The 144,179-nt window shown below is 44.4% G+C and overlaps 1 protein-coding gene across 1 annotated transcript; it reads right to left on the reverse strand.

Annotated features, from left to right (window-relative positions):
* Positions 1 to 218: 218 nt before the first annotated feature.
* BFSP1 (beaded filament structural protein 1) lies at positions 219 to 73,025 on the reverse strand. Its single transcript, XM_056563397.1, has 8 exons — positions 72,652 to 73,025; positions 36,029 to 36,089; positions 31,063 to 31,158; positions 30,117 to 30,209; positions 28,939 to 29,046; positions 10,762 to 10,982; positions 8,437 to 8,522; positions 219 to 1,800 (listed from the first exon to the last, which is right to left on the reverse strand). Exons 1-8 carry the CDS (start codon positions 73,023 to 73,025, stop codon positions 836 to 838), a joined length of 2,004 nt encoding a protein of 667 aa, XP_056419372.1. The 3' UTR covers positions 219 to 835.
* Positions 73,026 to 144,179: the final 71,154 nt, after the last annotated feature.

Here is a 144,179-nt window from a genome sequence, read left to right on the forward strand (position 1 = left end):
ATGTCCAATTATCCGGTGTCTAAACTGAGACGCCGGATGATTGTGAACGTTCCTATTCAAATGAATGGGATCAGTTCTCACTTCATTTTCCCTTTGGCGTTTTTTTGCAGCACCAGAGGGAAAAGAAAACTGATGACGGACATATGAAAAGGGTACATTATAGGTGGGTACATTTCCAGAAAAAGGGTGGTTTAGTTCAGAGCTTCTCAAATGTTTTCTTCTTTACTACTGGTCAAAGTCCAATTAATAAAATAACTTATATTTTTCTCCTTGACTGAATATTACACTAAAATAAGCACAAAGTCAGTCAATTTTTGTTGCTCATAAATATATTCTAGAGAAATTCCTTTGCAACATATGATCACTTCTGGGACCGTCATGATGAGCCAGCCTTACAGAGATGACCTGATTTACATGAGCAGATGTACTTCTGTACTATGATAAATAAAAGAGTACATGCAATAATATATCAGTGCATTTGTAAATGATTCTTCAGAAGCCAAGTCTTTATTTCAAAGCAAATTAGCCAGTTGTAGCAAGCTTAAATCAAAGAGCAATGGAATCCCAAGGACAGGATTATGCAGAGAGATTGGCTTTTCCCCAACTGTTCATAAATAAGAAAAAAATCTATAATACAGGGCAATCGCTTCCAGTTGGTCCATGTACTCAACTGTTTTATTTCTTTCCAGAACCTAAAAATAATATATCTTAAATGCATCATCTATCCCCATGTAAAGAAATATATTCAACCATTCAGTAAATATGTCCTAGTGCTAAAAACCAATAAAACTTTTCAGAGACACACCATCAATTTACTTTTGGGATCCATTCTCTCTCATTTTTTCCTTGTCTTTTCAATCATAGTTTCCACGATCATTGCTGTTTCTTCATAACTCTTGGTTTTATTGTCTGTAATCTTCTCAACCGATTTCACCACTTCAACCTTTTCATAGCTCATAGAGCTTGGGAAGCCTTTTCCTTTGAATGGTGTTAGGTTCTTGTCTTCTTTGTCATCATTTTGACCTCTGCTCATTGTTTGAGACTTAACTGTGTCTGAATTTGAACTTCCAGAACTCCAAGAACTCCCAGAATGTCTAGAACTGTGTTGTGTATCATCTGGTTTTATAACATCTGGTTGCTTTTTGGCTTCATCTTTAGCCTCTGGATCTTTATCGTCTTCCTTCTTTTCCTTTCCATCTTCATCTTTAGGGGTATCATCAATTTCTTTATCATCTTCCATTTTCCCATCTGAACCAGCATCATCATCTTCGCTCTCTGATGGCTCAGAAGGCTCAGGTAATTCTGGAATTGGTAGTACAATATCATCTCCTGGTACTATATTGGGGATTACTCTAACAGTTATCCTACCTGCAGCTTGAGGATCAGAAGAACAGAAGAAAGGGTCTACATAACTTGATTCACCAGTTACAAGAACATAGCGCCCCTTGGTGTAAAACTCTGGAGAAGGTTCTGGCTTCTTATATACTCTTATTTTATCTCGTACTATATTACATAGTTTATCTAATGCTTTACTTATCTGTGCTCCATCTGGTACATCTTCTGGAATAAAGTCTTGTTCTAACATCTCAAAGTCTTTCTCAGGTAAACCAGATCCAGCATTACTATACTTGGTTTTGGTTTGTCTCTTTTCTAAGCTCTCTTGTTTACTCTCCCCAGTCTTATCCTCACTACTAACATCACTTTTGTCCATTGACAGTTCTTTTTTCCTTATGGACCTCCTTGGTACACCCTTTTGTCTTGGTTTTGCTGTAGCAATATCTTGTATAGCTAGAGTGATATCTGAAATAATAAATATCAACAATATTATTAAATACAATATGGTATATAGATATTACTTCGTATATCTGTGCACCATTATTATTCTCCTATTGGGGTTTACAAACTCCCCATCTAAAGAACTTGAATTATTTCATAGGTACTCAACATCATATTTATATCATATTTAGAATTATGTCCTACCTTACCTTTTACACATAACTCAATAGAATATCCCTAAAAACATCCATCTCGAGATGAACAGCTTAAAAAAAACGACATGATTTCACAATAAATATAATATATATATATATATATATATATATATATGTGTGTGTGTGAAATTTATCAAAGCTTGTGCAGAAGAACAGTGTAAGCAATGGCCTATAGCAACCAATCAGATTTCAGCGTTGTTTCCAAAATTAAAGCTGGAATCTATTTGATTTCTATGAGCAAATGTTCCACTTCTACCAGGTTTGATAAATCTTCCATTATGTGTTCATGTATGGCCACCATGTGGTTGAGATGGGAGTAGCAGCTGCCTGAGGGCTTTGCTAGCATATTGTGATATTGTTTTGAATTTGCAACATTAGAAATTGAAATCTATATATATATATAAAACTCAACGTGTGTATGTTTGTATATGTGTATGTGTGTATGTTCCAGCATCACGTCCAAACGGCTAAAGATATTAACATGAAACTTGGCACACATGTTCCTTATATGTCAGCAACAAACATAGGATAGGTGCTTTAACCCTTACTCACCCCCATTTGTCAGGGGAAGGGTGTATGTTTAAAGTCCCATACAAGTCAATGGGAAATATATGTTACTGCATAACTTCCAAACGGCTGGAGATATTTCGATAATACATGGTCACATGTTACTTATATGTCCACTTAAAATATAGGATAGTTAATTTAACCCTTAAATACCCCCATTTGTGAGTGTCAGGGTTTTTGTTTAAAGTCCCATGCAAATCAATGGGAAATGTATGTTCCCACATAACTTCCGTACGGCTGGACATATTTCAATACCTGGTACACATATTATGGTCGGGATAGGAGGTTGGGATAGGAGGTCGGGATAGGAGGACGGGATAAGAGGTCGGGATAGGAGGTCGGTATAGGAGGTCGAGATAGAAGTTTGAGATACTTCCTGAAATTACTTTTAAACCTTTGCCCCTCTAATTTGAAACTATGTCCTCTTGTGGTAGTTTTTCTTCTTTAACCCTTTCCCAACCCATGACATACCTGTACGTCATGGGTTGGCTCCCATTCTATAACGCAGGGCCACGGAGTGGCCCCGCATCATAGCGGGTCGGGCCCGGCACCTAGCAACGGCAGGGACCCGTGGCTAATAGTGCGTGGCAATGATTGCGATGCCGCGCGCTATTAACCCTTTAGACGTGCCATTCAATGTTGAATGCCACGTCTAAAGTGAAAGTAAACTAATGCCGGTTAGCTCAGGGAGCTGTTCAGGATAGCCGCGGCGAAATCGCGGCATCCCAAACAGCTTTACAGGACAGCCGGAGGGTCCCTACCTGCCTCCATGCTGTCCGATTGCCGAATGACTGCTCAGTGCCTGAGATCCAGCCATGAGAGGTCAAGCGGCAGAATCATTGATCACTGATTTCCTTTGAGAAACCAATGATCAATGTAAAAGATCAGTGTGCGCAGTGTTATAGCCCCTTATGGGAGCTATAACACTGCAAAAAAAAGTGAAAAAAAAAAGGAATAAAGATCATTTAACCCCTTCCCTAATAAAAGTTTGAATCACCCCCCTTTTCCCATTTAAAAAAAAAAAAAACTGTGTAAATAAAAATAAACATATGTGGTATCACCGCATGCAGAAATGTCCAAATCATAAAAACATATAGTTAGTTAAACCGGACGGTCAATGGTGTATCAAAGTCCAAACTAGTGTATTTTTGGTCACTTTTTACATCATGAAAAAATGAATAAAAAGCGATCAAAAATTTAGATCATTACAAAAATGGTACGCTAAAAACTTCAGATCACAGCGCAAAAATGAGCCCTCATACCGCCCCATATGCAGAAAAACAAAAAAAGTTATAGGGGTCAGAAGATGACAATTTGAAACGTATACATTTTTTCCAGTAGTACGACAAAATCAAACCGATATAAGTAGGGTATCATTTTAACCGTATGGACCTACTGAATAAAGATAAGGTGTCATTTTTACTGAAAAATTTACTGCATAGAAAACAGAAGCACCCAAAAGTTACTAAATGGTGTTTTTTCTTCAATTTTGTCACACAATGAATTTTTTTCCGTTTCGCTGTAGATTTTTGCGTAAAATGACTGATGTCATTACAAAGTAGAATTGGTGGCGCAAAAAATAAGCCATAGTATGGATTTTTAGGTGCAAAATTTAAAGAGTTATGGTTTTTTAAAGGTAAGGAGGAAAACCCGAAAGTGCAAAAATGGAAAAACCCCGGGTCATGAAGGGGTTAAATATGTTCTCCTCCTTTACCTTCACCTTTACCTTCATGTATTTAAAAGTTTCTATCATATCCCCTCTGTCTCTTTTTTCTTGACAAGTTATACATGTTAAGGTCCTTTAACCTTTCCTGGTAAGTTTTATCCTGCAATCCATGTACTAGTTGAGTAGCTCTTCTCTGAACTCTCTCTAGAGTATCTATATCCTTCTGGCGATACGGTCTCCAGTACTGAGCACAATACTCCAAGTGAGGTCTCACCAGTGTTCTTTACAGCGCCATTACTACTTCCCCCTTTCTACTGCTTATACCTCTCCCTATACATCCAAGAATTCTGAAGCATTTCTTGCTGCTCTATTATATTGTCTGCCTACCTTTAAGTCTTCTAAAATAATTCCCCCTAAATCCCTTTCCTCAGATACTGAGATCAGGACTGTGTCAATATTCTATATTCTGCCCGAGGGTTTTTATGCCCCAGGTGCATTATCTTGCACTTATCCACATTAAATTTCAGTTGCCAGAGTTCTGACCATTCTTCTTGTTTGCCTAAATCCTTTTCCATTTTGCGTATACCTCCAGGAATATCAACCCTGTTACATATCTTTGTTTCATCAGCAAAAATACATACCTTACCATCGAGACCTTTTGCAATATCACTAATAAAGATATTAAACAAAATTGGTCCCCACTTGTATCAAGACCTTGCTCTGAATATTCTCCATTGACTACAACCCTCTGTTGTCTGTCACTCAGCCACTGCCTCATCCACTCAGCAATATGGGAGTCCAAGCTCAATGACTTTAGTTTAGTCTTCTATGTGGGACAGTATCAAAAGCCTTACTAAAATCTAGATAAGCAATGTCTACTGCCCCTCCGCCATCTGTTATTTTAGTCACCCAATCAAAAAAATTTGATTTGTTTTACATGATCTCCCTGAAGTAAACCCATGTTGTTTTTCATCTTGCAATCCATGGGATTTTAGATGTTCCACAATCCTATCCTTTAGTAGGGTTTCCATTAATTTCCTCACTATTAATGTCAGACTTACTGGCCTATAGTTGCTTGATTCCTCCCTACTACCTTTCTTGTGAATGGGCACCTCATTTTCTAATTTCCAGTCTTCCGGGACGACTCCTGTTACCAGTGATTGCTTAAATAAATCTGTAATGGTTTAGCAATTTCACTGCTAAGCTCTTTCAATAATTTTGTGTGTATCTCATCAGACCCCTGTGACTTATTTGTATTAACTTTAGACAGCAAACGTAAAACCTCTTCCTCTGTAAAGACACATGCATCAAACGATTCATTAATCTTCCTCTCTAATTGAGGTCCTTTTCCTTCTTTTCCTTCTCTAAAAACTGAACAGAAGTATTCATTAAGTCAATCTGCCAGACCTTTATTCTCTTCTACATACCTTCCTTCCTTTGTGTTTTATTTAGTTTCTCATTGTTTTAATTTCCTTTTTTCATTTATATATCTGAAGAATCTCATATCCCTTTATTTCACTGACCGAGCTAGTTTTTCTTCTGCCTGCGCTTTAGAAGTTCTTATAACTTGCTTGGCCTCTTTCTTCATAATCTTGTAGATTTCTCTATCTTCATTGCTGTGTTTTTTTTTACAATTACTAAATGCTAGCTTTTTGTTTTTAATGATTTTGGCCTCTTCTGCTGAGTACCACAGTGGTCTCTTCTTTTTTCTGCTTTTACTGACAAGTCTAATTATTTGTTGCCTTCAATAATGCATCTTTTAAGTAGTCCCATTTCTCCTGGACTCCATGTAATCTGATCCAGTCTGATAGGGACTCATTTATGACTAATCTAATTTTTGAAAAATCGGTTCTTCTAAAATCTAAACTTTTTGTTTTTGTGTGGTGTGACTCCATCACTGTTCTTATATTAAACCACACTGACTGGTGATCATTAGATCCCAAGCTTTCGCCTACAGTAATATCATATACCAAATACCCATTTGTGAATACTAAATCTAAAATGGCCTCCTTCCTGGTTGGCTCTTAAACTACGTGTTGTAGAGATAATTCCTGAAGGGAATTTAGAATATCTGTACTCCTGGCAGAACTAGCTATTTTGGTTTTCCAGTTTGTATTCAGAAGATTGAAGTCTCCCATAATCACAACTTGATCCCCTTTCATTGTCATTTTAGATATGTCCTCAACTAGTAGATCATCTAATTCTTTAACTTGGACAGGTGGTCTATATATCCCACTTACACGAGTTACGGCATGATTACTAAACTGCAACATAATCCAAACTGACTCCATGTTGGCCTCACTAACTTGCATTAGGTTAGATTTTATGATATCTTTCACATACAGGGCCACCCCTCCCCCTTTCTTGCATTGTCTGTCTTTTCTGTATAAAGAATACCCTGGTATGGTTATGTCCCAGTCATTACTCTCATGTCTCAGTAACAGCCACTAAATCTACATTCTCAGGTGACATTATTGGCCCAAGTTAATTGATCTTATTACCTAAACTGCGAGCATCTGTAGACAAGACGCTTGTCATTTCTTAACCTCCCTGGCGGTATGATTCTGTCCGGAAATTTGTACCAAAAGCGGTACAATTTTTTGCATTGAATTTTACATCTCCCCCCTCCCATTTCACATCTCCCCGGTCACATTCCCCCTCCCTTGTCACATTCCCCCCTATCACATTCTCCTCCCCCTTGTCACATCCCCCCCTTGTCACATTCTCCCCCCTCCTTGTCACATTTGTCCCCCTTGTCACATTCCCCCCTTGTCACATTCCCTCCCCTTGTCACATTCCCCGCCCCTTGTTACATTCTCCCCCGTCCATGTTACATTCCCCTCCCCCCCTGTCACATTCCCCCCCTTGTCACATTCTTCCCCCTTGTCACATCCCCCCTTCATGTCACATTCCCCTCCCCCCGTCACATCCTCCTGCCCTTGTCACATTCTTCCCTCTTGTCACATTCCCCCCTCTGTCACATTCCCCCCTCTGTCACATTCCCCCCTCTGTCACATTCCCCTCTGTCACATTCTCCCCCCCCCCCCCCCCCGCCGTCACATTCATCCCCCCGATGCATTGGTCATTGTAGTAGATATATAAAGTAATAATATCTTGAGAAGGATAAGTCCTTCTTTAATGTTTCTCATTCCTTTTGAATCCATTCCCGGCTTGGGCTCAAAAAACTTAAAGGGTAGCTCCCACCATCCTATTTTTTTTCTTATGTCCCTGCCTATTACCCATCTATCCCTAACCCCCTCCCTGCTTTTAATTTTTATTTTTACTATATTAAAAATGCTTTTTGTCTGCCTGGCAGTGTGCTCACTACCAGGCAGACTTCCCCAGCAGGCACCACGTCACCGATGCCTGCTGGGGGGGACTTCCGCCCTTAGTTCATCTACACAAGGTACCTCCAGCTGTTTCATCACTACAACTCCCAGCTTGCCTGACATCTATTGGCTGTCAGGGCATGCTGGAAGTTGTAGTATTGAAACAGCTGGAGGTACCCTGTGTAGATAAACTATTAGTTACATGCGGCGCTAGCCCGTACCCTCCGTCTCCCCCCCCCCCCGCGCCATACCCCGTTCCCTCCATCACAAACACCCCCCCCCCCCATTACATTTACTGCAGAGTCCGGCAGCGAGCGTGCAGGGACAGCGGCGGCGACGAGGCGGAAGCGACGGGGCGGTGGAGGCGGCGGCGATGTGCGGGAGGAGTGGCCTCCAAGCCAGTGGCCGGGGAGCCAATGCGCTCGCTCCCTGCCTGTCTGATTGACAGGCAGGGAGCAAGCGCAGGCTGAATGAAAAAGGACCAATGCCCGGCCGCATCAGTCCTTTTTCAGGCATGACGTCACGCCAGGCTGCAGCCGGCCACTAGGAGGGAGACCCCTAGTGGCCGGTTTTCAAATGTAAATTAAACAATTTTAATAAAAAAAATAATAATAAAAGTATATTAGAGATATGTTGTAGTACATAAGTACTACAACATATCAAAAAATAAAGTTGGTGACAGTGCCCATTTAAAGGTGTACTCTGGGAAAATAAATGTATCCCTTATTTACAGGACAGAAAATAACTGTCCAGATAACCCCTTTATTGAAAAACTTACACAAGACTGATGGTTAAAATAAATAAAAATAAAATAGCTGTATGTGAAACCTCATAATACTTCATTGTATAGAGCATATAAATTATATTTTCTAAATATCATTACCTTTGCTTCTTGTGGTCGATATCAGAGAGGTTTTGTAACTTTGCATAAAAAGTGTGATAGGGGTTTCAACTATTGCAGAGTTCAGTCTAGGAGAAGAAAACAGAAATAAACCAAGCTACAAAGTAACATGTCAGCTAAACAGAAGGTTACTGCATTACAATAAGGGTTGTCTTTGATAGTACATAATGGGGGAGATTTATCAAAACCTGTGCATTGGAAAAGTGGTGTAGTTGTCGATAGCAACCAATCAGATTACTTTTTTTTATTTTTAAATAGGCCATTTTAAAATAAAATGAACAATCTGATTGGTTGCCATGGGCAACTGCACCACTTTTCCTCTACACAGTTTTTTATGACTCTTCCCCAATAAATGTTAAATAGTATATGAAAAATCTGTTGCTATCTGAAAATCATCAACCAAGCAAAAGGATCCTATTATGGTGAATTATGTGACTGGTGGGTGCATTCTCTGGCACGATAATCACGATTGATAATGGTTAATTAAAAGTCTTATTAACATATAAGTCCCTAATAGTGTTGCTCGCGAATATTCGCAACTCGAATTTAATTCGCGAATATCGCAAATTCGCGAATTCGCGAATATTCGCGAATATAGCGCTATATATTCGTAATTACGAATATTCGTTTTTTTTTTTTTTTTTTTTTTCACAGTACACATCACAGTGATCATCCCTCTCTGCTTCCAGCTTATGTGGTGTAAGAAGGCTCTAATGCTACTGTGTGAGACTGGTGTGCGAATTTTCGCATATACGAAAATTTACATATGCAAATTTTCGCATATGCGAATTTCCGTTTATGTTAATTTTGTACATGCAAATTTTCGCATATCGTAATTTTCGCACATGTGAATATTCGCATGTGCGAAAATAAAACGAGGATATTACGGATATGCGAATATTCGTGAATATGACGAATATTCGTCCATATATTCGCGAATATTCGCGAATTCGAATATGGCCTATGCCGCTCAACACTAGTCCCTAATTCCTCATGAACACAAGTATATTGTTAGAGTATTGCAGGCCATTCAGCTCCATATAAGATTGGATTTTATGGATTCATTTTTCCTATACTCTTACTAAAAACAGTTCCAGTGGTGAACCAAGTCTAATATATGGCATCTGATGGAGCATGCTGCAATCTTTATTTATTTTTTATCTAGACTGCCATATTTTCATATGGAAGTATGCTTGCAAAAATTGCAATACTACATTATTCTGGATCAATGTGATGCAGATCCAAACTTACCTTTGCACATGAAACCGATGGCTACGTTCACACGGCAGGGATTCTGCTGCACTGTGCACACGGCAGAATTTCTGCAGCAGATGTTTCTGCCATGGAAATCCAGATTCCGGCATCGGCAGAAAGAATAGATGTGCCTATTCTTTCTGCGGATTCTGCTCCGAAATGCATTGCCATCTATGAGACGGTACATTTCCCAAGTGCACCCAGAGGTCCTAGCGCCCGCCTGAACATTCAAATGTGCAGTATGCCCACCTGTGTTTTCTGGGCGGACATTCTGAACATTTTCAGCCATGTGAACATGACCTAAGGATGAGATCACGTGTACCGTTTTAAGGCTTTGTTTACGTACAGTATTTTGGGCCATTGTTCAAACAGATGTGGATTGGCCACCTAGAAGCTTTGTACCCATATATTATAGAATCAAATTTAAAGGTGCTGTTCTATTCGGAATGTTTGTAAAAACAGAATGGAGCTGCTGCTCAGGCTGTGATGCGATGTCACAGCTTACAGGAAAAAAAACACAGCTGAAATAGGGGATCTATTCACTTTGGATAATAACACTATATTAGTAAGTTGTTTTATTATACATTTTGACATACATTGTTAGGCAGTAAAACAATTCGATCAGTCTGGTATTAATCTGGTTTTGTTGCTAGATGACTTTTTTTTAGCTCACTCTATAATCTTTACTTTACTATTGTCAACGTAAACCCTGTTAATCTTGGTAAGGCTAGATTTCCACACAGGTTTCCACACTGCAGTTTTTGAGCCAAAGTCAGAAGTGGATCCAGTAGGAAGGAGAAGTTGAAGTTCTTCATTTATATTTCCGATTACTTTTGAATACACATCTGGCTTTGGCTCAAAAATTGCAGTGGCAGTTTAAAAAAAAATGCCAGAAAAAAACCTGTGTGGAAATCTAGCCTTAGGCAATAAAATAACCCGGTCAATTTGGTATGAAACTGGTTTTGTAACTGGATGTCATAAAAATATAAAAAGAATAATGGTCCTTTTTCATTTATAAAAATACTGTAAGTAAGCTGAGTACAGTCTCATTACCTGTTGTCTTCATTCTCAATAATACGTTTGTATCTCTCCAATTCATTTTCCAAGGATTGCTGGTATATGACCAGCTGGCGACAATCATTGGTGTACTTCTCCAGGTTTCTTTCAGCTTCTTCGATTCCCTTCCTGAACACTTCTATCTGCTCATTGTATAGCTGGATCTCATCGTCGTAGCTTTCCTGGGTGTTTTTAATAGCTTGTTCTAGCATGGAAGTCTATGGGAGCAGAAAAGAGCGTCTATTCAGCCACAATTCATCTTGCTCATGAATGAATTCAACATATCATGCTGTAGAGGTCAAAATCCCATCCTGGTACCCACTACCTTTACTTCTAAGGTTATGTTCACACAGCAGAAATTCTGCACAATTTCCGGAAGAATTCTGCCTAAATGTATTGCCCATTTACTTCAATGTAATTCCGCAGTCCCATTCACACAGCAGAATTTCCACATTCCGTTACATTTAAAGACCTATCTTTAAATTTTATGGAGTTACAGGTGGAATCCCATTGAACTCAATGGGGCTTAAATTTCAGCAGAATTGTATGTTTCTGCAATTCTGTTCAGCAAGCTTTGTTGAATGGAATTTGTGTGGAATTGCGTAAAAATCTGCTGCGTGAACATACACTCATTTATTCTGCTGGCTAGATAGCTCTTTAAAAGCCGGATGACATGTAGCGCACCACTGGTGGTAAATGCAATCTTTGTACCTGGAATTCCACTCTTCATATCCTGCAGCTGGAATAAATCCATGACATTTAAATGTATCTTTCCAAGTATATGTGCACAACATATTTCTTCTATATGTGGGAGAAGGGGTATTCTTGGGCATATTCTCTAACATATAGAATTCCACTCTGTATCCATTCAACTATGATGCAGCAATTATGCCTAAAGAAGTTCACACAGTATACTGTTCTTTTTTTAGCAGTATATAGAAGAGGGCAAAATGCTTTATTTTCCTATACAGTTAAAGAAAGGTGTGGTGGTGGGGTGTGTGTGCTGCAGGGCAGATGTTGTTATCCTAGGGGTAGATGGCATTAACCCCTTGTATTTGTGATGCCAGGGAGTGGTTTAGCCTAAAACCACCCGAAGGTATACCGCTGGATCCTGGGCTAGGCACGGGGCAATAAAGACTCTGACGCCAAGTTACGGATAATGGTAGCTTTACTGAGGGTAGACAGTTGGTCAAGTCTATACAGTACAGCCAGGGCTCAAGGAGGTGACCAGTGACGTAGAGACCTTAAGGGCTTGCTGGGACTTGTAGTAGGACTGGACAATTGAATGCAGACCATGCTGACTTGATAGATGACAGGACTGACTTGATTCGATGGTGGCTACAGGACTTGACTTTGAGGTCTCCAACATTCTGGAGGTAGGCTAAAAGGAAAATTTGAGCTTATAGGCGCTGTTCCAACAGGTTCATAGATGAGAAGGACACATAATAAATGTCCTGAAATCAAATTTATTGGCAATACAGCAGCGGTGTTGCTGTATTGCCAATCAATTTGATTTCAGGACATTTATTATGTGTCCTTCTCATCTATGAACCTGTTGGAACAGCGCCTATCAGCTCAAATTTTCCTTTTTGCCTACCTGAATTGTTTTCCGGACCTGCACTGTTCAAGTCCGGCTGAGCTACGGCTGCGGATCCAAAAACAGCACTGCAAATACCAGATGTCTACTGAGATGTTGCGCTCTTAGCGCAACCCCACAGGGTGAGTGCAACCACATCTATTGTACGCTTGTGTGTAATGTGACATATTTCACTAGGGGCACATATCTATTTTTTCTTTTTCTCCTGTCCAACACTCTGGACACACACACTAGGCACGACTGCACTGGACCTCAGCTTAGCAGAAGAGCATAGCTAAAAGAGAGACAAGCTAACTCCACCCAGGGCTTATATGGGGGAGACTAGAAGGGGTCCCATAGGTCACCCTTAGGTCACATGGTCACAGATACCTCACTGGGTTAAAATCACATGACAACTGTTCTGAAAGACATAACACTTTAAAAGGTATAATACACTGGATAAAATATAAACAAATGAATATGGAGAGGGAACAGGTGCACAACTTGTGGCTCATACCCAGTCTTTTGTACTTCGTATACATCAGAGTCCGAATAGGGTATGGCCGTCACTGTGTATGGTTCTGTCTTCCAGATAGAGTCTAACTTGTGGGTCCTTGGAAACTTCCGCAGCCAGACTTTATCGCCCAACTGAAGTGGTTTGGTAGAAGGATGACGGTTATAATCCTCCTGTTGTCTCTGCTGGGCCTCGCCCATCTTCTTGCTGACAATTTCTTTGGCCTCTTGGATTCTTCTATGGTGGTCAGAGACCCACTCCAGGGAGGCTTGCGGAGAGTTGTTAAACGGGGCTTGGAACCCAAATGTTTGGTCTTTAGGCAGCTGTCTATGGCTCCCCATCATCAAGTGCAAAGGGGTGTTCCCCGTAGAACAGTGGACTGTGTTATTATAGATCTCCACTAGTTCGGACAGCAGTCGGGGCCACTCTTCTTGTCTTGATACAGAGGCGGCTCGCAACATGTGGCTAAAGACTTGGTTGTCTTCCAGATAGAGACTAACTTGTGGGTCCTTGGAAGCTTCCGCAGCCAGACTTTATCGCCCAACTGAAGTGGTTTGGTAGAAGCATGACGGTTATAATCCTCCTGTTGTCTCTGCTGGGCCTCGCCCATCTTCTTGCTGCCAATTTCTTTGGCCTCTTGGATTCTTCTATGGTGGTCAGAGACCCACTCCAGGGAGGCTTGCGGAGAGTTGTTAAACGGGGCTTGGAACCCAAATGTTTGGTCTTTAGGCAGCTGTCTATGGCTCCCCATCATCAAGTGGAAAGGGGTGTTCCCTGTAGAACAGTGGACTGTGTTATTATAGAACTCCACTAGTTCGGACAGCAGTCGGGGCCACTCTTCTTGTCTTGACACAGAGGCTGCTCGAAACATGTGGCTAAAGACTTGGTTGATGCGCTCACAGAGCCCTGGGGGGGGGGGGGGGGTGATAAGCAGTAGTCCGGAGTTTCTTGCAGGCATGGAATAGACACAGCTCTTGGAAGAGTTGGGCCTCGAAGGCCGTTCCCCGGTCGATCCACCATGGTGAGAGCATAAGTGTACCCAGACCGGGTAGGAGACAACTTGAGATGGTTTAGCATGACCAACTGGTTAGGCCTTTCACTCTGGATGGAATGGAGGGGTGCTCTTGCATCCTTGTGCACATTCTTGGTGACATTACAGACAGCCCATTCACTGCACCATTTCTCAGTGCACAAACAGTCGCTTCCTCTGTCGCCACAGACGTTTCAGCTCATAATCACACTGGGCCCGGCGTAGATGGGTTGGTACCTTTTTCGCCAGAAGATAGTCCAACAGATCCCCCATGACTCGACTTTCATCTTGAAGAGTCTTCCAGGTGTACAGGTCTTCTTCAACCTTTTCGGACCTGGGTTCACCGTCCATCAGGGCAGTCACAACATTCTGCTTCCCGAACCGTTGATAAAATGGGGGCATCTCCATGTCCTCCCACACATCGTCGCCGAGAGTCATCCAAGACAGTACATCGGCATTCACATTCGACTTGCGGCTTCTGTAATTGATGGTGAAACTGTAATAGGCTAATCTTGAAGCCCAACATTGTTTGATGGCACCCAACTTGGCAGTGTTCAGGTGGACCAATGGGTCATTATCCATGTAGACAGTAAATGGCGTGGCAGGCAAGCAGCTTATGAACTTTTCGGTCACGGCCCATACCAGGGAAAAAAGTTCTAACTTGAATGAGCGGTAGTTTGCATTGATCTTCTTAACTGCCCCTCACAGGTTACAACTGGCATAGGCAACTACTCGCTGTTGTCCTTCCTGGACTTGGGACAGGACATCTCTTAGACCTTCGAAACTGGCATTGGTATGTAACTGGAACGGCTGACTGTAGTCTGGGTACGCCAGGATGGGTGGTTCTGTCAGCAGACATATTAGAGCTTGGAGCACTGTCTCTTGCTCTTTGGCCCATTCAACAGGTAGTTTCCCATTGTAGTTCTCCTTTGCCATACCCCATGAGAGAGCTGTGAGGGGTTCTGCAATCTGGGCAAAGTGGGGAATGAATCGGCGGTAGTAGCTGACAAATTCCAGGAATCTTTCACGGTACGCGGGGTAGCCCAGTTCTTGACTACTTCCACCTTTTCAGGATTGGGCTGGGCTCCCTTGGTGCTGACAACATGACTCAGGTAGTGTACCTGAGGTTTAAGCAAGTGACACTTTGACGGCTTGATCTTCAGCCCATGCTTGATCAGGACTTGGAAGATGTCTGACAGATAACTGAGGTATTCCTGGTAGAACTTGGAATACACAATGACATCGTCCAGGTACAATAGGACACTTTGAAAATTTAGATGGCCCAGGCACCTTTCCATCAAACGCTGAAAGGTAGCAGGGGTATTAAATAGCCCAAACTGCAAACTTTTAAACTCGAATAGTCCCATGGGTGTCATGAAGGCGGTCTACTCCCAGTCTTCCACGGCCATGGGCACTTGCCAATATCTGCTGGTTAAGTCCAAGGTGGAGAAGTAAGCAGCAGACCCAAGGGCTGTAAGTGACTACTTGATCCTTGGCAGAGAATAAGTGTCCTCATGTGTGACACTATTCAGTTTCCTGTAGTCGACACAGAAGCGGATGGTTCCATCTTTTTCTTGACCAGGACAAGTGGCGCCTATCATTGACTTTCTTGGATGACGTCTGCCTCTTTCATGTCAGCCAGCATCTTCTTGACAGTCTGATACATGCCTGTCGAGACCAGGTGGTGTCTTTCATTGATAGGTGGGCTGTTGCCTGTGAGGATTCGGTGTTGGATCACGGACATATGCCCGAAATCTGTGGGGTATTTGCTAAAAGCTTCATGGTACCATTTGGCGATATTGATGACTCCCTTGACCTGGTCCCCTGGGGTAGTGTCGTCTCCAACTTGGAGTTGCGCCCACCAGGGATCGGGAGGACTCGTACTGGATCCTTCAGACACTTGGGCTGCATGCTGTCGGGCCATCAAACGTTCTGTTAAGATGTCCTTTGACTCTATAAGATACAACTGGGCTACTGGAATGTATTCAGGTAACACAGTAGCAGCATCAGACAGATTGACTAACCGGACTGGAACTCTCACGTTGGTAACAGTGACAAGGCTTCTCGCAGCTCAGACAAGAGGGTGGTCTTCTAATTGCAGAGGCTCAAGACGGCTTGAAAGTCTCTATTCTTGATTGCAGGACACGCACTACACCAGATAATACTCTCTGTGTTGGGTTGCAAGGTCACTGACCGGATGCCTTATATTCGAACTCTGCTGATTTCACCTTGCTTGTTGGCAAACTTCCACTCCATTTGTAGAACTTTCAAGTGGTGCTACGCAGCCCGCTGGCCTGAAGGGGACATATGAGGAAGAGAGGCATGCAAGGCATCTACTATTTCAACAAAACAGTTTTTCATGATGTTCATCCCCAGTATAAATTCAGCAGACCCCCTTATCTGTCACATTAGTTACAATCACTCCCTGCCCGCTAAGTACATGCTCTCCCAACTAATGGTTGGCTTCCAATATCCATGTCTGGGGACTGGTTGCCCATTACCCACATCTACTCTGAAGTTAACATCCTCCGGTTCACACAATAAACTAGCATCCCAATGCTGATACAAAACATTTTTAGGTATAGTAGACACTTGTGGCCCTGTATCTATCAACGCCTCCAACGGTACACTTTCTACAAAAAATTTTACATAGGGCCGGAGGCGACATTGAGGTCATTCGGGGATTGGACCTGATGACTGTTTTCCCTGAGGGCCGGTCCGCGACCTCAGAGGAAATCCGTTTAAATCCCAGCACTGCATTTTCCAATGTCCTGGTTTATTACAATAGGTACAAAAGCGTCTTTGAGTCCCTGAGGGTCTATTAGGTGGAGGGTTGCAGGGATTGAAATTGCGGAGAGCTGGAGCAGGGGCAGGTTTTCTGGGTAGGGGCGGTTCACGGTCAGGTGGGGTGGACCTGGTGCCAAGCTACCTCACAGCCTTAGTCAGTTGATCAATGTCCTTCCTAACACTCTGTAAATCTGAGGCTGCAGTAACTGGCAAAGCAGGTGACACTGGGGTGGGGTCTGGTGATGGTGGTGGTATAGGTCTGGCTACTGCCCCTAATGGTTCTTGGACAGGTGGACAAGCTTCCTCTAACTCAGTGCCGGACTCAATCACTTGGATAGCAAGTCTCTTGAAAGCGGGGAAAAAGTTGGGGTTTTGGACTGGGCAGCTGGGCTTTGTCCCACTTATTTTGAGCCCCATAAATAAATCTGTCCATTTACATCTTGTTGCCCTGCTCGGGAGTTATACCATCTAATTTTTGAACAGTCTTTAGGACATTCTGTAGGGCTACGGCAGATGCTCTCAAGGTCCCACATGGCTTCTGTTGCCTTTCATGCAGACGGAGACGTACCTCTGATTGAGAATGGGACTCAAATATCGGGTAAAATCCTTCAAAGATCTGCTCTGCAGTTACCTTCTCAGAGGCTGGCCAGGTGCCGACTTCCTCTAAAGCTGGTCTCTGTAGTTGTCCTGTGAGCAATTGCACCTGTTGATTAGGAGGGAAAGAATAAAGACAAACAAACTCTGGATCCTTTCTTTGAAATCCCTCAGGGTGAAGGGGTCTCCATTTTAGGTAGGGAGGACAGGGTGTGCCATGAATACCGGTGCAGACGCTGGAACACCAGGGTTGTTAATGTGGACTGCAGGCAGGGATGGCAACATTCTGACCACTGGGGCAGGTGAGGATCCCACTGCTGGAGATGGAGGGGCCCTGTCACCAGGTTGATCTGGAGAGCGAGGTTTTGACGTTGTGTTGAATTTTGAGTGCGCTGTTGCTTTAAGAAGAATAAGGTGCTTTCCCCTTTAAGATAATTGCTGAAGTGCTGCAGTGGCTTAGACTCGGCTAGTGGGAGTACTATAATGGATTCTCCCCCTCTATTTTGCAGGTACCCGGTAGTATTTTGTCTTGCGACCAGACTTGCGGACACTAGTGGGTTAATGCTGATAGTTACTCGGTTGCCTGATAGAGGACAGCGGAGCCGGACGCAGCCGCCGGAAGCCTCCAATATGGCTGCGCCCAGGGAACTTCCTGTTTTGGCCCTGTCAGCAAAGTCTTCCCCTGTGCAACACAGGGCATCTCTTTGGTTCCTCCTCACTGTGCTGGAAAGGCATCACCGCTGGAGACTGACGGGGCGGAGCTGTGACTGCTGGCGCGGGTAACACTGGACCCAATTAACCCTTTCAGGTACCGACTCTCTACTCTCTACAATCCACAATGGCAACTAATAGTCTTTTCTTCACCTCAGTCTTTCACAAGCGTCACGAGTAAAACACCTTTCTCTTTCAAAGTCCCAAACACTTTTTGACATAGACTTAAATTGCATTGGCATGCAGTTTTTGCAGACAATATTGAACACAGTTCAGACTAGGGGAAAAGACTTGTGGCATAAAGCGCACACCCGTAATCTGTGCGTGACACCAAAAGTTGTGGTGGGGGTGTGTGTGTGGTGCAGGGCAGATGTTGTTACCCTGGGGGCAGATGGCATTAACCCTTTGTATTCCTGACGCCAGGGTGTGGTTTAGCCTAAAACCACCCAAAGGTATACCGCTGGATCCTAGGCTAGGCACGGGGGCAATAAAGAAACTGATGCCAAGTGCTAGCATTTCTCCTGTGGTGTTGCTATCAGTGTGTGTGAAGATTGGGAGAAGAGGGTTGCATTGACAATCCAACACAATGGGCAGCACGTTGAACACATTTTATAAGTGGTCAGAAACTTGTAAATAACTCATGAAAGAATAAAGTTATGTTAAAACCAAGCACATTATTGTTTTTCTTGTGAACTTCCCAATAAGTTTGATGTGTCACATGACCCTCTTCCTATTGAAAAAACAAAAGTTGGATTAAAAATGTCCGACTTCAAAATGGTCGCCATGGTCACCACCCATCTTGAAAAGTTTCCCCCCTCACATATACTAATGTGGCACAAACAGAAAGTTAATATCACCAACCATTCCCGTTTTATTAAGGTGTATTCACATAAATGGCGCACCCTGTACAACTCCCAGCATGCCCGCTGGGAGTTGTAGTTTTGCAACAGCTGGAGACACACTGTTAGCAAAACACTGCTCTATCAAGTCAGTGGGATCCTATGGCTGTTGTCAATTCTTTCCTGGCACATTCATGATTGTGACCTTGTGGGTTATGTGCCAGGGTAGAAGTTGCCAGAACAAGCCATTTGGCCTTGGCCGGATATTTGGTAACAAGGTTATAGCTACAAACTTCTTCTACCCAGGAGGAGGAAAGCCAAGGTGTGAATGAGCTTATACAGGGGCACATGCAAACTTATGATCATACACTGGGCTGAGACTATATAACAACAGCATAAAGAGAAATGGCATATACCGGGTAAATATACATGGTTGTAGCCACTACATGCAAAGCACAGGTTGAGAACTTAAATTGGGGGTGATTTATTAGAACCTGTCCAGAGGAAAACTGAGTTGCCCATAGCAACCAATCAGATTGCTTCTTTCATTTTTCAAAGGCCCTTTCAAAAATGAAAGAAGCAATCTGATTGGTTGCTATGGGCAACTGCACCACTCTTCCTCTACAAAGATTTTGATCAATCTAACCCTATGTGAATGTACATACAGCCACTGCGCAGATGCAGTCAATGAGACCGACAGTCAATGTAAGAATCTTATTAATAGAATACTATATTAACCGGTTGCCGTCTCAGGATGGTTGCCGTCTAGTCCTGAGACAGCAACCAGTGTATGGCGCGGGCTCCTAATTTGAGCACACACCATACCGGCCGGCCTACAGCTGATTCCTGTAGCTGGGGGCTGCCGTTATAGCCGACATGCGCGATCGCTGGGGAGTGATCCACTTCTGAGGTAGCCAGAGGGCTTACCTCTTTTCCTCTGCTGGACCCGGGTCTGAGATTGATAAAGCCTGTCTGGACCAGGCTTTATCAATCGAGCGCAGAGGACACAGATCAATGTAGTTCTATGGAACTACATTGATCTTGATGAGGAATCTAATGATTCCTCCTAATAGTCCCCTAAGGGACTAATAAAGTGTAAAAAAAATGTTGAATAAAAGTTTTAAAAAAACACATAAAAACCCCTTCCATATTAAAAGTTTGAATCCACCCCCTTTTCCCAAATTCCATATAAAAAATATGTAAACATAATAAAAATAAACATACATGGTATTGCTGCGTACGTAAATGTCCGAATTAAAAACATATAATGTTAATTAAACAGCACGGTCAATGGCGTACACATAAAAGAATACCAAAGTCCAAAATTGCCATTTTTTGGTCATTTTTTATACCCTATAAAATGCATAAAAGTGATCAAAAAGTCCCATTAAAAAAATGGTACTGATAAAAAAAAATGAGCCTTCCTACATCCCTGTAGAGGGAAAAATAAAAAAGTTATAGGGGTCAGAATATCACAATTTTAATCATACTACTTTTAGGGCATGTAGTTATAATTTTTTTAGGTAGTAAAATAAAAGATAAGAATAATGATAAGGTGTCATTTTTACCCAAAAGTGCACTGCGTAGAATCGAAATACCCCAAAAGTTACAAAATAGCGTTTTTATTTATTTTGCCCCACAAATATTTTTTTTCTAGTTTTGCCGTAGGCTTTTTGGTGACTCCACTGGAAAGCATTTTTTTTTTTTAAAGTTCTGGAAGGATTAAGATCTTTAAATAAAAGTAATTTACAAATCTGTTTAACTTTCTGGCACCAGTTGATTTAGATTTTTTTTTCCAGTTGAGTACCCCTTTAACCCCTTAAGGACGCAGGACGTAAATGTACGTCCTGGTGAGGTGGTACTTAACGCACCAGGACGTACATTTACGTCCTAAGCATGACCGCGGGCATCGGAGCGATGCCCGTGTCATGCGCGGCTGATCCCGGCTGCTGATCGCAGCCAGGGACCCGCCGGCAATCGCCAACGCCCGCGATCTCGCGGGCGTCCGCCATTAACCCCTCAGGTGCCGGGATCAATACAGATCCCGGCATCTGCGGCAGTTCGCGATTTAAATGAACGATCGGATCGCCCGCAGCGCTGCTGCGGGGATCCGATCATTCATAACGCCGCACGGAGGTCCCCTCTCCTTCCTCCGTGCGGCTCCTGGCGTCTCCTGCTCTGGTCTGTGATCGAGCAGACCAGAGCAGGAGATGACCGATAATACTGATCTGTTCTATGTCCTATACATAGAACAGATCAGTATTAGCAATCATGGTATTGCTATGAAAAGTCCCCTATGGGGACTATTCAAGTGTAAAAAAAAAATGTAAAAAAATGTAAAAGTAAAAAAAAAGGGAAAAATCCCCTCCCCCAATAAAAAAGTAAAACGTCCGTTTTTTCCTATTTTACCCCCAAAAAGCGTAAAAAACATTTTTTATAGACATATTTGGTATCGCCGCGTGCGTAAATGTCCGAACTATTAAAATAAAATGTTAATGATCCCGTACGGTGAACGGCGTGAACGAAAAAAAAATAAAAAAGTCCAAAATTCCTACTTTTTTAATACATTTTATTTTAAAAAAAATTATAAAAAATGTATTAAAAGTTTTTTATATGCAAATGTGGTATCAAAAAAAAGTACAGATCATGGCGCAAAAAATGATCCCCCATACCGCCACTTATACGGAAAAATAAAAAAGTTAGAGGTCATCAAAATAAAGGGATTATAAACGTACTAATTTGGTTAAAAAGTTTGTGATTTTTTTTAAGCGCAACAATAATAAAAAAGTATATAATAATGGGTATCATTTTAATCGTATTGACCCTCAGAATAAAGAACACACGTCATTTTTACCATAAATTGTACGGCGTGAAAACAAAACCTTCCAAAATTAGCAAAATTGCGTTTTTCGTTTTAATTTCCCCACAAAAATAGTGTTTTTTGGTTGCGCCATACATTTTATGATATAATGAGTGATGTCATTACAAAGGAAAACTGGTCGCGCAAAAAACAAGCCCTCATACTAGTCTGTGGATGAAAATATAAAAGAGTTATGATTTTTAGAAGGCGAGGAGTAAAAAATGAAAACGTAAGGGGTTAAGGGGTTAATATAACAAAAATTAAAAAGAAAATAATACAGCATGCCTTTAAGATACTTTTATTCATTCTAGGAAAACTACAAACAATTAGCTATGGCTGGGTTCACAACAAGTTTTATGGCTACATTTAACGTATAGCTTTTAATAGTGATGAAGTAAATGAAAACATTTATGTAAACAAAGCCATTGATTTATACTGCATAAAGTATCAAGGCCCGAATCAGCCTATATTTTTTTGTTTCAAAAAAAATTTCTTCAAAGAAATTATTTTACAATCCAAAAAAAAAACAATAAGTAAATATAGATAAAGAATCATGTTTATATGTTTGAAAATTTGGTTGAAGTCAGTAGGAATAGGTCAATAGGAATTATACTCATTTTAACAACTGCGCTTTAGGTTAGCTCCATAACATTAGCCAGCATTTATCGAAAGACACAAGGCATCTTAAAGGAGTACTGAAGTCTTAGACACTTATCCCCTATCCGCAAGATAGGGGATAGATGTCTGATCGCGGGGGGTCCGACTGCTGGGACCCGCCGCCATCTCCTGCATGGGGACGTATGTGCGCGTTATCGGCCTCACTGAGGTTGATGACACGTCCCCTCCATATAGCTCTATGGGAGAGGCAGGGGAGCCTGCATTTCCACCTCTCCCATAGAGATACATGGAGGAGGCGTGTAGGCCACGGTGCCATGATGCGCCCGACACACCTCCTTCCCTGGGAAAGCTGCGGCAGAGCCGGGTCCCCCTACAGGAGATCGTGGGGGGTCCTAGTGTTCGGATCAGACACTTATCCTCTATCCTGCGGATTAATTATCCCCTTAGTGTCTACATTTGTATATGTCTCTGGTATCCATTTCATTTAGGTTTATTTTGCAGTATAATATATAGAAAGAAAACTGTTGCAATCCATAAAATGTTATAATATGATTAATTGGGAAACAGATTCTTCTGCATGGCATATAACAGATTCTGCTTCTAGCTTTCATTTAATGTATGTGTTTTTATCCCTTTCAAGAGTATAAAATATATGAACCAAGTCTTAACTGTAGCTCAATACTGTAAGGAAGGAACCTACTATACCTGGTACTTACTTATTTAATTACTAATATATTACTTCAGCTTTTGCAAAAATTAGCTTTTACTTTCTGTTTTATTCTAATAATTTTTATGTATGTAAAATAAAAAAAATAAAAATCTTACATGTAAAACAGCTGTTTTGGAGATTGGAACCTTGATTATCTTGTACTACCTTAATAATAACACTAGATGGCAGCAGAGCACAGTTTATAAAGCACTGAACAGATTTTGGGCATCATGTTTGTTTTCTCCCTATCCTACATCTGGTCAGTGTCTTGTATCATTGTCCCAGTAGTGACTATGATATCAAATCTATAAAACATGGCAAAAGAATTGCATTATGAGGTTCTGTTTAATCTTATCGTTTTTATGCCATCGGGCACTATGACCACATAATTAAAACATAATAATTATAAATGAAGTATAAAAACATATAAATTACATTAAGGATGAAGGACTTTCAATATCTCTGCTACCTGTCAGTGCTTATTGAAATGAATTGGTGCTATTTAATATATGGTTACATCCAGTCACCAGAGAAGAAGCCGCTCATAGTGTCAGATCTCCACTTTAGCTCACAAACAGGGGTCTTTGATCCAATGATCCACATGATCCAATAAGGGTTGTGTTGGTGGGCAACCCCATTGAGAGTTCATATGATTAAGCAATAAAATCAAGACCATAGCTAATGGCTTATGGGCCCCGGTGTAAAAGTTCCCTGTCCACAGGAAACTCCTCTTTACCTTATTCAGGTGCACTGCGGACGATATTCCCTCTAAGCCTTTGTGACTAGTGAGTGATGCAGTTAAAGGGGTACTCCCGTGGAAAACGTTTTTTTTTTAAATCAACTGGTACCAGAAAGTTAAACAGATTTGTAAATGACTTCTATTAAAAAATCTTAATCCTTCTAATACATTTTATGGGCTGTATACTACAGAGGAAATGCTTTTCTTTTTGGATTTCTCTGATGTCACGACCACAGTGCTCTCTGCTGACCTCTGCTGTCCATTTTAGGAACTGTCCAGGGCAGCATATGTTTGCTATGGGGATTTTCTCCTGCTCTGGACAGTTCCAAAAATTGACAGAGGTGAAATCCCGATTAGGGCTTCCGCAGAAACGATAAGCCTGTTTGATGTTTCAGCAGATTCGGCTGTCTATGGAGAAGACACATTTCCATGCGGTCCTAGAACTGTGGATAGAAATTGTGAATTTGTTGCAGATTTTCCCCATAGAAATCAATAGGGAAGTCAAAACCCAATTATTCTGGATGTTGCCCACAAATCTGCATTTATTCCACTATATGTAAGCCTCTTGTAACGTATAGTGGAATAATCTTGTTATATACAGTAAGTGACATTGTGATGATCTGTAGAGGACAAATCTTAAGGAGAGGGTGTAAATAGCCTAAACTGCCTGTTATAGCCACAAGTCACTTTATCTGTTCAATAGACTTTCATGATGTAATGGCTTTGTTTATTAAATAGTTTACAGGAAAATATAGTGACCCCCCGACCTACGATGGCCCCGACATACGATCATTTCAACATACGATGGCCTCTCAGAGGCCATCGCATGTTGAAGGCAGCATCAACATACGATGCTTTTGTATGTCGGGGCCATCGCATAAACGGCTATCCGGCAGCGCAGACTGCTTCAGCTGCCACCGGATAGCCATTTACGGTGCCCCGTGTGCTCCGCTGACGATCACTTACCTGTCCTCGGGGCTCCGGCGCATCCTCTTCGGGATACCCTGTATCGTCGGCGCTCTCCATCGTCGTCATCACGTCGCTGCGCACGCCGTCCCATCATCCAATAGGAGCGGCGTGCGTAGTGACGTGAAGGAGGCGACGGAGAGTGATGTTCCCAGGCAGCAGAGACCTTCCCGGAGCATCGGGGACACCCCGAGGACGCGGCGGCAGCAATGGAGGGTGACATCCAGGACAGCGGTGACGGTCCGGAGCGGTGGGGACACGTGAGTATAACCTCCAATACCAGTGGTCTTCAACCTGCGGACCTCCAGATGTTGCAAAACTACAACTCCCAGCATGCCCGGACAGCCGTTGGCTGTCCGGGCATGCTGGGTGTTGTAGTTTTGCAACATCTGGAGGTCCGCAGGTTGTAGACCACTGTCCTACACTTTACATTGCAAGGATCCCTCAACATGCGATGGTTTCAACAAACGATGGTCCATTTGGAACGGATTACCATCGTATGTTGAGGGACCACTGTATTTATAAACTTTGATCTCTGTTCTTCACACTGCAGCCGCAAAGCTTCCATTCATGCATATTATTGTACCTGATATTAAACAGCTGACCAGATCAATACATTGGGAGCTGCAGAAATGTATTCATCTTGTTGCTCTTTTATTCTCGTTACTAATATAGTGGCAAAAACCTTTACAGAACTTTACACAGATGGCTGCGATGCCAGAGGTCAGTTTTTCTCACCTTGTTCACCATGTCACCTGATGCCTTAGGGTCTATTCACATGGCAGAATTTCCTCAAATGAAAGCCCAATACACTTCTATCGGAGTCAATACTCCCATTCACACTTCTGCAGAATTTCTGCAAAATCTACACAAGCGAAGGTGGAATTGGGGCGGATGAGCAGAAATTCTGCAGTGTGAATAGACCCTTAGTTGGATGTGAACTTCTCTGTCGTATTTATCACCATCTGTTTAGCCCGAGGCAGGAACGCAAATCTATATAAAGTAGTAGGAGTCATCTTGGGTTTCCATGACTATTGTAATCCCCAGCCAGAGATTCAGCCAAGTACAGCCAGTGGGACTGAATCAGTCGGCGCTAGGAACATACAGACATTGCCATCCCCCTTGATGGCAATGTCTTCAGTGCGGATTCCACCTAAATAAACTAGACCATTATTTTGGAGGCGGAATTTTAAGCGGTTATCCAGGAAAAAAACTTTTTATATATATATATATATATATATATATATATATATATATATATATATATATATATCTATCAACTGGCTCCAGAAAGTTAAACAGATTTGTAAATTACTTCTATTAAAAAATCTTAATCCTTTCAGTACTTATGAGCTTCTGAAGTTTAGGTTGTTCTTTTCTGTCTAAGTAATCTCTGATGACACGTGTCTCGGTAACCGCCCAGTTTAGAAGAAGTTTGCTATGGGAATTTGCTTCTAAACTGGGCGTTTCCCGAGACACGTGTCATCAGAGAATACTTAGACAGAAAAGAACAACCTTAACTTCAGAAGCTCATAAGTACTGAAAGGATTAAGATTTTTTAATAGAAATAATTTACAAATCTGTTTAACTTTCTGGAACCAGTTGATATATATAAAAAAAAAGTTTTTTCCTGGAATACCCCTTTAAGAGGCGGAACGTTCACAGCTGAAATTCCATAGTGTGCACTGTGCAGTGGGATCCAGCAATTTGATTCTGCTGCACTGGAAATTCCTAAGCAGAATTCTGGTTGGAAATTCCATAGTGTGAACCTAGCCTTAAGATGTGAAACTAAAGGGCGCAAAAACTAAGGATAGGAAGGACCTTCACTACACCCATAGATGGGGCAACTCCAGAGGGTAAGTGCTTACAGGAAGAAAAGCTGTTTGAGTCCTGCAAGGAGCATGTGAAATGCGGACCAGTAAGGCCAGGTTCACACTATGGAATTTTCCACCGGAATTCCGCTTTTGAATTTTAGTTAGAAATTCCACTGCCTGAAGGTAAAATGCAGGTGAATACGTTTCACGTTAACCCATTCATACTATTTCTGGGCAGAATATCCTTCAGAAAATTCTGATCTAATAATTTCACCAGAACATTGAACCTGCTCAATGTTCTGGCTGAATCTGTATCATAGACATTGCCGTCTGTTAGGATGACAATGTCCACGTGGTCCCAGTTTCTTAAAACTTCAAGAAACTCCTTGTGAACCAGAGTGGTAAGGAGGGACCTGCAAGGTTATTTAGGGTTATGGAAAGGAGGTTGTGTCCTATGCATGGGCTAGACATGTATACAGTCTGGGACATATTCAAAAATATTTGGGAGAGATTTATTAAATCCTCTCCAGAGGAAAAATTGCCGAGTTGCCCAGGGCAACCAATCAGATCACTTCTTTCATTTTCCAGAGGCCTTTTCAAAAATGAAAGAAGCGATCTGATTGGTTGCTATGGGCAACTAAGCAACGTTTCCTCTGGACAAGTTTTGATAAATCTCCCCCTTTGCGCCCAAAATCCAAGCTTTACACTAATCGTGCCAGTATGCAAAAGTAGGTGTGATTATGTAAATGTTGTGTTTTACATGATATTTTCCAATTCTTTTGGATTACCATTAGCATATATGTAACTTATTTGGCACTCAGCACCACAAAACACATCTGTAAAGTCCAGGAAGCTGCTATCTTTGATGCTAAATGACCTCTAAGGCTATGTTCACATGGCAGAATTTCTGCTATTCCGCTTAAATTCTGCTTAGAAAAGCAGAATGCAGATTCTTTGCAGTTTTGTAGAATTACAGCAGAATTTCTGCGCTTTCAAAACACAGATTCTGCTGTAATTCAGAGTCCCATAAACATGTCTCATACTTGCAGTGTGAATGGGACGGTGGAATCCCCATTGAATTAATGTGCAATAACATTTGCAGAATGTCCGTGAATTTGACTGTCAATGGCATACTTATGATTTGGCAAAATCTACCTACCTACTTATGTACCTAGCTGCCTTCCTACCTACTTACCTGGCTACCTGCCTACTTAGCCTAGCTTCTTTGCTACCTACCTATTTACCTACCTTTCTAGCTAGCTAGCGACATACTCTTGCTACCTACTTACCTACCTACTAATGTATTTACTTACTTGGGGGGAATTGATCTACCTATCTATGGGTGTTTTTACCTACCTCCTTATATACCTGCCTGTAGGAGGGCAGACTACTTAATAAGGGAATAACTGCTGTGGGACATACCTACCTGCCTACTAGGGGGATAAACCTACTTAATGGAGGACCTACTATTCTACCCACGTTCACTCTGTAGGAAACCAAGGGGGCATTATTATAGTTTTGGGGCCTATAAATGGGGAGATATTTTAGAGGAGGGGAAGACTCTAAGGTGTCTGCCCTGAAGATGCTGAAGAGATTAAGTTTTGGCTGGAAGAAGTCATCATGGCAGTCTGAGCCGGACGGAGTACAAAAGGAAAAAGGATGATGGTGATCAAAAAAGACATACATTTTCAGTCACCTTTTCCTTTTGTTTTTATCTACTTTTGAATTCTTTATTTCAACAACAATTATACATTCCATTTAAAATCGCATTTCCATTTTTCTTTTGTCTATTTTCAATATTACAAAATTTTCCCTTTTACCCTATACATTTCTCCCATCCGGTTCCAATGCCCTGTCCGACCCTCGCTATCTAAATATTCCTCTAGCCTCATCTAATACTACCTCTCCTCCTCCAATTTTCAGTCACCTTATTTAACTCTATGGAGAGGGTAGGGCGTTGATGCATGTATATCGGGCGGGGGGAGGGCGTCGATATAGAACCTCACCAGGGGTGCAAGGGGCACTAGGTATACCTCTGTTCACTGTATTTTTGTGCCTAGAAGTAACAATTTCTGATGACACGGCTGCTATTTTTGCAACTGCAACCACTGCCCATTTGTGACCCTTACATGTTGTGGAGTCCCGGTGTAAGATTTGTACCATAGCCAGGTACGGTACGTTGTTTTGTAAAGTAACTAACGTGTTGTTATCTTTGCAGCCAGTAGGGGTAGCATGATTGTCAAAAATCTGTCAGTAAAACACAAACGTTAAGATTGGAATATATTGGAGTATAGTAGAAATATTTAGTGAGATTTTGTTAGATATAGTAAAAGCCATTGTAATTTCAATCTACAAGTACATTAGCCAATAATGGCAAATCATCCCAGTGCGGACTAAGTTTACACGTAAGATCTAACCTCAGACTGCAGCTTGACCTTCTGCGATTGGAGCTGACACAACATGCTCTTATATTCTTCAAGTTGGCCTTGTAGTATAGGAATTCTTCTTTCAGAAATTAATTTTTCCTAAAACCAAGAAAAATAAAAAAGAATGGTTTCGGAATAATCCCCACAGTAAAGTACATATATATATATATATATATATATATATATATATATATATATACATACATATAAAGGCTTCTCTATTATCATTTATTTATTTGTCACGAACTTCTCGGCTCGGCAGTTGATGACTTTTCCTGCGTAAATTAGTTCAGCTTTCAGGTGCTCCCGTGGGCTGGAAAAGGTGGATACAGTCCTAGGAGACTCTTTCCTAGGAATGTATTCCCCTTTTCCAGCCCACCGGAGCACATGAAAGCTGAACTAATTTATGCAGGATAAGGCATCAACTGCCGAGCCGAGAAGTTCGTGACGAATTGAATTTACTGTAAGTTCGCTCATCTCTAGTCATATCCTTAGGACAGTGTTTCCCAACCAGCGTGTGTCCAACTGTTGCAAAACTACAACTTTCAGCATGGCCGGACAGCCGAAGGCTGTCCGGGCATGCTGGGAGTTGTAGTTTTGCAACACCTAGAGGCGGACTGCTTGGGGAACACTGATTCAGCCAACCCTCCTGAGACAGAAGGATGTGTTGTCTTGGGACAGAGTGGAAACATTGAAAATGAAAGGACTACACAACTTCCTGTCAGGGTTGTTTCAAACTGAAACATGCTGAAATGAGTACAATTTGTTATAATACACGTATTGGGGGTAATAGTGTTTAAAAAAATAATAATAATAAAAAATAAAAAAAACTGTGTTCTGATATCACAATACCCCTTTCATATTCTTTTTAATATAGGTGCAATAAGGGTTATTTATCAAACCTCATGCAAGGTTTGATACCTTACCCCTATATGTGAGTACAAGATAATGGGGGAGATTTTTCAAAACCTGTGAAGAGGAAGAGTGGTGCAGTTGCCCGTGGCAACCAATCAGATTGCTTCTTTCATTTTCCACAGGTCTCTTTAAAAATGAAAGATTCAATCTTATTGGTTGCCATGGGCAACTGCACCACTCTTCCTCTGCACAAGTTTGAGAAATCTCCCCCAATGTATTATAGCATGCAGTTCACCTGAAACGTCAAACTTTACCTCATACATGCCGACAGTGATGGCCGTCGCAGGAGGGGTTGTTTGGATTATTTGTTGCAATATGTTAACATATGTCTGAATTTCCATGAGATTCTGTCGGGATAGAAAATAAGAAAATAAATTGTTATTCAATAAACTATATGTATATATATATATATATATATATATATATATATATATATATATATATATTGTGGCAGTGTGGCAAGGAAAGGGTGTATTTCCTTGGCTCACCCTGCAGAAGCTCTCACCTGCTTCTTAAGTAATGAGGCAGGAGGGGAGGGAGGTGTATATGAGATGGAGTCTAATGTGGGCTCTTCCTAGGAGACAGCATGTGGGCTGTAGGGGAGAGACAGAGCCTGCTGAGGAGTACACAGCCCGAGCTATGAGTGGCTCAAAGAGAGTCACATGAATTGTGAGTAGAAGGTTGCAGGGGACATATGTTTAACCGGCTGAGGGAAGCTCAGCGGTTGTTAGTCAGGACAAGCTGATCTGTTTAGTCAGTCACCAGACGGTCTAGGATTTTGTTTTGTTCCTGCTTTTTGTTTATTTCTTACCCTGCAACCTGTCTAATAAAACTGGCAAGGTGCCAGAATTGCATTATAAACGTTTGTTTGCTGGTTTATTGAGAAGAAACGCATTCTGTGGCGTAGTCCAGGACGATCCCAGAGCTAATCCCAAAGGAGGAATCCTTACAATATATATATATATATATCCCATCGAAATTTCTAATTTATAAAGCAGTGTTTCCCAACCAGTGTGCCTCCAGCTGTTGCGCAACTACGACTCCCAGCATGCCCGGGCATGCTGGTAGTTGTTGTTGTGCAACAGCTGGAGGCACACTGGTTGGGAAACACTGTTCTACATGTTTGGAAACCCCTATGACCCTATATATATGTTTCATTCCATCCACCCTTTAAGTATGTATATTACCAGGGTAAATTACCTTTTTATATCGGTCCTTTGCAGCATTAATGTCATCTTGTAGGAACTGAGATTCAATCTGAAGTTCTAGATTACTCAGTAAAGCTTCATCGGCTTCCTAAAATAGAGAGATAATGGTCAGTGACCATATTATAAGCTGTCCTGGTGCTTGGTTTGTTCAGAGTCATCTACAGCCTGAAATATTGCTTTAGGGCAGGGTCTCACATAGCACATCTGCAGTGTATTTGATGCTGCGAATGCCCTGCCAGCAGTCACAGAGCAATGACAGAGTGAGCTCCCGGCAGCTCTGTGTGTCCCCTCATAGTGCCGGATTTCCCACCGGCAGTCACTAGCAGACACACTGAGCTACCTGGCCCGCATGCTCTGACTTCCGACAGCGCATTCGCAGCATCAAATACGCTGAGGATGTGCTGTGTGTAACCCTACCCTTAACGGCAATGGACGTAAATATACGCCATGGTGATGTGGTACTTAGCGCACCATGACGTACATTTGCGCGCCGCCATGATTGCGAACACCGGCATGCTATCAGCAGCCAGGGACCCGCGGTAATGGCGGACATTCTCGATCGCGCGGATGTCCGCTATTAACCCTTCAGATGCCGTGATCAATACAGATCACGGCATCTGCGGCAGTGTGGTACTTTGAATGGATGATCGGACCTCCCGCAGCGCTGCCGCGGGGATCCAATCATCCAGCATCCAGCATCCTCACCTGGCTCCGGCCGTCTCCCAGGTCTTCTGCTCTGGTCTGAGATCGAGCAGACCAGAGCAGAAGATCACCGATAATACTGATCAGTGCTGTGTCCTATATATAACACTGAACAGTATTAGCAATCAACTGATTGCTATGAATAGTCCCCTATGGGGACATAAAAAGTGTGTTAAAAAATAAATGTGAAAAATCCCCTCCCCCAATAAAAAGTATAAAGTCAGTTTTTCCCATTTTACCCCCCAAAAAGCGTAAAAAAATTATTAATACACATATTTGGTATTGCCGTGTGTGTAAAAGTCTGAACTATTAAAATATGTTAAGTATCCCGTACGGTGAATGGCGTAAACGTAAACATTTTTTAAAAAGTCCAACATTGCTGCTTTTTTGTCACATTTTATTTCCCAAAAAATTTATAAAAAATTTGTAAAAATTAAACCTAAGCAAACGTGGTACTGATTAAAAACTACAGATCATGGGGCAAAAAATGAGCTCTCATATCGCCCCATATGCGAAAAAATTAGAAAGTTATAGGTGGTCAAAATAGGGCAATTTCAAACATACTAATTTTGTTAAAATGGTTTGAGATTTTTTTTAAGCCGTAAAATTATAGAAAAGCATATAACATGGGTATCATTTTAATCATATTGACCCACAGAATAAAGAAAACATGTAATTTTTACCGGGAAGTGTACAGCGTGAAAACAAAACCTTCCAAAATTTGCTAAATTGCTGTTTTCTTTCTTTTAAATTTTCCCACATAAATAATTATTGTTTGGTTGCGTACATTTTATGGTAAAATAAGTGATGTAATTACAAAGTACAATTGGTGACGTAAAAAACAAACCCTCATAAGGGTCTGTGGATGGAAATATAAAGTTATGATTTTTAGAAGGCGAGGAGGAAAAAACGAAAATGCAAAAATAAAATTGGTCTGGTCCTTAAGGCCAAAATGGGCCTGGTCCTTAAGGGGTTAAAGTAACAAGGGGTTAAAGTCCACAAATGCAGGACCTCCAACCCAGCTCAAAGTGCACAACTGCACTTGGGGTTGAAGATCATCTGCCATTTTAGACCACATTGGTGAGTTTGTTTAATGTTTAAAGTTTATATATCCACACATTTATCAGGTGTAGGATGCCATTGTGGTACTTGTGACTATCTGCAGGCATCCTCCATTGTATGCATATTATACTGGGAATCGCCCATAGCAACAGACCACAAGTGCAGGAGCTCCACCTCAGTATACAACTGCACTTGGGATTGAGTATCTCTTGCCATTGCAAACCACGCAAATGTAAGCTGTTTTTGATGTTTAAAGTTTATACTAATGCACCCTTTTCATCATACTGGGTAGCATTAAGGCTTCACTTGTGAGGCAGGCACTATATTAGCCAACCAGGGTGGGGCTTGTAGCCTGTCTCTCCCCCTCCCATTGTATGTGTGCATAGTCACACTGGAGTTAACCTGGGAGCAGTCTACAAGTCGGACCTGATGCTGCAGTAATTTGGTTCCTGGTTTTGCTTATCACGCACAGGTAGGCTAGTTGTTCGGTCCCGTACCATTTGAGAAACCTTGGCGTTGGTGTGCGGGCTCAGGTATGTTCTTCATATAAGGATATACTGGCTAATGTCTCAATTTTAATATCAGTTTTGAGGGTTAGTTAATGTCATTGTTTACATCTACCACAGTAGTGAACCTATATTGTGGTCCACAAATTCAGGACCTCCACCACAGCTCAAAGTGCACAACTGCACTTGGGGTTGAGGATCATCTGCCATTTTAGGCTGGGTTCACACCACGTTTTGTTAACTACGGTTCCTGTATACGGCTGGGAGGAGGGGGTGGGGCTTAATCGCGGCGTCCTCACTCAGCCGTATTCGGGAACCGTATTTAATGCATGTCTATGAGCCGACCGGAGTGCAAAAACGTGGTCGAAACAGAGGACACAGCTACACTGGCTTAACATAAAAAAAAAAAAATGAAGTGCCTGCAGGAAGGGCCAGATAATTGGAAATTTTTACATAAAAATCCGAAAGGAGTAGTCAGGAGTGACATTTTTTTTTTAAACTGTCCAGAGTAGGAGCAAACCTCTCCTGTTCTAGACAGTTGCTGGCATGGACAAAGGTGGCAGCAGAGAGCACTGTGATCAGACTAAAAAGAACACACCACTTCCTGTGGAGCATACAGCAGTTGGTAAGTACTGGAAGGATTGAAATTTTGAAATAGAAGTAATTTACATAGCTGTATAATTTTGCGGTACCAGTTTAAAAAAAAAATCCTCTGAAGTACACCTTTAAAGGGGTGCTCCAGGAAAGTTAAGAAAAATAAAAATGCCCAAAGCCATTACAATACCTCTTTGTGTCCTCTGCAGTTATCCATGTGATTTTGCCATCTCCTGTGGCCCCTGTTGTCTTCTGAATATTCTTTTCCCTTGCTTGCAGCCATGACTACTGTCACGATTCGGCTAGCTGGATGTGGATCCTCTGTGTCAGCGAGGGATTGGAGTGGACCGTGTCGGTGGACTGGTTCTAAGTTGCTACTGGTTTTCACCAGAGCCCGCCGCAAAGCGGGATGGTCTTGCTGCGGCGGTAGCAACCAGGTCGTATCCACCGGCAACGGCTCAACCTCGCTGACTGCTGAGAAGGCGTGGGACAGAAGGACTAGACAGAGGCAAGGTCAGACGTAGCAGAAGGTCGGGGTAGGCGGCAAGGTTCGTAGTCAATGTGGATAGCAGAAGATCTGGAACACAGGCTTTGGACAACACTAAACGCTTTCACTGGCACAAGGCAACAAGATCCGGCAAGGAAGTGCAGGGGAAATGAGGTAATATAGCCAGGGAGCAGGTGGAAGCTAATTAGGCTAATTGGGCCAGGCACCAATCATTGGTGCACTGGCCCTTTAAATCTTAGAGAGCTGGCGCGCGCGCGCCCTAAGGAGCGGAGCCGCGCACGCCAGGACATGACAGCCGGGGGCCGGGACAGGTGAGTGACTTGGGATGCGATTCGCGAGCAGGCGCGCCCCGCTATGCGAATCGCATCCCCGCCGGCAATGTCAGTGCAGCGCTCCCGGTCAGTGGGTCTGACCGGGGCGCTGCAGAGAGAGGAACGCCGCGAGAGCTCCGGGGAGGAGCAGGGACCCAGAGCGCTTGGCGTAACAACTACAACTCCTAGCAGTCAGTGCGGCTCTGTTTAACGGCTGCCAGTCAATTGCTTTTACTATCTGTGTTCATGCTGTGTTGTTGTGAACACAAACTCAGCAGCATACACTGTACGTGTCTTTTCAATCTATCCTTCCCCCTGCAATAAATCGTGGTATGCTCTGAAAGGTAGCAGTCATTGATTAGATCTACAGCAGGCAAAGAGCTGCATTATGTGCTGAGTTGTGACAGAGAATCTTCACAGGAGACATTGGCCTTCTCTGCCGGCAAGATCCTCACACAGGGAGGGCATGGGGATGGGAGGTGTGGCTATGAAGCCAGACCCCTAGACAAGACAGAAATCCCATTGTGTTTGTCTTCAAGGAGGTTGGGGGTTAGTCTCAGTGAGGAGTTTGCAAAAAGACAAGGTGGATCTGAGAATGACGTCTTTCTCTCACTCCCTGCATGTAAGTTACAGCTGAAAGAGGGTGAACTGCTCTATATAGCTAATGAATGCTATTTAGATAAATAAATAGGTTGATGAGAGGGAAAGGATGGGCTATGGTTTTAGTTCCCAGGAATAACCTTTTAAGTAAAGTTGAAGTTGTTTACGTGGGCACAGCTTCGTTTGAAAAAAAAAAGTGTGTGGGGCATAAAGGGACATTGGGTTGTCAATACTAAGCACATGACATATTCTAAATGGGGACTACTACCCTCATCATTATCACATCACTGTCCCCAGAGGGAACTTCAGATACCATCCCACTTAAGCGCTACCACCTCATCACTATAAAGCCCTAAGCCACTATGAACCTGAGCATGACAGCAAAGAATTACAACTATCAGCATTTTGAACAGCCCTCTGGGCTGCCGCATACATATTTTACAAAAGTGTAAAAAAAAAAAAAAACAATCTGGATGATTGAAAAAAAAATGGTCAGTTTTGTAAGACAGGTATGGGCTGATGTGTGACAGATTTTATGACACTGCAAATGATTAATTCATGACCACTGCAAAATGTTTCTGTTAGATTTAGTAATATATATATTTATATATATATATATATATAAATAGTTATATGTACTGTATGGAAATTACAGTACAGAAGGATAGGACTTACCTTATTAAGACGCTCAAGATTATCTTTCAGGAATAGCTGATATTCACATTCATCTTTGTACCTGTAAATTTCCAAAACAATCAGTAACATATAACAATAGTGCAAAATTTTCCTAACAACATTCTAGTTGCTAGACAGGACTTACTGACATCTCCACTGCTATAAAAGTGAAAGTCTCCTTAACCCCTTAAGGACTGAGCCCTTTTTCACCTTAACCCCTTAAGGACTCAGGGTTTTTCCGTTTTTGCACTTTAGTTTTTTCCTCCTTACCTTTTAAAAATCATAACCCTTTCAATTTTCCACCTAAAAATCCATATTATGGCTTATTTTTTGCGTCGCCAATTCTACTTTGCAGTGACATTAGTCATTTTACCCAAAAATGCACGGCAAAACGGAAAAAAAATCATTGTGCGACAAAATCGGAAAAAAAACGCCATTTTGTAACTTTTGGGGGCTTCCGTTTCTACGCAGTGCATATTTCGGTAAAAATTACACCTTATCAAAATTCTGTAGGTTCATACGGTTAAAATGATACCCTACTTATATAGGTTTGATTTTGTCGCACTTCTGGAAAAAATCATAACTACATGCAGGAAAATTTATACGTTTAAAAATGTCATCTTCTGACCCCTATAACTTTTTTATTTTTCCACATACGGGGCGGTATGAGGACTCATTTTTTGCGCCCTGATCTGAAGTTTTTATTGGTATGATTTTTGTTTTGATCTGACTTTTTGATCACTTTTTATTCATTTTTTAATGTTATAAAAAGTTACCAAAATAAGCTTTTTTGGACTTTGGAATTTTTTTGCGCGTACGCCATTGACCGTACAGCTTAATTAATGATATATTTTTATAGTTCTGACATTTACGCACGCGGCGATACCACATATGTTTATTTTTATTTTTTTTACACTGTTTTATTTTTCTTATGGGAAAAGGGGGGTGATTCAAACTTTTATTAGGGAAGGGGTTAAATGACCTTTATTAACACTTTTTTTTTACTTTTTTTTTGCAGTGTTATAGGTCCCATAGGGACCTATAACACTGCACACACTGATCTCTCATCCTGATCACAGGCGTGTATTAACACGCCTGTGATCAGCATTATCGGCGCTTGACTGCTCCTGCCTGGATCTCAGGCACGGAGCAGTCATTCGTCGATCGGACACCGAGGAGGCAGGTAAGGGCCCTCCCGGTGTCCGATCAGCTGTTCGGGACGCCGCGATTTCACCGCGGCGGTCCCGAACAGCCCGACTGAGCAGCCGGGATACTTTCAGTTTCACTTTAGAAGCGGCGGTCAGCTTTGACCGCCGCTTCTAAAGGGTTAATACCGCACATCGCCGCGATCGGTGATGTGTGGTATTAGCCTCGGGTCCCGGCCGTTGATTAGCGCCGGGACCCACGCGATATGATGCGGGATCGCGGCGCGATCCCGCTTCATATCGCGGGAGCCGGCGCAGGACGTAAATATACGTCCTGCGTCGTTAAGGGGTTAAGGACTGAGCCCTTTTTTGCACATCTGACCACTGTCACTTTAAGCATTAATAACTCTGGGATGCTTTTGACGATTGTTTTTTCGTGACATATTCTACTTTAACACAGTGGTAAATTTTCTTTATTACTTGCATCCTTTCTTGGTGAAAAATTGCCAAATTTCATGAAAATTTAGCATTTTTCTAACTTAGAAACTCTCTGCTTGTAAAGAAAATAAATATTTCAAATAAAATATATATTGATTCACAAATACAATATGTCTACTTTATGTTGGCATCATAAAGTTTACATGTTTTTACTTTTGGAAGACATCAGAGGGCTTCAAAGTTCAGCAACAATTTTCCAGTTCAGTTTTGAAGTGGATTTGAAGGGCCTTCATATTAGAAATACCCCACAAATGACCCCATTATAAAAACTGCACCCCTCAAAGTATTCAAAATGACATTCAGAAAGTGTGTTAACCCTTTAGATGTTTTACAGGAATAGCAGCAAGGTAAAGGAGAAAATTCAAAATCTTCATTTTTTCCACTCGCATGTTCTTGTAGACCCATTTTTTTCAAATTTTACAAGGGACAAAAGGAGAAAAAGCCCCCCAAAATTTGTAACCCAATTTCTCTCGAGTAAGGAAATACCTCATATGTGTGTGTCAAGTGTTCGGCGGGCGCAGTAGAGGGCTCAGCAGGGAAGGAGCAACAATGGGATTTTGGAGAGTGAATTTTGCTGAAATGGTTTTTGGGGGGCATGTCACATTTAGGAAGCCCCTATGGTGCCAGAACAGCAGAAAACCCCACATGGCATACCATTTTGGAAACTAAACCCCTCAAGGCACGTAACAAGGGGTCCAGTGAGCCTTAACATCCCACAGGTGCTTGACAAATTTCTACTAAATTTGGACATGAAAATGAAAATTTTTATTTTTTTCACTGAAATGCTGGTTTTACCCCAAATTTTTCATTTTCACAAGGGGTAATTGGAGAAAAAGCCCCCCAAAATTTGTAACCCCATTTCTTCTGAGTATGGAAATACCCCATATATGGATGTAAAGTGTTCTGCGGGCAAACTACAATGCTCAGAAGAGAAGGAGCGCCATTGAGCTTATGGCGAGAGAATTTGTTTGGAATGGAAGTCAGGGGCCATGTGCGTTTACAAATCCCCCTGTGGTGTCAGAACAGAGGACTCCCCCACATGTGACCCTATTTTACACTACACCCCTCAAGAATTTAATAAGGGATGCAGGGAACATTTACAACCCACTGGCATTTGACAGATCTTTGGAACAGTGGGCTGTGCAAATTAAAAATTAAATTTTTCATTTTCACGGACCACTGTTCCAAAAATCTGTCAGACACATTTGAGGTGTAAATGCTCACTGCACCCCTTATTACAATAAGTAAGGGGTGTAGTTTCCAAAATGGGGTCACATGTGGGTCCACTGTTCTGGCACTGTGGGGGCTTTGTAAACCCACATGGCCTTCAATTTCGGACACATTGTCTCTCCAGAAGCCCAATGGCGCTCCTTCTCTTCTGAGCATTGTAGTTCGCCCGCAGAGCACTTTACATCAACATATGAACATATGGGGTATGTTTTTTTTTTTTTTTTTTCATTTTCACATCCAACTTTAACGGAAATTTGTCAAACACCTGTGGTGTGTTAGGGCTCACTATACCCCTTGTTAAATTCCGTAAGGGGTGTAGTTTCCAAAATGGGGTTACATCTGGGTATTCATTGTTTTGCGTTTATGTCAGAACCGCTGTAAAATCAGCCACCCCTGTGCAAATCACCAATTTAGACCTCAAATGTACATGGCACGCTCTCATTTCTGAGCCATGTTGTGCGCTCGCAGAGCACTTAACGCCCACATATGGGGTAGTTCTGTATTCAAGAGAAATTGTGTTACAAATTTTGGGGGTCTTTTTTTCCTTTTACCGCTTGTGAAAATTAAAAGTATGGGGCAACACCAGCATGTTAGTGTAAAAAAAATTTTTTTTTACACTAACATGCTGGTGTAGACCCCAACTTTTCCTTTTCATAAGGGGTAAAAGGATAAAAAGCCCCCAAAATTGTGTAACTCAATTTCTCCCGAGTATGGAAATACCCCATATGTGGCCCTAAACTCTTTCCTTGAAATACGACAGGGCTCCGAAGTGAAAGAGCGCCATGCGCATTTGAGGACTAAATAGGGTATTTGAATCCGCCACAAAAATACCCTACGGCACTGTTTCCCAAACAGGGTGTCTCCAGCTGTTGCAAAACTCCCAGCATGCCTTGACAGTCAGTGGCTGTCGGCAATAATGTGAGTTTTTCAACAGCTGGAGGCTCCGTTTTGGAAACACTGCCGTACAATATGTTTATTTTTATTTTTTTTATTGGAGTGTGGGGGGGGGGGGGGACTAGGGGTATGTGTATATGTAGTGTTTTACCCTTTATTATGTGTTAGTGTAGTGTTTTTAGGATACATTCACACGGACGGTCGTTTACAATGAGTTTCTCGCTGGGAGTTTGAGCTGCGGCGGAAAATTTGCCGCAGAATCAGCAGAACTCGCTGTAAACCCGCCTGTGTGAATGTACCCTGTACATTCACATGGGGGGGGGGCAAACCTCCAGCTGTTGCAAAACTACAATTCCCAGCATGCACTGACAGACCATACATGCTGGGAGTTGGAGTTATGCAACAGATGGAGGCACATTGGTTGCAAAACACAGAGTTTGTTACTTAACTCAGTATTTTGCAACCAGTGTGCCTCCAGCTGTTGCAAAACTAGAACTCCCAGCATGTACAGTCTCTCAGTGCATGCTTGGAGTTGTATTTTTGCAACAGCTGGAGGCACACTGGTTGCAAAACACTGAGTTAGCTAACAAACTCAGTTTCACAACCAATGTGTGTCCAGCTGTTGCAAAACTGCAACAATCAGCATGCATTGACAGCCAAAGGGCATGCTGGGAGTTGTAGTTTTGCAACAGCTGAAGGCACACTGCTACAACTCCCAGCATGCCCTTTGGTAGTCTCTGCATGCTGGGAGTTGTAGTTTTGCAAGAGCTGGCTGCGCACTTTTTCATAGAAAAATTCGGCGAGCGTCAGGAACTGGAATTCCCACGGGCATATCCATACGCCCTCAGTCCTTAAGGACTTTAAAACGGGGGCGTATGCATACGCCTGCCGTCCTTAAGGGGTTAAAGAGGTACTCTGCCAAAAAATTTTATAAGATGTCTGATTGCGGGGGCCCCGCTGGGGACCCCTGCGATCTCCGGGCCGGCAGCAATGGCATCTGGAACACGGAAGCTTGGAGATTCCAAGTTTGTGATGTCACTCCACGCCCCCTCCATTCATGTCTATAGAAGGGGGCGTGACGGCTAGTAGTGTGGTTCACTCCGTACACAGATGACTGGGGTGCCATGTCGGAGATCGTGGGGGTCCCCAGCAGCGGGACCCCCATGATCGTACATTTTATCCTTTGTATAGGGGATAACATTTTTTGGCAGAGTACCCCTTTAATATTCACAAATATACAGTAAAGAATCACATGCTGGCTAGTTTCCACTACAAGAAGCAATAATAACCCAGTGTGCACAGAGTTGCCTAAAAACACTACACTACTCTAACCCTAAACAAAGAGTAAAACACTACATATACACTACACGCTTACACTGTTGACTCCAGTTGTTGCAAAATAACAACTCCCGGTATTGCCAGACAGCCATTGACTGTCCAGGCAAGTTGGGAGTTTTGCAACTGCTGGAGGCACCCTATTTCGGGAAAACTGACGTACAGTATTTTTGGTGGAGGAGGCAAGTGTAACGCTTTCATCCGGGTACACCCCTATGAAAATCCATAATGTAGGCCTCAAATGCGCATGGCGCTCTCTCACTTCAGAGCTCTGTCGTATTTCAAGGCAACAGTTTAGGGCCACATATGGGGTATCTCCGTACTTGGGAGAAATTACGCTACAAATTTTTGTTGGCTTTTTCTCCTTTTACCCCTTATCAAAAGGTAATATTGGGGTCTACACCAGTATGTTAGTGTAAATGTAATTTTTTTTTTACACTAACATGCTGGTGTTGCCCAATACTTTTCATTTCATAAGAGGTAAAAGGAAGAAAAAAAAGACCCCCAAAATTTGTAACGCAATTTCTCCTGAGCACGGAAATACCCCATATGTGGACGTAAAATGCTTTGTCCGGCGCACAACAGGGCTCAGAAGTGAGAGCGCACAATGTACATTTGAGGCCTAAACTGGTGATTTCCACAGGGGTGGCTGCTGGTTACAGCGGTTCTGACATAAACACAAAAAAATGAATACCCACATGTTGGAAACTACACCCCTCATGGAATGTAATAAGGGGTATAGTGAGCCTTAACACCTCACATGATGTAATTTTTCATTTGTAAAGCCCACTGTTACAAAGATCTGTCAAACACCAGTTGGGTGTAAATGCTCGCTGTACCGCTTGTTACGTTCCTTGAGGGATTTTGTTTTCCAAATAGTGTGCCATGTGGGGTGTTTTTTGCTTTTTTGGCAACAAGGGAGTTTCCTAAACGAGACATGCCCCCAAAAACCATTTCTGCAAAATTCTCTTTCCAAAAGCCCAATGTCGCACCTTCCCTTCTGAGCCCTCTAGTGCACCCGCAGATCACTTTACATCGACATATTGGCCCTTATTTACTAAGAGTGTAGGTTTCTTTGTGGGCTTTAATTCCCTACAATTTATTTTCCACAGTATTTACTAAGGTTTCCCTACATTTTCCACTTTCCCTACACTTTGCTTTTTTTTACACATGCTCTGATCTGTAGGGTTTTCCTCAGCTGAATTCCACCACATTTTCTGTGGAAACCCTAGTAAATGTGTTGGGTTTTAGTGAAAATGTCGGGAACACGCCCCCTTTTCCCGGCGGCCATGCCCCTTTTTCGGGTTTTCTTAGCAAAATGGAGAGTGGTCGGGATTTTTTCAATTCTGGCGCAAATTCTGGCGCAAATTCTGGTGCAGACAGAATTTCTGGCGCAATGTGACAGAATCTGGCGCACAACAGGACAAAACATGTCGGGTTTGCAAAAGTAAATGAGGGCCATGATATATTTCCTTACTCGAGAGAAATGGGGTTTCAAATCTGGGGGGACATTTTCACTTATTACCCCTTGTGAAAATGAAAAATTTGGGGTTACATGAGCATTTTAGTGAAAAAAATAAAATTTTTCATTTTCACGTCCAACTTTATTGAAAATTCCTCAAACACCTGTGGGGTGTTAAGGCTCTACGTAACACTTGTTACGTTCCTTGAGGGGTGTAGTTTCCCAAATAGTATACCATGTGGGGTGTTTTTCGCTGTTCTGGCACCATCGGGGCTTCATAAATGTGACATGCCCAGCAAAAACCTTTTCAGCAAAATCCCTTCTCTTCTGAGCCCTCTAGTGCACCCACAAAGCACTTTACATCCACATATGAGGTATTTCCTTACTCGAAAGAAATTGGGTTACAAATTTTGGGGGTCTTATTCTCCTTTTACCCCTTGTAAAAATAAAAAAAATAAAAATATGGGTCTACAAGAACATGTTAGTGTAAAAAAGAAAGATTTAGAATTTTTGCCTCCACTTTGCTGCTATTCCTGTGAAACACTTAAAGGGTTAACAAGAGGCCCAGAATCGAGCTAAACAAACTGATGCTCAATAGGCCTGATGGGGTGCTGAATTTTCCCAATGTAAGAGGGTACAATTTATCGTGTCTTTTTCGATTTGTTAATGACTGGATACATGGATCCTCTTACCATGCTCTTTACGATCTAGAGAGTGAATTAGCGGCCCCATGGAACCTAGCGGTCCTCTTACATACTACATACTCTAAACTCCCCTCCATAGTGAAGCGCTCTGTACTGCTGAGGGATACGGTGGCATCCTGGAAAGAAGTCAGGAAGTTATATGGACTACCTTACCTCTTATCCAAACATTTACCACTGGCGAAACATCCAGAGTTTCCCCCAAGACTTCCTCCTAGGGTGCTCGACCTTTGGTCGGACAAAGGCCTCACGAAGGCCAAACACTTTATGGACGTTACTCAGAAACGCTGGCTCCGACCAACCACACTGCTCTCCCTACACAACCTTCCCCCGTCTCATGCTTTACCTATACAACAGATCTACTCCTTCTTCTTTAGTCGATTGCGTGACCTGTCCAAAGAGGCTACAAAGAACGAACTAGATTTTCTTATTGGTTCGGAACCTCGTAAATTGTCCATCTCCATGATATACAGCTCCCTTAGGAAAGTACTTCTGAAATTTACACCCTCTTCTATTTTTTCAGCGTGGACCTCATGGGTACCGGGAGATGATATTTCGGAATGTATCTTGAATGGGTGGAATATCATCCGTAAATGTATTATCAATGAGAGATGGCGTGAAACCTACTACAAAATGGCCCACAAAGCCTTATATGGATTTAACATACTGCCTTCCCCGGATTTCCCCGATCGTATCACTGCCTGCCCTAAATGTGCTACCCCTTTGACGAATATGTGGCATGGAGTTTGGACGTGCCCCCATACAGAAAGATATTGGCAAATGATTATATCATATATCAGAGAGAAATGGGAAATTTCACTACCACATACGCCAAGAGCCCTATTGTTTCATCAGTTTAGACCACCTGACCTGACCGACCAGGGCCCCACCAAAACACCCCAACTAGTTCACATTGTCCTCTTAGTGGCACTTAGGTGTATCTTCGCAGCCTGGCTCTCCCCTTCTGTTCCCACCATCTCCATGGTCATATCGCAACTTAAACTGTTATGTGGGATAGATAGGCTTGACACTGAACGACACATGAACACAAACACAGCAAAATATTTCGCCAAATGGCAAGACTTTATTGTTGCACACTACACATCAGCTGAAATCGAGGACATAGTAAAGCCCTTTAGCTCGACAGACTGGTACTGTCTTGGGGTTTTGAGTGATTCACTGGGGCCATTACGACTTACCTCTTGACCCTGACTTCTAGCATAATACAAGCATGGCGCGCCTAATTTGCGCGAATGAATGTTGTGATACTGCCTCGCATTTCCACTTGGGTTCTCCATTAGCTGTGTGGAGTTTATAGTTTCTGGTTTGTAGTTTATTGAATGTTGTTATGGCTCTTATTCAACGATAATCTGCACTTAACCATCTATATGTGATGTCTGTTTATAACAATGAAAATTTAATAAAAATTTGTTTAAAAAAAAAAAGGGTTAACAAACTTTCTGAATGTAATTTTGAATACGATGAGCCGTGCAGTTTTCATAATGGGGTCCATCATGGGGTATTTCTAACATAGAGACCCTCAAATTCTGTTCAAAACTGAACTGGCCCCTAAAAAATGCAGATTTTGAAATTTACTTGAAAAATTGGAAAATTGCTGCTGAACTTTGAAGCCCTCTGATGTCTTCAAAAACTAAAAACATGTAACCTTTATGATGTCAACATAAAGTAGACATATTGTATATGTGAATCAATATATCATTTATTTGTTATTTCTATTTTCCGTACAAGCAGAGAGCTTTAAACTTGTAAAAATGCTAACTTTTAAAAATTTTCATGAAATTTTGTAATTTTTTTACCAAGAAATTATAAGTTTTGACGGAAATTTATCACTAACATAAAGTAGGATATGCCACAAAAAAACTATCTCGGAATCAAATTCATAAGTACAAGCATCCCAGAGTTAATAATGATTAAAGTGACAGTGGTCAGATGTGCAAAAAATGCTCTGGTCCTTAGGGTCAAAATGGGCTCGGTCCCCAAGGGGTTAAAGGAAGACCAACACTGCGTACAACACTTCCTCCAATACAGACCTGCTTCTTTTTTCGCGGGTGCATCCAAAAAGAAGCAGACGTAGAAGAGCTATGAAAGCTCTGGTTGTTTCTGGCATGACATGCTGCTTAGAGACATGGAAACAATTATGGAATGTAGGAAATTATGTGACCTCTTATGGTGTTGGGCTCCCATTATAACGATTAGCACCGGGGTAAAAATATTCACTTGAAATTAAAGGGGTATTCCGGGAATTTTTTTTTTTTATTTGACTATACTACAGGAGCTGTAAAGTTAGTGTAGTTCATAACATAGTGTCTGTAACTGTGTGTGATGGTTTTCTCACAATTCGTTTGTGATTTTCACCTCACTATTTATTTTTACCAGCATACAAAATTACTGTTGTCTCAGATTTTTCCCAGCTTGCAATGCAGCCGAGACCTGACTCACTAATCCGGTGGTGACAGGGAGCCGGTCTGCTTCAATGGGTGGAGGGATCAATCTGCAACTAATGCAACAGCTGGAGGCACCCTGATTGAAAACCACAGGTCTGCAGCTCATTTATGTTTATATGGGTGGGGTGGCTAATGTGTGGGAAGGAGGAATATAGAATTGTGGGATCTGTAGTCAAAAAAGAAAAGTCAAACAGGAGATATAAGTTCACAAAAGGCCATTACTGTCTGCCAGGTAAGTACTAAAATCACCTTATGCTGGATAACCCTTTAATTGTTCTCATCTCAGGCACTGAGCAGTCATTCGGCGATCCGACAGCGAGGAGGCAGGTAGGGACCCTCCTGCTGTCCTGTAAGCTGTTCGGGATGCCGCGAGTTAACCAGCATACTTTCACTTTCGTCTAAAGGGTTAATAGCGTGCAGCACCGCGATCAATGCCGCACGCTATTAGCCACGGGTCCTGGCCGTTATTAGAGGCCGGGCCCGACCTGCTATGACGCGGGGCCACGCCATGGCCCCGCGTTATAGATCGGGAGCGGACACATGATGTTCCAGTACGTCATGTGTCCTTAACCCCTTAAGGACCAATGCAAATAAACCTGTACGCCCCTGAAAGACCAGGCCTGTTTTTTCAAATCGGGGATGTCTGTCTTTATTAGAGAATAACTCTGGTAACGTTTTGCCAATCACGATAATTCTGACATTGTTTTTTTGTCACAAGTTGTCCTTCATGTACATAGTAAAAGTAAGCCGATATCATTTGTAGTTTTTTTTTACAATGCAAAAAATCATGAAATTTTTACAAAAAATTACGATTTTTTGCTATTTTAACACTAATTGGTTGCATATATTTATACTTACTGACCAAACAGTTCATGAAACTTATACTTTCAAATGTCTACTTTATTTTGACGTCATTTTTTAGTTTTTAATTAACATTTTAAATTAGTTAGAACCCTAACAATTTAACTTGAAATTTTGAAAATTTTGAAAATTTGAAAAGTACATTTTTTTTTATGTGCTATGCAAGGTTTGCAGAAATTAAAAGGTAGTAGAACATAGGAACACCCCCCCAAATGACCCCATTTTAAAAACTAGACCCCTCAAGGTATTCGCTAGGGGGTACAGTGAGTATTTTAACACCATAGTTTTTTGGCAGGAATTATTACAAAGTCAGTGTAAAAAATTCGAAAATTGCAATTTTTCACAAATGCATCATTTGGGGGGCATATTTTTTGTACATCACTTCTGATATTGAAAGAAATGCATCTTATATTTTATTTAGCTGCTTGTCCCATGTTCGGAAATACCCCCGCTTTGGCCATATATGGTTCCTTGGCCACGTGGTAGGACTCAGAAGGAGAGGAGCGCCATTTGGCTTTCAGGACAGAACAGTACCCCCACCCCCACAAGTGACCCCATTTATATACCGCACCCCTACAAGTTATTGGCTGGTCGGCTGGCAGTATAACGCGTCTGTCTGTGACAGTTAAGGCTCCTGATGGATATATCCGCCATGTTGTGGGAATAAGCACCCGCTCATGGTGAATATATCCATTACTGCTGCGGCTGGGTAGCTCAGTGTGTCCGCTCATGACTGCTGGCGGAAAATCCACCGCTATGAGTGGACGCACAAAGCTACCCAGCCGCAGCAGCGAGCTCATTACCGTGACTGCTGCATAATGTGTAGGATCACGTGGCGGACATCCGCAGCATATTACATGCTGCGGATGTCCGCCAATGCGATCCTACACATTATGCTTTTTTTTTTTTATTAGATTAATTTAATAAATGTATTTTTAATATATATATTTTTTTTACACTTTTATTACATTTTTATTTATTTTTACACTTTTATTTTATTTATTTATTTATTTTTACACTTTTTAATGCTTTGGAATACTTAGTATTCCAAAGCATTGCAGTTATATGCTGCCTGCCAGTTTTCACTAGCAGGCAGCATATCAGGGACAGGCAATACCCAGGGCAGACCTGGGGGTCTTTGTAGGACCCCCGGCAGCCCAGGTATGCAGCAGCACCCCGCGATCGCGATGCAGGGTGCTGCAGGAGAGACAGAGGGAGCCCCCTCCCTCTGTCAGAACTCCTTACAGCGCGCGGTCACTTCTGACCGCGGCTGTAAGGGTTAAACTGCCGGGAGTGAAGTGAACTTCACTCCCGGCAGTGCGACAGGCCCCGGCCAGCCGCGTATTACACGCAGCACCCCGCGATCGCGATGCGGGGTGCTGCAGGAGTGACAGAGGGAGCCCCCTCCCTCTGTCATAACTCTTACAGCCCGCGGTCACTTCCAACCGCGGCTGTAAGGGTTAAAACTGCCGGGACCGAAGTTTACTTCGGTCCTGGCAGTGCAGCAGGGTCCCGGCTGTGTGATACAGCCGAGTCCCTGCCGCGATCTCGTGGGTGCACTGGGCAGCACCCACGAGAAGAATGGACGAGTATAGACGTCCAGGTGCGGGAACGCCCGCCAACCTGGACGTCTATACTCGTCCATGGTCGTTATCGGGTTAAGGGGATAAATCGCAATGTTTCAGAGTTTGATCAAAAAACGAATATTCATAATTCCGAATATATAGTGCTATATGCGCGAATATTCGCAAATTCGCGAATATGCGATATTCGCGAATAAAATTTGCATTGCGAATATTCGCGAGCAACAATATCTGTCAGTTGTATTTGCATCTAGAAGCTGCAGGCAAAGTGAGATAGATATTAGAGTATAAAAGCAAATTGTACATTTCCTGGAGCTGATAGTGGTTGCTAAGTTAAAAAATCACTTTTTTTTTTACTTTTAAGCCAAGTGTCAAGGAGGCAGGGTCAGTAAATAGCAAATCCTGTAAAATAAATATCATTTGTAAATAAAAATTGGCTATTGCCAGATAATGGGGAAGCTTTGTGAAAACAGTATTTATAAAAGTAAATTGTACATTTCCTGGAGCTGATAGTGGTTGCTAAGTTTAAAAATCACTTTTTTTTTTACTTTCAAGCAGAGTCAAGGAGGCAGGGCCTAGTTTCTCTAGTGCAAGAGCCTATGAACCTCCTCACTTACTCTTTTACCTCTCAGCCCCCCATTACTAGTGTATAGTGATGTATATCAGTCAAGGAGGGGTTGAAGAGTTAAGGCAAGTGAGGAGGTGTCCTACCCTGTGCCACTTGAGCAGCCAAGCCCTGCCCCCTTGCTGATAAATGAAAAGGTATTTTTTTTTACATTAGGCAACCACCATCAGCTCCAGAAAAGATATAGTTTTTTTTTTGTACCCTAGCAGTGTCTATAGCTATTAAAGTGTAATTCTCACAGTTTTCTTTTCTTTTTACTATTAAGCAGCCTATAGAACACTAGTAATCTGTGTAAATGTGATTATTTAAAAATTTGCAAAGTAAATACCTTTTCTAAAGTGGCTGTTTCTCCTGGTCTGGGGAAATGTTAAAACATTGTGCAGGAGCCTCCCGCTACTCTTCAAGGAAACCATACCTAGAGCAAGACCCAGAGCCGTAGAATGTATTGGCTGGAGGGGACCAGCTAGAGGCTGCGACAAACAGTATGTTTGGACAGGATTGGGGAAACAGCTGCTCAGATAAGGTATTTAGGGTGTAAATTTTTAAATAATCTTATTTACACAGATTACTATTGTGATATGGGCTGCACTATAGTAAAAAAAAATAATTATCTACTAGAGTTACCCTTTAACAGCTAATACAGCTGGCATATTCACAAGTACAGTCTTTAACAAGCAAAAGAAAATTCAGCCCATTAACTCTTACAATGAAAAGCAAAGGAAATCCGCTGAATTTCCGAAACGCGTTGATGATCCAGCTTTGTGGACTTACAAGCACCCATAGTGACATCACTATTCATCGCCTACCATTGCGACTTACGGAACGGACGCAGTTTGGTTGAGGAGCTACCGGCCAGAGCGCTCTCCCACTGCCTGCCCATACCCGGAGGTTCACAGAAATACGAAGGATAGTTTCATCGGAGTAGCTTCCAGCCACACGAGATACAACATCGAGGGAGCAGAAGGTACCCTAGAACTATCAGAACTAGCCTGCGTGGATTTAGTCTATCCACCCCACATGTAATAGACTATTCATTATTTTGCAGCGCTGGAGTACCCTAAAAACGGCCCACTGTGGCACATCTATTAACGTGCATCTACATCATAATCACATACAGCCTATTCCTATACGTCAGGTAGTACCAGTGATTTAATGCATTACCTTCATCGCATGAGTATAACTATATCTCCATATATTAATTATTTCACACTTTATTTTCCCTTTTAGCATCTTCGTTATTCACTTGATCACATCTTCAGCTTGTTCAAACCATTTGTTCATAAATCTCATACATAATCTCAGGTACGTTTTCTGTTATTATTGCATCAAAACATCAGGTGTCACTTATCTAATTTTATTTCCTATTATTACCATCTTGCCAACTCAGCGCGTACTTTCACTATAGTTTTGAGTTACTACTTTATGTTGTGTACGCTATAGGGAAATACGTACGATAGTACAGCAGCAGAGCAGGCATTTTCCGACACCCTCCAGCCCTTATGTACATCCACTTATTATAACTCTTACAATGCTTTAAAGGGGTTCTCCGGATAGGGGATAAGATGCCTGATCGTGGGAGTCCCGCCGCTGGGGACCCCCAGGATCTTGTACGCGGCACCCCGTTTGTAATCAGTCCCCTGAGCATGTTCGCTCCGGGTCTGATTACCAACGACCGCTATCACGCCCCCGCCCGTAGGCTTGCATGGAGGGGCGGAGCGTAACGTCACACGGGGGCGGAGGCGTGACATCACACGCGAACACGCTCCGGGGACTGATTACACACGGGGTGCCGCGTGCAAGATCCCGGGAGTCCCCAGCGGCGGGACTCCCATGATCAGGCATCATATATATATATATATATATATATATATATATATATATATATAGAAAACAATGGCGCAGCACTCCAAAATTGCAAAAAAGTGTAAAAAATTTTATTCCTTCATGTCAAAATTCATTGAAGGAATAAAACATGTAGGAAGGAATAAAGACATGAAGGAATAAAATTTTTTACACTTTTTTGCAATTTTGGAGTGCTGCGCCATTGTTTTCTATTACATGGACTTTGATCGAGTCAGGGCGCTGGCACCGGACATCTAATGGTGAAGTAGTGCTGCATTGTTTTTGAATATATATATATATATATATATATATATATATATAAAGTCCAGGAATCACAGCACCAATAGGTCAAGGATCTTCATAAGCTGGTTTCTTTATTCACCCCAAAAGTTACAACGTTTCGGTAACAATAGCCTTTATCAAGCATAACATCATTATTAAAAGTGCACATATATATATATATACAGCAAGTGCATTTCATTGGATACAACTCATGTGTTGTGAATGTGTAGTTATCCAACACCACACCTCCTTTCAGATCCCATTGGGAATCCATCATGTCAATCATAGTAAGAACTCAGTTGTCATAGCAACATTACATATACAAAACAATCAATGTGCATAGATACTGATCTGTGTCATAAAAACCATCGTGGTTGCTTCGTCTGCCAGCCGATCGCAACCATCGCTGCCACATTCAGTTAATGTAGATGTTTGTAAACAAAGCATCTGCGCATGCGTCAGTGGATTATCACGCCCATGACCACGTCATATCCGCCTCCGATCGCTCAACACATTGCGAGCCAATCAGGTGCGGGGCTGGCCTAACCCGTGCACGTCACTGTCTACCCACTGCGGCTGCGCCAATGGGTCCGGCGACCGCATCATCATGTATGACGTTGTTACGCCGAGCGCTCCGGGTCCCCGCTCCTCCCCGGAGCGCTCACTACACTCTCGCTCCCGCAGCGCCCCGGTCAGATCCACTGACCGGGTGCGCTGCGATACTGCCTCCAGCCGGGATGCGATTCGCGATGCGGGTTGCGCCCGCTCGCGATGCGCACCCCGGCTCCCGTACCTGACTCGCTCTCCGTCGGTCCTGTCCCGGCGCGCGCGGCCCCGCTCCCTAGGGCGCGCGCGCGCCGGGTCTCTGCGATTTAAAGGGCCAGTGCACCAATGATGGTGCCTGGCCCAATCTTCCCAATTACCTTGATTAGTTTCCACCTGTGCACTCCCTACTTATACCTCACTTCCCTTGCACTCCCTTGCCGGATCTTGTTGCCATTGTGCCAGTGAAAGCGTTCCTTGTGTGTTCCTAGCCTGTGTTCCAGACCTCCTGCCGTTGCCCCTGACTACGATCCTTGCTGCCTGCCCCGACCTTCTGCTACGTCCGACCTTGCTTCTGTCTACTCCCTTGTACCGCGCCTATCTTCAGCAGTCAGAGAGGTTGAGCCGTTGCTAGTGGATACGACCTGGTCACTACCGCCGCAGCAAGACCATCCCGCTTTGCGGCGGGCTCTGGTGAAAACCAGTAGTGACTTAGAACCGATCCACTAGCACGGTCCACGCCAATCCCTCTCTGGCACAGAGGATCCACTACCTGCCAGCCGGCATCGTGACAGTAGATCCGGCCATGGATCCCGCTGAAGTTCCTCTGCCAGTTGTCGCCGACCTCACCACGGTGGTCGCCCAGCAGTCACAACAGATAGCGCAACAAGGCCAACAGCTGTCTCAACTGACCGTGATGCTACAGCAGCTACTACCACAGCTTCAGCAATCATCTCCTCCGCCAGCTCCTGCACCTCCTCCGCAGCGAGTGGCCGCTTCTGGCCTACGACTATCCTTGCCGGATAAATTTGATGGGGACTCTAAATTCTGCCGTGGCTTTCTTTCCCAATGTTCCCTGCACTTGGAGATGATGTCGGACCAGTTTCCTACTGAAAGGTCTAAGGTGGCTTTCGTAGTCAGCCTTCTGTCTGGAAAAGCTCTGTCATGGGCCACACCGCTCTGGGACCGCAATGACCCCGTCACTGCCTCTATACACTCCTTCTTCTCGGAAATTCGAAGTGTCTTTGAGGAACCTGCCCGAGCCTCTTCTGCTGAGACTGCCCTGTTGAACCTGGTCCAGGGTAATTCTTCCGTTGGCGAGTACGCCGTACAATTCCGTACTCTTGCTTCAGAACTATCCTGGAATGATGAGGCCCTCTGCGCGACCTTTAAAAAAGGCCTATCCAGCAACATTAAAGATGTTCTGGCCGCACGAGAAATCCCTGCTAACCTACATGAACTCATTCATCTAGCCACTCGCATTGACATGCGTTTTTCCGAAAGGCGTCAGGAGCTCCGCCAGGATATGGACTTTGTTCGCACGAGGCGTTTTTCCTCCCCGGCTCCTCTCTCCTCTGGTCCCCTGCAATCTGTTCCTGTGCCTCCCGCCGTGGAGGCTATGCAGGTCGACCGGTCTCGCCTGACACCTCAAGAGAGGACACGACGCCGCATGGAGAATCTCTGCCTGTACTGTGCCAGTACCGAACACTTCCTGAAGGATTGTCCTATCCGTCCTCCCCGCCTGGAAAGACGTACGCTGACTCCGCACAAAGGTGAGACAGTCCTTGATGTCAACTCTGCTTCTCCACGTCTTACTGTGCCTGTGCGGATATCTGCCTCTGCCTTCTCCTTCTCTACTATGGCCTTCTTGGATTCCGGATCTGCAGGAAATTTTATTTTGGCCTCCCTCGTCAACAGGTTCAACATCCCGGTGACCAGTCTCGCCAGACCCCTCTACATCAATTGTGTAAACAATGAAAGATTGGACTGTACCATACGTTTCCGCACGGAGCCCCTTCTAATGTGCATCGGACCTCATCACGAGAAAATTGAATTTTTGGTCCTCCCCAATTGCACTTCCGAAATTCTCCTTGGACTACCCTGGCTTCAACTCCATTCCCCAACCCTGGATTGGTCCACTGGGGAGATCAAGAGTTGGGGGCCCTCTTGTTTCAAGGACTGCCTAAAATCGGTTCCCAGTACCCCTTGCCGTGACTCTGTGGTTCCCCCTGTAACCGGTCTCCCTAAGGCCTATATGGACTTTGCGGATGTTTTTTGCAAAAAACAAGCTGAGACTCTACCTCCTCACAGGCCTTATGATTGTCCTATTGACCTCCTCCCGGGCACTACTCCACCCCGGGGCAGAATTTATCCTCTGTCCGCCCCAGAGACTCTTGCTATGTCTGAGTACATCCAGGAAAATTTAAAAAAGGGCTTTATCCGTAAATCCTCCTCTCCTGCCGGAGCCGGATTTTTCTTTGTGTCCAAAAAAGATGGCTCTCTACGTCCTTGCATCGACTACCGCGGTCTTAATAAAATCACGGTAAAGAACCGCTACCCCCTACCTCTCATCTCTGAACTCTTTGATCGCCTCCAAGGTGCTCACATCTTTACCAAACTGGACTTAAGAGGTGCTTATAATCTCATCCGCATCAGAGAGGGGGATGAATGGAAAACGGCATTTAACACTAGAGATGGACACTTTGAGTATCTGGTCATGCCCTTTGGCCTGTGCAACGCCCCTGCCGTCTTCCAAGACTTTGTTAATGAAATTTTTCGTGATCTCTTATACTCCTGTGTTGTTGTATATCTGGACGATATCCTGATTTTTTCTGCCAATCTAGAAGAACACCGCCAGCATGTCCGTATGGTTCTTCAGAGACTTCGTGACAATCAACTTTATGCCAAGATAGAGAAATGTCTGTTTGAATGCCAATCTCTTCCTTTCCTAGGATACTTGGTCTCTGGCCAGGGACTACAAATGGATCCAGACAAACTCTCTGCCGTCTTAGATTGGCCACGCCCCTCCGGACTCCGTGCTATCCAATGTTTTTTGGGGTTCGCCAATTATTACAGGCAATTTATTCCACATTTTTCTACCGTTGTGGCTCCTATCGTGGCTTTAACCAAAAAAAATGCCAATCCCAAGTCATGGCCTCCTCAAGCGGAAGACGCCTTTAAACGGCTCAAGTCTGCCTTTTCTTCGGCTCCCGTGCTCTCCAGACCTGACCCATCTAAACCCTTCCTATTGGAGGTTGATGCCTCCTCAGTAGGAGCTGGAGCGGTCCTTCTACAAAAAAATTCTTCCGGGCATGCTGTTACTTGTGGTTTTTTTTCTAGGACCTTCTCTCCGGCGGAGAGGAACTACTCCATCGGGGATCGAGAGCTTCTAGCCATTAAATTAGCACTTGAGGAATGGAGGCATCTGCTGGAGGGATCAAGATTTCCAGTTATTATTTACACCGATCACAAGAACCTCTCCTATCTCCAGTCTGCCCAACGGCTGAATCCTCGCCAGGCCAGGTGGTCTCTGTTCTTTGCCCGATTTAATTTTGAAATTCACTTTCGGCCTGCCGATAAGAACATTAGGGCCGATGCTCTTTCCCGTTCCTCGGATGCCTCGGAAGTTGAACTCTCTCCGCAACACATCATTCCTCCTGACTGCCTGATTTCCACTTCTCCAGCCTCCATCAGGCAAACTCCTCCAGGAAAGACCTTCGTCTCTCCACGCCAACGCCTCGGAATCCTCAAATGGGGTCACTCCTCCCATCTCGCAGGTCATGCGGGCATCAAGAAATCTGTGCAACTCATCTCTCGCTTCTATTGGTGGCCGACTCTGGAGACGGATGTCGTGGACTTTGTGCGAGCCTGCACTGTCTGTGCCCGGGATAAGACTCCTCGCCAGAAGCCCGCTGGTTTTCTTCATCCCCTGCCTGTCCCCGAACAGCCTTGGTCTCTGATTGGTATGGATTTTATTACAGACTTACCATCATCCCGTGGCAACACTGTTGTTTGGGTGGTCGTTGATCGATTCTCCAAAATGGCACATTTCATCCCTCTTCCTGGTCTTCCTTCAGCGCCTCAGTTGGCTAAACAATTTTTTGTACACATTTTTCGTCTTCACGGGTTGCCCACGCAGATCGTCTCGGATAGAGGCGTCCAATTCGTGTCAAAATTCTGGAGGGCTCTCTGTAAACAACTCAAGATTAAATTAAACTTTTCTTTTGCATATCATCCTCAATCCAATGGACAAGTAGAAAGAATTAACCAGGTCTTGGGTGATTATTTACGACATTTTGTTTCCTCCCGCCAGGATGATTGGGCAGATCTTCTACCATGGGCCGAATTCTCGTATAACTTCAGAGTCTCTGAATCTTCCTCCAAATCCCCATTTTTCGTGGTGTACGGCCGCCACCCTCTTCCTCCCCTCCCTACCCCCTTGCCCTCTGGTCTGCCCGCTGTGGATGAAATTTCTCGTGATCTTTCCACCATATGGAAAGAGACCCAAAATTCTCTCTTACAGGCTTCATCACGCATGAAGAAGTTTGCTGATAAGAAAAGAAGAGCTCCCCCCATTTTTTCTCCTGGAGACAAGGTATGGCTCTCCGCTAAATATGTCCGCTTCCGTGTTCCCAGCTACAAATTGGGACCACGCTATCTTGGTCCTTTCAAAATTTTGCGCCAGATCAATCCTGTCTCTTATAAACTTCTTCTCCCTCCTTCTCTTCGTATTCCTAATGCCTTTCACGTTTCTCTTCTTAAACCACTCATCATCAACCGTTTCTCTCCTAAACTTATCTCTCCCACTCCTGTCTCCGGTTCTTCTGACATCTTTCCTGTAAAGGAGATACTGGCCTCCAAAAAGGTCAGAGGAAAAACCTTCTTTTTGGTTGACTGGGAGGGCTGTGGTCCTGAAGAGAGATCCTGGGAACCTGAGGACAATATCCTGGATAAAAGTCTGGTCCTCAGGTTCTCAGGCTCCAAGAAGAGGGGGAGACCCAAGGGGGGGGTACTGTTACGCCGAGCGCTCCGGGTCCCCGCTCCTCCCCGAAGCGCTCACTACACTCTCGCTCCCGCAGCGCCCCGGTCAGATCCACTGACCGGGTGCGCTGCGATACTGCCTCCAGCCGGGATGCGATTCGCGATGCGGGTTGCGCCCGCTCGCGATGCGCACCCCGGCTCCCGTACCTGACTCGCTCTCTGTCGGTCCTGTCCCGGCGCGCGCGGCCCCGCTCCCTAGGGCGCGCGCGCGCCGGGTCTCTGCGATTTAAAGGGCCAGTGCACCAATGATGGTGCCTGGCCCAATCTTCCCAATTACCTTGATTAGTTTCCACCTGTGCACTCCCTACTTATACCTCACTTCCCTTGCACTCCCTTGCCGGATCTTGTTGCCATTGTGCCAGTGAAAGCGTTCCTTGTGTGTTCCTAGCCTGTGTTCCAGACCTCCTGCCGTTGCCCCTGACTACGATCCTTGCTGCCTGCCCCGACCTTCTGCTACGTCCGACCTTGCTTCTGTCTACTCCCTTGTACCGCGCCTATCTTCAGCAGTCAGAGAGGTTGAGCCGTTGCTAGTGGATACGACCTGGTCACTACCGCCGCAGCAAGACCATCCCGCTTTGCGGCGGGCTCTGGTGAAAACCAGTAGTGACTTAGAACCGATCCACTAGCACGGTCCACGCCAATCCCTCTCTGGCACAGAGGATCCACTACCTGCCAGCCGGCATCGTGACAGACGTATTGCGGTCAAACCTGTCGGTCCGCGCATGCGCAGTGGGTATCGGGTCCATACGCTTGGCTTATCAATAGTATATCTATGGGCAAAAAGTATTATAATCAAAAAAGGTTTGCAGAAATTACTTTATTCTTGTTTACCAGATATCAAAAACAAATATTAAACTGTAATAGTAATACTGTAATGCAGGATGGTTGCGGGGATGGCGTTCTATGATCGTGGCTGTGGTGAAGGTCTTTTTACAAAAATAAGTGATGTGATCCCAATATATCTAAAATATAAAGCATAATAAAGAATAATAAAATGAGTGTTAGGTACACATCATATTATTTAAAAACATGAGATGTTAACGAATCGTGCAAATAAATCCAGAACAGGATAAAGTTTAAAAGAAAAAGGGGGAAGAGAATAAAAAAGGAAAAAGAGAAAGAAAAAGAAGAAGAAAAAAGGGTGGGGGGAAGGGGGAAGAGGGAGGAGGGGGAGGAAAGGGAGGGGAGGGGAGGAGGAAGGGGAGGGGGAAGGGGGGAAGGGGGAAGGGAAGGAGGGAAAAATAGGAAAAGAAAAATAAATAAAAATAATAATAAATAGAAAAATGAGATATAATATAAAATATAAAAAATGATAAATAAATAAATGAAATAAAAAATTATAAATAAATAAATACAAAATACCGTATATACTCGAGTATAAGCCGAGTTTTTCAGCACGATTTTTCGTGCTGAAAACACCCCCCTCGGCTTATACTCGAGTGAACTCCCCCACCCGCAGTGGTCTTCAACCTGCGGACTTCCAGAGGTTTCAAAACTACAACTCCCAGCAAGCCAGGGCAGCCATCGGCTGTCCGGGCTTGCTGGGAGTTGTAGTTTTGAAACCTCCGGAGGTCCGCAGGTTGAAGACCACTGCGGCCTTCAACATCATCCAGCCCCCTCTCACCCCCTTTAGTTCTGAGTACTCACCTCCGCTCCGCGCTAGTCCGGTCCTGCAGGGCTGTCCGGTAAGGAGGTGGTCCGGTGGGATAGTGGTTCCGGGCTGCTATCTTCACCGGGGAGGCCTCTTCTAAGCGCTTCGGGCCCGGCCTCAGAATAGTCACGTTGCCTTGACAACGACGCAGATGCGTCGTTGTTAAGGCAACGGCTCTATTCCGGGCCGGAAGCGCGGAGAAGAGGCGCCCCCGGTGAAGATAGCAGCCCGGACCACCTCCTCACCGGACCACCTCCTTACCGGACAGCCCTGCAGGACCGGACCAGCGCCGAGCGGAGGTGAGTACTCAGAACTAAAGGGGGTGAGAGGGGGCTGGATGATGTTGAAGGCCGCAGTGGTCTTCAACCTGCGGACCTCCGGAGGTTTCAAAACTACAACTCCCAGCAAGCCCGGACAGCCGATGGCTGCCCGGGCTTGCTGGGAGTTGTAGTTTTGAAACCTCTGGAGGTCCGCATGTTGAAGGCCGCAGTGGTCTTCAACCTGCGGACCTCCGGAGGTTTCAAAACTACAACTCCCAGCAAGCCCGGACAGCCGATGGCTGCCCGGGCTTGCTGGGAGTTGTAGTTTTGAAACCTCTGGAGGTCCGCATGTTGAAGGCCGCAGTGGTCTTCAACCTGCGGACCTCCGGAGGTTTCAAAACTACAACTCCCAGCAAGCCCGGACAGCCGATGGCTGCCCGGGCTTGCTGGGAGTTGTAGTTTTGAAACCTCTGGAGGTCCGCATGTTGAAGGCCGCAGTGGTCTTCAACCTGCGGACCTCCGGAGGTTTCAAAACTACAACTCCCAGCAAGCCCGGACAGCCGATGGCTGCCCGGGCTTGCTGGGAGTTGTAGTTTTGAAACCTCTGGAGGTCCGCATGTTGAAGGCCGCAGTGGTCTTCAACCTGCGGACCTCCGGAGGTTTCAAAACTACAACTCCCAGCAAGCCCGGACAGCCGATGGCTGTCCGGGCTTGCTGGGAGTTGTAGTTTTGAAACCTCTGGAGGTCCGCAGGTTGAAGACCACTGAGGGCGAATGATGAGAAGAGGATGATGAAGGGGGGGGGGGGGTGTGGGGATGATGAAGGGGGGTGGGGATGATGAAGGGGGGGGGGTGTGGGATGATTACAAGGGGATGATGAAGGGGGGATGTGTGGGATGTGTGGGATGATGACAAGGGGATGATGAAGGGGGGATGTGTGGGATGATAAGGGGATGTGTGGGATGATGACAAGGGGATGATGAAGGGGGGATGTGTGGGATAAGGGGATGTGTGGGATGATGACAAGGGGATGATGAAGGGGGGATGTGTGGGATGATGACAAGGGGATGTGTGGGATGATGACAAGGGGATGATGAAGGGGGGATGTGTGGGATGATAAGGGGATGTGTGGGATGATGACAAGGGGATGATGAAGGGGGGATGTGTGGGATGATGACAAGGGGATGATGAGGATGTTAATGACGGGTCTGGATGATGACAGGGGGGGATGAGGTATTTCCCACCCTAGGCTTATACTCGAGTCAATAACTTTTCCTGGGATTTTGGGTTGAAATTAGGGGTCTCGGCTTATACTCGGGTCGGCTTATACTCGAGTATATACGGTAAAACTTGAAAATAAAGCTGAAAAGTAATAAATAATAAATAATAATAATAAAGAAATAATAAATGAAGAATAAAAAATAAAAAATAATAAAATATAAGAAATAAAATGAAAAATAAAACTAAAAAATAAAATATAAGAAAAAATAAAATAAAAAATAAATAAAAAATATAGAATAAATAATAAAAAATAATGAATAAAAAATAAATAATAAAAAATAAAAAATAAATAGAAAATAAATAATAAAAAATAAAATATAAAAAATAAATAATAATAATAATAAAGATAAAAAAATATATAGAAAGAGGGGGGGTATTAAGGGGAAAAAAAGGGGGGGGGCAAAGGGAAAGAGAGAAAAAGAGAGAAGGAGGGAAGAACAGTGTTAAGAATAGAAACAATGTTAGAAAGAAAGTGCAGGGGTAGAGAATAAATAGAAAACTGAATACCATATTTACATGAAAGGTTTCAAGCTAAAATCAACATTTAAACCTTTTGGGTGCATAGTCTCCAACGTATATATCCATTTTAGCTCTTTCTGCCGCAATAATTTCTCCCTATCTCCTCCTCGACGTAATGGGGGCACATGATCAATTATACGAAATCTAATCTGACTAATATTGTGCCCCATTTCTGGATAATGTTTGGGAATGGGCAAATCCCTCCTTCCAGTGCGGATGGACGATTTGTGTCCATTTAGACGTATTCTGCATTCATTAGTTGTTTCTCCAATGTAATTGAGTCCACAAGGACATTGTATAAGATACACCACAAAGCTCGAACGGCATGTGTAGTGATCTTTAATTTTAAAATGTTGTCCTGTATAAGGATGATGAAAGGTATCCCCTCTCACCATGTTATTACAGTGACTACATGACCCACAAGGAAAATTACCATTTTTTAATTTACTTAGCAAAGTTTGACCCGTTTTCTGTTTAAGGCTACCTATGTCAGATGCTGTTAAACTATCTTTAAGTGTCCTTCCTCTCCTGTATGCCATCACTGGAGGTTCCTTGATGTTAAGTGTTCTGCTCACTAGTGTCCAGTTTCTACGTATAATTTTTGCTATGTGCGTACTGTTCCTATTGAAGGTAGAAACAAAAGGGATTCTGTCTGATTGTGTTCTGGGCTGTTGCTGTAGAAGTTCATCCCTATCTATGGAGGCCAATTTATTTTTATGACTATCAAGGAGACGTTGTGGGTAACCCCTGTTTCGAAATTTCTTGCACATCTCATCCACCCTGGTTTCAGCCCTCACCGGGTCAGAAACAATACGTTTCACCCTGAGAAGCTGACTCCAGGGTAGAGATTTCACAGTGGGTCGTGGGTGGAAACTGTCATAAGTTAATATGCTGTTCCTATCGGTCTCCTTTACAAATAAATCGACTGTCAAAATAGAATAATCCAATTCTATCAGTGTGTCTAAAAATTGTAGACTGTGGTCCGAGACCACCATCGTGAATTGTAATTCAGGGTAAATTCCGTTAAGTTCTTCAAAAAAGAGAGTTAATTGAGTGTGTGTACCTTTCCATAAGACAAATGTATCATCAATATATCGAAACCATGTCTCGACATATTGGAACCATTGGGAGGTGTAAATGAAACGTTCCTCAACATCTGTCATATACACATTTGCGTATGTTGGGGCCACATTGGACCCCATAGCCGTTCCTCTGTTCTGCACATAGAAGTCATTCCCAAGCAGAAAATAATTCCGCCTGAGGATGACTCCCAGTAAGTCCAGAACAAAGCAACGGGCTGGCTCACTCAAGTCTGTATTAAGAAGACAGTTTTCGACAGCTTGTAATCCCTTGGAGTGCTCAATGGATGTGTAGAGATTTACCACATCAAAGGATACTAGTAGGCAATCACTAGGGCATACAATCTGTCGAAGTTTGTTGATAAAATCCGTTGTGTCCTGTATGTATGATTTTGCTGTTACCGCATGTGTTCTCAACATCTTGTCTAAATATATAGCTAATGGAGAAAAGACGGATCCCCTCCCGGAGACAATCGGTCTACCGGGAGGGTTCCACAGATCTTTATGTATTTTGGGTAAACAATACAGTACCGGTGTTATTGGGTGTTTTTGCGTAAGAAAAGTTTGTAAATCTTCATCAATGATCCCCTCTGTTAACGCCCTCTCTGTAATCACATTAATCTCTTCCTGTATATCTACCAAGGGATTACCACGCAATTTTTGATAAACCTGGGTGTCTGACAACTGTTTCTTAATTTCTTTTAAATAGAGTGAGGTATCCATCACTACCAAGGCTCCACCTTTGTCGGCGGCCTTGATAGTGATGTTCTTGTTATCTTGAAGCTGACGCAAAATTTGTGTTTCCTGTATACTCAAATTACACCGCCTTCCATTGTTAAATTCAGAACGATTGTGTAGCTCCTCTATCTCACGTGTGACTACCTCCACAAAGGTCTCAACCCCATAATGTTTACGTGGTGGCATGAATGTTCTTTTATTGTAGAGACCTACAGCTTTAAGTGACAGTTCATACCCACTTTGTACAGGAATGTCAGACCCAATGTTTTTATTCATTATTTTTTATTATTTATTTTATATTTTTTATTTATTTTTTATTTTATTTTTTCTTATATTTTATTTTTTATTTTTATTTTTCATTTTATTTCTTATATTTTTTTATTTTTTATTCTTCATTTATTATTTCTTTATTATTATTTATTATTTATTACTTTTCAGCTTTATTTTCAAGTTTTATTTTGTATTTATTTATTTATTATTTATTATTTTTTATTTCATTTATTTATTTTATATTATATCTCATTTTTCTATTTATTATTATTTTTATTTATTTTTCTTTTCCTATTTTTCCCTCCTTCCCTTCCCCCTTCCCCCCTTCCCCCTTCCCCCTCCCCTTCCTCATCCCCTCCCCTCCCTTTCCTCCCCCTCCTCCCTCTTCCCCCTTTCCCCCCCACCCTTTTTTCTTCTTCTTTTTCTTTCTCTTTTTCCTTTTTTATTCTCTTCCCCCTTTTTCTTTTACACTTTATCCTGTTCTGGATTTATTTGCACAATTCGTTAACATCTCATGTTTTTAAATAATATGATGTGTACCTAACACTCATTTTATTATTCTTTATTATGCTTTATATTTTAGATATATTGGGATCACATCACTTGTTTTTGTAAAAGGACCTTCACCGCAGCCACGATCATAGAACGCCATCCCCGCAACCATCCTGCATTACAGTATTACTATTACAGTTTAATATTTGTTTTTGATATCTGGTATACAAGAATAAAGTAATTTCTGCAAACCTTTTTTGATTATAATACTTTTTGCCCATAGATATACTATTGGTAAGCCAAGGGTATGGACCCGATACCCACTGCGCATGCGCGGACCGACAGGTTTGACCGCAATACGTCATACATGATGACGCGGTCGCCGGACCCATTGGCGCAGCCGCAGTGGGTAGACAGTGACGTGCACGGGTTAGGCCAGCCCCGCACCTGATTGGCTCGCAATGTGTTGAGCGATCGGAGGCGGATATGACGTGGTCATGGGCGTGATAATCCTCTGACGCATGCGCAGATGTTTTGTTTACAAACATCTACATTAACTGAATGTGGCAGCGATGGTTGCGATCGGCTGGCAGACGAAGCGACCACGATGGTTAAATGGCTGAAAGTGAAGGTACCTTCCTAATCTTATGTATTTACATAGGTTTTTATGACACAAATCAGTATCTATGCACATTGATTGTTTTGTATATGTAATGTTGCTATGACAACTGAGTTCTTACTATGATTGACATGATGGATTCCCAATGGGATCTGAAAGGAGGTGTGGTGTTGGATAACTACACATTCACAACACATGAGTTGTATCCAATGAAATGCACTTGCTGTATATATATATATGTGCACTTTTAATAATGATGTTATGCTTGATAAAGGCTATTGTTGCCGAAACGTTGTAACTTTTGGGGTGAATAAAGAAACCAGCTTATGAAGATCCTTGACCTATTGGTGCTGTGATTCCTGGACTTTGCATACACTAACACCAGGCTGGCTGCCTGGGTGTTTCACATGCACGGAGGTTGGTCCCCGGTGCTGTCTCATGCCAATTCTTGTGTAAATATATATATATATATATATATATATATATATATATATATATATATATACACATACACATACACATACACACACACGCACAGTAAATGGCCACTAACTTTCCAACAAACTTTGCTTTGAGGGGTACTCCACTGGAAAACATTTCCAGCTGCTGTATGATCCAGAGGAAGTTATTTTCTTTTTGAATTTCCTTTGCCTGACCACAGTGCTCTCTGCTGACACCTCTGTCCATGTCAGGAACTGTCCAGAGTAGGAGCAAACCCCATAGAAAACCTATTCTGCTCTGGACAGTTACTGACAGCAGAGAACACTGTGGACAGACTGAAAAGAAATTCAAAAATAAAAGAACTTCCTGTGGAGCATACAGCAGCTGATAAGTACTGGAAAGATTAAGATTTTTAAATAGAGGTCATTTACAAATCTGTTTAACTTTATAGACAACTTGATTTAAAAAAAATATACATATTTTCCAGTGGAGTACCCCTTTAAAGGTGTTATCCAGGAATAAAAAAAATTGCTACTTTCTATCAAAAAATGCTCCCTGTCTGTCTCCAGGTTGGGTGTGGTTCTGCAGCTCAGTTCCATTGAAGTGAATGGAACCAAGTTGTAAAACCACACCCAATCTGGAGACAGACGTGGAGCTGTTTTTAAAGAAAATTGGCTGTGTATTTCTAGATAACCCCTTTTAAAGGATAGGGGATAGGTTGTCTGATCGCACGGGGTCCCGCCACTGGCGGCCCCCGCGATCTGCCATGCAGCACCCTGCTCTCATCAGGCCCCGGAGCGAACATCCGCTCCGGGTCTGATCACAGGGCCGGAGTATAGTGACGTCACAGCTCCGCCCCATGTGACGTCACGCTCCGCCCCCTCAATGTAAGTCTATGGCAGGGGGCGAGACAGCTGTCTCAGTCCTGCCTTAGACTTGCATTGAGCGGGCAGAGCGTGATGTCACACGGGGCAGAGCTGTGACGTCACGATCACCGGCCCCATCATCAGACCCAGAGCGGATGTTCGCTCCGGGGCCTGATGAGAGCGGGGTGCTGTGTGCCAGATCACGGGGGTCCCCAGCGGCGGGACCCCACGCGATCAGGCAACTTATCCCCTATCCTTTAGATAGGGGATAAGTTATCAGCATGGTAGTACCCCTTTAATTATTCTATATGTCTAAAACTCAATGGGGGAAATTTATGAAAACCTGGGTAGGGGATGAATGGTGCAGTTACCCATTGCAACCAATTAAATTTTAATTTTTAAAAAGGCCTCTGTGAAATTAAATAAGTGATCTGATTGGTTGCTATGGGCAACTGCACCACTCTTCCTCTACACAATTTTTGATACATTTACCCCAATATGTATATGTGTATGTATGTATGTTCCAACATCACTTTCAAATGGATGTAGATATTTCAATGAAACTTGGTACATATTACTTATGTCAACTAAAAATATAGGATTGCTAAATTACCCTAACTCACCCACATTTTCGAGAGTTGGGGTTTTAGTCTAAAGTCCCATGAAGGTCTATAAGTTTTCCGGTACTGCATCTACTAGTGATTGTGTCAGTCCAGCTTGCAAGCTACGCCCCCACAATACACACCATTTCTATTTTTAGTAATTTTATTTTCTTTTGGCTCAAAGCTGTAAACACCGTTTTTGCCCAATACACCCACATCATTGGTCCTTCAACCACTATCTCTTAATCACAGCTCACCCCACCTTACTTTATAAGCTCTGCATCTCCAGGTGAATGTATGAGTCTGGCTTGAAAGCAACGCGCCCTCCCACAAGCCTTCCCCCTAACCCTCCTACAGCAATGTCACACCCCCTTCTCTTTTCACCCTACAATCTCTTTATTACAGCTACTCCTCACCTGAGGATGGGATGTTAGATAAGGATATGAGGAAAGTATATTAAGATGGGTAATGAGTAGAGATGAGCGAGTCTAAGCTGATGAACCCGAATTAATTACGTATTTCAGGAAATAGTCGATTCGCAATGAATGCGAATATCACCGCGATTGTATTGCGCAAATTGCTTCATTAAACTCCATTTACTGCGGTCCAGGCTCCAGGGCATCTAAAATGGCAGATCCACATGTCAGTACATGGGGCAAGGAACGCTGAGAAGGTGGGAAGGCAAGGCAGGAAGGAAAGTAGGCGGGATGACCCTGAATCACATGCAGGATGCAGCCAGTCACCCCTGTGATGTCACAACCCCATAGAATCGTCAGCCATAATTCTGGCTCCTCACTTCATTACAATACACTGCAGAAGGATCATAGGATGCAGAGCCTGTGTGTGTGCTACTGCAGAGAAAAGCGCAGTCCAGAGGCGTTTAACATCCTCCTAATCACATCAGCGTTCTCGTGGACGGAGAGCATTGTTTTTTTCACTGAAAATGATTTTTACTGCAGCTGCAGTATTTAACCTCACAGTCACTTTCTTCAGCATAGTATTACAGAGAGGGGCACATAGCTGTGTGTTGCCTCATACATTTCAACAAGCTGCCTCAACTACATAATCCTTACCAGAGGAGGCAGGAATAATTTTTCAGCACAACTCAGTGTCTTTGTTCCACAAAAAAAATCATCTACTGGTTATACTAGTCTCACCACCAAAAACACAGAAAAAATTATGCACAAATGAACAGCATATAGAAGAAAAGTTAACAAAATCTTTATTAAAGTGTATCATCAATTAAAAACAACAGTACATATACATGATAAAAACAAGGCACCGAAAAAAACTACAGATAGGTAGGTAGGGACTGGAACTCAGCATGAAAGTGATAATAAACATAAGTATGAGGTCAGAGGTCAATAAGATGTAGGTATCAAAAGTAAAGTCGCACCAGAATACTGCTAAACGCAAGCACGAGGGCAAGGAGGGAACGAACGAGAGAGCCAAACCCAAAGACCAAAGGGAATAAGTATGTCAGACCTTACCTACCAACCCCAACGATCGTTTCACCACTGAATGGCTTCCTCAGGGGGTGTTATACTAGTTATATTAGTCTGTAGATGGTATAATAACCAGCAGTCCATTTATAATAGTCTGTGACAGTGCAATTTTGTGTTTAGGATACAGCTGTTTTGGCTGCAGCAATGTTGTGTACTGCTGGTGTTTTGCACAAATACATTTATTTTAAGGGTACTGTATCGCATTTTTCTGCCCTCATAAGTGCATACCGCATACGTACATCTAAGTAGTGTACTAATTTGTACCTGTTAATCTGTCAAGGGCCTACATATTGTGAAAGGACAGACAAAAGTAATCACTGGCTGGTGTTTTACAAAAATACAGAGTTTTTAGGCGTACTGTAGCGCATTTTTCTACCCTCATAAGTGCAAACCGCATACCTACATCTAAGTAGTGTACTATTTTGTACCTGTTAATCTGTCAAGGGCCTACATATTGTAAAAGGACAGACAAAAGTAATCACTGGCTGGTGTTTTACAAAAATACAGAGTTTTTAGGCGTACTGTAGCACATTTTCTGCCCTCATAAGTGCATACTGCATACGTGCATCTAAATAGTGTACTATTTTGTACCTGTTAATCTGTCAAGGGCAGAGGATGCAGGAATAACTTTTCGGTGCAATTCAGCATCTTTGTTCCCCAAAAAATCATCTACTGGTTATACTAGTCTGTAGATGGTATAATAACCAGCAGTCCATTTATAATAGTCTGTGACAGAGTGCAATTTTGTGTTTAGTACACAGCTTTTTTTGGCTGTAGCAATGTTGTGTACTGCTGGTGTTTTACACAAATACATTTATTTTAAGGGTACTGTATCGCATTTTTCTGCCCTCATAAGTGCATACCGCATATTTACATATAAGTACTGTACTAATTTGGATCTGATAATCAATCAAGGGCCTACATACTGTGAAAGGACAGACAAAGTAATCCCTGGCTAGTGATTTACAAAAATACAGAGTTTTTAGGCGTACTGTAGCTTATTTTTCTGCTGTGAAAGGACAGACAAAAGTAATCACTGGCTGGTGTTTTACAAAAATACAGAGTTTTTAGGCGTACTGTAGTGCATTTTTCTGCCCTCATAAGTGCATACCTCATACGTACATCTAAGTAGTGTACTATTTTGTACCTGTTAATCTGTCAAGTGCCTAGATACTTTGAAAGGCAAGGCAAAAGTACTCACCGGCAGGTGTTGTACTCAGATAATTTTTTTAGTGTACTGTAGAGCATTTTTCTGCCCTCATCAGTGCCTACCACAAACCTACATCAAAGTAGTGTACTATTTTGAACCTGTTAATCTGTCAAGGGCCAAGATACTGTGAAAGGCCAGCCAAAAGTGCACATCTGCTGCTGTTACAGACAAATACTGTTTTAAGCGTAGTGAAGTGTATTGTACTCCCCTCATATACGCACTAAGTATGTCAGGCAGAGAAGTGCCAGGATGTGTACAGAGGAGAGGGAGAGGTCTAAATACTTCAGGCAGAGGTCGCAGCAGACTAGGGGCGAGTGGCAGCAGGAGTAGCAGCGAGAGGCCTGAGCTCCCAGTATCAGCTAGCAGTCCTGTCTCAACCAGCAACCCATCTGCCGTCATCGATTGGTTGACGCGGCCATCCACTTCATCACAAGTGGCATCTGACACCCCCAGTCAAAAGTCGGTGGGTTCCTCAGACACAACCCTCAGTTGGTATGGCCCGGTAGCAGTCCCTGTCCTCCCATATCCTCTGTCCTATGCTGTTCCCTCCCCCACAGAAGAATCTTATGCTGTGGGTTCAGCTCCACTATTCACTGTGGATGAATCCATATGTGGGACCAATTGTACGAGCAGAGAAAAGCCATCACCGATTTATTGATGATCCAAGCAGATAGGGGTACTGCCCTGTGCAACTTCAATGTGAACAAGTGTCAGCTCATACATGACACCTGCTGTTTGCTCAGGCTCTTTGAGGAAGCCACATTACTAGTAAGTCGCCAGGATTACGAGATGAATGACGTCATTCCACTGCTTCATTTCTTACAACACGTGTTGGAAATGATGGCTGGTCAGGGCAATGGAGACGTGGCACCTACATTTCACAGCCACAAGAGCCCTGTGGGGGCTGAATTGGAGGAGGAGGAGGAGGGGGGGGAGGGGAGGAGCACAGTGGAGCACAGTTTAGGTTTTGCCAAATGGGCGGTTTTTCTAGAGGAGCTAGAGGGTTATGAGGAAGACGAACCCAGACACACCGTGGCAGTATGCAGGGGAGATGGAGGCAGGGAGTCCCTCCGAGTCACTTACACAAATGGCACGATGCATGCTCTATTTGCTTGCGTAGTGACAGCCGAAATGACACCATTCGGTAGCGAGATTACTTCTGGGTCTCCACCTTATTGGACCCCTGCTACCGCCACAAAATAAGGGCCTTTTTACACCCATTGAGAGGGAGGACAAAATGACCTACTACAGAGACATCCTATGTAGTCAGTTGGCTGATAGCTATCAGCGCCATTGTCCTTCCTCTCGCAGGTCTGAATCGGGGGGGGGGGGGCTCCTGCGCTCACCTTTCCTGCCATGGCTGCTGGGGAGGGGTGGGGTTGCAGGAGCAGTACCAGCTCCATCAGCAGCAGCCTGAGTCTACAGTCGCTGATGAGTAGCTTTCTTCACCCGCATAGTGAACCAACTCATCAGCAGCAGGTACACCTGGAGTAGGACCTGAACCAGCAGGTGGTAACATACCTTCACATGCCCATGCCAACACACCTTCAGTAGTGTGCCATCAGAGTGGATGTTTAGTGCGGCAGGGGCCATAGTTACCCCAAGGAGAACTTGTCTGTCCAGGAAAAATGTGGAGAGACTGACCTTTGTGAAGATGAATCAGGCATGGATCAGCCAGGACTTCCAACCACCAATGCCTGATGCATCAGAGTAGATTGACCATGGTGCCACACCAACACTTCACAAATATGGATAGTGCCAAACAGATTTAAGTTGCTGCTCCCCAATTACAAACATTCCTCCACATCAGACCTTTTTTCACCCACCTTCGTCACCGGGTACTGGTATTGCCACACCGCACCACTCTGTCACCTGGTCACTTTCAGGACTCCTGATGCTGCTGCTTCCACCTCCAGGCTGTCTCATTCAGCCGCTATATGGTCTCTTCTCATGCTTTGGCCACCTCCAGGCTTTGTCATTCAGTCACTATATGGTGTCCTCATGCTTCAGCCACCTCCAGGCTGTGCCATTCATCCAATATATGGTTTACTGATGCTTCAGCCAGCTCCAGTCTGGGTCATTGACCAACTACATGGTTTAGTGATGCTGCTGGGCCTAGGACATTACCTATATATGTTAATGGTAGCACGAGGTACCATACATCTTCAATGGAAATTTCAAAAGTCAGCTTTTATTCTTAAAGATTGTGAGGCCCTATTGTTTCCTCATCTGCCGCCAACTCCAGGGCTGTAACATTCAGACACTATATGGTCTCCCCATGCTGCCACAAACTCCTGGCAGTCATTCAGCCACTATATGGTCTCCTCATACTGATGCCACCTCCAGGCTGTCTCATTCAGCCACTATATGGTCTCCTCATACTGATGCCACCTCCAGGCTGTCTCAGTCAGCCACTATATGGTCTCCTCCTACTGATGTCACCTCCAGGCTCTGTCATTGTGCGGCCATGTGATATATGACTCCTTGTTAGATTTTGTCCTTTGTACCCACACGCTGGGGTCCGGGACACTAAAACTTGGGAGTTAAAAGTTCAATTTCAAAACCCTCAATTTCAATTTTAAAATCTTAAATTTATATCTAAAATTCTTAAATTGCAATGGTCTCCTCATGCTTCTGCCAACTCCAGGCTGTGTCGTTCAAACACTATATGGTCTCCTCATACTTCAGCCAACTCCAGGCTGTGCCATTTTTTGATGCTCCATTCCTGCTTCCCCACCACTCAAACCTATCATTCACTCTGATAAATAAAAAACTGATAGAGGTAAAATCAAGACTGCTCAGCTCAATTAAATAACAAGTTATAGCTGCCTATAGAAGTTGATGGGGGCCCAGGAGAAGGTGTTAATGGCTGAAGAGAGACAAAGACAGGGGATGACAAAGTCTGAGAGTGTTTTATCTGTGCTGGATTCACAGTTTAAACTGCTCAGTGCTGCCTTATATTGTCCTCCATTCTGTTCTGCTTCTGAGGGCATTGTATACAGATATAGGGGAACAGGATCTTCTCCTTAGCGCTTGTACAATGTATGGAAGATATCATAGCCTACACGGACTAGCTCTGGTTAAACTAAAAATTAGAAATAGAGCCTGCATCTGGTGAAAAATGCCATATACAAGTTATATAATGGCCAGTAGACATGTGCAGAACCAAAAATGTTGTTTCTTTTCATTTCTTTCGTTTTCAAAAAATTTCGGTTCTGTGAATATTCGGAATGCTGTTAATTCGTTATATTCGGTTTTCGGATGCAAAGGCTAAAAATGTTTTTGTTTTCGGATGCATTCGTTAATAACATCGAATGCATTCGTTAATTTGGATCTTTCGTTATATCTGTAAAATTTGTTAAAGTTAGCATTCGTTACTAAACGAAATGCATATTAGTTTCACTTGCTGATCCTCTTTTGTAATAAATAGCAGGTGTTACCTTAGGATTCTTGATGTTTTCACCTTTTTTTGCAATTTTCTCTGTGTAGGAAGGCAAGTTTTCCTCAGGTAAACCCAATGAAATAAATCTAATTCATTCCTTACATTTGGTTTACTGATAACGAATGCATTCGTTATTTGTTAACATGCATTATTCGTTATACGTTATCTAACGAATGCATTTGTTAACTGTATATTCGTATTCTTTTTTGGAAATATTCAATTTTTTTTCCGTGCATTAGGATTGTAACGAACACCCGAAAACGGGAAAATTCGTTAAGTTTAGTATTCGTTACGAAACGAATTGCATATGTCTAATGGCCAGATATAGTGCTACTTCTCTTGTAAACACACCGGACAGCTTATCCTGAAAAGTTGCCCAACAGATCATTAAAGAGGTACTCCGGTGGAAAACAATTTATTTGTAAACAACTGGTGCCAGAAAGTTATACAGATTTGTAAATTACTTCTATAAAAAAAATCGTAATCCTTCCAGTACTTATCAGCTGCTGTATACTATACTTGAATTTCTTTCCTGTCTGTTCACAGTGCTCTCTGCTGACACCTCTGTCCATATCGGGAACTGTCCAGAGCAAGAGCCAAACCCCATAGCAAACCTATCCAGCTCTGGACAGTTCCTGAAATTGACAGAGGTGTCAGCAGAGAGCACTGTGGTCAGGCAGAAAATAAATTCAAAATTCAAAACGTAATATACAAATCTGTTTAACTTTCTGGCCTCAGTTGATTTAAAATAAATAGTTTTCCACCGGAGTTCCCCTTTAACACTTTGGTACGTATGTAACTTGGTTTACTACAGAGGTTATGTTCCTTTTAACTGAGAAAACTACCTACCTCTCCATCTTTCCCTGTCTTATTCAGTGGCAAACCAATCTGTTTGACATCTGTTTAACAAGGCTTTTGTGGAAATAAAACAATTATAGTCTTTCTTAACAAAATAAAACAAATGTGTATACCTTGAAAACTGTAATTTTGCTGAATTTCACAGTCATTTACAATAAACTTTGATTGTGAGCTAGTTAGAGACCGGGACTAATACTGTGTATGGCACTGCGAAATATATTGGCGGTTTATAAGCAAGCAGAAGATAAAAAGGGGTCATCAACCAGAGCTAAAAAATGCACTTACTTTATTTTAAATTCATCCACCATCCGCTGAGCATCTTTGTACTCTCTTTCGAGCTTGGACCGATCAGAAGACAACTCACGGAGCCTCTGCCGATTCAGATCAATCTGTTCTGCGAAAGCTTCTTCCAGGCCAGAGATCTCATCCATCCTTTGGAAGGTCTCCAGCTGCTTTCTGAAGATGGCATTTCTTTGCTCTAGTACCCTAGCTCGGTTTATGTAATTGGCAAACCTTTCATTCAGCTCCTGCAGATTCTCCAGGCCATGTGCTTGTGATAAGCCAAGGCTGCCAAAATCTACAAGACTTTGCTCATCAAAGCCATCAGACCTTTCATACTTCTCTTTATGAACTTCTCGTAAGTAGCTAGTTTTGTACATGATGCTATCACTTTCCTATAAAACCTTCCTCTCTCCAGGCCAAATGAAGCTGAGTAGAGTTCTAACAGGCAAAGAAGAAAACGTGTCGTGTCCCCATGCTCCTGTGCACTGAATGCCATCTGCAACAACCAAATGAAATTTAGTTTAATGCAATAGGCCACAAGGGTACTGTTCTCTTGCTTTCTAGTATCTGTCAGCGTTTATTTTGTTCCAGGCAGAGCAATTGTCATGTGTTTTTTCGCTACACAGAAGCCTAAACTAACAATAGGACAAAGCCAACAAAAGAAATGCATTTGTATATAATTGATTCAATTAAAATGTTTAACCATAGGATTCACGAGGTTCTTGCTACATACAAATCTGCCCTAGAAAACTGTTTAACCCATTAGTAAGTAGCCTCTCTATCTTAGAGACAAAGCATTTTGCTTGTTTTGTTTCTTGTCGCATTTCAAGAAACATAACATTTACATTTTTCCTTAAGACAAAGCTGTATGAAGGCCTTTTTCTTGCAGGAAGAACTGTATTTTTAAAAGGGTATTTCGGCCATAGACATCTTCTCCCCCATCTAAAGGATAAAATGTCTGATCGTGGGAGGCCCACTGCTGGGACCCCCCGATCTTCGTGCAGCACCCATATCCTATGCAGGGCTGCTGTTCCAGCCTCAGAAACCTCTGTGTTTCAGGGACTGTAGACGTGATGTCCCCTCCATTCAGGTCTACGAGAGGGGCATGAAAGCCGTACCCCTTTAATATGAGTAAAAAGACATAGAAACAAAATCTTGTTCAACCCCCTTAACAACCCAGGAATATTTGGGGGTGGGGGTGGGGGTTCTTTTTTTTCTCTGTGTCTTTTAAGAGTCATACCTCCTTTTATTTACCCATCTACAGAGCCATATAAAGGCTTTTATTTAGTGAGATCAATTGTACTTTGTAACTACATCTTTCATCTTACCATAAAAAAACAAAATATTTTTAAGGTAAAAAAGAAAATGCAATATAACAGTTTGGGGGTATTGTTTCTTGCACTGAGTGGTAAAACTGACATGTTATCTCCATTCTTTTGGACATTGCGATTACAGCAATACCCATTAGTTTTTGTTATGTTTTGCAACTTTTAAAGGGGTACTCCGGTGGAAAACTTTTTTTTTTAAATCAGCTGGTGCCAGAAAGTTAAACAGACTTGTAAATTACTTCTATTAAAAATTCTTAATCCTTCCAGCATTTATTAGCAGCTATATACTACAGAGGAAATGCTTTTCTTTTGGGATTTATTTTCTGTCATGACCACAGTGCTCTCTGCTGGCACCTCTGTCCATTTTAGGAACTGTCCAGGGCAGCATATGTTTGCTTTAGGGATTTTCTCCTGCTCTGGACAGTTCCTGATATGGACAGAGATTTCAGCAGAGAGCACTGTGGTCAGACAGAAAAGAAATCCAAAAAGAAAAGAATTTCCTCTGTAGTATACAGCTGCTAAAAAGTACAAATCTGTTTAACTTTCTGGCATCAGAATGGGCACAGCCCATTTGAAAATTTTCATTTTTTCCCCCACGTCTTCTAAGAGCCATAATTTTGTGCGACCAGTTGTAATGACATCATTCATTTTACCATGAAATGCATGGCATAGCACTGATCATTGATATTAAAGATCTACTTCCATTGTCTGCCAGAAGACAGGTCATAGAAGAGGATTGCCGAAGCAGCCATAGAGGCAGCTGAGGAGACCTCTGGCCACGATCTTGGGATTTTGGACCCACAGATTGCTCGTGGGGGGTCTGATGAGTCTCTGTATGCCCCCTTATACTTCAAATGCCATGATCAGTATTGATCACAGCATCTGAAGGATTAATGGCTGCATCAGCCTAATCTCAGAAGTTCGCCTTTACCAGCCTGTCCCCAGCTGCTGATAGCAGAGCGAGGTTGATATGTTGCCCATATCAACCACAGAGAAATTTTTCAAAAGCATAGTGCAACATAAAAGCGAAGATCTGATTGGTTGCTATGCGCAGTAGATACAGTTTTTATTTTAGAGCGCTTTGATAAGCTTCCTCATGGGGCTTATTTAGAAAAAGTATCCATGTTTATCATAGCAACCAATAAGAGCCCAGCTTTCATTTTATCAGAGCATAGCTGATCACTGACCACCAATCAGCACTTTCCCTATGCAGATTGACAAGAAATTAAAGAAATATGTGCTGTACCCATCAGATCCAACCCCCAAAATTTTTTTTTTACATATCACTCAGTACCTAATCCTGACCATGTACATGTACATCTAATTTTTATGTGTCTAGCACCTTTTATTTTTTTATTACACTTTTAATTTAGCTCACTAGTCGGAATTCCTCTCAAAGGGAGGGGGCATGGCCTCACTGTGCAGGTCTCCGCCCCCTCCCTCAGTATGCTGTCTGCTCACATCTCCCCTAGCATGTGCTCACTGACAGTAGCGGGACACAAGCTGACAGTGGGAGGATTTTTCCTCCAGGTATAAGTCCTGCACTCACAGCTGTCAATCAAGGAAGTGTGTCCATGACATAGGTGATGATGCATGGACTCAGCAGGACTAGTATGTGTCAAAGCAGGCAGGGGGGGCAGTTGTTTGACTGGCTTTTCAGTATGAAATTCTGAAAATTTTCTAATGAAAGCAATTGCAAGACTTATTGGTTTTGCATGTTTTACAACATATCAAATATTTTTGTATCTGACAGTGCCCATTTAAATTTAACTACACCTAAGGCACCTGCCCTCGATGCCTCTTGATACGTCCCTGCAGACATTCTGCAACTAATCACAGACTGGTGCGGCCACGTGCCAAACATAGGGAGATTTATCAAGGGATTTAAGCAGTTTATTTTGCTTACAAAAGTCACACAAAAAGTCGCACATGCGCCTAAGCAATTTTTTTGTGGGTAAGCAAAAAATACCAATTTGCCCGACCTAAGCAATTTTCAGTTTTTACTTTGCAGTGGTCCAGGATTTACTATTGGGAAAGTCACACTTAAGCAAATAAAAGTCACAAAGCCCCTTTAAAAAGTCAGACCTGGCTTACAAACTTGCCTATGACAGCATTTTCAAAAAGTCGCACAAAAAGTCTTGCTTGAGACTTTTTGTTTGACTTTTTGCACAGCTCTGCTCCCCGACACCCACTCACATCTACCACCTACCTGCAAGGAGTTGGAACTGCAACTCCCAGCATGTCCTCACTGTAAGGGCATGCTGGGAGTTGTAATCCTGCAATAGCTAGCAGGTGGGTGGTAGATAGGGGCGAGGAGCGAAGCTGTGCAAAAAAAGGAGACTTTTTGTGCAACTCTTTTTACTTTCATTTTCACAGGCACGGTGGGACGAGTGGGTGGGAGATGTATAAGAGGGTGACAAGCTTGTCACCCGCCCGCACATCTTCAGCCCACGCAACACTACTACAACTCCCAGCATGTCCTTACTGTAGGGGCATGCTGGGAGTTGTTGTCATGCAAGGTGGGCAGGTAAGAAGCTTGTCACCCGCTTGCATTTCTCCCTCCAGTCCTGCTGCATGACTACAACTCCCATTATATCCTTATTGTAAGGGCATGCTATGAGTTGTAGTCATGCGGTGCGGTGCGGGCAGAAAATGTGAGGGTGGGTTACAATAAATGTACTAACCTATTTTCCTTGTCTATTTTTCCCCTTCTCATTTCAGATCCATGTATCTTGTGGACTACGATGATCTCCAGTATTTTTTTATTTTTTTTGTTTAATGTTAATAAAATGGTTAACAAGGGCTTGTGAAGGAGTGGTTTTTGGAATAAAAGTTTTTTAAACAGACTTAGTAGTGGAAGCTGTGGAAGCTTGTAGACAGAATCCATTACTAAGCCAGGGCTTAGCGTTAGCAATATAAACAGCTAGCGCTAATCCCAGATTATTACTAGTGTTGCTCGCGAATATTCGCAATTCGAATATTATTCGCGAATATCGCATATTCGCGAATTCGCGAATTTCGCGAATATAGCGCTATATATTCGTAATTACGAATATTCGTTTTTTTTTTATTTATTTATTTTTTTTATTCACAGTACTCATCACAGTGATCACCCCTCTCTGCTTCCAGCTTGTGTGGTGTAAAGAAGGCTGTAATACTACTGTGTGAGACTGGCGTGCGGAAATTCGCATATGCGAAAATTTGCATATGCTAATTTTCGCATATGCGAATTTCCGCATATGTTAATTTTCGCATGCGCGTATTTTCGCATGTGCGAAAATAAAACGAGGATATAACGAATATGCGAATATTCGCGAATATATGACGAATATTCGTCCATATATTCGCGAATATTCGCGAATTCGAATATGGCCTATGCCGCTCAACACTAATTATTACCCCAGTATCCACAAGAGCCGATACCAACAGGCCTGAAGCATTAAATATGGCGCTCCTGGGCCTAAGCGGTAACAGGCTGGCATTATTAAGGCTGGGGAGGGCCAGAAACAATGTCCTCGTCCACACTGGTAACATCTGGCTATTGCTGCTTGGTTGGTATTTCACTGAGAATGAAAATATGGGGAACCCTCTGCATTTTTTTCCTTAAATAATATAAGAAAAACGTGTAGGGTTCCCTACAGCGTCATACCCTTCCCAAAGACTTGCATTAAGGGGGCGGAGTGTGACATCATGAGGGGGCAGGGCTATGACGTCACAAGCTCCCGGCGCTGGCTCCAGCATTCGGAATAGTTTTTTCCAAGCGCTGAGCAGCAGAGTACCCCTTTAAGCCGATGTGAATGCACCCTAATAACGATTTAAACCTGAGATTTATGGCACATTTTGCCTACAAGCCGATATCATTCCTTGGAAAGGGCCTCTGTTCACAAGGTTAAAACCACAGCATGGAGGAAGACCATTGCTCATAACTCTTCATGCTGCCTCTTTGTGCCATTAATAACAAATAAGTAGAATGCAGCAAAAAAAAAGATGATCAAACTTGGATTTTATTATTAACCTTAGAAATAAAACAGTTTCATATCTATTTAATTACAAATATATTGCTGGTCAATACAAGGATTTATCTAAGGAATGTTACATAGTTACATAGTTAGTATGGTTGAAAAAAGACATACGTCCATCAAGTTCAACCACGGGATTGAAGGGAAGGGTGTAAGGGGATAAGGGGAAGGGATGTAGTTTTATAATTCTGCATAAGCATTAATCTTATTTTGTTCCAGGAATGTATCTAACCCTGTTTTAAAGCTATTAATTGTTCCTGCTGTGGCCAGTTCCTGAGGTAGACTGTTCCATAAATTCACAGTTCTTATGGTAAAGAAGGCGTGTTGCCCCTTTAGACTAAACCTTTTCTTCTCCAGACGGAGGGAGTGCCCCCTCGTCCTTTGGGGGGTTTAACCTGGAACAGTTTTTCTCCATATGTTTTGTATGGGCCATTAATATACTTATATACATTTATCATATCCCCCCTTAAACGTCTCTTCTCAAGACTAAACAATTGTAACTCCTTTAATCGCTCCTCATAGCTAAAATGTTCCATGCCCCATATTAGTTTAGTCGCACGTCTCTGCACCCTTTCCAGCTCCGCAGTGTCCCTTTTATGGACAGGTGACCAAAACTGAACAGCATATTCCAGGTGAGGCCGTACCAATGCTTTATAAAGGGGGAGTATTATGTCCCTGTCCCTTGAGTCCATGCCTCTTTTGATACATGACAATATCCTGCCAGCTTTGGAAGCAGCAGCCTGACATTGCATGCTATTCTGTAGTCTGTGATCTACAAGTACACCCAGATCCTTCTCTACCAGTGACTCTGCCAGTTTAATCGCCCCTAAGACATACGACGCATGCAGGTTATTAGTACCCAGATGCATAACTTTACATTTATCCACATTAAACCTCATTTGCCAAGTGGATGCCCAGACACTTAGTCTATCCAAGTAATCTTGTAACTTATGCACATCCTCTATAGACTGTACCGTGCTACAAAGCTTGGTGTCATCTGCAAAGATAGAAACAGAGCTGTTAATACCATCCTCTATATCATTGATAAATAAATTAAACAACAGCGGGCCCAGTACAGGACCTTGGGGTACACCACTAATAACCGGGGACCAATCAGAGTACGAATCATTGACCACCACTCTCTGGGTACGATCCATGAGCCAGTGTTCAATCCAGTTACAAACTAAAGTTTCCAATCCCAAAGACCTTAACGTACCTGTCAGATGACTATAAGGGAAAGTATCAAATGCTTTAGCAAAATCCAGAAAGACTATATCCACAGCCATTCCTCTGTCAAGGCTTCTACTCACCTCTTCATAAAAGCAAATTAGATTGGTTTGACAACTTCTATCCTTAGTAAACCCATGCTGGCTATCACTTATAATACAATTATACCCTATGCATTCCTGTATGTAATCCCTTATAAGTCCTTCAAACAATTTACCCACAATGCACGTTAAACTTACCGGTCTATAATTGCCTGGCAAAGACCTAGAGCCCTTCTTGAAGATTGGTACCACAATCGCCTTGCGCCAGTCGCTTAGCACAATACCAGACATCAGAGAATCTCTAAATATCATGAACAAGGGTACAGATATTACTGAACTTACCTCTCTAAGATGTTTTATATCTAAACTCATAACTATGACAGAGGGGTATCTCTTCTATTTATTACCTATAGAGTATAGGTAAACTGTAAAATCATCCTTAAATTCAGCCTACACTACGATTTACCTATAATAACCTAGGGCTTTAATTCCAAAAATTTGAATCCCTTTAAAGACCCCTCTACGCCATCATCTCTGTATATCTTAGAATAATAGTTATACATGATTCACATTGTAAAAAAAAAAAAACAAGAGTTCATCAATGAATAGAAAGTCTCAGTAAAATCCATCAGAAGTTGCAGTTCTGAGCATTAACATTTATAGGTGATATAAAATTTATAATAACATCACATACAAAGATGTCTGCTCAGGCTGCTTTGTGATGGTCCATAGCAGGTAGAAGTATTTTTCTGCCTGCTCTGACTCGGCATACATTTGCAAATGTTCATCCTATCCATCGGTACCTATTTGCCGCAGCAGGGCCGTTGTAGGGAAGAAAACTGTTCCCTGTAGAGAAAAATGTCCAAGCAGCTGATGATAAATGATGAGTCAGCAAAGCCACTCTGATTGGCTGAGATGCGCACACCCACCCCATATTATTGGTTGTTTTTTTTTTGTTTTTTTGGGGGGTGCAGCCTCGCTGTGCTCAGAAGTGGAGAACAGGGATGTTGAAAACTGTGTGCCCGCTGGTCCAGCTCTCTCCCGCCACTTGTGAACCTGATCCCCATGGCTCTCATCAGCCTGGGGGATGAAGAAATGTGTGTCTTGGGGTGCCGAGGCAGGGGAGACCGCTATCCATCACTGCTCTTCCCTTCCTCTGATTACCACTTCTTCAAATCAGTGTACCCGTGCCTCACTGTTTCCCAACAGATTTTCTACATCCTCGAGGCAGGGGAGAGCAGTGAACACACTCTCTCCCCTGCCTCTGCGCGGGGAGACACCGTGACGGGGAAGCAGTGATGCACGGGTACACTGATTTGAAGAAGCAGTAATCAGAGGCAGGGAAGAGCGGTGATGGATAACGGTCTCCCCTGTCTCTGCACTAGGACACATTTTTCTTCATCCTCGCCATGGGGATCTGGATGGAGAGAGCCAGCAGCGGGGATACGCAATTCTACATCCCCAGGCTGATGAAAGCCGTGGGGATCGGGTTCACAGTTTTACAGCAGCGGCAAGAGTGTGCCACAGCAGCATGGACACAGTTTTCAACATCCCTGTTCTCCGCTTCTGTCTGCTCTCATAGCGAGGATACCGTTTGCGTTATCCTGCTGTGAGAGTGCAGAGATCAGGATGTAGTGAAATGTATCCAGAGAGCTGGTGCCAAATACTGAGCTGAGCGAGGCTGCACATCTCTCCAACAACCTACAGCCAATCACAGTGGCTTTGCTAACTCAGCATTTATCATCAGTTGCTTGGAAACATTTCTCTACAGGGGAGAATTTTCTTCACTACACCAGCAAAGGCTCGGCAAAAGACTAGAGGACTCAGACCTTTAGAAGACAAGTTTGTGCTGATTTAATTATTCTTTATTTAAGTTTTAGATATTTTGTTAGTATAATGTCAAGGTTGTTCTGTTTATTTTCTGCCCTTTTAGAATTATTGCAAATTCGTTTTTCTTCTGTGACATGATGCCCTTTCCTTTTATTCTCTTGTGTTTCCGCTGCATCTCTGTCTTTCAGCTAATGCATAATTTCTAAAGACAGCTCAGATATCAAGAACAAACATTTCAAAGCCAAATATGTTAGTGCCTTCAATCACATGACGTTATGACCTAGTATTAGAGGGATTTTCCACTTTGCAATGACACAATAATAATTTGTTGACTTCTATATGTCAACAAAGTTGAAATGTGAAGGAAGGAAAGTTTAAAATTACATGCATGAAAGTCTTTTTTAATAGATATGTATTTATGTCATTAAGGACATGTTTTCCTATAGAAAAAAACTGAGTAAGATCTTATGTGTTCTTTGCCCTCAATTCTTTCATCCAGCCATAAACAGGGCAAACAATAGTTCAGCCAACTGCTATATCGCCAATCATTATACAAGCTTTGATTGAGCTTACATGTTTATTCAGTAGGGGAGGGGAAGACAAGATGCTTCCAGAAACCTCCATTAGTTGCTTATTTCCTGGCACAACAGTGCTTGGGGTTTTTCAATTAAAAAAAAAAAATTTTGAGGGAAAGGCTTTAACCAAAGCATGGTCCATGCTTTACATCAAGAAAAAATAGCTGGATGTGTAAAGCCTGAGCCCCTTGTGTTAAGGGCCATTGCGCCTCTCACACTGGCTACAAACCTTACTTTTTTGGGCAGATCACTGTCTCCTTACTTACTGACCCTGTAGTGATGACAGGGAAGAGTTGGAAATGCTGTGGCACCGTGCAGTTTCATCCGAGGGTGTGCCAACTTAAGATAGTGCCAGATCCTTTCATGGGGACAGAGAGGATGCAGTGAGTGAAACTGCCATGGGTCCTCTTCATGGTGTGGCTGAGCCCGCCGGGTAAGCAGTTATCCTCCCATTGGATCACCCTGCAGACTGTTACCCAAAACTCTTCTGACACTGCACTCTTCAGTCTGGCCACTCCATCCCTTCTGCGACCCATTGGACTTCAACAACCACCTACAAGACTTGCAGCATCTCAATTTAGATGAGGGTCTCTTCCAAGCAGCTGTATCTCCCGATTAAGAGAGGAGGTCTGGGGTGTCTTGATCTACTGAGATACTACCATGCTGCCCTAATATATTAATTACAGTCTTGGTGAGTTGGTAACTTGTCTAAACAGTGGGTTAGGATTGAGTCCTTTCAGGCCCCTAGCCAATCATTACATACTGAATTTTAGTATTTAGTATATAGTTGGATTTTAGTATTTTTGTATTGTTTCTTCTGCTTTGTGTTTTCTGAGTCCGTATTCACACTGTGCATTTTTTCAGTTCTGTTTTGACCTTGTTTGATCCTGGATCTCCTAGGATAGAATCCTGTTCTGAACCTTGTGCTAATCCATCTATCTAGGAGTTAAAAAAAAAACAACACCTTTGCATCTGCCATCTCTGGAGCACTGAGCCTGCAGGGAGTTTTTCTTCATCCTTTTTCTTCGTATTTCTGGCTTTACACTATTAGTGGACAGATTTCAGTTCCTACCCACTACCCCACGGCTCCGCACCTCCTCCTAGAATCGGCACTTGTACCCAGCTAACTTGGGTTATATGCACATAAATTTTGCGCTCCAGGTGAGCACAATAATATCTTTCCTAACACATTTTTCTGTCCAAAAGGTAATGCACTAGGCACCCTGTGTGGTTGCTTTTCTTTTTTTCCCTATATCTAGGAGTGAGTAAGTCTTGTATCTGTACCCATGTTTGCTTGTATTTAGGATTCCTGTTTCCACTTATGCTAGTATCCTTCACTGTGGTGAGTGCCTGCTAGCTAGGAGCCTATTTGGCTACAGTGTTGATGTCCCTCCATGATTGGAGTAGGGTGTCTAGTGTGTCCCTTGTTCTTAGTCCAGTGTGAACAGTGCTCTTTATTTTCTGACCTGTTTAGTGTTCTGACATTCAGTTAACCTGTTCATCCCCTGCATCTCCTGTTTTTTTCTACTGTATATTTATCCTGTTATTAGTCTTGTTCATATTATCATACTTGCTGTTTATTTTGTTCTTGGTTTTTGAGCCGTTTGTTAGTATGCTATATTATGCCTGGTATATCTGTTTGTAGCTTTGTAGCATTCCTGTTATGTTTCTGAATTGTTTCCCAACATGTACAGTTGGTTTGTTTTGTTTGTATTCACGCCCATGCACTTTAGCGCATGCACTCTGGCGCCTAGTTGTCATTCACCGCTAGGGTGTCTAGGCAAGTAGGCAGGGAGAGTGGTCTTAGGGACAGCTTTAGGGCTCACTAACTCACTGATGCCCCTGACTTTCAGCACCTGATTAATGTGACACATATAAATCGCACAATGGACTGCTCCATTGCTTTGGAGATTAGCTTTATCACTCACTTTACCATGACCTGGTCTAAATGGCTGACATCTAAAGGGTTTGTAGGTGTTTCCCTAATGCAGTGCAAGTACATGGTTCATCCTCTGTTCTACTGATATATGTACACTCAGCATCTCCCTTTTGGCTCATGTGTTCTTTGGGTTTACAATACGCCATTGAGATGACTTCTTCCCAGGAGTATAGTTTGTTCTTTTTTGTTTACTTCTATTCTTTTTATGTTATATTATCTGTCTTTTCCACTTGTGGCTTTTGCTGCTGAATACTGACAATCTTATTATCTTATACAACTTTTGGTGCACGTACTGTATAATTTAATGAGGTACCATGGGCGCTGCGAACTTCAATGCTCTCCTCGCTTCCCTTTTGCTCTATTGTACAACTGCCTTTACATTTCTTTGACTTAAGTGACTTCATTTAATGCTTTTTATTTTTTCTGCATGATAAATCTGTGCATTGTTTCTTCATCATCATAGATAGGAATAGCTGCCTTTTTGCCTTTCTTGAAGATGCAATATCATAAGTTATGGGAAATAGATTTGCGATGATGATTTATTAATCCAGGGATTTATTCAAATCAGAGGAATTTTGATTCCTAACTTGGAGCACTGGCTATGACCTTACAGGGATTTTGGCCCTCATCTGCACCAGCACTATAGAGTTATAGTTTGGACAGAAGTCTGAACTTAGCTACAGGGATTCCCCAGTTTGTAAAGTTGGCCATACAACTGGCCATCAGATAGATGTCAGAAAAAAGACAGTCAGAAATAAGTCAGCTCTGTAAAGCTGTTTGAACTTTATTGGAACTTTATAAACCCTACAGCTCAGCCAAGGAGCAATGAGAGTTTGTTCCTTATAGAGCACCTATCACCTCCGGGGAAACCTCATGAATTAATAGAAGACTTAAATAGAAAAAACATTCTTAACATACTTAATTAGGAGAATGTAAGCCTTCCCTCTGTAATTTAGTAATAAACCTTTGGTCCTTTAAGAACAGAAGACTGGATTCAAGCTCTCAGAGACTTCGTGCTTCTAAGTTGGAAGCATCCTCTGTGCGTGAGGGCGATTGTAACCACAGTGGGGATACGTGCTTCCATCTTGCATCATGCTGGATGTTATTACTGTATATAAGCAGCAATGTATGATGTAGCTGTGGTGGCTGTAGGCTGACTTTATATGTGAGAGACTTAGACTAACCCTTTGCAAGCAGCTGTACCCTCTTCCTTTAGCTAGACTTAATAACACCCAGGAAAATCTAATTACAAGACTGATAAATAATATTCTGTGTAAAATAAAGTTCAGGCTAATGGATGGGAGGTGAGAAAACTTTTTGCTGCCCATTGAGATCCATTGGAGAATTTATTCACTAGGTTTGTGATTCATTCCTGTTGGATTTATAACAAAAATAGGGGAATCGATTCTACTATTGTATGACATGTAACTCGATAAAATGCAAAACAAATTGATTTGCTAATCCCAAGTCCAGGCCAGAATTGAGCATGAAGCTCTACTGTACCATTCAGATGCCATATATATAGAATGGGCTTCTCCTTTCAAAGTGGGTACCCAGAAAGTAAAATGTGTTTCCTTGTAATGCTGAAGTAAATCACCAAATTATTTAATATGTTTTTTAAGAAAAGTCTTAATATTTTATTTACTGTCCTTTATTTCATTTTTCTCAGAACTGATAGGTCCTGTTTGAAGAGTATCTGCCAAAGCCCATAGAAAGTTATATCTTACTCAGTACCCAATCCTGATTATTCGCTGTCTAGCACCTATATTTCTCTCCCAAATACCTTTTCTGTTGTTCACTAAGTTTGTCATCTTATGCTCTGGAGGGGGCGTGTCCAAACTCTGTATGAATCATGTTCCTCCTTGAGTGCTGGGTCTCTTCATCCAATCACTGCAGGCTGCTCTGCAACCCTCTCCTTTCTGTTTCCATGCTATAGTTTGATAGGCCAGGAGGAAGCACAGAGGAGTGCTAATCCCGGCCTCACTTCCTGGACTTTGTCCATGCCTGCACTTCAACTAGGACCAAGATGACTCAGGAAGGGAGAAGAAATAATGCTGGCACTGCTGCTGTTCGGCTTACAGCTGTAAGACTACGGGGCCAAGCCACGCTTGTCAGCGGTGACTCCACTACACACTATCCCAGCTGGGGGTGCTCAGTCCATGCAGGTAATGACAAGATGATAACGTTGAACAGAAAAGATTAGACGGCACTCACCAGGAATCTGGAAGCTTTATTTCTTCATATTCGGAGTCACAGGCAGGTCAGGGGATCAGCGGTGGGCAGGGGGCGTGTCTAGAACGTTTCGTGCGTATGATGCACTTCCTCAGCCAACGGCCACCGCTGATCCCCTGACCTGCCTGTGACTCCGAATATGAAGAAATAAAGCTTCCAGATTCCTGGTGAGTGCCGTCTAATCTCTTCTGTTCAACGTTAGGACCAAGATGATGCTGCAGCTGGACAGGGTTATGTTCTGGATTGTATGGGGGCCCCTAGTGGTCTTTTTTTTAGAAGCCATAATCTCTATAAAAAATATATACTGTATATATGCATATATATATATATATATATATATATATATATGTATATATATATATATATATTTTTTTTTTACGAAGTACATTAGAAAGGTTAAAGGGGTACTCTGGCGCTAAACATCTTATCCCCTATCAAAAGGATAGGGGATAAGATGTTATACCATGGGGATCCTGCCTTTGGGGACCCCCCATGATCTTTCCTGCAGCACCCATGTTTTTCAGCTGCACAGAGCGAGGATCACTCACTGATGACGGGCAGTGCAGTGGACAGAGTATTGTGACATCACCACTCCGCCCCCTCATGACATCACACCCTACCCCCTCAATGCCACCACGCCCCCTCCCATAGACTTGCATTGAGGAAGCAGGGTGTGATGTCACGAGGGGGCGGAGCGGTGACGTCATGGTGCTCCATCCCCTGCACCACCCATCATCAGCCACAGAGTGATCCTCGCTCTGTGCAGCTGAAAAACCGCAGTGCTGCAGGAGAGGTTGCAGGGTCCCCAGCGGCAAGATCCCTGCTATCTAACATCTTATCCCCTATCCTTTTGATAGGGGATAAGATATTTTCTGTCGGAGTACCCCTTTTTATGTTTTGTTCAGATTTACAATAAATAAAAAGTTTTTGACTCTGACAGTGCCCATTTAAGTTGCCTGGGGCAACTAGACATTGGCTAAAATAAAAATAAAAAGGGTTAGTGAGTTCTAGCACTTTGAAAGGCTGAGAATCAGTGAATCAGTGAATGCATTAGAAGCCAAACCACTTGGAACACTGTGCAGGAAATTCGGAACTGTGTAGGAATCCAGCTACGATCCTTTCCAGTGGCTTTCTGCTTTCTATTGCACACCATGGTAAATAACTCAGCCAAATGACATCCCCAATCAGTATGTTTAAAGGGGTACTCCGGTGGAAAACCTTTTTTTTTTTTTAAATCAACTGGTGCAAGAAAGTTAAATAGATTTGTACATTACTTCTATAAAAAAAATCTTAATCCTTCCAGTACTTATTAGCTGCTGAATACTACAGAGGAAATTATTTTCCTTTTTGGAACACAGTGCTCTCTGCTGACATCTCTGTCCATTTTAGGAACTGTCCAGAGCAGCATATGTTTGCTATGGGTATTTTCTCCTACCCTGGACTGTTCTTAAAATGGACAGAGATGTCAGCAGAAAGCACTATGGTCATGATGTCAGCAGAGAGCTCTGTATTCCAAAAAGAAAAGAATTTCCTCTGTAGTATTCAGCAGCTAATAAGTACTGGAAGGATTAAGATTTTTTATAGAAGTAATTTATAAATCTGTTTAACTTTCTGGCACCAGTTCATTAAAAAAAAAATGTTTTCCACCGGAGTACTATTTTAAAGCTAACTTCGCATTAAGTGGACATTCTAAGAAAGGAAAAAAAGAACTCCAAGTGCACGTTATAATGTAAGAAATTGTTCTGCTTTACATGATCAAAAAGATAAATGGAATATTTGTAATTATTTATATTTTTATTTATTTAAGCTAAACAAACAAACAAAAGAAACTATAAAATGCTACCGGTAAGAACTCAGCAACTAGTCCCTCCAGTAGGCATGCAGTTGCCAAGTAGGCAGTCAGTTCTCTCTATTAGAAAGATAGCCTCCTTCTTAGAAATGTGACCCCCCCCCCTTCTCTCAGGAGGCAGGTAGTCCCCCCAGCAGGCAGGCAGCCTTTCGCCCGCGCAGAAGAGCAACCAGGCTTTCTCCTATACTCTGGTGCAGGTGGTGATGACGAATGACTTTCCTGGCTGACCCAGGGCAGGGCTCACACTATACTTCCTATGTAGCACACAGCCTGTGTTCTACATTTACAGCTTTCAACTTTTTGTGCATTTGCGCGTACAGTTAAAAGTGGCTCTTGCTGGCCTGAGGATTCAGGGCAAGTGTCCTGGATTCCCTGGTTAGCGAGCAAATTTTAAAGTGGGAGGATGGGGGGATAATGCCATTTGATCCTTTACCCGGCCCCCTTGTCTGCTGGGCCCCAAGCAGTGGCCTTTCCTGCCTCTATGGTAGGTACAGCACTGGCCAATCACCAACTCTCTGTCAGGACTCTACATAAACATGTACGATCAGCATTGCACTGCAAGAAATGAAAAGACAAGCCAGGACAATTGAGTTTTTCTTATGTTAAATCTTTAACAGTTTAACTTTTCTGTCAATAAAATATTATAACCTTCATAATCGGAATAATTTATTAAAATCTTAACGTGGCAATACAGTTTGAAACTTTACATCATCATACGTAGAGAACATTACAGCCTGGCACCTGTTGATCTGCAGATAGGTCTTAAAACCTACACAGTGGGAATATAAAATGTCACATAAAAGTCTACGTTGCTACCTCTCCACTGATATATTACTGAAGGTACAAAAAGTCCGCCATGTAGCTGGAGGCATGCAGTATGGTGAATAGGAACAACAAAGGAGATTTCAGAGTGAGTTGCAAGGAGTAAGAGAATGAAGAGCTAAACATGTAGCCGTAAAATTTAAAAAGTTGACATCACAGTTAGGATTTCTTGTTTCTTTTAATTTATTTTTTGCGCTTTTCTTTTTCTTTTTTTGCCATATGAAAAATTCATACCCGTTGGAAGTGCACATTGAAATGTGTGCTTAGTATATTCCAAAGCTGTCAGTGGCTGCCACTATAATGGGCTTAGTTAAGGTTCACACTTGAATTATTTTGTAATTTGCTCTTTTTCTCTGCAACTGATCTAAAGATGGTCATGCAAACCAGGAATTCGGAGTCTTGGTCTTAGGCATCATTTTATTTTCATTATTCTAACGTTACACATACTATGGGAAAGTATGTAAGTCCATGAAATTTTTTTTTTGGTGATTTATTAAGTTTAATTAATAGAACATTCTGTAGAATCCAGATCCTATAATGGCGTGGGCTATTTATGAATGGCTGAGATTATTGTTACGCCTAGCGCTCCGGGTCCCCGCTCCTCCCCGGAGCGCGTACGGCGTCTCTCTCTCCGCAGCGCCCCGGTCGGTCCCGCTGACCGGGAGCGCTGCCCTGTCCTGGCCGTTGGGGATGCGATTCGCACAGCGGGACGCGCCCGCTCGCGAATCGCATCCCAGGTCACTTACCCGTTCCCGTCTCCTGCTGTCATGTGCTGGCGTGCGCGGCTCCGCTCTCTAGGGCGCGCGCGCGCCAGCTCCCTGAGATTTAAAGGGCCAGTGCACCAATGATTGGTGCCTGGCCCAATTAGCTTAATTGGCTCCCACCTGTTCCCTGGCTATATCTAGTCTCCTCCCTTGCACTCCCTTGCCGGATCTTGTTGCCTTAGTGCCTAGTGAAAGCGTTCCCTTGTCTGTTCCTAGCCCGTGTTCCTGACCTCCTGCCGTTGCCCCTGACTACGATCCTTGCTGCCTGCCTCGACCTTCTGCTACGTCCGACCTTGCTTCTGCCTACTCCCTTGTACCTCGCCTATCTTCAGTATCTTCAGCAGCCAGAGAGGTGAGCCGTTGCTAGTGGATACGACCTGGTCACTACCGCCGCAGCAAGACCATCCCGCTTTGCGGCGGGCTCTGGTGAAAACCTGTAGTGGCTTAGAACCGGTCCACTAGCGCGGTCCTCGCTATCCCTCCCTGGCACAGAGGATCCACTACCTGCCAGCCGGCATCGTGACAGTAGATCCGGCCATGGATCCCGCTGAAGTTCCTCTGCCAGCTGCCGCCGACCTCCCTACATTGGTCGCCCGACAAGAGCACCAGCTGTCGTACTTGACCACCATGCTACAGCAGCTCCAGTCACAGCAACAGCAGCAACAGTCACAGCTACAGCAAGTTCAGTCTCAGCTACAGCAGCAACAATCATCTCCTCCGCCAGCTCCTGCACCCCTTCCGCAGCGAGTGGCCACTCCTAGCCTCCGCCTGTCCTTGCCGGACAAATTTAATGGGGACTCTAAGTTTTGCCGTGGCTTTCTTTCGCAATGTTCATTGCACTTGGAGATGATGTCGGACCAGTTTCCCACTGAAAGGTCTAAGGTGGCTTTCGTAGTCAGCCTTCTGTCTGGAAAAGCCCTGTCATGGGCCACACCGCTCTGGGACCGCAATGACCCCGTCACCGCCTCGGTACACTCCTTCTTCTCGGAAATTCGAAGTGTCTTTGAGGAACCTGCCCGAGCCTCTTCTGCTGAGACTGCCCTGCTGAACCTCGTCCAGGGTAATTCTTCCGTTGGCGAGTACGCCATACAATTCCGTACCCTTGCTTCTGAACTTTCCTGGAATAATGAGGCTCTCTGCGCGACCTTTAAAAAAGGCCTATCCAGCAACATTAAAGATGTTCTGGCCGCACGAGAGACTCCTGCTAACCTGCATGAACTCATTCATCTAGCCACTCGCATTGACATGCGTTTTTCTGAGAGGCATCAAGAGCTCCGCCAGGAAAAAGACTTAGATCTCTGGACACCTCTCCCACAGTCTCCACTGCAATCTGCGCCTAGGCCTCCCGCCGAGGAGGCCATGCAAGTGGATCGGTCTCGCCTGACCCTGGAAGAGAGGAATCGCCGTAAGGAAGAGAATCTTTGTCTGTACTGTGCCAGTACTGAACATTTTTTGGTGGAGTGCCCAATCCGTCCTCCACGTCTGGGAAACGCACGCTCGCACCCAGCTCTCGTGGGTGTGGCGTCTCTTGATGCTAAGTCGACTTCTCCACGTCTCACGGTGCCTGTTCGGATTTCTACGTCAGCCAGCTCTCCCCTCTCAGCCGTGGCCTGCCTGGACTCTGGAGCTTCTGGGAATTTTATTCGGGAGTCCTTAGTGAATAAATTCCGCATTCCGGTGACCCGTCTTGTCAAGCCACTCCACATTTCCGCGGTCAACGGAGCCAGATTGGACTGCACCGTGCGTTATCGCACGGAGCCCCTCCTAATGTGCATCGGACCTCATCACGAGGAAATTGTATTTTTTGTCCTTCCTAATTGCACTTCTGAAGTTCTCCTTGGACTACCCTGGCTTCAACACCATTCCCCAACCCTGGATTGGTCCACTGGGGAGATCAAGAGTTGGGGTCCCTCTTGTTCCAAGGACTGCCTTCAACCGGTCCCCAGTACTCCCTGCCGTGACCCTGTGGTTCCTCCTGTATCCGGTCCCCCTAAGGTCATTAAGGACTCTGCCTGCCACAAGAAATACCTCTCCCCCCCTCCCAGTCCCATCAGGCAAACCTCTGTGTCCCCTCTTGGCCCTCGTCCTGGTGTCACACTGCCCCGTGCCAAGTCTCGCCCTCTGCCCTCCCTCCCCATCCCTACTCCTGCTGTTCCGCCTGCTGTTGAGGAATCCCTCCATCCTTTCCCGGTGTCCTCATCCCAGGGGAGGCAGTTACCAGACAAAGGGAAGGGGAGACCTAAGGGGGGGGGTACTGTTACGCCTAGCGCTCCGGGTCCCCGCTCCTCCCCGGAGCGTGTACGGCGTCTCTCTCTCCGCAGCGCCCCGGTCGGTCCCGCTGACCGGGAGCGCTGCCCTGTCCTGGCCGTTGGGGATGCGATTCGCACAGCGGGACGCGCCCGCTCGCGAATCGCATCCCAGGTCACTTACCCGTTCCCGTCTCCTGCTGTCATGTGCTGGCGCGCGCGGCTCCGCTCTCTAGGGCGCGCGCGCGCCAGCTCCCTGAGATTTAAAGGGCCAGTGCACCAATGATTGGTGCCTGGCCCAATTAGCTTAATTGGCTCCCACCTGTTCCCTGGCTATATCTAGTCTCCTCCCTTGCACTCCCTTGCCGGATCTTGTTGCCTTAGTGCCTAGTGAAAGCGTTCCCTTGTCTGTTCCTAGCCCGTGTTCCTGACCTCCTGCCGTTGCCCCTGACTACGATCCTTGCTGCCTGCCTCGACCTTCTGCTACGTCCGACCTTGCTTCTGCCTACTCCCTTGTACCTCGCCTATCTTCAGTATCTTCAGCAGCCAGAGAGGTGAGCCGTTGCTAGTGGATACGACCTGGTCACTACCGCCGCAGCAAGACCATCCCGCTTTGCGGCGGGCTCTGGTGAAAACCTGTAGTGGCTTAGAACCGGTCCACTAGCGCGGTCCTCGCTATCCCTCCCTGGCACAGAGGATCCACTACCTGCCAGCCGGCATCGTGACAATTATGTTACATTAGCAGAGAACAAGGGATGATTAGAATTCTAATAATTATATTCCCTCATTTTCCATTTACTATAACTTAATTAACATTATGAAAATTTCCAGGAACTACTAACAATATAAACCAACAGAATAATATGCAACGTGCATGACCACAATTACATAACACAAGGGGTAGAAGCTTAGTACAGTATAAATATTTATAATATCCATTCACTTATTTATAATGTAGCTTTCTTATTTCTGTTCTATTCATTTTAGAATTATTCTCCTGGGAGCAAAATATACATTACATTTTATTCCTGAGGGTAGGAATGTATTTGTATTTTAGATATGTTACTTGGATATGCAAAGCAGCTCTCTGACCCTTTGGAGGCAACTTTCCCTTTAGCCAGTGTCCAACTTCATGATGTAATAGGATTTAATTAGAAGGGGAGGTCACCCATGTTTTCACAGCTGTTTTGGGGTTCCTTTCCCTCATCAGTACAATCATGGGACCAAAGGTGTAATATTTCTACTTGAGGAGAGCACCATAAAGACAGGTGGAGACTTAAAAGCCATTTATGCTTCTCTGGGAAGAAGGAGGGACAACAACTCTGAAACAGCTGTCTACATATGGGTAAACTCAGATCTGGGAGTTTTTGGCTTGGCTTATTCAACCCGCAGTCATGTTCTAAGGCTTCTCAACGGAGTTGGACACTGATTTAAAAAGAAAGCCACCTCTAAAAAGTGGCATCAGAGAGCTTCTTTGCATATCCTAGTAACATTGCTATAAAATACAATTGTTAAAAAATTTGAAGTCAACTCTACAAAATATTTACAAGAATTTTGAAATTCAACTCACTTCTATAGGATCATACTTACTTCAACACTACTTTGCCTAAACTTCTTTCAAAAGTCCCCTGTGGAGCATGAATGGCCTTTAACCCCTTAAGGACCAAGCCCATTTTGGCCTTAAGGACCAGACCGTTTTTTGCAAATCTGACCACTGTCACTTTAAACATTAATAACTCTGGAATGCTTTTAGTTATCATTCTGATTCCGAGATTTTTTTTTTGTGACATATTCTACTTTAACATAGAAGTAAATTTTTTTGGTAACTTGCATCCTTTCTTGGTGAAAGATCCCAAAATTTGATGAAAAATTTGAAAATTTAGCATTTTTCTTACTTTGAAGCTTTCTGCTTGTAAGGAAAATGGATATTCCAAATACATTTTTTTTGATTCACAAATACAATATGTCTACTTTATGTTTGCATCATAAAATTGATGAGTTTTTACTTTTGGAAGACATCAGATTGCTTCAAAGTTCAGCAGCAATTTTCCAATTTTTTACAAAATTTTCAAACTCAATATTTTTCAGGGACCAGTTCAGTTTTGAAGTGGATTTGAAGGGTCTTCGTATTAGAAATACCCCATAAATGACCCCTTTATAAAAACTACACCCCCAAAGTATTCAAAATGACATTCAGTCAGTGTTTTAATCCTTTAGGTGTTTCACAGGAATAGCAGCAAAGTGAAGGAGAAAATTCAAAATCTTCATTTTTTACACTCACATGTTCTTGTAGACCCAATTTTTGAATTTTTACAAGTGGTAAAAGGAGAAAATTTTTACTTGTATTTGTAGCCCAATTTCTCTCGAGTAAGCACATACCTCATATGTCTATGTAAATTGTTCGGCGGGCGCAGTAGAGGGCTCAGAAGGGAAGGAGTGACAAGGGGATTTTGGAGAGAACATTTTTCTGAAATGGTTTTTGGGGGCATGTCACCTTTAGGAAGCCCCTAGGGTGTCAAAACAGCAAAAAAAAAAAAACACATGGCGTACTATTTTGGAAACTAGACCCCTCGGAGAATGTAACATGGGATAAAGTGAGCCTTAATACCCCACAGGTATTAACATTTTTAAAAAGGGTAATAGCAGAAAATACCCCCCAAAATTTGAAGCTCAATTTCTCCCGATTCAGAAAACACCCCATATGGGGGTGAAAAGTGCTCTGCTGGCGCACTACAGGTCTCAGAAAATGAGTAGTCACATTTGGCTTTTTGGAAGCAAATTTTGCTCTGGGGGCATGCCGCATTTAGGAAGCCCCTATGGTGCCAGAACAGCAAAAAAACACACACATGGCATACCATTTTGGAAACTAGACCCCTCGGGGAACGTAACAAGGGGTTAAGTGAATCTTTATACCCCACAGGTGTTTCACGACTTTTGCACGACTTTTACCTAAAATGCTTGTTTTCACAAAAATTTTACATTTTGAAAAAGGGTAAAAGCAGAAAATACCCCCCAAAATTTTAAGCCCAATTTCTCCTGAGTACGGCGATAACCCATATTTGACCCTAAACTGTTGCCTTGAAATACGACAGGGCTCCAAAGTGAGAGCGCCATGCCCCTTTGAGGCCTAAATTAGGGACTTGCATAGGGGTGGACATAGGGGTATTCTACGCCAGTGATTCCCAAACAGGGTGCCTTCAGCTGTTGTAAAACTCCCAGCATGCCTGGACAGTCAGTGGCTGTCTGGAAATACTGGGAGTAGTTGTTTTCCAACAGCTGGAGGCTCCGTTTTGGAAACAGTGGCGTACCAGACGTTTTTCATTTTTATTGGGTAGGGGAGGGGGGCTGTGTAGGGGTACGTGTATATGTAGTGTTTTTTACATTTTATTTTATTTTGTGTTAGTGTAGTGTAGTGTTTTTAGGGTACAGTCGCACGGGCAGGGGTTCACAGTAGTTTCTCGCTGGCAGTTTGAGCTGCGGCAGAAAATTTGCCGCAGCTCAAACTTGCAGCCGGATACTTACTGTAAACTTCCGCCCATGTGAGTGTACCCTGTACAGTCACATTGGGGGGGAACATCCAGCTGTTGCAAAACTACAACTCCCAGCATGCGCTGACAGACTGTACATGCTGAGAGTTTTAGTTTTGCAACAGCTGTAGGCACACTGGTTATGTATCACTGAGTTTGTGACCTAACTCGGTGTTTCACAACCAGTGTGCCTCCAGCTGTTGCAAAACTACAACTCCCAGCATGTACAGTGCATGCTGGCAGTTGTAGTTTGCAACAGCTGGAGGCACACCGGTCGTGAAACACTGAGTTAGGTAAAAAAAAAAAAAAAAAATGAGTTTCACAAACAGTGTGCCTTCAGCTGTTGCAAAACTACAACTCTCAGCAGTAACCGACAGCCAACAGGCATGCTGGGAGTTGTAGTTATGCGACCAGCAGATGCACCACTACAACTCCCAGCATGCACTTTAGCTGTTTGTGTAAGCTAGGATTTGAAGTTATACAACAGCTGAAGGTACACTTTTCCATAGAAAAAATGTGCCTCCTGCTGTTGCATAACTACAGCTCCCAGCATGCCCTTTTTGCATGCTGGGAGCTGTTGCTAAGCAACAGCAGGAGGCTGTCACTCAGCTCCAAAGGTCAGTCCCTCGCCGCCGCCGCTCCTGGGGCCCCGATCCCAACAGGGATGCCGGGGATCGGGGTCCCCAGCTCCCAGGGTCTTCTTCCCGCACCCGCTCACGTCCTCCAGAAGAGGGGCAGAGTGGGTTGCGGGAGTGACACCCGCAGCAGGTGCCCTGATTGGTCGGCCGGTAAACCGGGCGACGAATCAGGGCGATCGTGAGGTGGCAGAGACTCAGTGGAGGGTCTCACTGGAGACCCGATTGACCCAGAATCCGCCGCAGATTGCTGGGCTGAATTGTCCAGAGATCTGCGGCCATCGCCGACATGGGGGGACATAATGACCCCCCTGGGCGATATGCCGCGATGCCTGCTGAACGATTTCAGCAGGCATCCGGCTCCGGTCCCCAACCGGCTAGCGGTGGGGACCGGATTTCCCTCGGGCGTATGGATACGCTCTGTGTCCCTAAGGGCGTATCCATATGTCCTGTGTCCTGAAGAGGTTAAAGGGGTACTCCGGCAGTATGACATCTTATCCCTATCCAAAGGATAGGGAATAAGATGGCTGACCACGGGGAAGGAGTATCGTGATGTCACCACTCTGCCCTGTGTGACATCCCACCCCTCCCCCGCTATGCAAGTCTATGGGAGGGGGCGTGGTGGCCATCACGCCCCTTCCCATACACTTGCATAGCAGGGGCGGGCATGACATCACACGGGGGTGGAGTTGTGACATCACGATAATCCAGCCCCGTGGTCATCACACTGCAGATTCTGAGCTGGCAGCGTGGCGTGCAGCTCCCCAAGGTGGATGCTGAATGCAAGATTGCGAGGGTCCCCAGCGGCAGGACCCCCGCGGTCAGACATCTTATCCCTTATCCTTTGGATAGGGGATAAGATGTCTTAGGGCCGGAGTACCTCTTTATGTATACACACATCTTTAGGTCTCTCTCCTCAAAGTGAAACATTACTTCTTTAATCACAGCAAAACAAAAAATGTGAATAGACCTTATATCACATGCACTACTATATCAATATAATGTGCAGTTTCTTCTTTGCTAGATGGCCTTCTTTTTGCATGCACCACTGCATATGTTGTGTTGTGTCATATTGATCCCAAATACTATTGTGTGCATAACACAATAGGTGTGTCAATTGCGGCAGGTACTCCATTTAAAGAGAAACAACCTAAAAAAAGTTAATTTTTCAAATAACCCTGTCTCTCCCCTGATATTCACTACCAATATTAAAATTAAATTCATGCCCATCTGATTCCCTGACTTATCAGGCAAACTATTAATCCCCATATTTCAGAAACAGGAGGATATCTGAAAAAACTGTAAAAAGGTGTGATCAGGGCACCCTAAGTTATTTAATCATAATGCAATATAATTTTTGAGGGTTGGCCGCAGATGCACTTGTAAAAGTCCTGGCACTTAGTAATCTTTCAGTAAAATGTAATGTAAATGTAATTGTTGACTTGCAATATTGTTCTATGCACTAGAGGGGAATCTTCAAAGACTTAGTAATTAGTGCATTTTTTGTGCCAGAAAATTAACTGTGCTTGATTTTCAGAAGTGTGTTTGGTCTTTTGCAAATTTGGGGCAAATAGCAAATCACTTTGACTAAGTTTAAGCCAACTACTAGATGACATACACTATGCCAAAAAATTTTGGAAAAATGTTGCCTCTTTTTTTTTTTGGTGCACAAAGTTATACCCTCGCTGTGCCTTATTTCAGATTAGCCATATGTTTCCAGCTAGCATTTTTCCCTTTGCTATGTGTGGAGCAGAGAAGAGCCAGGGGAATGTATTGAAGGTGCCACTAGTGTCTATATGGTGGACAAGGAAACTATGGGAACTGAGCATGCTTGTCTGCAGATGAAAAAATCTTCTCTACTGGTGGTTCATCTGGGTCGTCCAGAGCCAATACACCAGAAGTGTGGGCCCTTACATAAGCATTGTTTCCAGTATCTTCTAAAAGCTTGGTCAGAATAGCCTAAATGGTGGGCAATTTGTTTAAACAACCATCCTGCTTCCCTCATTCCAGTGATGCACCCCCTCTGTCAACTGGGCAAAATTTATTTGATTGTGTAGAAGTGAAGTTTTTTTTCCCCCAAGAAGTACACTATCCAAACATTACCTCTAACAGCCTTTTAGTAGATTAGCAGGGTAAGCACTTTTACACCCTCTGTGGCAAGACCCAGTGTGTAGTCAGACCACACCTGTACTCATAAGCACATCTAAGTAACAAAAACCTTCAGTCCAATTCTAAGTTGATTTTTCTTTAAAGGGTAACTCTCATCAAAAAACTTTTGATATATTATAGATTAATGTATGCAGAATAACTTTACAATTGCATGTTATTAAAAAATATGCTTCTTTCTATTTAATTTTCCCCTTTGAATAAATGACCACTAGGGGTCTCCCTACCAGTCCTAGCAGCAAGCATTTCAGACTCATGCTGGAGTCCTAAACACTACAAGCTGCCAGCCTGCTTTGTTCACAAAGGACAACACTCAGAGCTGCCAGCCTGCTTTGTTCACAGCCTGTTTGGCTGTGAACAAAGCAGGCTGGCAGCTCTGAGCGTTTAGGACTCCAGCATGAGTCAGAAATGCTTGCTGACAGGACTGATCGGGAAAAATACAATAGAAAGAAGCATATTTTTCATTAACATGCTATTGGAAAGTTATTCAACATTCATTAATCTAAAATATATCAAAAGTTTATTTGATGAGAGGTACCCTTTAATGTCCATAAGTTGCATAAAGTATCTTAAAAGAATCAATAATAAAAAGAATTATGTTTGCACAAACTTTTGATTTTCAATGTATTCTTGTCTTTTTTATATTAACAAAATGTAATGTATGCAGTAACATGTTCTTTATTATCCTTAGCTTGTAGATTTCATCATCATTCATGCAAGTACGTGTTCTTGTTTTTAGCAGCTTTCTCTACCATGCAGATTGTAGTTATATTTTTCTAAATCCTATTTTAATCTCCTATTTTATTTATTTTCCATCAGATGCTTAAATGTAAATTTACATTGATTTCCTTTCATTACTCTAAATCGAGCCATGGTAGAGATTTTAAACAAAGTGTGATCTAAGTCAGAGTTGGTCATGAAGTTCTTAAGGAGGTTGGTGTGGGTAGCATTGTATAATAAGTTTCACTTCATGGCAGTGCACACTCAGGGGTCTAAAAAGGTTGCAGCAGATGCTCTATCTAAGATGACATTTTTGATTTTCGTTTAGGTGATGCCAGGAGCGGACCTGGTGGGCAGGCCGGTTCCAACAGTCACCGCCTTAATGATGGATTAAGACTGTACAAAAAGGTGGCAGAGGATCTTATCAGGAATTCTCTGGCTGCCAACACAAAGAGATCATATGATCTGGGCTGGGATAGCTACCAGAACTTTGTCAAGAAGCATGAGGCAGCTGACACGGATCACATTGAACAACTAACCTGTTTTGTTGCTTTTTGCCACCATAAACTAAAATTATCTTACAGCACCATTAACCTCTTAAGGACCATGGACGTGTATACACGTCCAATAGCCCTTAACCGGGTATGACGCGGGCTCCTGACTCGAGCCCGCGTCAAACCGCACGGCCCCCAGCTGATTCCTGCATTAATAGCCGACATGCGGCGATCGCCGCGGGCGGCTATTAACCCTTTAGATCGCTGCTGTCAAAGTTGACAGCAGCGTCTAAAGGTGCCTGTATTCAGTTCCTGACGTCCAGTGGGGTGGATCGCCCCCCCCCCCCCCCCGCAGCGTGATCGCGGGGGGGCGATCCACTGCTGAGGTAGCCTGAGGGCTTACCTCTCCTTCCACGGCGGCTCCGGCTCTCTGAATGATACAGGGGAGTTCTCCAGTTCAAACACTAAGTCCAGATCCCTATTTAAGTCTCAATTGGTCTTACAGGATCAGGTATACGTACTTACATTGGTCTCTTCCAAAATTTCCACATCCGAAGTACAGGTCTTGTATTTCCCGACGGGGCATAAATGGTGTCCCGTTCGAGTTTTTAATGAGTTACTCATAGTAATGGCAGGGAGACCGGATAGCGCACCCTTACTATCCTTTAACAATGCTTTCCTAACCACTAGCAATTTCGTAAAATGCATACGCATACTAGTGAAATCATTAGGTTACAACCCTGCCTCTTTGTCGGGGTATTCTTTCCGCATTGGGGCTGCATCAGTCGCCTCAGAACATAAGGTACCTGCTCATGTCATTAAGTCAATGGGAGATGGAATTCATTTTGTTATGCTAGATTTGTCCCAAACCCCAGGCTTGAAATGTCACAGGTTTTCCAGGTTTTGGCAATGTAGTCACATGTAAATTACAATGAATGATATTAATACTTACTTGTCTTGCTTTTTGCCCTCTATAGGTGTGACAGAGGTGTTAGAAGAGAGCACTGGGGTCAGAAAGAAAGGAAATTCAAAAAGAAAAGAACTTCCTGTGGATCATACAGCAGCTGATAAGTATTTAGAGGGTTAAGATTTTTAAATAAAAGTAATTTACAAATCTGTATAACTTTCTGGTATCGGTTGATTTTAAAAATAATGTTTTTCAGGGGAGTGCCCCATTAAGGTTGTCTAGAATTTGAGAAATATTGCATTCTTTCAAAAACAGTGCCACGACTGTCTACAGGTTGCATGTGGCATTGCAAATCAGCCCTGTTTACTTCAATGGAGCTGAGCTGAAATACCAAACACAAACAGGTGTGATGCTGTTTCCGAAGAAAAAAAAACTGCTGATTTACTTTAATTCTGGACAATCCCTTTAATTTCCCTTGTGATGAATGGGTCCTCCTGTGATGAGTTTATTTCTAAACCAGATACCTATTTTATTGACAGCTATTATTTTTAGAGTAATCTTTTTTTTTTTATCCTATAATCCTTATATGATCTCAGCATCAAAGCTGAATTTTGTATCTACTGTCTTTAAAGGGTAACTCTCATTAAACCTAATTTTTGCTATTGCACTCCTTATGGTAAATAAAAAATTAATTCTGATAAACTTTGTTTAAAAAAAATATGAAGTTTTCCATAATTTATTGGTGCTTAAAAAAGCTCAAGACCACATTTTCCCCCATCTTATACACAGACTTTGGACCAAAGTCCAAACACAGGAAGTGCAGAGTGGAGTCCTGAGGGGGGGGGGTGTCCAGCCTCATCCAATCATAGCTCCTCTCACACTTAACTGCCACATGATGTTGGTTGGACACCCCCCCCCCCCCCCCCCTCAGCACTCGAGGCTGCACTTCCTGTGTTTGGGCTTCAGTCCAAAGTCTGTGTATGAGATGGGGGAAAATGTGCTCTTGAATAAAACATAGAAAACTTCATTTTTTTAAACAAAGTATATTAGAAATATTTTTTATTTATCATAAGGAGTGCAATAGCAAAAATTGGTTTTAATGGGAGTGAACATTTAAAGCTGTCATTTAAATAAAATTTTCACATGTCTCCACATTATTCAGGGTTTTAGTCCTGAGATCCCATCCAGTCCTTAGCTATAGCTGAGTGAAGTGTGCGGCTGTGCGCTTCACTCCTTGGCTCGCTGCTCAGTCTGACTGATTGCAGAAGATGGCCTCCATTATACATCTATGGGGTCTGACTTCTGCATTCAGTTGGGGCTGAGCAGTGAGCTGGGGAGTAAAGGGCACAGCCGCACACTTCTTCCAGCTACAGCTAATGCCTAAGAGGGGTCTTATGATTAAGACCCTTACAGATCTAAACTTTTGAAATGACTGTACAAGGCTATGTTCAGATGGTGGAATGTCCGTACAGAAAATTTCCATGTGGACATTCCACTGACAGTTAAGCACCAGCAGAACATGCTGGCGTTAGGAACGCTCAGAAATGCTCCTTCTTATAGACGGCAATGCATTTCTATGCGAACTCCGAATAAAGAATAGACATGTCTATTCATTCTGCAGACTCCGGAATCGGGATTTACGCGGGAGAAACATACATGGAAATTCAACCATGTGCACAGTGCAGCAGAATCCCATTGTAATCAATGGGACTCTACTGCAGCGGAATGTCTGAACAGATATTGCATTGTGTGAACATAGCCCAACATGTCAAAAGTTTATCTAAATGTCGATAATGCTTTAACTTAAATCTTCCATTCTGACACAGAAAAAAAATCAAGCATTAATAATTTATGATGTATATATTAGAGCATCATGTTCATCTAAAATCCACATGTACATTTGCCTTAGCATGCCTTTTATGAGGCTTTACTTGTATACTGGAGCTGGCACTGGCTGAGGGCATCATGGTGCACATTCTCTTTGACAGTAACTCAACCTTTCCAGAGTCAGGAAACAGCTTATCACACAATCCCAATTCAGCATAAAAGGCTTTGAGTGCACTTTTTTGTACTGATTCAGGTTTTTTACTGTTAACAAAAAAAAAAAAAATCGACTACTGCTGTAGACAAGACTCAGTAACCAGAAAAACACATAGCAACAGACAGCCAATATAGAATTATATAGCCAAATGTAATATTGACTTTATTACTTACTATTCATTTCAGTGTTTATACATAAATTCAAATATGTTCTGATTTTTACAAGCCTTGAAAAACTGTATACAGAATAATATCCTTTATTATTCTTTATTAAACAGATCACATTACCTTAAACATTTAAACAGTAACTTAAACATAGAACTACTTAAAGCATATGATAATGTGCTTACATATTAATGCAAATAAAATATACAATTATGGCAACAATAAAATACTAGAATTTTATTTGCTGACAGAAGAGTTTAGGACTGTAATTTGTTTTTATTTATTTATTTAGTTTTTGTTTTGTTTTTTAACATGAGACCTTATAAGAAATTATATTTACGGCCATTGCTTTCATAGTGGTATGGACTGTTCTCCCAAAGGGTCATGTACTCTGCTGGGAAATACAGGGCACAGAGTGTTTTCACATGATGTTATATATCCATTCAGTAGATCAGCCCTACACCCACATAATAAATACAGTCCCTAAATATTAGCATACTGTGACTAGATAATACCACAATATAAAATTACCACCATATCATGACTGGATAATACCACACCATGACGGGATAATACCACCATACTGTGACTAAATAATACCACTATACTGTGAATGGATAAGACTATAATACCATACCTTGATGATATGGCCACAGAGTGACTAGACAACACCACCATACAGTACCTTAACTGGAACTCCACCAAACAGAGGAAAACATAACCATACTACGACTGGGACATCATCATACAATGACTGGTCAGTACCCACATGCAGTGACTTGATAACGTCACCCTACCACAACTGAAAAACACCACCATACAGTGAATGGATAACATCCCCATGACATGACTGGATAACAAAATTACACCATGACTGGATAACACCACCATACCATGACTAAATAACATCACCATCCAATGACTGGATAACAAAACCATACCATGACTGAAAAACTCTACTGTGCAGTGACTGAATATCGCCACCCTACTACAACCACCCATGACTGGATCGCCACCCATGACTGGATAACACCACCATACAGTGATTGGATAACATCACCATACCACGACTGAATAACATCACCATACCAAGACTGAATAACATCACCATATCATGACTGGATAACAAAACTATACCATAACTGGAGAACACTGCCATTCAGTGACTGGGTAACATCACCATACCATGACTGAATAACATCACCATACCATGACTGAATAATATCACCATATCATGACTGGATAACAAAGCTATACCATAACTGGAGAACACTGCCATTCAGTGACTGGGTAACATCACCATACCATGACTGAATAACATCACCATACCATGACTGAATAATATCACCATATCATGACTGGATAACAAAGCTATACCATAACTGGAGAACACTGCCATTCAGTGACTGGGTAACATCACCATACCATGACTAGGGGAGGACACGTTTTGGTTAAAAAGTGCGCTAAGAGCCTCCACTTTGTTGACCAAGTGTGCTGCTGCCATTTTCTTTTTTTTAAATGTTTTATACCATGACTAGATAACCAAACCCTACCAAAACTGGATAACGCTACTTTGCATTGACTAGATCACACCAGTATGCAGTGACTGGATTACTCCTGGTACTTGAGGACACAGGGCGTACCTGTACGCCCGTGGGGATTTCTATCAGCAGGCAAACTGTGCAAACCCCTGGGGGGGGGGGGGGTCCTGACAAACGCCCCCCCCCCCCCCCCATGTCGGAGATCGCCTCAAATCGCTGGTCAATTCAGACCAGCAATTTGCGGCGATTCCAGGTCAATCGGGTCTCTGGTGACCCGGAAAAAAGGGTGAATGGAGCTGTCCAGGATAACCCCATTCACCCTTACCCAGCAGGAGTGAGGTCCGAGACAACCCCATTCACCCTTACCAAGCAGCACGGGTGCCACCCCACGAACACAAGATTGATCGGTCGGAACGACCGACCAATCATGACCCTGCTGGGCGGTGATCAGGGTGGCGATCATGGCGGCGATCGGGGCCTGCGGGGGCCTCTTACAACTCCCTGGTCCGGCAGGGGTCCCTTCTGGTGCGGCGGCGGCGACAGGAGCAGCAGAAGCGGTGGCAGCAGTGGCAGTGGTCCCAGCGGCAGGAAACAGCAGGAGGTGAGGCCTGTTCCCCTCCTGCTGTTGCTTAGCAACAACTCTAAGCATGTACAGCCAAAGGGCATGATGGGAGTTGTAGTTTTGCAACAGCGGGAGTTCCAACTAAAACTCCCAGCATGCCCTTTGGTAGTCTGTGCATGCTGGGGGTTGTAGTTATTCCACAGCTGGAGGCACATTTTTTCTATGAAAAAAGCTGTTGCATAACTACAACTCCCAGCATGCACAGACTGCCAAAGGGCATGCTGGGAGTTGTAGCAGTGTGCCTCAAGCTGTTGCAAAACTACAACTCTTAGCATGCCCTTCGACTGTCAATGCATGCTGGTTGTTGCAGTTTTGCAACAGCTGGAGACACATTGGTTGTAACACAGAGTTTATGTCCTAACTCAGTCTTTCGCAACCAGTGTGCCTCCAGCTGTTGCAAAAATACAACTTGCAGTATGCACTAAAAGACTGTACATGCTGGGAGTTCTAGTTTTGCAACAGCTGGAAGCTGACTGGTTGTGGAACACTGAGTTAAGTAACAAACTCTCAGTGTTTTGCAATCAGTGTGCCTCCAGCTGTTGCATAACCACAACTCCCAGCATGTATGACCTGTCAGTGCATGCTAGGAGTTGCAGTTTTGCAACAGCTGGAGGTTTGCCCCCCTCCCCATGTGAATGTACAGGGTACATTCACACGGGCGGGTTTACAGCTAGTTTTAGGCTGCAAGTTTGAGATGCAGCACATTTTCTGCCGCAGCTCAAACTCCCAGTGAGAAACTCACTGTAAACCCCCGCCCGTGTGAATGTACCCTAAAAACATATACCTCTACACTGCCCCCCCCCCAATGAAAAAAAAAAAAAATCTTGTACGACACTGTTTCCAAAACGGAGCCTCCAGCTGTTGAAAAATAACAACTCCCAGTATTGCCAGACAGCCACTGACTGTGAAGGCATGCTGGGAGTTTTGCAACAGCTGGAGACACCCTGTTTGGGAAACACTGCCATAGGGTATTTTTGTGGCGGATGCCAATCCCCAATTTAGGCCTCAAATGCGCATGGTGCTCTCTCACTTTGGAGCCCTGTCGTATTTGAAGGAAACAGTTTGGGGCAACATATGAGGTATTTCCGTACTCGGGAGAAATTGCGTTACAAATTTTGGGGGGCTTTTTCACCTTTTACCCCTTATGAAAAGGAAAAGTTGGGGTCTACACCAGCATAAATTTTTTCCACTAACATGCTGATACTTTTAATTTTCCCAAGCGGTAAAAGGAAAACAAGACCCCCAAAATTTGTAACACAATTTCTCTTAAGTATGTAAATACCCCAAATTTGGACATAAAATGCTCTAAGGGCGCACAACAGGGCTCAGGAGTGAGAGTGCACTATGCACATTTGAGGTCTAAATTGGTGATTTGCACAGGGGTGGCTGATTTTACAGTGGTTCTGGCATAAACACAAAACAATAAATACCCACAGTGGAAACTACACCCCTCACGGAACGTGACTAGGGGTATAGTGAGCCTTAACACCCCACAGGTGTTTGACGAATTTTCGTTAAAGTTGGATGTGAAAATGAAAAAATAAAATGTTTTCACTAAAATGCTGGTATTTCCCTACATTTTTCATTTTCACAAGGGAGAATATGAAAAAAGACCCCAAAATTTGTAGCCCCATCTCTTCTGAGTAAGAACATACCCCATATGTGGATGTAAAGTGCTCTGCGGGTGAACTACAATGCTCAGAAGAGAGGGAGCGCCATTGGGCTCTTGGAGAGAGAATGTTAGTTAGTTAGTTTCCAAAATGGGGTCACATGGGGGGGTCCACTGATCTGGCACCACAGAAGGCTTTGTAAACGCACATAGCCCTTGACTTCTATTCCAACCAACTTCTCTTTCCAAAAGCTCAATGGCGCTCCATTGTAGTTCGCCCGCAGAGCATTTTAAATCCACATATCGGGTATTTCCATACATTTGGGGGGCATTTTCTCCTATTACCCCTTGTAAAGAAGGAAAATTTGGGTGAAAACCAGAATTTGAGGGGTGTAGTTTCCAAATTAGTATGCCATGTTGTTTTTTTTCTTTGCTGTTCTGGCACCATAGGGGCTTCCTAAATGTTACATGCCCCCAAAAATCATTTAAAAAAAACTAACTCTCCAAAATCCCATTGTCTCTCCTTCCCTTCTGAGCCTTGTAGTGCACACAAAGAGCACTTGACATACACATATGAGGTATATCCTTACTCAAGAGAAATTGGATTACAAATTTTGGGGGCTTTTTCTCCTTTTACCCCTTGTAAAATTTCAAAAACTGTTTCTACAAGAACATGTGAGTGTAAAAAATTGAATTTTCTTCTTCGCCTTGCCACTATTTCTGTGAAACACTTAAAGGGTTAACATACTTTATGAATGTAATTTTGAATACTTTTGGGGGTGCAGTTTTTATAATCGGGTCATTTATGGGGTATTTCTAATATGAAGTCCCCTCTAATACACTTCAAAACTTACCTGGTCCCTGAAAAATTCAGATTTTGAAAATTTTGTAAAAAATTGGAAAATTGCTGCTGAACTTTGAAGCCCTCTGATGTCTTCCAAAAGTAAAAACATGTAAACTTCATGATGCCAACATAAAGTAGACATATTGTATATGTGAATCAATATATAATTTATTTTATATGTCTAATTTCCTTATAAGCAGAGAGTTTTACATTTTTCATCAAATTTGGGGATTTTTCACCAAGAAAGGATGCAAGTAATGCCAAATATTTACCACTATGTTAAAGTAGAATATGTCATAAAAAAACCGTCTCGGAATCAGAATGAAAAGTAAAAGCATTCCAGAGTTATTAATGTTTAAGGTGACAGTGGTCAGATGTGCAAAAAAAACACTCTGGTCCTTAAGGTGAAAATGGGCTTGGTCCTTAAGTGGTTAAGGTGCATTCACACCACAATTCTTCCATACGGGACTGGATCCTGCTGGGACCCGGCCTCCATCTCATTCATTTGAATGAGGCGACCAGAGTCAAATAGTGACTCCGGTTGGCTCATTTTTGCACCATATCTGGTTTTGTGACCGGACTTAAAACAGTAGTCCTCGTATGTAAGAATCATGGTGTGAATGCAGCCTTACCCTTACTTGATCATTACACAACTATATAGTAACTTGATAAGATCACTATACTGTTGTTACGCCTAGCGCTCCGGGTCCCCGCTCCTCCCCGGAGCGCTCACGGCGTCCTTCTCCCTGCAGCTCCCCGGTCGGTCCCGCTGACCGGGAGCGCTGCTCTGTCATGGCCGTTGGGGATGCGATTCGCACAGCGGGACGCGCCCGCTCGCGAATCGCATCCCAGGTCACTTACCCGTTCCCGTCCCCTGCTGTCATGTGCTGGCGCGCGCGGCTCCGCTCTCTAGGGCGCGCGCGCGCCAGCTCCCTGAGACTTAAAGGGCCAGTGCACCAATGATTGGTGCCTGGCCCAATTAGCTTAATTGGCTTCCACCTGGTCCCTGACTATATCTATCCTCTTCCCCTGCACTCCCTTGCCGGATCTTGTTGCACTTGTGCCTAGAGAAAGCGTTTTGTGTGTTTAAAGCCTGTGTACCAGAACTTCTGCTATCTCCCCTGACTACGAACCTTGCCGCCTGCCCCCGACCTTCTGCTACGTCCGACTCTGCTTTTGCCTACTCCCTTGTACCTCGCCTATCTTCAGCATCTTCAGCAGCCAGAGAGGTGAGCCGTTGCTAGTGGATACGACCTGGTCACTACCGCCGCAGCAAGACCATCCCGCTTTGCGGCGGGCTCTGGTGAAAACCAGTAGTGTCTTAGAACCGGTCCACTAGCACGGCCCTCGCTATCCCTCTCTGGCACAGAGGATCCACCTCCTGCCAGCCGGCATCGTGACAGTAGATCCGGCCATGGATCCCGCTGAAGTTCCTCTGCCTGTTGCCGCCGACCTCCCTACATTGGTCGCCCGACAAGAGCACCAGCTGTCGTACTTGACCACCATGACACAGCAACTCCAGTCGCAGCTACAGCAGCTCCAGTCACAGCAACAGCAGCAACAGTCACAGCTACAGCAAGTTCAGTCTCAGCTTCAGCAGCAACAACCATCTCCTCCGCCAGCTCCTGCACCCCTTCCGCAGCGAGTGGCCACTCCTAGCCTCCGCCTGTCTTTGCCGGACAAATTTAATGGGGACTCTAAGTTTTGCCGTGGCTTCCTTTCGCAATGTTCTCTGCACTTGGAGATGATGTCGGACCAGTTTCCTACTGAAAGGTCTAAGGTGGCTTTCGTAGTCAGCCTTCTGTCTGGAAAAGCCCTGTCATGGGCCACACCGCTCTGGGACCGCAATGACCCCGTCACTGCCTCTGTACACTCCTTCTTCTCGGAAATTCGAAGTGTCTTTGAGGAACCTGCCCGAGCCTCTTCTGCTGAGACTGCCCTGCTGAACCTGGTCCAGGGTAATTCCTCCGTTGGCGAGTACGCCATACAATTCCGTACTCTTGCTTCTGAACTATCCTGGAATAATGAGGCTCTCTGCGCGACCTTTAAAAAAGGCCTATCCAGCAACATTAAAGATGTTCTGGCCGCACGAGAGACTCCTGCTAGCCTTCATGAACTCATTCATCTAGCCACTCGCATTGACATGCGTTTTTCTGAGAGGCATCAAGAGCTCCGCCAAGAAAAAGACTTAGACCTCTGGACACCTCTCCCACAGTCTCCACTGCAATCTGCGCCTAGGCCTCCCGCCGAGGAGGCCATGCAAGTGGATCGGTCTCGCCTGACCCTGGAAGAGAGGAATCGCCGTAAGGAGGAGAATCTTTGTCTGTACTGTGCCAGTACTGAACATTTTTTGGTGGATTGCCCAATCCGTCCTCCACGCCTGGGAAACGCACGCTCGCACTCAGCTCTCGTGGGTGTGGCGTCTCTTGATGCTAAGTCGGCTTCTCCACGTCTCACGGTGCCTGTTCAGATCTCTACTTCAGCCAGCTCTCCCCTCTCAGCCGTGGCCTGCCTGGACTCTGGAGCTTCTGGGAATTTTATTCGGGAGTCCATAGTGAATAAATTCCGCATTCCGGTGACCCGTCTTGTCAAGCCACTCCACGTTTCCGCGGTCAACGGAGCCAAGTTGGACTGCACCATACGTTTCCGCACGGAGCCCCTTCTTATGAGCATCGGATCTCATCATGAGAGGATTGAACTTTTGGTCCTCCCCAATTGCACCTCGGAAATTCTCCTTGGACTTCCCTGGCTTCAACTTCACTCCCCTACCCTGGATTGGTCCACTGGGGAGATCAAGAGTTGGGGGTCCTCTTGTTCCAAGAACTGTCTAAAACCGGTTCCCAGTACTCCCTGCCGTGACCCTGTGGTTCCTCCTGTATCCGGTCCCCCTAAGGTCATTAAGGACTCTGCCTGCCACAGGAAATGCCCCTCCCCCCCTCCCAGTTCCATCAGGCAAGCTTCTGTGTCCCCTCATGGCCCTCGTCCTGGTGTCACACTGCCCCGTGCCAGGTCTCGCCCTCTGCCCTCTCTCCCCATTCCTACTCCTGCGGTTCTGCCTGCCGTTGAGGAATCCCTCCATCCTTTCCCGGTGTCCTCATCCCAGGGGAGGCAGTTACCCGATAAAGAGAAGGGGAGACCTAAGGGGGGGGGTACTGTTACGCCTAGCGCTCCGGGTCCCCGCTCCTCCCCGGAGCGCTCACGGCGTCCTTCTCCCTGCAGCTCCCCGGTCGGTCCCGCTGACCGGGAGCGCTGCTCTGTCATGGCCGTTGGGGATGCGATTCGCACAGCGGGACGCGCCCGCTCGCGAATCGCATCCCAGGTCACTTACCCGTTCCCGTCCCCTGCTGTCATGTGCTGGCGCGCGCGGCTCCGCTCTCTAGGGCGCGCGCGCGCCAGCTCCCTGAGACTTAAAGGGCCAGTGCACCAATGATTGGTGCCTGGCCCAATTAGCTTAATTGGCTTCCACCTGGTCCCTGACTATATCTATCCTCTTCCCCTGCACTCCCTTGCCGGATCTTGTTGCACTTGTGCCTAGAGAAAGCGTTTTGTGTGTTTAAAGCCTGTGTACCAGAACTTCTGCTATCTCCCCTGACTACGAACCTTGCCGCCTGCCCCCGACCTTCTGCTACGTCCGACTCTGCTTTTGCCTACTCCCTTGTACCTCGCCTATCTTCAGCATCTTCAGCAGCCAGAGAGGTGAGCCGTTGCTAGTGGATACGACCTGGTCACTACCGCCGCAGCAAGACCATCCCGCTTTGCGGCGGGCTCTGGTGAAAACCAGTAGTGTCTTAGAACCGGTCCACTAGCACGGCCCTCGCTATCCCTCTCTGGCACAGAGGATCCACCTCCTGCCAGCCGGCATCGTGACAACTGTCACTGGATAACACTACCAAAAAGTTATTTTCTGTCTGACCACAGTGCTCTCTGCTGACACCTCTGTCCATGTCAGAAACTGTCCAGAGTAGGAGAGGTTTGCTATGGGGATTTGTTCCTGCTCTAGACAGTTCCTCCAGACAGTTCCTGACATGGACAGAGGTGGCAGCAGAGAGTACTGTGGTCAGATATAAAATGACTACACAACTTCCTCTGTAGTATACAGCAGCTGATAAGTACTGGAAGGATTAAGATGTTATAATAGATGTAATTTACAAATCTGTATAATTTTCTGGCACCAGTTGATTTGAAAATGTTTGTTTTCCAACAGAGTTTAAAGGGGTACTATGGAGGAATTTATTTATTTTTTATTTTATTCAACTGATGCCAGAAAGTTAAGCAGATTTGTAAATTACTTCTATAAAAAAAAAATCTCCATCCTTCCAGTGCTAATTTGCTGCTGTATACTACAGAGGAAATAATTTTCTTTTTGGATTTCTTTTCTGTCACTTGTTAACAGCTGATACGTACTGGGAGTATTAAGATTTTTAAATAGAAGTAATTTACAAATCTGTGTAACTTTCTGGGATCAGTTGATTTAAAAGTGTTTCTTTTCCACCAGAGTATACTTTTAATACCTATTCCCAAAAAACATAGAGGCCAAAATGATTAATACAGTATATATGTCAATAGTGGTCAATACAGTACATAAATAGAAAATGTTTATACCCATACAGGCAGCCAGTGGAGATCCTGGAATGATGCCACCCCATCTTTGCTGCACAGGTCCCCCACTGGAATTTAGTTCTTGGTCCCTCTAATCATGGAAGGTGCTTTCGTGGGTCCCTACAGTGGCCAGTGATTGGCTATAGCAGGGTCATGCTCCATGTTGAGAGGGACCAAAAAGTAGAGACTGGTGTGGGATCCAGGAGGTTTTGATACAGGAACAGAAGGGAAGAGATGAGATCAGTATGGATCAACCACAAAGATTCCAACAGATCAGGAAATCACATACTTTGTGTTCTGTGATAATGTGATATACAGAGTATATAAAAACATCCTATTATCTGGTAGTTTGAAGCAAAGCACAGTTCATGTTAGGTCTGAGGCAGATGCGGCCATGACACTTTATTTATAAACCTTTCAAAGCAGATAGATACAAACCTTTCATTTCCTTACTTCCTCTCAGGGCCGGCTTGAGGTAAATGATATTCAACAATTCATCCACAGCACATCCACATGTTTGTTGTTTCTGAGGGTGCTGAAATTGGGACTTCCGCGGCAGAAACATCTTTGGTGGAAATTCCACGTGCTCAGTGCCGCAGAATCCCATGGAAAGCAATGGGACTTGGAATTTCCAAGCAGAAGATTTCCGCAGAAGTCTGCTCAGAAATTCCGCCATGTGAACATAGCCTTACACATCCAGATCAGTGAAGGCTTAAAGGGGTACTCCGCCCCTAGACATATAGAAACGCCCATTCTGCTGCTCTTATTCTGTGGCATTATTCTTCATATATATAGATTTTCTGCATTAAGCTGAGGGGACTGAAGCTTTACAAGATTCAACATGTCATGGTGGACATTTAAGAGTTACAAAACCGCAGAAGAAATAAACTTGCAATGCTCCAATTTTTTTAAATTCCTTTTCTCGGTTACACAGTACACCTGGATGTTGTGATAGCAAAAGCAAGAAACATCCTGTGTGAACTGGCTAGAGCCCTGCTGCTGTCATTGTGATAAATCCCATATACAACAAAATAAATAAATTAGAATGTATTGCCAAGTAGTGTATTGTTCAGTGTGGAGGACCTGCTGTTTGCATAGAGGCTCTTAAAGGGCATTTACGGTAGATGGTAATGCCAACCAAGCAATTGTTCTCTGTCTTCCTGTAGCCCTACAACAATCAACTTATAGATGAAGCCATATGTTACCCGTGAGCATAAACATTTGGGTATGCTGACACTACGGAAACTATGGGCAGATTCCGCTTGCAGCAGCCTCCACCGAAGTTGGCACTAAATGTCCGTGCAGGCATTAGGTGCCATCCCATTGACAGCATTGCAGTTCTTGGCAGATTCCACCAAAAGCGTGAACATTCTCATTCTTTTAGCAGAATCCAATTCCGGATCAGAAGTTCCACTACACAACTTTTGGCATGTGAACTGTGCAGAAGGATTTCATTGACAGGAATTTCCTAGTGTGAACATACACTAAGGAGGAATTTATCAACGGGATCTGCCTGCTAAATTGTGTGTACTGTGTGTTTTTAATTATGCAAATAAAGGTGATGCTAATGATCCTTTTGATTCCATTCAACATACTGCTTCAGGCTATTGTCACATATTATAACATATACAAGATATGCGGACCAGGGGTGGACATATTGCCTGTGCAGGTGGTTCAGCTGCACAGGGGCCCAGCATGTGAGGGGGCCCTCTGCTCTGTCCAGGGCCAGCCCTTCCATGGGACCGGTGGGACCATTGGTCCCAGGCAGCACTTTTCAGGTCCCAGGCAGCCAACTTTGCTTCTACCTTTGTGCCTAGTAGTGTCTTTTGCCTTTGTTCATGGTAAGGCCCTCCCTGCCGCTGCGCTGCTTGCTGTTCTAAAGCAGCAGCGGGCACTTTAGACAGTGAGTCTGCAGCTGACCGACTCGGGTCTGACGAGGGACATGTGGAATTATAGACATAACAAAAAAGTGTGAAACTGAAAATATGTCATATTCTAGGTTCTTCAAAGCAGCCACCTTTTGCTTTGATTACTGCTTTGCACACTCTTGGCATTCTCTTGATGAGCTTCAAGAGGTAGTCACCTGAAATAGTCTTCCAACAGTCTTGAAGGAGTTCCCAGAGATGCTTAGCACTTGTTGACCCTTTTGCCTTCATTGGGTTCAGGTCTGGTGACTGTGGAGGCCAGCACCCCATCTGGCGCAGCACCCCATCACTCTCCTTCTTGGTCAAATAGCCCTTACACAGCCTGGAGGGGTGTTTGGGGTCATTGTCCTGTTGAACATTAAATGATGGTCCAACTAAACGCAAACCGGATGGAATAGCATGCCGCTGCAAGATGCTGTGGTAGCCATGCTGGTTCAGTATGCCTTCAATTTTGAATAAATCCCCAACAGTGTCACCAGCAAAGCCCTCCACACCATCACACCTCCTCCTCCATGCTTCACGGTGGGAACCAGGCATGTAGAGTCCATCCGTTCACCTTTTCTGCGTCGCAGAGGTTGGAACCAAAGATCTCAAATTTGGACTCATCAGACCAAAGCACAGATTTCCACTGGTGTAATGTCCATTCCTTGTGTTCTTTAGCCCAAACAAGTCTCTTCTGCTTGTTGCCTGTCCTTAGCAGTGGTTTCCTGGCAGATATTCTACCATGAAGGCTTGATTCACACTGTCTCCTCTTAACAGTTGTTCTAGAGATGTGTCTGCTGCTAGAACTCTGTGTGGCATTGACCTGGTCTCTAATCTCACCTGTTGTTAACCTGCGATTTCTGAGGCTGGTGACTCGGATGAACTTATCCTCCGCAGCAGAGGTGACTCTTGGTCTTCCTTTCCTGGGGCGGTCTGCATGTGAGCCAGTTTCTTTGTAGCTCTTGATTGTTTTTGTGACTGCACTTGGGGACACTTTCCACCTAGAATATTACATATTTTCAGTTGTTTCACACTTTTTTGTTATTTCTATAATTTCACGTGTTAATTCCTAGTTTTGATGCCTTCAGTGTGAATCTACAATTTTCATAGTCATGAAAATAAAGAAAACTCTTTGAATGAGAAGGTGTGTTCAAACTTTTGGTCTGTACTATACCTCTGCAGACCCGCGTAGGACGTGACGTCACTCGTCAGGCTGCCGCTGGAGAGGAGAAGCACTGCACAGGCCAGGTAAGTGTGTCTATGTGTGTGTCTCTGAGTGTGTCTGTGTGTGTCTGTGTGTTGGAGGGCTATGCTACCTAATGTGGGGAAACTGCTACCTAATGTGGGGAATCTATGCTACCTAATGTAGGGGAACTGCTGCCTACCTAATACTGCAGATTAATGTGAGTTGCGTTGCAATTTCACGACATAGTACTTATTAACTTTTTTTTTTTTTTTGGGGGGGGGGGGTGCCCTCTGCTGTGTGTGTCCGCCCCTGATGTGGACTCTTAGTTGATACATATGAAAGCTGTGTCTTTGTTGATGGCTGTTATAAACTCAGGCTGGGCCCAGTAAATGTTAAAGGGTATCTGTCAGCTCTATATTATGTTTGGAGCTGCAGGCATGATTGCAAAGTTATAAAATCATGTTTTCCTTACAAGCTCAAGTGTCATAGTGGCCGGGATAAGCTGCAGCATGCACAACTTCTCCTTGTCCACCCCTTTCTGCTTGGCTTCCAGCACTGAGCCTCGTACATCAATCATGCATGCTGCAGCTCAGCTCAGCATGACCTGAAAGACTCTTGAACCTATTAGAAAAACATGATTTTATAACTTTACAATCATGTCTTGTGCTCCAAACACGATATAGATCTGACAAATATCCTTAAACATTTGCGGGGCCCAGCCCAGAGCACTCAGCTCAGCAAATGTAGGTATACACCATCATCGCTTACCTCTCGTTGGCCTGACACGATTAGTGGACAGGTGTTTTGCACCCCAGACACAACAAGAGTGAGCTAAATGGGAAGACATTCAGGGGGTAATTTATCAAAACCTGTGCTCAAGAAAAATTGCCTAGTTGCCCATAGCAACCATTCAGATTGCTTCTTTCATTTTACTGAGGCCTTGTCAAAAATATAAAAAGGGATCTGATTGGTTGCTATGGGACAACTAGGCAACTTTTCCACTGGACAGGTTTTGATAAATCTCCCCCTCAGTGTATGCCTCACCACTCAGTGTAAAGGTGCAAGGTCTCCTGCTTTTAACAGAAGTCCCTGCTCCTGAACTCAATTTGCCAAAAATGTGTTTAAAAAAATTCAGATGAGGTCAAATCAGATTTAGAATTTTGAGTGAAAGAAATACTAAATAAATCTCTACTTGCAAGGCATTTAAATATCAGATTGTGTCATTTTTTTTTTTACAAAAAGCAGCAGAGAAGCATATGTCAAAAGGTCTCACTTTTCAAAACAACAAAAAAGAATAAAAATATATGTGTTAAAGTATACATGTCAATACGACACGAAAAAAGACAAAAAAAAATTGTAACCTTCTTTTTAAAAAGAAGAATCTGTCAAATAAATGGCACCTGTATAGCAATGATCTACCTACAGTATGTTGATATATCTGTGTCAATACACAGCCTGAAGCAGGAATGTAGACAGAATTTGTTTCACTTTCTGGCACCAGTTGATTTAAACAAAAAAAAAAAAGTTTTCCACCGGAGTACCCCTTTAATTTGTAATGTGTTTTGACGTAAATATAACTGACCTTTTAGAGGTTGTCGGGCCTTATAAAATTGATGGTCTATCCTCGTCACAAGCACTGCAGCCCCTTCATGTGATTGGTGGGAGCTGGACCCCTGATGATCTTGTATTGACATATTGTGAGGATAGGCCATCAATGTTATAAGGCTGGATAACTCCTTTAAGACAGAGACTACCAGTATGCCAGCCATGTTATTTCATATCAGAAGGATAATCAGTAACAGCGTCAAAAGTGAATATAGTGGTCCCTTGACATACGATGGCCCCAACATACGATCATTTTAGCATATGATGGGCTCTCAGAGTCTATTATATGTTGAAAGCAGCATCAACATACATGCTGCTGTGTGTCAGGACCTTTGCAAAAACGGCTATCCGGCAGCGCTCACTGCTTCAGCAGCCGCTGGATAGCAGTTCAATGTGCTCCGTTCTGCCTGGCTGAGGAGTTGTTACTCACCGTCTTCCTTTCCTCCCAGGGCTGCCGCCGCTTCCTGCTGCCTCTCGGGGGAGGGCTTGTCGGAGCCACCGCCGCTGCAGGTTGGCTTGTGTGGCTGCCCTGATACTTCCGGGGATGTAATAGAGAGTAGAGCAGTCATTTTCCGCTGAATCACGTGCAGAATCATATGTGAGGACACTGGTGGCTTCTGATTGCAGCGATGGCGCTGTACGGGAAGAGGGGGCAGCTTCTGCAGTTTTGGGCACACGTCTACTTGTGATCTCTCCTGGCACAATCCATGGGAGCTCCATTTAGTGATCTGGGCCCGGGCACTCACTGACAGCAGCTGGAAGGGTGCATGCGGTCACTGACAGCCCTGGCCGCCCCGGAGAGGAGGCAACATCATGGCCACAGACCAAGATCCTGAATCCAAGTTGCCTGGAGAAGGTGAACACCAACTTCCCTGTACACCCCACACATCAATGTTTCCCAACCAGTGTGCCTCCAGCAGTTGCAAAACTACAATTCCTAGCATGCTCAGACAGTCAATGGCTGTACAGGCATTCTGGGAGTTGTAGTTATGCAACAGTTGGGAGGCACTGATATGTTATACACTCCCCACTCAACATACAATGGTCGTCCCGGAACCAATTACCAGTTTTCCAGATATGTACTCAACATACAATGGTTTCAACATACAATGGTCCTCCTGTAACCAATTAATATTGTATGTCGAGGGACCACTGTACTTATTTGCAGATTGTAAAACTTGGTCAACTGCTTTCTTTCCATCAATGTCATGTGAAAGAGACAAGAACCTTCATCATTTTAAGTTATAATTGTGTTATTTTTTTATAAATAAATAATGAATAATACGTTTAGTGCACTTCCATAATAACAACAGGTTGCAATGAATTAGCTTTCCCTCATTATTTGGTTTAATAGAAATGAAGAAGGCTTAATGTCTGGTACATATATGTGTGGTAGCCCTTGGGGGGTGTATGGTAGTTGGGGTGTTGTTTCGGTAAATGAGGGGTTAATGTTAACCCTATAGTTCGTGACGCCAGGCTGAGGGCTAGTATGCTGAGGTAATTCTCCGGCCTATCGCCGCCCTTCCCAGTAACGATAGGTGCATATACAAAATGACTGAAGGTCCACAAGCTACTTGAACTTGAACAAACTTCACTGAAAGGCTTGCGGTACATTCAATGCACAAGAACAGTCTTAAGAATACAGTCTCTATATTGTGCAATGACTGACAGTTGTTGCGGACCTTGACTTTTATATACAGTCTCTGAATTTAGGGTAATATTTGCAGATCCGTCCGGATTAATGGGATAAATAAGGTCCGGTGATCATGCAGAGTGCTTAGGGATTGATACACTCTCAATTCAGAATCGATCAGCCGTTGCCGCAAGACTCAGGCCTAACTCACTGCGGGAGATAGCTGTATAGATCCTTCCTCGTCAGGAGCGCAGGAGCAAAGAGACAGAACAATGGCCGCCGCTCCCTTATATGGGCAGGGGCAGGGCCGTTTTGGATTGGTCCCAGTAACTGTCACTCACCGTTACAAGGAGTGATGGGTAGAATACGTCACAGGGACCTCCAAAGGTCCTTAAGCAAGAACCATACAGTTTACCTGATCACGTGACCCGCAGGTCCTGCTACGCTGCACACAGGTAATTGACTATTTATAGACATCTATACAATCATATTTACATGCATCCTAAATAAACCATTAGCTCAATAACTATCTAGATGAGAGGTGACCAGGGGTGAACTAGACAATGGGGACCCCGACGTCCTAGGGACTCTGGCTAAGGGGACCCACATACGCAGGTACTGGATAGGATACGGTACCGGGATACCACATATGCAACAAAAGAAAGATAACATGTGGCATTTTAAAGGTGAAATGTAGATTAATGGCATATCCTTAGACAAATTATCATGAACAGTTTTGTTAAAAATATAGACAGGTAACAGAAATACCATATACTTTTCAGGTTTTTGAAGCGGTTGTTGAAGGATAAACAATGATGCTCTGGCTCTGACCAAACTTGTTCTGTTTGAATCTGTACTTCGCCATTAGCTATGTACAACACTATTAGGTCACCTTAGTAGATCTATGTACTTCTCAGCTACTTTTTATGCACACAGAGAAAGAAGCATGGCTTTTTCCAAGTGGTCCAAAAATTATCCCTTTTTGGGAGCAGCAACAAGTTTTGTGCCTGGAAAGTGAAGAAGCAATGGATTTTTACAAGAACTGAAAAATTTTTAACTCCTAATTATGTTAGTTACTGCTTAGTGTCCCTCACAGAGATCTTCACCTATCACCTGCTGTCTCTAAAATGGCTGCTGAAGCTAAGTGCATAGGCTTTTATAGTGGCTTTGACATCACCCCTATACTGCCTCCTGATTGGCTAGGAGAGCTGTTTGAAAGGCATTATGGGATTTACTAAGGTCATGTCATCCTTACACCTTCTCCTTTCTGCCATGTGGCTGATGTTATTGTAGCAGGTTCTGCCGAAGCAAACCATCCCAATTTTTAACAAAGTTCTGACCAAGCTCATGTCCTACAGGTTTGGTTCGCTCATCTCTAATCTGGAGTCATGACCTGGCCATAAACAAAGTATAAAGAATGTACTGACAGAAAACTGATGATACTGTCAAACCAAAAGTCAGTGCTAAAGGAATGTCATTTACTCTACTGAAGCTTTTATATTAAATGTACCTTTTATGTTTTTTAAAGGTGAAGCATTTATTAATACTTAATGTCCAAAGCATAAATTGATCCTCAGGGACTTTATATTTACTGTCACACGTCGATACTGTTTATCTTAATAATACTTGTTTGACTAGCCAGATAAAAACTGGCAGTTTATCAAATGTAGCATAAGTATTGAATTATGCAACTTTATGGAAAGATATTAGCTTATTGAAACAGTGGTAATGATATAAAGCAGGCTGGTAAAATGGAAGGTGGCTTGATTTGTTTGATAATGCACTTAAAACCCACACATAAACATTGTTATATTAGCACTGTCAGAAAGAAAAACACTTTATATATTGTACATCTTTGCAAAACAAATTAAAAAAAAAAAAAAAAATGACCACTAGAGGTTCCCATACCATCCAGAACGTAATCCTGCCTGGCTCCTGTCTGAAAACAGAGATGAGGGGGATACAGAGGAGCCTGCAGTGATTGGATGAAGAGACCCAGCACAGCACAGCAGACTCTGTGAGGAAGTGAATGCATGGTGAGGGAGGGCGGTCTCAGTGCTTGCTTCAGACACACCCCTTCCTAAGCAGTGAATGTCAGAATGAGGCATTGTTTTTTTCTTTGATATAACAGGTATGCTTTAAGTAATACATTTCCGGATCCTACAAGAGGGAGCAAACAAGCTTACTGTGCACTGTTTTATTTAAAGGATATTACAATCTAATAATGCTGAAGCATAACACATAATTCTAACCTCCAGGGGTCTCACCGAAGCAGAAAATGAAAACTGATGTCTCTTCAGCTATTCTTTTACGTAGCAATTAGAGATGAGCGAACTTTTCAAAAATTTGATTCGGACGATTCGCCGAATTTTCCCGAAAGGTTCGTTTCAATCCGAATTTGTTCGCGTCGAATCAATATTAAAAAGGCTATTTCTAGCCGACATACAGCCTCTATAGGGGTATAGAACACTTTGCTGTGTCCTAAAACGCATATGGAGTGTCCTGGGGTAGTGAAATAATACTGTTATTCAGAATAGCATGCAGATTACCGGCATCGCTCTTAGAATCACTGCCGCACAGCAGCACAATGACAGAGCCTGGTGGTGGCATCAGTGTCAGGAGACCATATAGTGACTGAATGACATAGCATGGAGGTGTTGGCAGCATGAGGACACCATATAGTGGATGAATGGCACAGCGTGGAGGTGTTGGCAGCATGAGGACACCATATAGTGGCTGAATGGCACAGCATGGAGGTGTTGGCAGCATGAGGACACCATATAGTGGATGAATGGCACAGCGTGGAGGTGTTGGCAGCATGAAGACACCATGTAGTGGCTGAATGGCACAGCGTGGAGGTGATGTCAGCATGAGGACACCATATAGTGGCTGAATGGCACAGCGTTAAGGTGTTGGCAGCATGAGGACACCATATAGTGGCTGAATGACACAGCGTGGACATCTTGGCAGCAAGAGTAGACCATTTAGTGGCTGAATGGCACAGCGTGGAGTTGGCTGATGCACTAGTATACTAAACACAAGGGCTTCACAATCCCCCCCCCAAAAAAACAACAAAATATATGACATTTTTGACAAAGATTTCTCATAGGTAGCACCCGCTATCCAAAAATTAGAAATTTCCAGACCCAGGCCCCACCTCTGTGGCATCAGGAACCCATATATTGCCTGAAGGACACAGCCTGGAGTTGGCTGATGCACCAGTACACACCCGGGCTTCACAATCCCCTCCAAAAAACAACAACATTTAAGAAATTTTTTTAAAGAAATACATTTGTATAAGAACAAGCGCATATCCAACAGTTCACAAGACTCTATAATGCAGGACGGTGGACCACCCAAAGACATTCTTCTCAAAAATAATAAACCACACAATGTTTGAAATTTTTTTACAAAAACTAATTTAATATTTGAATATAAGCGCATATAATTATATATATTATATATTATCATATATTATATATAAGCGCATCTGTCTCCAAAAGATCAGATCACCAATGGACTTTTTTTGCCCAAAATGATGAAGCAGAGTTAATCCATGTCCGTATTTTTTTTATTTTCATTAAAAAATCACATGCAACAAGCGTTTCGTTGTGTAACGATTAGCATTCTGGAAAATGCTATTTTATTACCGATAAAATTATCAGTAAATAAAAAAAAATAAAAAAAACTACCCAAGAGTGTTTAATTACCCCATACATTACACCAGGAGCAGTCAGGAGTAGGCCTCAGCAGTACCCAAGAGGCTTTAATAACCCCTTACCTTTGCACGATCAATTGTGAGATCGAGCAATACCAGGTGTGTTATGCCCTCAGATTTACGGGGCCGCAGCCGAGCTCCACTGAATGGATTAGCATGTCTCTATCTTTCAAGGACAGGTGCGTGTTGCACGCTGAAACCAGTTCGTGATAGGGATCTGAGATTGCAATTATTTAACCTTAAAATGAGGAATTACCAGTAAGTGAGGGTCATAAGCTGCCATTGATTAAGTCCCTGCCCTTTGTACACACCACCCGTCACTATAAGCGATTGGATTAGTTAGTGAGTTGGTTAGTGAGGTCCTCGGATCGGCCCAGACGGCGTAGGAGAAGGCCCTGGCAGAGCGCCGAGAATTTAACGATCATTGTTGAAATTTTCTGTTATTTTGCTACTGCTAAACATCCAAAAATTTAAGGCCCAAGGCCAGAGGCACCAGGGAGGCAAGTAGTTCCTGAAAGACACAGAATGAGTCTGGATCATGCATTTGCAGTACCCAAGAGGTTTTCATAACCTCTTACATTTAAAGATCAATGTTTACATTTGCATTAAGCATGTATTTAGCTACTGCTAAACTTCAAAAAATTATAGGCCCAAGGCCTGAGGCACCATGGAGCAAAGTAGTTTGTGAAAGACACAGAATGAGTCTGGAGCAGTCATTCGCAGTACCCAAGAGGGTTTCATAACCCCTTACATTTAAAGATCAATGTTGACATTTGCATGAAGCATGTATTTAGCTACTGCTAAACTTTAAAAAAATTATAGGCCCAAGGCCAGAAGCATCAGTTTTCCCCATATTAGGAGCATAGTTGTCCCCCAGATTAGGCAGCATACATGTCCCCCAGATTAGGAGCATAGTTGTCCCCCAGATAAGGAGCATAGTTGTCCCCCAGATAAGGAGCATAGTTGTCCCCCAGATAAGGAGCATAGTTGTCCCCCAGATTAGGCAGCATAGATGTCCCCCAGATTAGGAGCATTCTTGTCCCCCAGAGTAGGCAGCATAGATGTCCCCCAGATTAGGAGCATACTTGTCCCCCAGATTAGGCAGCATAGATGTCCACCAGATTAGGAGTTTAGTTGTCCCCCAGATTAGGAGCATAGTTGTCCCCCAGATAAGGAGCATATTTGCCCCCCAGATTTGGCAGCATAGATGTCATCCAGATTATGCAGCATATATGTCACCCAGAATAGGAGCATACTTGTCCCCCAGAGTAGGCAGCATAGATGTCCCCCAGATTAGGAGCATACTTGTCCCCCAGATTAGGCAGCATAGATGTCCACCAGATTAGGAGCATACTTGTCCCCCAGATTAGGCAGCATAGATGTCCACCAGATTAGGATTTTAGTTGTCCCCCAGATAAGGAGTATAGTTGTCCCCCAGATTAGGCAGCATAGATGTCATCCAGATTAGGCAGCATAGATGTCACCCAGATTAGGCAGCATAGATGTCACCCAGATTAGGCAGCATAGATGTCCACCAGATTAGGAGCATACTTGTCCCCCAGATTAGGCAGCATAGATGTCCACCAGATTAGGAGCATCGTTGTCCCCCAGATAAGGAGCATAGTTGTCCCCCAGATTAGGCAGCATAGATGTCCCCCAGATTAGGCAGCATAGATGTCACCCAGATTAGGCAGCATAGATGTCCCCCAGATTAGGAGCATACTTGTCCCCCAGATTAGGCAGCATAGATGTCCACCAGATTAGGAGTTTAGTTGTCCCCCAGATTAGGAGCATAGTTGTCCCCCAGATAAGGAGCATAGTTTCCCCCCAGATTAGGCAGCATAGATGTCATCCAGATTATGCAGCAAAGATGTCACCCAGATTAGGAGCATACTTGTCCCCCAGAGTAGGCAGCATAGATGTCCCCCAGATTAGGAGCATACTTGTCCCCCAGATTACGCAGCATAGATGTCCACCAGATTAGGATCTTAGTTGTCCCCCAGATAAGGAGTATAGTTGTCCCCCAGATTAGGCAGCATAGATGTCATCCAGATTAGGCAGCATAGATGTCCCCCAGATTAGGCAGCATAGATGTCACCCAGATTAGGCAGCATAGATGTCCACCAGATTAGGAGCATACTTGTCCCCCAGATTAGGCAGTATAGATGTCCACCAGATTAGGAGCATCGTTGTCCCCCAGATAAGGAGCATAGTTGTCCCCCAGATTAGGCAGCATAGATGTCCCCCAGATTAGGCAGCATAGATGTCACCCAGATTAGGCAGCATAGATGTCCCCCAGATTAGGAGCATACTTGTCCCCCAGATTAGGCAGCATAGATGTCCCCCAGATTAGGAGCATACTTGTCCCCCAGATTAGGCAGCATAGATGTCCACCAGATTAGGAGCATACTTGTCCCCCAGATTAGGCAGCATAGATGTCCACCAGATTAGGATCTTAGTTGTCCCCCAGATAAGGAGTATAGTTGTCCCCCAGATTAGGCAGCATAGATGTCATCCAGATTAGGCAGCATAGATGTCACCCAGATTAGGCAGCATAGATGTCACCCAGATTAGGCAGCATAGATGTCCACCAGATTAGGAGCATACTTGTCCCCCAGATTAGGCAGCATAGATGTCCACCAGATTAGGAGCATCATTGTCCCCCAGATAAGGAGCATAGTTGTCCCCCAGATTAGGCAGCATAGATGTCCCCCAGATTAGGCAGCATAGATGTCACCCAGATTAGGCAGCATAGATGTCCCCCAGATTAGGAGCATACTTGTCCCCCAGATTAGGCAGCATAGATGTCCACCAGATTAGGAGTTTAGTTGTCCCCCAGATTAGGAGCATAGTTGTCCCCCAGATAAGGAACATAGTTTCCCCCCAGATTAGGCAGCATAGATGTCATCCAGATTATGCAGCATAGATGTCACCCAGATTAGGAGCATACTTGTCCCCCAGAGTAGGCAGCATAGATGTCCCCCAGATTAGGAGCATACTTGTCCCCCAGATTACGCAGCATAGATGTCCACCAGATTAGGATCTTAGTTGTCCCCCAGATAAGGAGTATAGTTGTCCCCCAGATTAGGCAGCATAGATGTCATCCAGATTAGGCAGCATAGATGTCCCCCAGATTAGGCAGCATAGATGTCACCCAGATTAGGCAGCATAGATGTCCACCAGATTAGGAGCATACTTGTCCCCCAGATTAGGCAGTATAGATGTCCACCAGATTAGGAGCATCGTTGTCCCCCAGATAAGGAGCATAGTTGTCCCCCAGATTAGGCAGCATAGATGTCCCCCAGATTAGGGAGCATAGATGTCACCCAGATTAGGCAGCATAGATGTCCCCCAGATTAGGAGCATACTTGTCCCCCAGATTAGGCAGCATAGATGTCCACCAGATTAGGAGTTAAGTTGTCCCCCAGATTTGGAGCATAGTTGTCCCCCAGATAAGGAGCATAGTTGTCCCCCAGATTAGGCAGCATAGATGTCCCCCAGATTAGGAGCATAGTTGTCCCCCAGATTAGGCAGCATAGTTGTCCCCCAATCAACGCGGGCCGGTCAGAGCCAATCAAAGAGCCGTATGTGGCAAGCGGGCCATACAATCCCCAGGTCTGCCCCAGAGGGTTTCATAACCAACCACAATAGAGAAAATTTTGTTGTAGGAGCATGGTCAATCTACTCAGACCCATCTGTTGTTGACAAACGTCAGTACCCCCACATTTTTAGTGGACAGACGAGTTCGCCTTGGGTTGACTATGGCCCCGGCCGCACTAAACACCCGCTCTGATGGCACACTACTGGCCGGGCAGGACATCTTTTCCAGGGCAAACTCCGCTAGTTGCGGCCATAAATCGAGTTTGGCTGCCCAGAAGTCCAGCGGTTCAGGTCCTGCTCCATGTCCACCTGCTGCTGATGAGTAGCTTCACTATGCGGCTGAAGGAAGCTACTCATCAGCGACTGTAGGCTCAGGCTGCTGCTGATTGAACCAGTACTGCTCCTGCCACCCCTCCCCTCCCCAGCAGCGGAAGGTGAGCGCAGAGGGCCCCCCGAGTCAGATCTGCGAGTGGATGGACCATGTGGCCAATAGGCATTGGCCAACCGACTACGTAGAAGCTCCCTGAAGTAGGTCAGTTTGTCCTCCCTCTCAGTGGGTGTAAAAAAGGCCCCCATTCTGGGCCGGTAGCGAGGGTCTAATAATATGGAGATCCAGAAGTCATCGCGCTGATGAATTTTGACAATTCGGGGGTCACTACGCAAGCAACTCAGCATGCATCATGCCATTTGTGACAGTGACTCGCTGGGACTACCTGCCTCCATCTCCACTGCATACTGCCACGGTGTGTCTGGGTCCTCTGTCTCGCCTCCCTCGTAATAACCCTCCAGCTCCTTTGGCTTCTCCTGCTCCTCCCCTCCTGTCCAATGACTAGAAACACCGGCCATCTCATCCACCGTAAACTGTGCTCCGCTCTGCCCCTCATCATCCTCCTCCAGTTCATCCCCCACAGGACTCATGTAGCCTTCTGATGTAGGCGCAACGTCTCCATTGCCGTGACCAGCCATGTTTTCAATCATTTTTTGGAGTAAATGTAGGAGTGGAACTACGTCGTTCATGGCGTAATTCGAGCGACTAACAAAAAATGAGGCTTCCTCAAAGGGCCTCAGCAAACGACAGGTGTCATGTATAAGCTCGTTCACATTGAAGTTACACAGGGGAGTACTCCTATCTGCTTGGATCATCAAAAAATCCATGATGGCTTTTCTTTGTTTGTATAGTCTGTCCAACATATGGAGGGTGGAATTCCAACGTGTGGCAACTAGTGTTGCTCGCGAATATTCGCAATACGAATTTCACAAATATTCGCGAATATAGCACTATATATTCGTAATTACGAATATTCTTTTTTTTTTTTTTCACAGTACACATCACAGTGATCATCCCTCTCTGCTTCCAGCTTGTGTGGTGTTAAGAAGGCTCTAATACTACTGTGTGAGACCGGCGTGCGAATTGGCCTATGCTGCTCAACACTAGTGGCAACGTCACAAATGAGACTATGTTGTGGGATACCGTTCTGACGCTGCAGTTCAAGCCAAGTGTGCTTGGCGGTGTACGAGTGGCTGAAGTGCATGCACAGTTTCCTTGCCATTGTCAGGACGTCTTGCAAATGGGGTGAAGACTTGATGAACTTCTTGACAACCATATTCAACACGTTTGCCATGCAGGGCGAATGGTTCACACTTCCTTATCGCAGCGCGGCCACAATGTTTTTCCCATTGTCGGTCACCATGGTTCCCATTTCCAGATTTCGTGGAGTAAGCCATACTCGGATGTCTTACCTAATGAACTTCAGCAGTTCCTCCTCTGTGTGACTCCGTTCGCCAAGGCAAACCATGTGAAGGACGGCTTGACACCACTGTGCCCTACACACGTGGTAAGATGAAGGGCCACCGAGATTTGGTTGTGCAGTGGAGGCCGAGGACACGGGGGAGGAGGATGAGGAGGCGCACACTGTAAAAGGATCAACTGCCTGGGAGCGAGAGCGTGGAGGAGGAAGCGGTGTGACCTGTCCAAGTTTCTGTTGTGGCTGTGCAGGAACAACATTTACCCAGTGGGCTGTAAAAGACATGTATTGTCCCTGCCCGTAGTTACAGCTCCACACGTCGGCGCTGCCGTGCACTTTTGAACACACCGACAGGCTCAAGGACTGGCCCACCTTCTCTTGTACAAACTTATGCAGGGCTGGTACTGCCTTTTTCGCAAAGAAATAATGGCTTGGGACTCTCCACCTCGGCTCAGCACAAGCCATCAATTCCCTGAAAGCTGCAGAGTCCACCTGTTGGAAAGGGAGGGACTGCAACACCAGCGACTTAGAGAGGAGCACATTCAACTTCTGCGCCGTTGGATGAGTGGGCGCATACTGTTGTCTCTTGGACACGGCTTCGCCGATCGATTGTTGGCGGAATTACTGACTAAAAGCGGAAGAAGCAGGAGCGCTAGAAGGAGGGTTTGACACAATGCTCCCTTCGGCTGAGGTGGTGGAGCCTTGGCTGGATGACGGAGGGAGCGGATGGCCACTGGGTGATGCGGCAGGCTGGACCACTGGATTCACTGCTATTGGCGCCATCTCCAGGAACCCCTGTTCCACTACCTCCCTGAATGGTAGCTTGCCGTGAAGCAGGTGGTCTCCCCCTGGCACGTTTGGCTCCTGAATTTCCTCTACTGCCACCACCACGCTGATTGCCAACCGTGCTACTGCCTTGCTGCCTCATAGACAAAGAGCAAATCTCTTCTCCTGATGATGATGAAGCCCCGGCTTCTGCACCCGGCTCTCAATTGCGATCGGCTTCATCATCATCAAAAGATGTGTGCACGTCACTGATGTCCTCCTCGTGTTCCACAACAGTGTCTGCCTCAGGACCCTAAACAATTGAAACACCGCCTCCCACGTCACTCTCTGCATCACTACTTGCCCGCCTTGCGGAGCAAGCGACGCATGTCTCCTCACATTCTTTGCTGCCCATTAGCTGCTGACTGTCCTCTATTGGATCATCCTCAGTAAATAGTGGAGCTGAACCCAAAGCATGAGATACTTCTTTGGGAGAGGGAACAGCATAGGACAAAGGCAATGGGATTACGGGGACTGCTCCCGGGCCATGCCAACTGAGGGTTGTGTCTGAGGAACCCACCGACTCTTGACTGGGGTTGTCACATGTCGCTTGTGATGATGGGGATGAGTGTGCAAACCAATTGACGAGGAGAGATGGGTCAACGACACGACCGCTGGGTGTTAACAGGAGCTCAAGCCTATTGCTGCGACTCCTGCTGCCACTCGCCCCAAGTCTGCTGCCAACTCTGCCTGACGTATGTAGGCCTCTGCCCCTTCTCTGTGCACGTCCTGGCACTTCCCTGCCTGACATACTTAGTGCGTTTATGAGGGTATAGAACAGCAGCAGGCAATTACTTACGGCTGTCCTTTCAAAGTATATAGGCCCTGGACAGATTAACAGTTACTAAATAGTACACTCCTTTGTTGTATGTATGCCCTTTGCAATGATGAGCGCACTGGTATGCGTATTTCTACGCAGAAAAAAACGCTTTTTTTTTTAAATACACCAGCAGGTGTATATTAATGTGTGGAATAGCACTGAATTTAGCACAGAGACAGAATAACAGGTAGTAAATAGTACACTACTTGGTTCTATGTATGCCCTTTGCAATGATGAGCGCACTGTTAAGCGTATTTGTACGCAGGAAAAACTTTTTTTTTCTTTAATACACCGGCAGTTGTATATCGTGTGGTATAACACTGAATTTAGCCCATAGACAGAAAAAAGGTAGCATATGGCACACTATTTGCTTGTATGTAGGCCCTTTGCAATGATAAGGCCACTGTTAAGCGTATTTGTACGCAGGAAAAACTTTTTTTGCCACTGGCCACTGTTAAGCGTATTTGTACTTGTATTTGTTAAGCGTATTTGTACGCAGGAAAAACTTTTTTTTTAATTTTATACACCGGCAGGTGTATAACGTGTGGTATAACACTGAATTTGAATTCAGGTAGAAGACAGACTGTCACGATGCCGGCTGGCAGGTAGTGGATCCTCTGTGCCAGAGAGGGATTGGCGTGGACCGTGCTAGTGGACCGGTTCTAAGCCACTACTGGTTTTCACCAGAGCCCGCCGCAAAGCGGGATGGTCTTGCTGCGGCGGTAGTGACCAGGTCGTATCCACTAGCAACGGCTCACCTCTCTGGCTGCTGAAGATAGGCGCGGTACAAGGGAGTAGGCAAAAGCAAGGTCGGACGTAGCAGAAGGTCGGGGCAGGCAGCAAGGATCGTAGTCAGGGGCAACGGCAGAAGGTCTGGAAACACAGGCAAGGAACACACAAGGAACGCTTTCACTGGCACTAAGGCAACAAGATCCGGCCAGGGAGTGCAAGGGAGGAGACTAGATATATCCAGGGAACAGGTGGGAACCAATTAAGCTAATTGGGCCAGGCACCAATCATTGGTGCACTGGCCCTTTAAGTCTCAGAGAGCTGGCGCGCGCGCGCCCTAGAGAGCGGAGCCGCGCGCGCCAGCACATGACAGCAGGGGACCGGGACGGGTAAGTGACCTGGGATGCGATTCGCGAGCGGGCGCGTCCCGCTGTGCGAATCGCATCCCCAACGGCCATGACAGTGCGGCGCTCCCGGTCAGCGGGACTGACCGGGGCGCTGCAGGGAGAAAGACGCCGTGAGCGCTCCGGGGAGGAGCGGGGACCCGGAGCGCTAGGCGTAACAGTACCCCCCCCCTTAGGTCTCCCCTTCTCTTTGTCCGGTAACTGCCTCCCCTGGGATGAGGACACCTGGAAAGAATGGAGGGTTTCCTCAACGGCAGGCAGTACAGCAGGAGTGGGAATGGGGAGGGAGGGCAGAGGGCGAGGCCTGGCACGGAGCAGTGTGACACCGGACGGGGACCATGGGGAGGCACAGAGGCTTGCCTGACGGGACTGGGAGGGGGGGAGAGGCACTTCCTGTGGCAGGCAGAGTCCCAGTTCCTGATCTCCCCGGTGGTCCAATCAATGGTGGGGGAATGAAGCCGGAGCCAAGGCAGACCGAGGAGGACCTCAGAGGTACAGTTGGGGAGAATAAAGAACTCAATCCTCTCAAGGTGGGGTCCAATAGACATGAGGAGGGGCTCTGTGCGGTAACGCACGGTGCAGTCCAATCTGGCTCCGTTGACCGCGGAAATGTAGAGCGGCTTGACGAGACGGGTCACCGGGATGCTGAATTTATTAACCAAGGACTCCAAAATAAAATTTCCTGAGGCACCGGAGTCCAAGCAGGCCACGGCTGAGAGGGAGGAGCTGGCTGAAGAAGAAATCCGCACGGGTACCGTGAGACGTGGAGGAGCAGACTTGGAACCAAGAGACGCCAAACCCACGTGAGCTGGGTGCGTGCGTGCGTTTCCCAGGCGTGGAGGACGGATAGGGCAATCCACCAAGAAATGCTCGGTACTGGCACAGTAAAGACAGAGATTTTCTTCCCTACGGCGATTCCTCTCTTCCTGGGTCAGGCGAGACTTATCCACTTGCATGGCCTCCTCGGCGGGAGGCCCAGGCGTAGATTGCAACGGATACTGTGGGAGAGGTGCCCAGAGATCTAAGTCTTTTTCCTGGCGGAGCTCTTGGTGTCGCTCAGAAAAACGCATGTCAATGCGGGTAGCTAGATGGATGAGTTCTTGCAGATTGGCAGGAATCTCTCGTGCGGCCAGCACATCCTTGATGCGACTGGATAGGCCTTTTTTAAAGGTCGCGCAGAGAGCCTCGTTATTCCAGGATAGTTCTGAAGCAAGAGTACGGAATTGTACGGCATACTCGCCAACGGAAGAATTACCCTGGACCAGGTTCAACAGGGCAGTCTCGGCAGAAGAAGCTCGGGCTGGCTCCTTGAAGACACTCCGGAGTTCAGTGAAGAAGGCCTGGACTGTGGCTGTGGCAGGATCATTGCGGTCCCAGAGCGGTGTGGCCCAAGACAAGGCCTTTCCTGAGAGAAGGCTTACTACGAACGCCACCTTAGACCGTTCTGAAGGAAACAAGTCCGACATCATCTCCATATGCAGGGAACACTGAGACAAAAATCCACGGCAGAGTCTGGAGTCCCCATCAAATTTGTCCGGCAGGGACAAGCGGAGGCTAGGAGCGGCCACTCGCTGCGGAGGAGGTGCAGGAGCTGGCGGAGGAGATGGTTGCTGCAGAGGCAGAAGTTGCTGTAACATGGCGGTCAACTGCGACAGCTGCTGTCCTTGTTGGGCAATCTGCTGCGATTGCTGAGCGACCACCGTGGGAAGATCAGCGAGACTTGGCAGCGGCACCTCAGCGGGATCCATGGCCGGATCTACTGTCACGATGCCGGCTGGCAGGTAGTGGATCCTCTGTGCCAGAGAGGGATTGGCGTGGACCGTGCTAGTGGACCGGTTCTAAGCCACTACTGGTTTTCACCAGAGCCCGCCGCAAAGCGGGATGGTCTTGCTGCGGCGGTAGTGACCAGGTTGTATCCACTAGCAACGGCTCACCTCTCTGGCTGCTGAAGATAGGCGCGGTACAAGGGAGTAGGCAAAAGCAAGGTCGGACGTAGCAGAAGGTCGGGGCAGGCAGCAAGGATCGTAGTCAGGGGCAACGGCAGAAGGTCTGGAAACACAGGCAAGGAACACACAAGGAACGCTTTCACTGGCACTAAGGCAACAAGATCCGGCCAGGGAGTGCAAGGGAGGAGACTAGATATATCCAGGGAACAGGTGGGAACCAATTAAGCTAATTGGGCCAGGCACCAATCATTGGTGCACTGGCCCTTTAAGTCTCAGAGAGCTGGCGCGCGCGCGCCCTAGAGAGCGGAGCCGCGCGCGCCAGCACATGACAGCAGGGGACCGGGACGGGTAAGTGACCTGGGATGCGATTCGCGAGCGGGCGCGTCCCGCTGTGCGAATCGCATCCCCAACGGCCATGACAGTGCGGCGCTCCCGGTCAGCGGGACTGACCGGGGCGCTGCAGGGAGAAAGACGCCGTGAGCGCTCCGGGGAGGAGCGGGGACCCGGAGCGCTAGGCGTAACACAGACATGGTCGCACATCTACAATCTTGCACAAATATCTAATTGCTTCTCAGCATAATTTCAAAAACTAACAGGTTGTAAGTATATGCGTTTTGATCAAAAAGTACGAAGCCCACTCGCCACGTCAAGGCCACCTATTTAGAGTGGGTCCCTAACGTCTATAGCATAAAATGGCGTAGCACTGGGCGGCGACCACCACCGCCGCGACACCAGTGCCCACAGGGGGAATGACCCACTGGCAGAGCGGCCCCAATGCCACTCAAACAAGTCCATGGGTCACACCTCCCCGCAGACACGGCGCCACGGCAGCAACAGACGCTGCACAGCACTACACCAGTGTGAACAGAGCTCCCTTACCATGCTCTCCCAGTCAGACTGGGAGGCTGCTAGGAAAGAAATGGCCCATGCTTAGCTTACTACTACTTATATAGGGTAGGGCAGACACATGTTCAAACAAAAAAATAAAAAAATAGGGGATAGAAAACACAATGTGAATTCAGGTAGAAGACAGACATGGTCGCACATCTACAATCTTGCACAATGATCTAATTGCTACTCAGCATAATTTCAAAAACTATGGGCATTAGCCTCTTGACAACGCTACTTCGGTAGTGAAACATGTGGAGGGGGGCCATTTAGATTTTACTCAGACGCCATTGTCCTGCTATCAAAGCCCCGCTTGTCCTCGGAGTACAGAGCCCCGCTTGTCCTCGGCGTACAGAGCCCCACTTGTCCTCGGCGTACAGAGCCCCGCTTGTCCTCCGCGTACAGAGCCCCGCTTGTCCTCAGCGTACAGAGCCCCGCTTGTCCTCAGCGTACAGAGTCCCGCTTGTCCTCAGCGTACAGAGCCCTGCTTGTCCTCAGCGTACAGAGCCCTTGTGACTGCACCTAATGTGGGGAACTATACTGCACCTAATGTGGGGAACTATACTGCACCTAATGTGGGGAAACTATACTGCACCTAATGTGGGGAAACTATACTGCACCTAATGTGGGAAACTATACTGCACTTAATGTGGGGAAACTATACTGCACCTAATGTGGGGAAACTGTACTGCACCTAATGTGGGGGGAACTGTACTGCACCTAATGTGGGGGGAACTGTACTGCACCTAATGTGGGGGGAACTGTTCTGCACCTAATGTGGGGGGAACTGTACTGCACCTAATGTGGGGGGAACTGTACTGCACCTAATGTGGGGGGAACTGTACTGCACCTAATGTGGGGGAACTGTACTGCACCTAATGTGGGGGGAACTGTATTGCACCTAATGTGGGGGGAACTGTACTGCACCTAATTTGAGGGGAACTGTACTGCACCTAATGTGAGGGGAACTGTACTGCACCTAATGTGGGGGGAACTGTATAGTGTTGAGCGGCATAGGCCATATTCGAATTCGCGATATTTCACGAATATATGGATTAATATTCATCATATATTCGTAATATTCGCGTTTTATTTTCGCATATGCGAAAAGTCGCGTATGCGAAAAATAGCATATGCGAAAAATAGCATATAGAAAAATTAGCATAAGTGGAAATCCGCATATGCGAAAATTAGCATATGCAAATTTTCGTATATGCGAAAATTCGCACGCCAGTCTCACACAGTAGTATTAGAGCCTTCTTTACACCACACAAGCTGGAAGCAGAGAGGGATGATCACTGTGATGTGTACTGTGAAAAAAAAAATGAATATTCGTAATTACGAATATATAGTGCTATATTCGTGAATATTCGCGAATTCACGAATATGCGATATTCGCTAATAAAATTTGCATTGCGAATATTCGCGAGCAACACTAGAACTGTACTGCACCTAATGTGGGGGGAACTGTACTGCACCTAATGTGGGGGGAACTGTACTGCACCTAATGTGGGGGGGGGGACTACACTGCACCTAATGTGGGGAAACTAATATGCTTTAAAATGCATGATTTTACCTTTTATGAACAAGAAAATGACGATGTGCTGGTATAATGACGCAACACTACGGGGCTGGTATGTCATTTTTTCCAGGGCTGGTTTTCACACCCAGCCCGGCCCTGTTTGTCATTCAGAAAAAACTTTTGACATGTCAAATAGACGTTGCCCTGCAGTTCTGAGGGGAGAAAGGGGCAAAGCCTCCTCTTTCTGCCATGAGACTGGTCACCTACAGTCCGCTGAGACATTGAGCACTGGCAAATTATAAACAAATAGAAACTATTATAAAAAAGCACTGGCACTTTGGATGAATTGATTGGACAAGATTTCCCCATCAACTCACCGATTGTTTACACCAAAGCACCCAATGTAGGAATTAAAGTTGCTCCCACGATAAAACATCCATCCTCCTCTCACTCATCATCCACATGGTTGCAAGCGAAGGAGTTTCACAGGTGTGGTTCTTGTCCTGGCTGTAGATAATAGAAATCTCATCTATGTCAAATAATTTCACAACCAAAATATCTGAATGTCTTACCTGTCACTGCAAATGAGTAATTTATCTAATCCAGTATAAGTGCGGCAAACAATATATAGACCGCACCAAGAGGCAACTAAAAATACGCATATCAGAGCATATATATATAATATCAAAAAAGGGATCAAAACACATCCCTTATCTCTCCATTTCATGGAACATCACAACCAAAACCCATCTGACCTTTTCTTGCAGCTATTCAGATTGTTAGGAGGTGTTGGAGAGGAGGTTCACGAATGTCAAGAGCTGAAGCTAAGAAAATCTTCGAATTTATGCGTTAATACCTAGAGGGCTTAGAGGGGTACTCCAGCCCTAAGACATCATATCTCCTATCCAAAGGATAGGGGATAAGAGGCAGGGGCATAGGAAGCCCCACAAATTGGGGGGGGGGGGGGGGCGATAGCATTGTAACTGGGTGTGGCCTTGAAAAAAGGCAGATCCATAAAAGAGGATGGACTAAAAGGGGCGGGGTCACTCAATTTTGCACGATAATACAGGCTCCTCATCACAGGTACCTTCAGGGAGCAGTGAATTCAAGAGATAGGGATATGTCAGGACTGTGGGAGGTAGGCTATGTGTGTGAGGTCAGGACGAGGGGTTAGTGTAGCTACCATTGACGAAACAGGGTGTACATGTTTGCCGTGGTCGCAGACTGGGTGTATGAAGTGCGCTTACAAGCTGAGCGCTCTTCATTTATTGCTAATGCCGGACATCAGTGATCACGTCCCTCCCCTAATAAAAGTGTAAACAAAAATAAACATATTTGGTGTCGCCGCATGTGGAAATGACAGAACTATTAAAATATTAATGAAACTGCATGGTGAATGGTGAAAACATAAAAAAATACCTAAGTCCAAAATTGCTGATTTCTGGTCTCTTCATATACCAGAAAAAAGTTTATTAACACCTTAAGGACCGGGGTTTTTTCCGTTTTTGCATTTTCGTTTTTTGCTCCTTGCCTTTAAAAAATCATAACTCTTTCAATTTTGCACCTAAAAATCCGTATGATTGCTTATTTTTTTGCGCCACCAATTCTACTTTGTAATGACGTCAGTCATTGTGCCCAAAAATCTACGGTGAAACAGAAAAAAAATCATTGTGCGACAAAATTGAAAAAAAAAAAACGCTGTTTTGTTACTTTTGGGGGCTTCCGTTTCTACGTAGTACATTTTTCGGACACCTTATCTTTATTCTTTAGGTCCATACGATTAAAATGATACCCTACTTATATAGGTTTGATTTTGTCGTACTTCTGGAAAAAATCATAACTACATGCAGGAAAATTAATACGTTTAAAATTGTCATCTTCTGACCGCTATAACTTTTTTATTTTTCCATGTATGGGGCGGTATGAGGGCTTATTTTTTGCGCCGTGATCTGAAGTTTTACATTGATAGGACTTATTGATTGCTTTTTATTCATTTTTAAATTATATAAAAAGTGACCAAAAATGCACTATTTTGGACTTTGGAATTTTTTTGCGCGCACGCCATTGACCGAGCGGTTTAATTAATGATATTTTTTTTATAATTCGGACATTTCCGCACGCGGTGATACCATATATGTTTATTTTTATTTACACTGTGTTTTTTTATGGGAAAAGGGGGGTGATTCAAACTTTTAATAGGGAAGGGGTTAAATGATCTTTATTCACTTTTTTTCACTTTTTATTTTTGCAGTGTTATAGCTCCCATAGGGACCTATAACACTGCACACACTGATCTTTATCATTGATGATTCTGCCACATTACTGCTCATGCCTGGATCTCAGGCACTGAGCAGTCATTCGGCGATCGGACAGCGAGGAGGCAGGTAGGGGCCCTCCCGCTGTCCTGTAAGCTGTTCGGGATGCCGCGATTTCGCCGCGGCTATCCCGAACAGCCCACTGAGTTAACCGGCTGCTTTCACTTTCGCTTTTAGCCTATCGGCGCTGCGCGCTATTAGCGGCTGGTCCCGGCTTCACTATGACGCCGGGCCCGCCGTGATATGATGCGGGGTTACCGTGTAACCCGCGTTATATCAACGGAGCAGGACCAAGGAGTTACCTGTACGTCCTTGGTCCTTAAGGGGTTAAAAGTGATCAAAAAGTCCCATCAAAACAAAAATGCTACCAATAAAAACTACAGCAAAAAATAAGTCCCGTAAGTAAAAGTCTTATAGAAGAGAACAATTTTAAGCATTTAAACCAGTATACAAGAAGGAATAAAATTCCCATACATATTATCACCATACTATTACTGACCAAATCCTGAATACTAAGACCAATATTACCAATAATATCAGTATACAAGGAACAAATTGTACCAGCACACAAAGACTGGCCACTATGTACAGACTAACAATACCAATAAATTCAGAATATAAACCAATAATATCAGAATATAAACCAAATAATACTGCCTCATCAGGAACACACTTTACATCACACAGTTACTGACTAATTGTTACGCTGAGCGCTCCGGGTCCCTGCTCCTCCCGAAGCGCTCGCGGCGTTTCTCTCCCTGCAGCGCCCCGGTCAGACCCGCTGACCGGGAGCGCTGCACTGACATTGCCGGCGGGGATGCGATTCGCATAGCGGGACGCGCCGCTCGCGAATCGCATCCCAAGTCACTCACCTGTCCCGGTCCCCGGCTGTCATGTTCTAGCGCGCGCGACTCCGCTCTCTAGGGCGCGCGCGCCAGCTCTCTGAGATTTAAAGGGCCAGTGCACCAATGATTGGTGCCTGGCCCAATCAGCCTAATTAGCTTCCACCTGCTCCCTGGCTATATTACCTCACTTCCCCTGCACTTCCTTGCCGGATCTTGTTGCCTTAGTGCCTTGAGAAAGCTACTACTGTGTTCCAGACCTTCTGCTATTGCTATTGACTACAAACCTTGCCGCCTGCCCCGACCTTCTGCTACGTCTGACCTTGCCTCTGCCTAGTCCATCTGTCCCACGCCTTCTCAGCAGTCAGCGAGGTTGAGCCGTTGCCGGTGGATACGACCTGGTTGCTACCGCCGCAGCAAGACCATCCCGCTTTGCGGCGGGCTCTGGTGAAAACCAGTAGCAACCCTAGAACCGGTCCACCGACACGGTCCACGCCAATCCCTCGCTGACACAGAGAATCCACATCCAGCTAGCCGAATCGTGACAGTAGATCCGGCCATGGATCCCGCTGAGGTCCCGCTGCCAGTTGTCGCTGACATATCCACAGTGGTCGCCCAGCAATCCCGACAGATCGCCCAACTAGGTCACCAGCTGTCGCAAGTGACCACCATGTTACAGCAACTTCAGTCTCAGCTACAGCAGCTGCAACAGCAGCCACCATCTCCTGCACCTCCTCCGCAGCGAGTGGTCGCTCCTAACCTCCGCTTGTCCCTGCCGGACAAATTTGATGGGGACTCTAGACTCTGCCGTGGTCTCCTGTCTGGGAAGGCCCTGCCATGGGCCACACCGCTCGGAGCACCTCTCTCACAGTATCCTTTGCAATCTACCCCTATGCCTCCCGCCGAGGAGGCTATGCAAGTGGATCGGTCTCGCCTGACCCTTGAAGAGAGGTCTCGCCGTAGGGATAAAAATCTATGTCTGTACTGCACTAGTACCGAACATTTCTTGGTGGATTGCCCTATCCGTCCTCCACGTCTGGAAAACGCACGCTCGCACCCTGCTCACGTGGGTCTGGCGTCTCTTGGTACGAAGTCTGCTTCTCTATGTCTCACTGTGGCGTGCAGATTTCTCCTTCTGCCAACTCCGCCTTCTCAGCAGTGGCCGTCGTGGACTCTGGTTCTTCTGGAAATTTTATTCTGGCCTCTTTGCTTGATAGGTACTGCATCCCGGTGACCCGTCTCGTCAAGCCGCTTTACATTTCTTCGGTCAACGGAGTGAAGTTGCACTGCACTGTGCGTTACCGCACAGAGCCCCTGCTTATGAACATTGGACTGCATCACGAGAAAATTGAATTTTTGGTCCTGCCCAACTGCACCCCTGAAGTCCTCCTCGGTCTGCCATGGCTCCAGCTTCATTCTCCCACCCTGGACTGGACCACCGGGGAGATCAAGAATTGGGGTCCTGCTTGCCACAAGAAATGCCTCATGTCTGCTCCCAGCCCCGTCTGTCGGGCCTCAGTGTCTCCTCCTGTGTCTGGTCTCCCCAAGGCTTATCAGGACTGTGCCGTGCCTCCTCATAGCTCCTGTCCTGGTAACACTCTGCCCCGTGCCAAGCCTCACCCTCTGCCCCCCCCTCCCCATTCCCACTCCTTCTGAACTGTCTGCCATTCATGAGCATACCCAGGACTTCACTGTCCCCCAGAAGGAGACTCTACAATCGCTCCCAATGTCCTTGTCCCATGTGGAGCGACATCCCGACAAAAAGAGGGGGAGACCTAAGGGGGGGTACTGTTACGCCGAGCGCTCCGGGTCCCTGCTCCTCCCTGAAGCGCTCACGGCGTTTCTCTCCCTGCAGCGCCCCGGTAAGACCCGCTGACCGGGAGCGCTGCATTGACATTGCCGGCGGGGATGCGATTCGCATAGCGGGACGCGCCCGCTCGCGAATCGCATCCCAAGTCACTCACCTGTCCCGGTCCCCGGCTGTCATCTTCTGGCGCGCGCGGCTCCGCTCTCTAGGGCGCGCACACGCCCCAGCTCTCTGAGATTTAAAGGGCTAGTGCACCAATGATTGGTGCCTGGCCCAATCAGCCTAATTAGCTTCCACCTGCTCCCTGGCTATATTACCTCACTTCCCCTGCACTTCCTTGCTGGATCTTGTTGCCTTAGTGCCTTGAGAGAGCTACTACTGTGTTTACCCATACTGTGTTCCTGACCTCCTGCTATTTCTATAGACTACGAATCTTGCCGCCTGCCCCGACCTTCTGCTACGTCTGACCTTGCTTCTGCCTAGTCCTTCTGTCCCACGCCTTCTCAGCAGTCAGCGAGGTTGAGCCGTTGCCAGTGGATACGACCTGGTTGCTACCGCCGCAGCAAGACCATCCCACTTTGCTGCGGGCTCTGGTGAAAACCAGTAGCAACCCTAGAACCGGTCCACCGACACGGTCCATGCCAATCCCTCGCTGACACAGAGGATCCACATCCAGCTAGCCGAATCGTGACACTAATGCATCATACGGTTACTGAATAAAACCACTGTATACAGACCTGTATCTCCCTGTACAGTGACCATAATGAAGTAGACACCAGCTGTACACAGAATATGTATACAGAAAAGCAGTAGAAGACAGCACTGGATAAATCCATTGAACCTATAGTCATCCAGATAGCCAATGCGCATACCAAACATGCAACAAAGTCCAAGACCACAGCACCAAAAATGGAAAACTCAGGATATGTGCAAAAGAGCTATCATTTATTGGTTCTTCAAAAAAAGCTTTTGGGGAACCAGTAAACTACTGCTCTTATGCACATATCCAGAGTTTTCAATTTTTGGTGCTGTGGTCTTGGACTTTGTTGCAAGACCTTTATACCATATAAGTGAGTGTATACAGAACCATATAAAGGTAGATACCAGCTGTACACAGGATCTGTATACCATATAAGTGATTATAGTTACATCTAAGGACTCACAGGTAACATCATTTCTGATCAGCGATGTCCTCTTTCCTTTTCTTCTGCATCTGGATCAGACTGACATGACAACTTCTTCCAGCCAAAATTCATCTCTTTAGCATCTGCAGGAAAAACATGTTAGACTCTGCATTTTTCCAGTGCACTCCCCTCCCATAATTAGGATAGTAGGACCCCCATTAAGTAGGCATATCCCCCACCGTAGACCTCCCCCAGCAGGTAAATACATCAGAAAGTGGGTAGGTTGTTAGCTAGGTAGATAGACAGGTAAGTAATTAGCTAGCCACATGCGTATGTTGCTGGCTACGTAGGTAGCTAAGTATGTTCAAAGATAGGTAGGTAAGTGGATAGCTTGGTAGGTATCTAGGTAGATTGCTAGCTAGCTAAGTAGATAGCCATACAGGTAGCTAGTCATGTAGTTAGGTTGCTAGGTAGATAGGATAGATAGGTAGCTAGGTTGGTTGTTAGCAAGATAGGGGGTAGCTAGCTAGGTAGCCAGGTAGGCAACTAGCTAGGTAGGTTGTTAGCTAGCTAGGTAGCCAGGCTGCTAGACAGCAAGATAGATAGCTATAAAACCAAGTAGGTAAGTAGCTAGGTAGGCAGGCAGCTAGATTGCTACATAGGTAACCAGGGAATCAGGTAACCAGGTAGGTAGGTTGTTAGCTAACTTGGTAGGTAGGTATTAACACTTATCAGGTTAAAATGGTCGGTCCCCAAGTATTTTAATAATATAGACACTGATTTAAATACGAACCTTACATACGATAAAGTACCGTATTTATCGGCGTATAACACGCACTTTTTAGGCTAAATTTTTTAGCCTAAAGTCTATGTGCGTGTTATACGCCGATACCGCCCCAGGAAAGGCAGGGGGAGAGAGGCCGTCGCTGCCCGCTTCTCTCCCCCTGCCTTCCCTGGGGTCTAGAGCCCTGCTGCCAGCCCTTCTCACCCCCTGGTTATCGGCGCCGCTGCCCGTTCTGTCCCCCTGACTATCGGTACCGGCGCCGATAGCCAGGGGGAGAGAAGGGGCAGCGGCACCCATTGCCGGCGCCGCTGCACCGTTGCCTCCCCCCATCCCCGGTGGCAAAATTACCTGGGTCGGGTCCGCGCTGCTGTAGGCCTCCGGCGTGCGTCCCCTTCGTCGTTGCTATGCACTGACATCATGCACCGCGCCGTGCATAGCAACGACGCAGGGGACGCACGCCGGAGGCCTGGAGCAGCGCGGACCCGACCCAGGTAATTATGCCACCGGGGATGGGGGGAGGCAACGGGGCAGCGGCGCCGGCAATGGGTGCCGCTGCCCCTTCTCTCCCCCTGGCTGTCGGCGCCGCTTCTCTCCCCCTGGCTATCGGCGCCGGCAATGGGGCGCCGGTACCGATAGTCAGGGGGACAGAACGGGCAGCGGCGCTGATAACCAGGGGGTGAGAAGGGCCGGCAGCAGGGCTCTAGACCCCAGGAAAGGCAAGGGGAGAGAAGCGGGCAGCGACGGCCTCTCTCCCCCTGCCTTTCCTGGGGATGTATCGGGGTATACACGCGCACACACGCACCCTCATTTTCCCATGGATATTTGGGTAAAAAACTTTTTTTACCCAAATTTCCTTGGTAAAATGAGGGTGCGTGTTATAGGCCGGTGCATGGTATACCCCGATAAATACGGTATACCTTTTATAATGTTCCAATAAAATATCGAATTACACTGCAAAATTTGCAGGTCGCCACCGGTCACCTATGGTTTAGCACACATTTATCTTATTGCACTTGAGTATACGTAGTCTCTCAGAATAAATTCCATATAAGGTGCAAAAGCAGTGTATAAAAACACACAAGATATATATACACAGAGAATTCCAACGGGAGGTATGGTCCAGGTTTATCTTCTATTCTTTTCTCGGTCAAAGTTTATTTTTTTTGTTACATGACATAAATTCCTTTATTTATCAATATGTTCTCATTTATGTCACTGTTCACATGTAAGTCTGTTTATATACTGTATCTGACTACATTCATTTTAGGGATGGTAACCAGCATTGACATATAGCAGTTGTTTCTCCATGCCACTGTTCACACATATGTATGTTTTTTTAGTCCATGGATATTCTATTGCAAACAAACAATTACACTCTCCTTAGTCACTGTGGTTAGTCCCATCTGTTAGCAGTCACCATGTTAGTTACTATAAAAGAACAAAATAAATTCTGGAATATCGGACCAACCACAGTGACAAGGAGAGTGTACTTGTTTGTTTGCAATAGAATATCCACCGACTAAAAAAAACTTACATGTGTGTGAACAATGGCATGGAGAAACAACTGCTATATGTGAATGCTGGTTACCATCCCTAGAAGGAATGTAGTCAGATACAGTGAATAAACAGACTTACATGTGAACAGTGACATAAATGAGAACATATTGATATATAAAGGAATTTATATCATGTAACAAAAAAAAACTCAGCTTTGACCAATAGTGAGAACAGAATAGAACAGTGGTCTTCAACCTGCGGACCTCCAGATGTTGCAAAACTACAACTCCCAGCCGTTGGCTGTCCGGGCATGCTGGGAGTTGTAGTTTTGCAACATCTGGAGGTCCGCAGGTTGAAGACCGCTGGAATAGAAGATAAACCTGGACCATACCTCCTGTTGGAATTCTTTGTGTATCTATCTTGTGTGTTTTTATACACTGTTTTTGCACTTTATATGGAGTTTATCCTGAGAGACTACGTATACTCAAATGCGATATTCTAAATGTGTGCTAATCCATAGGTGACCGGTGGCAGTCTGTATATTTTGTAGTGTAAGTCAATATAGTGCTAACACAGGATGCTTTGTTAGCTGCCAATTAATTAATATGACCCCTGCCGATCATATAGTGAATTAAAAAAAATATAATAATATTAATCGGCGCTATGAATATTATTGTAAAAGTTGGTTCATTAATAGTAAATGGAATACAAGTTTGTAGTAGAAAAAATATATAACAAAACGTTATTCTGCATACACCACCTGACGGGTGAACTGAGAAGTGACGTACTGCAGAAAATAAATAAATTAATTAATTTAAATAATAATAATAATAATAATAAAAAAATAAATAAATAAATAAATAAATGAAAAATATATATAAAAAGAAAAAAAAAAAAGAAAAAAAAAATATATATATATATATATATATATATATATATATATATATACACCATGTTTCTCCGAAAATAAGACCGGGTCTTATATTAATTTTAGTCACAAAGAACACACTAGGGCTTATTTTCAGGGTAGGGCTTTATTTATGGGGTGCTGCAGGAGTGGAGGATGGGGACCTGTGGGAGGATGGGGGGCTGTAGCAGTGTGGAGGATGGGGGGCTGTGGGAGTGTGGAGGATGGGGGGCTGCAGGAGTGTGGCGGATGGGGGGCTGTAGCAGTGAGGAGGATGCTGCACCCCCCCATCTTCCACACTGCTACAGCCCCATCCTCCCACAGCCCCTCATCCTCCACACTGCTACAGCCCCCCATCCTCCCACAGCCCCCCATCCTCCACACTCCCGCAGCCCCCCATCCACCACACTCCTGCAGCCCCCCATCCTCCACACTCCTGCAGCCCCCCCATCCTCCACACTCCTACAGCCCCCATCCTCCACACTGCTTCAGCCCACCATCCTCCCCTTCCCCCGTTTTTCTCCACACTCCTACAGTGCCCCCCACCCCTCTGCCATAATAAACAACACATTTCATCCCCAGCGGAAACCAGCACTTCCCCACCTTCATAGCGTCTGCAACTTGTAGAAGCTGCAGCTCTCGGCGTCAGCGGGATTTCCTTCAGCTGCTAAGCAGCCGGGGCAGGGACACGTCCGTGACGTCGGGCGTGCATACGCGCGGATGTTTTAAAGCGACAGCGTCCCTGCCCAGGCTCAATTAACTTGCTGAGGGACCAGCCAAAGGGGGGGCATTACTCAAGAGGGTGGAGTTGATGAGAGCGGCCACATTACTGGCGGCCGCGGTCCGGATCTGGACCGCGGACCGCCAGTTGAGTACCCCTGCAGCCCACACCGATAATCCAGCTAGGGCTTATTTTCGGGGTAGGGTGTATTTTTGGGGAAACACAGTATATATAATCCTTTATACTCAGAATGTTTGTATACTTG

Source organism: Hyla sarda, chromosome 3 (genome assembly GCF_029499605.1).
Source record: "Hyla sarda isolate aHylSar1 chromosome 3, aHylSar1.hap1, whole genome shotgun sequence".
In the NCBI taxonomy this organism is placed as follows: domain Eukaryota; kingdom Metazoa; phylum Chordata; class Amphibia; order Anura; family Hylidae; genus Hyla; species Hyla sarda.

Coding starts and splice junctions, on each gene's coding strand:
- BFSP1 (XM_056563397.1), bottom strand. CDS start 73,025: ATGTACAAAACTAGCTACTTACGAGAAGTTCATAAAGAGAAGTATGAA. Junction 36,090..72,651: donor GTGGATGAATTTAAAATAAA/GTAAGTGCATTT, acceptor GGAAATTTACAG/GTACAAAGATGAATGTGAAT. Junction 29,047..30,116: donor TCACTGTCGGCATGTATGAG/GTAAAGTTTGAC, acceptor TCTTGGTTTTAG/GAAAAATTAATTTCTGAAAG.